Source organism: Heloderma suspectum, chromosome 1 (assembly GCF_057233095.1).
Source record: "Heloderma suspectum isolate Gila_16-S chromosome 1, 16-S_ref, whole genome shotgun sequence".
NCBI classification, from domain to species: Eukaryota; Metazoa; Chordata; class Lepidosauria; order Squamata; family Helodermatidae; genus Heloderma; species Heloderma suspectum.
In genome coordinates, this window is record NC_139458.1 from 298,608,332 (window position 1) to 298,752,510 (window position 144,179).

Here is a 144,179-nt window from a genome sequence, read left to right on the forward strand (position 1 = left end):
TGCTGATTAAAACTTGCTTCTTAAGACGTATACAGACATTCTGCACAGAGGAGTTGCAGGTTTGCTTGCTTGAATCATGGTGGCTTTGTCCAGGTCCTGAAATTTTGCCAAAGCTAGTTCTTCGCTGTGAGATAAACACGTGACTCTTTCTTAGGACATGTCATGCACAGGCGCAGACATGCATTTAAAGCTGCATCTACTGAACTGTAATGAAAGACGTGGCACTCATGGAACACGATGGAACCATTTTCGCAAATTCCAGTTAACTGCTGGAATCAATGGTGTGTAATAATTTTACAGATGTTTCCTTTCATCATGATTTTAAAAGAAAGGGTTTAGGGATGTAAGTAAGCATCTGGAAGAGAGACATGGCTCCATCTCATCTGCTCTGAGGCAGGAATGCCTTCTTAATTGAACCTGGCTCAACACTATGCCTCTGCCATTACCCACACTGGTTTTTAGGATGGATAATAATATCTATGAACCATGGACACTTGGGGAAGAGATTCCTATGAGCAATGTATTTTGCATGAATGTGCTACACTGAAAGCCTGGGGGATTAACAGAGGTAACAGAGGTAAGAGGTATGTGAAGTTACAATGCGCACAACGTTTGGCAAGATAACAGTACAGGAGGTAGGGCAGAATTATAATTATGGAGTGCTTCACATTCCTCTCCTTGAACCTATCCCCCCACCCGCTCTCTCAGCCTCCACCAACCTGATGCCCTCCGGATATTTTGTATGACAACTCCCATCAATCCCAGCCAGCATGCCCAATGGTCAGGGATGATGGGAACTGTAGTCCAAAACAACACTTATTTCTACACTCCACTTTGAACATTGTATGTATTTTCTCTTGGCAGCTTTCGGTTACCATTTAATTCACTTCCATTATTACACACTATTTAATCCAGCCTAGCCATTGCAGAACTCTGTGCTGTTTATGATAAAGGCTAGTGTAGATTTTCCCATGCTCATTAGAACACACAATCTGGCCAAACTTGTGTATGATTGCTACAAACATAATGTGAATGGATGCAGACTGAACTATGTAATGTAGTAACTCTTCTGGCCTCTTGTAAACAATTTCCTCTTTCTTAACACAGAGCAGTTTTGGCATTTCTAGCTGCTCCTCCAAGTAATTGGCATTGTGTCAACTGCCGTGGTCATCTATCAAAATACAAGGGAGCTAACATATTTCCAATGCCAGGAGGAACACAGGCAGCACCCTCTTTCCTCAGGAATTAGTTGCAAATTGTAAACTCTGACTTTAAACCCTAGAAGAAATTATTATAAGGTAGCACACTCATGTTGTTTGGGCAAGCAGACAACAAGGTTGTTTAGATACAAACAGCACAAGGTTTGGCCTGCTGTTACTGTAGGAAGTGGTAGGGTTGGATGGTCACATTTTTAAAAAGTCTATTTCTTCAGTACAAGAGACTGTTGGAACACCTTGGACAACTATCTTCAACTTAAATTTGAAAATGGCTGATCTTGTTTCCATTGAGATCCTATTACTGATGTGTGCCCTAAGGAACTACCCTGCTCTCCACAGCTGCTTCATTTCCTCAGATTTACATAGACTAAGACGAAGAAAATAAGGGGGAACGCAAATAGCGTAGCGGGCGCTATTTGCGTTCCCCTTTCTTTTCTTCATCTTAGTCTACGTAAATATCGACGTAGACTAAGACGGCGAAAAATAAGGAACACAAATGGCGGCGGCCATAGCCGCTGCTATTTGCATACACGTTTTTGGGGGGTTTTTTACCCAGAGCCCTCCGCAGCCGGAAATTCGGCTGCGGACGGCCCTGGCCTGGGCCTGGCTGGCTGCTCCGCGGAGCTGCCGCGGAGCACAGCCGGCTCTCGAGGATTCCGGGGGGGAGGACTGGATCGCCTCCCCCCCGTTGAGGATTCTGGGGGGAGGGACGGAACACCTCCCCCCCCCATGAACAGAATCCATGAAAAGGTAAGTGACTTTCGTACATCCCTACCAGTATTATAGTCCTGCCCATGGGGTATGTAGCCTGGCCTTTGTGTGGGTGTTGCTCTGACCTCAGTGACCCAACCCTTTCCCTCCCTGTTTTCTGGAAGTGTCATCGCCGTTTTGGAGCAGGATGCCAAGGGAGCAACTTTTAAAACATCATTGAAAATAGGCACAGAACACAGCCCATGTCCCCAGTCAAGGGGTGTTTTCTCCCATTGTGCTGAATGAGGCTTGCTGTCTCAGTGACCTGGCCCTGATTAAGGGCCATGTCAGTGATTAAGGCCCTGACTCAGCCAGCTTCTCCCAGGACTGCCACCCCCTCCCAGCCCAATTGCGTCATCTTCCTGGGCTGTGGGCATAAAAGCTAGGCTCCTGCGGGGGCTGCCGGGCCACACCCTTCCTTGGAAGAGAGAGGAGAAGAACCCCAGCCAGGAACAACTGCAAGGTGGATGGAGAGGGAATCTGCTGCTTGCTGCTGCCTCTGCTTCTGCCTGTGGCACTCCTGATCCACCACATCACTGTGAGTGCTGCCTCTTCACAGAATTAAGGCCCTGACTCAGCAGCTTCTCCCAGGACTGCCACCCCCTCCCAGCTCAACTGCCTCATCTTCCGGGGCTGGGGGCATAAAAGTTAGGCTCCTGCAGGGGTGGGACAGCCACCGAAGAGGTGACACCAAAGAGGTTCGGGGAACACAAGGGTGAAGGCCTGCCCCTTGTCAACAGAGGGGTGGGGCTGTGTTGGGAGGGATGTGCTTCAAAAAAGGAAGGGGAAATGAAGGGACACAGGGAGTAGCCATCACAACTATACAGGGCAGAGGGAGATATGGTGCGGGGAGACAGTTGCGTGTTCAGGGGAGTGGGGACCATAACAGGGTCCTGGTTGCCCCCCAGCAGTCCCCCAATACAAATAACCTGGATAGCTTTGGCAGTAGTCCCCCTGGGTTGAAAATACAGTTGGTGAATGCCAGGTTGGCGAATGGTAAGAGAGCTACAATCCAGGACTTGATCCTGGGTGAGCATGCTGACCTGGCATGTATTACAGAGACCTGGTTGGATGAAACTGGGGGTGTTAATCTCTTTGTTCCCCAGGGTTTTCTGTAGTACAGTAGGCTAGACCTGGGAGGCAGGTGGGGGCAGAGCTGCAGTGGTCTATCGTGATACTATCCCCCTCACCAGGTGCCCTGGACCACAGTCTACTGAGTTTGAGCGTGTTTTCTTAAAAGTGGGTGCTCGGGACAGAATAGGGATTCTGTTGGTGTACCGCCCACCCCGCTGGCCAACCTTCCTGAGCTAGTCGGGGTGATCTTGTTCTGCTGGGAGACTTCAACATCCATGCTGAGGCTGCCCTGTCGGGAGTGGCTCAGGACTTCATGTCTTCCATGACAACCATGGGTCTGTCCCAAGTGGTTTCTGGCCCCACTCATACAGCAGGTCACACTCTAGACCTAGTTTTCTATGCTGAGCAGGATGATGGTGATCTGGGTGTGGAGGAACTTCCTGTAGTTCCACTGTCATGGACAGATCACTACCTGGTGGGGTTTAGACTCACTGGAACTCAGTGCCTCTGCAGGGGTGGGGGACTGATTAAGCTGGCCCGCCCCAGGAGGCTAATGGATCCGGATGGTTTCCTGACAGCTCTTGGATTTTCCTGCTGCCTTGGCAGGTGATTCTGTCGAAGCCCTGGCTGATCTTTGGAACAGGAAAATGGCTAGGGCGGTGGACACAATCACTCCTGAGCGTCCCCTCTCACAGAGTGGAGGCAAACCAGCACCCTGGTTCTCTAGGGAACTGGCAGCGATGAAGCGAATGAGACGGAGACTAGAGCGACGTTGGCGGAAAACTCGGAATGACTCCGATAGAACATGGGCTAGAGCTTATTTGAAAACCTATTCTGTGGCAGTGAGGACAGCAAAGAAGTCTTTCTTTTCTGCCACCATTGCATCTGCAGGGAGCCGGCCAGCTGGGCTGTTTCAAGTGTCCAGGGGCCTTCTACATCCTGGCCCATGTGATGAAAATTCTGACCACTCGACAGCCCGCTGTGAACAATTTGCTCAGCACTTTGCTGATAAAATCACTCGGATCCGTTCTGACTTGGATGCTGTAGTTGATGCAGATCCTGTGGATGATACTTTGGCTCCTGCTTGTTCAGTGCTGATGGATTCTTTTAAATTTGTGCAGCCTGAGGATTTGGACAGGATCCTTAGAGCGGTTAGAGCCACCACATGTATGCTGGATCCTTGCCCCTCCTGGCTTATTAAAGAGGCCAGAGGAGGACTGGCTGAGTGGATAACAGGAGTGGTTAATGCCTCTTTGGAACAAGGTATTGTTCCATTATGCTTAAAAGAGGCAGTTGTGAGACTTCTGTTGAAGAAGCCTTCCCTGAATTCCACCATACTAGATAACTATCATCCAGTCTCTAATGTACCATTTTTGGGCAAGGTATTAGAGCATGTGGTGACCTCCCAGCTCCAGGGGTTCCTGGATGAAATGGATTATCTTGATCCATTTCAATCTGGTTTCAGGCCTGGGTATGGGATGGAGACAGCTTTGGTCACCTTGGTGGATGACCTATGCCGGGAACTGGAGAGGGGGAGTGTGTCCCTGTTAGTTTTGCTGGACCTCTCAGTGGCATTCGATACCATTGACCATGGTATTCTTCTGGGACGCCTCGCTGGGATGGGACTTGGGGGTACTGTTTTACAGTGGCTCCATTCCTTCTTAGCAGGGTGAACTCAGAAGGTGGTGTTGGGGGATGCCTGTACGACTCCGTGGCTATTAGCTTGCGGGGTCCCTCAGGGTTCTGTTCTGTCCCCCATGCTATTTAATATCTACATGAAACCTCTGGGAGAGGTTGTCTGGAGTTTTGGAGTTCGGTGCCACCAATATGCTGAGGACACACAGCTCTATTACTCCTTTCCACCAGATTCCAAGGAAGCTGTTTCTGTCCTTAACCAGTGTTTGGCATCAGTAATGGACTGGATGAGGGAGAACAAATTGAAACTTAATACAGACAAGACAGAGGTGCTCCTGGTCAGTCAAAAGGCAGATCAGGGAATAGGGATTCAGCCTGTGTTGGATGGGGTTACACTCCCCCTGAACACCCAGGTTCGCAGTTTGGGGGTGCTCCTGGATTCAGCCCTAAGCCTGGATGCTCAGTTTTCAGCGGTGGCCAGGAGTGCTTTTGCACAGTTAAAACTAGTGTGCGAACTGCGCCTATTCCTGGAGATGTCTGATCTGGCCACGGTGACACATGCCTTAGTTACATCCTGTTTGGATTACTGCAATGTGCTCTACATGGGGCTGCCTGTGAAGAGTGTTTGGAAACTGCAGTTGGTTCAAAGAGCTGCTGCTAGACTGTTGACTGGGGCTGGTTACAGGGAGCATACAACTCCCTTGTTAAAACAGCTTCACTGGCTTCCAGTCTGTTTCCGGGCACAATTCAAAGTGCTGGCTATGACCTACAGTATAAAGCCCTATATGGTTCCAGTCCAGGTTATCTGAAAGACCGTATCCTCCCTTACAAACCTGCCCATATTCTGAGATCTTCTGACCTTCTCTCAGTCCCGCCACTGTCACTGGCATGTTTGGTGGGAACCCGGGAGAAGGCCTTCTTGGTGGCTGCCCCACAGCTGTGGAACACCCTTCCCAGGAAGGCTAGGATGGCTCCCTCCTTGATGTATTTCCGGAGGCAGACTAAAACATTCTTGTTCCAGCAGGCCTTTGGGACATAGTTGGAACCTGGGGGTAAGCTGCTAAAATGCTGTTTTAATGTTTTGATATAATTTAATTATATTGTTGTTTAATTTATATTTTAACTTTTGTATATTTTCATATGTTTTAATTGTATATGTTTTAATTTTTGTAAGCTACCTTGTGTCCCAGTACTGGGAAAAAGGTGGGGTATAATAATAATAATAATAATAACCATGACCATGGAAATAACAGAGAAACCCCTCAATTGATACAGCACATATCAAAGCTCAATTCCTTAAATGTGATTAAGCATGATCTGGAGGCTCCAGTTCATTGCCTTAGGATGTAACTCCTCCACAGCTTCCATATAGAGATCCTGTGTGTTAAAATGGGGGCTGGTTTTGGTCTTTTTCCCACAAGTAACCCATTAGTTTCTCCTCAGAATTAACTCCCATTGTGGTCAATGAAGCTTGCTTTGAATGCCCACATCAGAACTTACAGAGATTCCCCCTCAATTGAAATGGTACACGCCCAATTCCTTTAGTGCAATTAAGCGACCAAGTGGGATTACAAGGCCCTTAGGAAGAAAGGGTCAGGTCAATGAACTTCACAGCTTCAGTATACATATCCTGCGAGTTACAATGGGGGCTGGTTTCCCTCTTTGTGTTCTCCCCTCCCTTTCCCAGAACAAGGATATGGGTGTCTACTTGGAAGTAACTCCCATTGTGCTCAATGAGGCTTGCTCCTGAAATGCAGGTGCATCTGGACTTTCAGGGGAAAGGAGAAAGTGGGGGAGAGGGGGGAAGCCTCTCTTCATGGCAAAGCTGATTCCTTTTTAAAAATCTGGTACTCCTCCATTAGCTTCTCCTTCCGTTGTCCTGGAAACATGACTGAGGATGCGGGAACACTGATGAGGTAATCAGGCCCAACCCAGACTCCACTCAGACTCCACCCAACCATCAAGAAAATAATTCAATCAGAGCTCAGTGGAAACAGCACAGAGCCCCAGGCTACAGTGATGATAAGCTGGGTGTTTAAGGGCTGTGGAAACAGGAAAAGGAGAAGATGCAATTGCGGAAACATCGCAACAAAGTTGCAAACAAAGTGAAGCTGATAGTGTGGAAACATGACCCTGGGCACAATTATAGAGCCCTACAAGACTTGGGACCGGGTTACCTGAAACATTGTGTTCTCCCATACAAGCCTGCCTGGGTTTTAAGGTTTGGGGGAGGGGCAATTTTGGGGGAGGGGCCCTTCTTTCTGTCCCTCCAATATCTGTGGCTCGGAACTTGAGAGAGGGTCTTCTTGGTGGCTGCTCCCAGGCTCTGAACTCCTTGCCAAGGGAAGCCTGTCTAGCCTAAGACATTTTTTGGACTCATGGGCTAACTGTTATAGCCACTGTACATTTTTGTCAATGCTGCTGTTTTTATCAGCTTTATTGATGTTGTATCTACCTGTTTTATGTTTTGATTGTTATTTTGTATTTTATTTTGTATTTTACTATTAGCCACTTTGAGCATGATCTCATGGAAAAGTAGGATACAAAGACAAATTTAACAAACAATGTGCAGCATTTTAACATTCCTAGTTGCGTGATAATAATAATAATGCAACAAGTGAATATCTTCAGACTCTATTACTGTGTAAGCCTCACCAAGATTAATGAAGTTTGCATAGGAATGGTGCATAACTGTGCTCAGTACTGTTTGTTCTAGATATCTAGAGCCAACTACGTGGCCAGGAAAAAGAGGATCTGGATGTACATTATGGTGCTCATCTGGTCGCTACTGAACTTGGTGGATGCATCTGCTACATGTGGGGCAGGGGTGTGTGTGTGTGTGTGTGTGTGTCTTTTAACGGGATGATGAGACTCAACATAGAACCAGACTTCTATGAATGTGCATTACATGGAACCATCCTGGCTGCTCAATGCACATTTTCAAAACAAAACAAACATTTCTTGCAATGGGTCAAAGAAACTTAGCAGTCCATGTTTTTTTTGGTCCCATTTTCTGTCCTAGTTGGAAATAAGTTCCTGGAGCTCAGCACCAGTCTGACAAGGGAAGATGGGGCTGAGCCCTGGAATGCCATGGCTCAGATGAAGGGAAGAGATGCTTGGTGGGAAGTGACTATCATCGAGATTAGCATTTCATAGAATCATAGAACAGTAGGGTTGGAAGGGGCCTACAAGGCCATCGAGTCCAACCCCCTGCTCAATGCAGGAATCCAAGTCAGACAGAGCATCCCTGACAGATGGCTGTCCAGCCTCATCTTGAATGCCTCCAGTGTGGGAGAACCCACCACCTCCTTAGGTAATTGGTTCCATTCCACCTGCCTTGCCGCACCTTTCTGTCCTGGAACCTGACACAACCTTCTGCCTGGAAGATGGTGCTGGCGGGGTTGTTGGCAGGAGAGAGACACGGAGTAACATCAAGGCAGTGAGTGTGTGTGGGGGTTGAAGGAAGACTGTTAATCTGTAGCTGAAACTTAACCAGAGAGTCTTTATTAGGCTCATACGTATTAATCATGGCCATTACCTTATCAATACATTTCCCAACCAAAATCAAAAAGCTACCGTCAGAATCAATAACCACCTGTTGAGCTGAAAAGAAAAGTTGCTGATGGATTAAAACAGACCTCCCTGGCCCACTCCCTTCTCAAAGAATGTTCATCCACGGCCATCAAATGAGTTCCTTGTAAAAAGGCCACAATGGTGTTAAGTGCTTCTCAGGTGAAAGATGGGGAAGGGACTGAGAGAGGAGACCCAGGCGTGAGGTGGGAGGAAGGCTGCCACAAGTGACGGGGTGGAGACCTCCCATGTTGCCTTCTTAGAAGCCCTACTCAGGCATTCCTCCATGGAGTAGCATGGAAGGAGAGGGTGGGGCCACATCTGTTGGCCCTGGCCCTGCCCTTGGATGCCCCCCACCTGAGCCTCCCGTAAGGGTAGCCTGCTGTACATGTGTACAGCAACCACAGGGGAGCTTATGCATGTACATTCCCTCCAGTGCGTACATGGGGAGGGAGACAGAGCCAGTGGGGATGCTGGGATGGGGCCAGTGGGTGCAGCCCTGTTCTCCTTCACACACAATTATAACCATGTGGAGAGGAATGCCCTAACAGGGCGAGAGTGCAATGGGGATCTATTTCGCTTTGTATATTGCATTTTCTCCCTGCGTTAGGCTGCATTTTCCTCTCCTGACTGCTTTTAAGATACTGGGCTAGTTCAATTTATGTGTATTGCTTTATACAGTTGCTTTAGTTTGTATGTCTGTATGGCGGGATCCATATCGCTGTGTTGATATTTGTTAGCATAATTGTTCATATTATGTTTTGAATTGCCATAGTTATTTGATATGTTGCGAGCCTCTTTGGGCACCATCTTGTGGAAAAGCCACACACGAATTAATCAACGATTGTATGAATGGAATTTAGCCCTAGGATGGATGATCTGCATCCTAATCAAGGCCACTACATTGTGTAGAACAGATTAGATAATTTCTGTGGAAGTTGGACAAGCATCAAGTCTCATGATCAGCATCTAATGTATCTAAGCTGCCTTGAGTGCCGGTTTTGGTAGAAAGACAAGGTAAAAGTCAAATAAATAACTAAATAAATAAGGGCTATATGTATTGTGTTTATTAGGATCATTGCTGTGCAGGGAACATGATTTATCATTATTACAGTCCACTGGTGCCATACTAATTATCAATATCCTACACAAGGAAGCCCTAATATTAATGTATTTCTGCCGGGTCTGTATTGGATAAACTGTTGGAGATTCAAATGCTGTATGCACTAATTTTGTTTTTGAAAGGGAACACCAGCTATTTTCTTAGCTTACTGGAACCTTCAAAGGAGAAAAATACCTCATTGCAATTGGAAACAGGTTCATGAATGGGCAGAATCAGAACAAGATAGCAACACTTATAGTTTCAAGGCCAACGCTGATTGTAATATTCCTATCATGATTAAAAGGCCAAGTTCCATTCTAAGTCATAACAGCATCTTTTCAGAGGAACACTGAAGTTGTAATTTGCAGCCTAGTTTGCCAGCCAAGAGTTCAGTAGGATGGAACAGTGAAGGGAATGGCAAATCCAGTGTATACAGGGCCCTCTGTTGTGTTCATGTTTTACAGTACACGATAAAAATAAACAAAGATTGATGTTAGTAAGGGATTATCAGGAATATGCAAATAAGCCTCTGAAAAGCTATAGTTTAGGGATCAAGCTGTTAGAATGAAAGGCTAATGAGATAGATATTTGGATTGTTAATTAAGATAACACAGCAGTGTAGATATAATACGGCATTTTTTTCTCTGACAGACAAGGTTGCTGTACCCTGTCCAAGACAGGGCCTCCATCCTTCAAGTGCTTTGTAGTCATGCATTTGAGAAGTGCAGTCCATCACTGCAACTCTGAGATGGGCAAAACTATGCCTGCATGAATGAAGGCTGCTTAGCGGTAAAGAAGGGTGCTTATAGGAGTTTTTGTGGGAGCTTATAGGAGCACCATTAGAGGACAAATGACCTGATTCAGCAAGAGCTATTCCCACTCGGAAGCAGGCTTACATGCAACCAATGGAGATTAGGGTGGCCTCTTACATATCGCCCAGAAAGAGGAAATGCACCACCCAGAAAGAGGACAGCAATCTGCATAACATTTGCATATGCTGCTTTATATGTATAGGTCTGCATTTAGAAATAATTGCTATGATTTAATTAGACAGACTATCTCACCATAGTGGAGAAGGCTGACTGGGGCTGAAACTACACATAGCAGCTTTGCCATTATCATGCTGCAGTGATAACTATTGGTGTCATGTGCACCAATAGTTATCATTGCAGTATGATAACAGTAAAACTGCTATGTGTAGATTTCCCCTAGGTGACATATGTGCCTACTCAGTCTGCTGTCCAGATGCTAACTGTTGCTGGAAATTTCAAAGCCCCTGCTCTTCCTCCTTATGGTTCTTTATCTTTAAACTGGACTTGGACAGGACAGCCCATCAAATAGAGGACACCTTCAAATAGAGGACTATTCTCTGACAGCTTTCTAAAACAGAGGACTGTCCTCCTGGCCTCCTAGGAACAAATGAAGATATGCATTTACATTGTGATACTTATTGGACCCTTTCAACTAGATGGATGCATCTTTTGATGAAATGGGGCTGAGTGTCCCCATTTGGAGCTAGTTTGTGTAGCTGGCTTGTTGGGCTGATATGAATCAGAGGATCAGAGAAATGCATCCACACAGACACACATCTTGGGAAGTCCAGGCCTTCCCTTACAGTGCTCTAAGAATTTAGTAGGCTAGCTTTCCTCCATACAGAGAGTCCTTTACAGGAATTGCACAGCAATGCTTTTTTCCACAGGAGCTTTTTTTTTTTTTTAAATCCTTCCAGTTGAAAGGCATAACTCTAGATGTCTGTCCTGTGATTAAATAACGAAAAGTGAATTTCAGTCAATGATCTCTGATCTAAATAATCATCGTCTGGCAGGCAGCTTGTTGGTGTTTCCCAGCTGGGAGAAATCTTGGAGAATGCTTGGCAATTACTCTCTTTTGGTTCCCTCATAAAGCTAAAATGTTTTTAAATGGAGAGTGCTAGACTTTAAGAATCATTTGATGGGCTGCTGTTCATATGCTTAGTCATGTAACTCAGTCATGAAAGTTCAGTGCACACAGCTGAAGTTTGCTAAACTTTGAGAAAAGGACATTCCATGGCCTACAGCCTTTTGGGTTCTGGAACATACACAAGATCAGCAAGAGGTCATCAGGGACATTAAGCAGCTGAGCTAGTTGTTGGAATGTTTGCAGTCAGTCAACCTACTCAGAAAAATAGCTCCACAGAACTCTCCCTCAACTAAATAGGATACATATTGCCCACATCTTTTGAACACCAGACCAGTATATGTTGCTCTAGTTTAATTCATTCAAATCTCCAGAAGCCCTTTATTTGTTTCAATCCTAGACGAGGATGATTATTCAGATTAGGTATGGTGACTTTCATACTCCAGAGAACCACAAGCGATAAAATGGAGGTCTCTAGTGTGATATCTGTGGGCACCAATGTGCCTGGTGACATCTCCTTTAAATGCCTGCCAGGTTCTTTCTGCCTCCTGATTTTTTTTACATTTTAAAAAGTGTTTTTCATAATTAATTTAAAACAAATTAATTGGGAGGTCAAACAGCATTTCAGTTTGAAGCACACCCAGAAAAAAGAATGGGAATCATAGAATCATAGAATAGTAGGGTTGGAAGGGGCCTACAAGGCCATTGGTTGTGGGTAGGATCCTGTGGGGCTAGAGGGCTTGGGAGAGGAGTAGGGCGGAGGTGGTATTCTCCTTCTTGTGTGAGTCTGTATCTGTCTGTGCATTTTGCCTGGTTTTCATTAGTCTTGATTTGGTGTGCTGTGCATTAGCTGATTTGTTGGTTTAGGTGTGAGGTGCGCTTTGTGTGTGTGTGTGTTTGATTGTGTGTGTTTCACCAGTTTACCTGCTGTGAAATAGTATTTTGTTGTGTTTGTGGGGACAAGTGACTTGGCATTTGGAGCTCAGACCCCATGTCTGCCTTGTACTCAGTTTCTTTGCCACATTATTTGTCTGTGTGGCTCATCAGTTTGCCTTCCATGAACTGGGCACTGGAGCACAAAACTGTGGGTACAAAAGAGTGGTTTTGTATTTTGGACCTCATATTCTATCTCTGCCTTGTATTCGGATTTTGGGGCAAATTGCTTTTCTTGTAGCTTCATCAGTTTGCCTTCTGGGAAGTGGGTGCTTTGTGACTGGCCACACCCACTACAGCAGCCATTTTGTTTGAGCATTCATGATATGCTCTCAAATTTGAAATGTACCTACTGACCCAAATAGGTTGGGAACCCTTGCAATAAAAAGTAGAACTATTAATGGGCAGTTTTCATTTTCCTCTTACACCTTTTCTTGGCTCTTTGATGAAGCATTCTAGCATTAGTCTAACCTTACCATCAACCCTCAACACATAAAAAATTGGTAGTTTTCTTCATTTAAATACAGAATAAAAAGCAGTAAATTAATGTCAGACAAATGGATTCAAAGGAAGAAGAAAACTACACAGCAGCACAGACCTTAAAAAGGTGAATGAACAAGGAAGTCATAATTCAGTTAACTTCAGAAAAACTTACAGGTATGATGTGATATGTATGTCCTACCAAAACAGCATATGTGGCCTGGCAATCTAACAGAAAAGTCTGTGTGTGTGTGTGTGTGTGTGTGTGCGCGCGCGCATGCGCGCGCACATGGAATATAAGTGGAAGTCATTCTATGCAATAATTAGAGGAAGACAGGACAAATGCCCACACAATGTGACTTTCCCCCATCCTTTGCAACCCTTATGTGTTGAGATCTGAGATTTACTCCATCCTAGAAAATGTTAGCTTTTTGATTATTCTCTAGAATATTGTCATTTCAAATAACATAAAAACATAAGAAAAGTCTTGTTGGATCATACTAAAAGGCTATCTAGTCTAGCATCCTGCTTCCCACAGGGGCTAACCAGATATCTCTGGAAAACCCATGAGCAGGACATCAGGGCAATAGGCCCTTTCCTTTGCTGTTCTCCAGCATTTGGTATACAGAGGCTGATCCTGGAGTTAGTACTAGCCATCAGGACTAATAGACATTGAAAGCCTTATCCTCTTTGAATGTGTCTAATCTCCATTTAAAACCATTTAAGATAGTGGACATCACCACATCTTGATGAAGCGAATTCCATAATAACTATGCACTGTATGAAGAAATAATTCTTTTGTCTGTCCTGAATCGCCCACCATTGAGCTTCATTGGATGACCCTGGATTATAGTATTGTCAGAGGGAGAAAAATGTTTATCTATCCACTTTCTCCACACTATGCATAATGTTATGTAGTTCTGTCATGCCTCTCTTCCTTGCCTTTTTTCTAAACTAAAGGTCATGGGCAGAGCAATCCTACGGCCACAAGACAATGTCTAGAGGGCCATAGGATTTTTCAGTTTCTGGAAACCAAGGTCATTCCAGAAACCACACTCCCCTCCCGCTCCCCCTCATAGCCAGCATGGTTCTTTCATGCCGCTGTCTCTACACTCATGAATGAAGCACAGAGAGGGTGAAAAGGGGGTGGTCCCATGGGCAGGGAGGGCAGGAGACCATGGAAGCTGCTTCAGATAGCTTCCTATCAGGTCTCTGGGTCCCCCCTCCCCCTCCCCCTCCCCCTCCCCCTCCCCCTCCCCAAAGCTGTGGCTAGACACGCTAAAAGTCTAGCCACAAATGCAAGGCAGCTGGAGCATGGAGGAGAGGATTGCCTACATGTTCCATTTGCCCTGCATTGGATAGGCATTAGTCTCTGAGTTCGGAGGCTGACGTCTACTTTGATAGGATTGTACCCTAATGGTATTACTATGAGGTGTGCCTCATAGGATAGTTGCTCCAGCCCCTTGATCATTTTGGTTTTGTTCTTTAATGCATCTTTTCCAGCTCTACAATATCTTTTCGAGATGCAGTGACCAGAACACCACACAGATAGTATTCCAAGTATGGTCACACCACTGGTTTGTATGAAAGCATTATGATATTGGCAATTTTGTTTTCTGTCCCTTTCCTAATGATCCCCAATATGGAATTTGCTGTTTTTACAGCAGCCACACACTGGGGTGACATTTTAATTTAGCTATCCATCCTGACCCCCAGATCCCTTTCCTGATCAGGATTTGCATTTGCTCATGTTCCATGTCTTGTTAGCCTTGCCTCCTCCATACCTCCTTTCTCTGTCTTGTCTTGTCTTGTCTTGTCTTGTCTCTCTCTCTCTCTCTCTCCATAAATACTACATATATTGTTGACAGTAATTGTGAAATTGTTTTGAAATAATGAATAATCATAACTGCATGAATCTAAATCCAACATTTGCATCACTGTAAGTGTTGCTTTTAGAACTCTGAAGCTATATGGATGGACAATTTCCAGATATAAGTGTGTGTGTGTGTGTGTGTGTGTGTGTGTTGTATTTGGTTTGAAGACCTAATTGATTATGTCAGACATAGTTGCTATGGATATACATCAGCTTTCCTTTGAAGTGAATTATAAACGGGAAAGAGTGACCTAGTGCTGTTCTCACTGGAGAATTCTCCAGTCCGTCCAGTTACTCTTGCTTTGCACTAGTGTCACTGAGATCAAGCATTTGCCTTGATCCTAGAATTTTAAAACAAATGCTGATAAGATCAATTGTGATGTGATTTTATGGTAAGAGGAAACTTATTAAGGCTATCCAAAAAGAGCTTGAAAGATCAGTTTATGAAAAAGAAAGCCAGAAAGCCCCCACACGCCTTAAAAAGGATAAGCTTCAATGTTTATAAGACCATTATCATGGCTAATTTGCTACATATTCATTATTTACTTCATACCTTGTTTATTTTTCTTTGCTCCATGGAGACAAGACCTTCCTCAGATAATAGCCATATGTGTGTGCCTCTGTGTGTGAATAAGCATGTCAGTAACTAGATTTACATTTTATATTATTTATTGGTTTGCTTTCAGTGACTGGCCACTTTGTTTCTTCCACCAGCCTCTTAATTGCAGCAAATACAGGAGAAGTGTCAGAGAGGTCTTGTAACCCTCTCCGCCATTTGAGTGTGCACCAAAGGAATTGTGGGGGCTTGTCTGGTGGGTCCAGGGACACAGAGTAAAAGATGATCCAGGCCACTGCCATTTCTGGAGAGCTACTGGAACTTGACAATGGCATATATTTATCTTATTTATTATTTATAAGCCATTTTTTAAATGAATTCTTCAAAGCAGCTTACATTAGAAAACAGAACAAAATAAAATAAACAATAAAATACTATATAAAAACCACACATCCAATTAAAACACTCTCTGTCCCCTCCTCCTAGCTTCCTATTCCTCCTTCAAACTCCCCTTCCCTGTTTAGTGTGGCCACTTACACATCACTAAAATGCATCATCAAAAAGGGGACAAAAGAGAACACCAATTTGCATAACATTTATATATGCGAATTTATATGTACAGATCTGAATTCTTATTTTACCTCAGGAATAGACATATTTTACCTCAGAGGGGTAAGCTCAGAGTAGTTTAATATATTATGATTTACGATTGTGGAATTATTCTTGGAAGTGTGAATGGCTCACCCAAGTCTGGACATTTTGTGACTCACTAAACCAAGGCCCACAGGAAGGCCTGGCGTGCTATGGTCCATGGGGTCACGAAGAGTCGGACAAGACTTAACGACTGAACAACAACAAAACCAAGGCCCAGCTCATCAGCCATGTATTGTGGTATAGAAGGCAAATCCCCTCCCCATTTACAGTTACAGGCAGGTAGCAAAAACAAGAAGTGGGCCACAAAATATGGTTGATGGGTCAGCAGTTTTTCCAGGCTGACTTGTGAGCTGCACACTCAGTCTGTTCCTCATTTATTTTATAACAACAGAGATAAGCCAGATTTGTCCCATGGATCTCTCTCAATGTTTGAAAGTGCTAACATGTAAACTGGCATTTGAAGAATGTTGTTAGAAAACATTTTTGAGGCTTTACACACTAAGCCCAAGTGATACATCTCAGAAAACTTGCACGTTCTTCCAAGAGACTTGATTTCTGCCTGAGGTCATAGCTGAAAAATTGACTTAAACACTTTTACTAAGACTGTTTACTGATGAGCCCAATCTGTTTCTTCTTTGTAGTTACTTCTCTAATCTAAGCTATAAAAGTTAAAACAACAACAACAACAAAAATAGGAGGCCTTAGAAATATCACATCAGGTATATGGCGACCAAACCCTTTTTCTGGGATTAATATTTCCTGGACTCTGGATGCAAGCTTTTCAGCTAGTCAACTTTTGGAGAACATTGAACCATGTTGAAAAGTATATTTCTGTTTGTATGTTTATATTTTGTACCGTAATTTTGGGAGGTTTTTTATTTTATTTTTTTACCTTTGATTGTTATCTTATGGTTGAAAAAGTTGAAGCTGTCTTTCAAACTTTGTAGCTAGTTGTTATGTTAACCAATAAAAAGTGGAAATGATAGTCTGGCTCAGTTGCTTAGGCCTGCCACCCTCTCTTCAGCTTTCTGCCTGTAGATCTGAAAGCTGGTGTAGTGTGGTGTGGTGGATAGAGTATTGTTGTCAATTGTATGATTTGGCAGAACAAAGAAGTTCAGTGCCAAAGGTTTGCCTTTGAAGACTGCCCAAAAACTGCTGTTCCTTCCAAATGCAGCTGTTAAGCTACTAACTGGGACCAGACATTGGAACACATCTCATTAGTGTAGGGCCGATCCTACAGTTAGGCAAAGTGAAGTGGTTGCTTCAAGCGGCAGATGCTGGCAGGTGGTAGCAAGTTGTTGGAGGAGAAACAGCTGTGCGCCAAATGGTCTGCCCCCTAAGATAGTGTGCTGTCTTCAGATGCAGTAGAGGATGTGGTCCCATCACAAGCGTTGAAGAAAAATTCAACTGCCAGCCCATTTGGCTTTTGTACATGGAATGGGAGGGATGCCATATTGTCCTTTGCCTCAGGCAGCAAATATATTAGGCCAGCCCTGCATCAGTGCTTAAAGAGCTCCACTGGTTTCCAGTCCATTTCTGAGCACAATTCAAAGTGCTGGTGCTTAACTTTAAAACTACTTGGCTTGGTGCCTGGATACCTGAGGGAATGTCTTCACCCACATCAACGTCCCCATGCATGAAGATCTTCCTCAGAGACCTGAAGACAATTATTTTAACCCCTTAGTCTTGATGAAATGGTGGTTGACTAGAACATTTTAAAATGGGAATATTAAAATTGGAGAACAATTCCTTGACTCCAGATCAATCATTTGGCAGAGGAATTTCCAGGCCTGAAAAATCTGGGTACACCAAAGAGTGAGCATTGACCACATGTGGCCTGCTCCTGTTGAGGGATGGTGGTGGTTGAGTGAGGTGTCTGATAAGATCTCGCCCTAGTTAAGCAAGAGCTCTGCAACCAGGCAGGATCAGGCTGAAGTCCCCAGTGGTTGCCCTGGTGGGGGGACGGCTTTTTGTGTATTTGTTTCATGGCTGGTTGGTTAGTTGGTTCCTTCATTTGTGTGTGAAGTGGACATGGTGAGGGAAAGCCTTGTAGCCTGGGTGCTGGGTGCACTTCTAGTACTGAACAAGTAATCTTTGCCCATGGTTGTCTAAGTCAGTGGTCTCCAAACTTTTTTGATTGCGCACCCCTATCAGTAATTTATTTTTGAACATGAACCCCAATGTATGTATATTTATTTATAAATTGTATACATGTACTACTGTACTAATATATTATGCATATTATAAAACATACACCAAAAATAGAAATTAAAAAAGGATGTGATAAAGATGAAATAAACAATATTTTTAAAATAATGTTTTTTAATTTTATTTATTAATGGTACAACCCCCCTTTTTGCTTTCATGAAAAAAAATATTATTAATATAATTTTTTGTGTGAGAGCAATGTGATTGAATATGCTTCATTATTTTTGAAAATCTTGGGTTAACAAGATTTTGTGATACAGCAATTTGAAGGTCTGGTTCTAAGTTCAGTTTATTTTGATACTTGGTTTTAATGGCTGTCATAGCTGTCACAGCACGTGCTTTCTTCTCGGCTTCATTCAGCCAAAGGAGAGTGGGAAGAGTTAATCTCCTTCCTGCTCTCCTTAGGCAGGATGGCAGCTTCTACGATGCTGGCTTCCTCTGTGCCTGGCAGAGACTGCTGCAGTTGTTTTCAGTGTCTGCAGCAAAGGCAGGATAGGACTGGAGCGGAGAGGGAAATGCCATGGAGCTTCCCTCTCGGCTCCCGTCCCATCCTGCTGCCGCCACCACCGCCATCATTACACACAATGCCAGTGTGTCAGGGCAGTGGGAGGCTGCTCAATCATCAGGCGGGTCACGCACCCCAATGGATCATCTTGTGCACCCCCTGGGGTGTGTGCACCGCACTTTGGAGACCACTGGTCTAAGTGAATGACTGCCTTTCCCACACCTCACAACATTTCCCATGTGTAAATAATTATGAGGTAACAAAGAAGGTTTGAAAACAGCTGATACTTCCCCCCCTTTCCCCCCACACAAGCATTCTCTGATGATATTTGTAAATGCTGACAATTCTGAATCAAGCTGAGGGAAGTTTACATATCAGTAGGGTTCTTTTTATAATATGTTTTGGCTGTATCTTTGGTATAACCTTAAAACATATGATTATAGCATTGCATATTAGCATATATTAGTTATATGAATAATTTTTGTTAGTGTCTACAAATTTTCGGTGCTTTCACATGAGACCATATACCCCCATGAAGAAGAGGCCAAGACATCTATTAACAACTAATAAACTCCAGCTATTCCAGATTTTTTTTTTAAAAAAAATATATAGCAGGAATACATCTTTCTGATTAAACTTCAATGTGCAATATGTTTCTAATGCTCCTTAGAGGCAAATTTGTATTTTAAAGTAAGTATAAGTGAGCGATATGGAAGGACGAATAATTATCCTGTAAGTGTCTGATTTGGTTCCATAGGCATGAAACTTGTATTTGGCATTTGGTTTGATGGTTGCACAGGGGATGGTTTTGGGTGCAAAACGGGATGGTTTTGATGGTTTGATAGTTACATAGGGGATGGTTTTGGTTGCAAAACAGGATAGTTTTGGTTGCATAGGCATCAAACTTGTATTTGGTTGCATCAAACTTGTATCTTAAAGTAAGTATAAGTGAACGATATGGAAGGATAAATAATTATGCTGTAGGTGTCTGATCTAGTTGCACAGGCCAGGGGTAAAGAACCTCTTTCAGCCTGAGGGCGAAATTCCATTTTGGAGAAGCTCTCAGGAGCCACATTCCAGTGGTGGGCAGGGCAGAAGGGAAAAGGGGTGGGGCCAAAACCACAAAACATACCAGCCTATTTTAGCTTAAAGCTCTCACCACCAGCAACTAAGCCTGGGGAGAGGCATTTCAGCCTTTCACGATGAGGGAAAATGCACAAGAGCTGGGAAATGGCCAAATAATCAGTGGTTGGGGGAAAGGGTTGGGACCAGGGAAGTGGGCAGGGCCATGTGGTGAAGCCCAAAGGGCTGGATTGGGACCCCAGGCGGGCCAGATTTGACCCCCTGACCTGAGATTCTGCGCCTCTGGCATAGGCCAAAGTCCAATGTCTCCAAAACAAAAGGGGTTGATATAATTAGTAATATTTCTGACTTTCATTGCAGCATTTAATATGGATTTCTAGAATCTTGTATATACTGAAAGTCTGGTTTATTATAGGAAATATTTTTCCAATCTATGTAGAGTCTGTGCCCATTATTCTGAGTGGGTTGCTGTATTTGTGGGATGGGACTGGCAATCTCTTTGATATGCTAAAATCTCCACACAGCTTTTGTTTTATACTCGGTAGATAAAAATCCATGTCGTTCACCAAATATTCTATGCATAAATCAGCCATTTTCATAAAATAAGTATGCTTCCATCACCACTTAAAAGTCCAAACCCACTGGAGAGCATCTTATTAGTTCCAGATGGTGGTGGAACAGGAGTGATTTACTGCTCCATTTCAATAAGAAGAGAAAGACAGCCATACTGAATCAAAGCAGTGGTTTTTCTAGCATAGCATCCTGTCCCCTGGTCAATTCTGGATGTTTTCAAAGAAAGTGAAAGATTGTAACAGAGTCCCTCTAAAATATTTTTAAGGTCATCTAAGCTGGGTTCTTATGGGCTTCTAGCAGGGCTGGCTCAAGACAGTCTGCTGCCACAAGATGGCACCCGCCCCCCTCCATGTACACAATCCAACCGGATTGACAGTTGAATCTTCCTTCCACACTGGCAACAGGACAGTGTCCTCCAGCTCACCTGAGGGCAGCAGATTAGCTTAAGGGGTGCAGGGCAGGCTAGCTTATGGTAGGCAGCTTCTGCCACTGCCCCACTTCCTGACAAGAAATCAGTATTGGGCCTCCCCAGCTCTAAAATCACCTGAAGGAAAAGGCACCAGCACCCTCTCTCTCCATAGATGATCTGAATTGGAAAAAAATGCTTCCACTGCAAAATTGAACTCTGAAGCCTTGATTTCCCAGCATCAATCACTGTGATGAAAGTGGGACAAATGAGCAATATCCAATATTACTCCCAGATAGAATAGACCCATTGAAATGAAAGAGACAAGTCAGGCACAACTAATTTAAGTCCCATTCATTTAAATAGTTCTACTCTATGTAGGACTAACAATGGACACTACCCATCATCTTATAGGAGCTCTTCAGAGTTTGCTTCTGTTAAAAGAAATAAAGAATTGATCTCCATGCTACTCAAAAAACCTGAAAATTTATTTGATAAAAATAGGTGAATATATTTGAGTTTGAAGAATGAGAAGGTTAGACTAATCTACCTTGACATAATTGTGCAGTATATAAAGTCAGTTCCTTTTAGCGATAGCTACAGAGGGAGTGTATATTCTCCACAATGGGCAAATTAATGCAATCCTGTTGATGCAGTTAAGGCAGAGCATCAGTACAAACACGCACAGAGATTGCAACTTACTGGCAAACCACATGCTTTAGGGGGCCATCTACACGACACCACTTTCAATGTTCACTCTGTCGTAATTGCACAGCATTGCAGCTGTGAATGCTATAGCTTCCACTGTGGTACACGCACTATTTGCTGCGTACTTCTCCAACTGAAAAATCGGCTATGCCTTGACACATGGCCGTTTAAATGAAGTAAACTGTGGCAGTTGTGCTGCTCTTTTCCCCCCCATTATATTTGTGAGGGTGGGGGTGTGACACTTTGGGTTTTAGTGGCTGTTTTGTATTTAGGGGTTCTTTTGTGTCTGTCCATTCTTCTTTGGTAAGATGTGGGTAGTCTGCTCCTTTGTTACCATGCCAACTGTTTGGCATGGTAACTCTTGCGATGGTTCACACATGCGAAGGGGCATGCCCATGTGAGAGGTATGTGCCTACCCATAATTCCAGAATGGATACCTCTCTGTTCCTGCACAGCTGCAAAGGAACAGGGAGGAATGGGGAGGAGTGAAAAGGTGTCATGGAGTGATGCAATCACAAAGCACGCCTACCCCACGCCCATTGCAAACTGCAAAGTCAGTTTGAGGAAGGGACAGACAGCTCAGCAACTGCGGTAAACCCGCAGCAAGCTAAAAAATTGCAGCAAAATGCCTCTGTGGAAATCCGCATTTTTCCTGTGAAAACCATGGTTAGGCTGCGGTGGCAACTGCGTTGTATGCCCCAAAGATCCTCTGATAGCAGCAGCCCCAGAGTAAATGGCTCACATAGATGGGGCCTATGTCCCAGGTTTGATCCCTGCAGCTCTAGTTAGGGCTGGAAAAGATTCCTGTCTGAAACCCTGGAGGGCCACTAGGTGTAGCAATGGCCTGACTCAGTATATAGGGCAGCTTCCTGTGTTCCTAAATGTTGACATGTCATATGGTGACTTTCATGACCTAATAAGCCAGACAGAAACCAGGGATATGTTCGGCAACTTCATTAAACAAATATGTTTTAGCATTCAAATTTGTAAAACTGTGAAATATACCATGTGAAATAGTGCAATTTGACACTTTTTTAAAATGTAAAAATTTGGTAGATAGTCAAAATATGTGGTGGAAGCTGGTGGAATCTGAACCATACCCAGAGGATATTTTTTTAAATCTGGAAAAGCCTGGAGCCTAACATCGCAACCCAAGCACTAAGTCACTGCTTGCATCACTCTTTTCCAAGGATTTGGCACACAGGAGGTGCCCTGCCTTTTATACCTCCAAATTTATCTATAGACAGAAGAAACACATATACAGCGCAGTCTTTGTCTACTCAGAAATAAATCCCACTGCGTTCAGTGAGGCTTCCTCCCAGGTAAATAGGTCTAGGATTGCAGCCTTAACCTCTTTCTCCTACTGAAAAAAATCCACATAGTTAATATTGAGGCTGCTGAGCAATCCCAATTTACAGCTTTTGGGGGGTGGGGGGGGGAGAATACTTATTTATTTCAATGGAACATCAAGGTGGATTATATTGTGGTTTGGCACATTTAGACACAGTGAAAAAACACATTGGCCATAATCCAATACAGATTGAAGCATGCTGAAGCCCTCTCATTTGTGTATTGGATTGCATCCAGTTGGAATCCTGCTAACAGTTAGGCTCTTTAAATCCCATCAAAAACACTAGGATATAAGTAGCATCACTGTTGGTAGGATTGAAGCCATTGCCTTTCTCCACTCTGAGAGGCACAATGTTCTTCTCTCATATATATACATTTTGGTTTTCTGATGACTTGAGGATGAAATACTTAACAACTGATAAAAAGAAATACATCAGATTCTACAAGCCTATTCAGAAATTTAGGGGACAACGAACACGCAAGGGGGGGGGGAGTGAAGATGAGCATGCTAATTCTGCCCCCTCCACTGCCACCCTCATCAAGCTCCGTGTGGGTGTCATTTCTATCTGTACAGGCTCCCAGGACATTATAGAAGAGCTCAGGGCTCAACATTGCATGGGGAGCCTACACTGACAGAAAAGATACCCTGATGCAGAAGCTAGCATGCTCATCCTGGCTTTTCCCCTCACATGTCCATTGTACCCTAAAGCAGGACACCTGAATAGGACTTGCATTGGAAAGCATGATGGATTGGTTACAATGGAAATGCGGATTAATGCAAAGGAGAGAATAGTTTTGAAGCATGAAAAATGCACCATTAAGCATTTGCAATTCAAGTAAATTTGAGAGATGGAAAGGTATGGCGGTTTGGGGGAGTGCATCCTTACTGATTTCTGTTTATGAAGCGTATTCAAGATGTTACAAATGATAACTGTAGAATTGCCATGAATGTTCCTGCTTGCATTCTTTCAGACTAATGAATACTGCTTTTAATTAATTAATTAATTAATTCATTCATCTCTATCATCCTAATAATTAACATTTGTTTCAGTGTACTTAGAGTAGCCACTTATGCGTCACCAAAAAAGAGGAAACCCCCAAAAAGAGGATGAAAGAGGACATCAATTTGTATATGCAAATTTACAGGTACAGGTACAAATTGAGATAATAGCTATAATTTAAATACAAATGCAACACATCTCACCATAGCGGAGAAGACTGACGAGGTGACCTGTGTGCCTGCTCAGTCTGCTGCCCGTGTGCTAACAATTGGCAGGCAACTTCAAGGCCCCCGCTGCTCTCCCTCTTTATGGTTCTTTGTCTTTAAACTGGACTTGAACAGGGCAGCCCATCAAACAGAGGACATCTTCAAACAGAGGACTTTCTCTGACAGCTCTCCAAAATAGAGGACTGTCCTCTGTGGAGTGGGACACCTGGCCACCCAGGGACTCTGCGACATCAGTGCAATATTGTTGCAGTGCTAGTGTAAAATGAAGGGAATAAAATCTTAGAAGACAATCTTTAAAAGGGCTACTTCTGTGCTAGAAATGGTTTGGTGTCCTGTGAAAGTCAAATTTCAAACAGAAAACAATTCAGTAATGAATAAGATTGGAGCTGGGACATATCTTAGTGGCTGAGGAGAAAATGCCCTTTGTGCAGATGGTCCTCCTTGGTTCACTCCCTGGGATTTCTAACTAAAAGGATCTGAGGAGCAGGGCTAGGGAAGAGCTCTGCCAGAGGCCTCGCTGGATTGGGGCAAATAGTCTATGCAATTCCTGTTTTTTTACTTACAGCCACTTTAGGCCACAAAAAGGTTATTTAGTTGTCTTGACAGGCAGCAGCTACTGAATTCTATATCCCCAGATAATAGGAAAAGCCCAAGTTTGGTTATGCAAATTATTTATGCATTTGTGGAGCGGCACTCAGGAAATTAAAGGTTTGTTGTTGCTGTTTTTTAAATAAGAAACCAGACTAACCTTCTAAGGATGCATAATGTTTTTGATTCATGAATTAGAATGACATTGCTTTGCTCAGATTCAAGGAAATTCCTTTCATGCTTCAGGATGTGGATTTGGTAATTTGAAGCAAATGATGTTTGCAAAATGCTTAGTGGTTCAAGCCTCCTGCCACTGGGTCCCATGATAGTTTAGGAATTAGATGAAGCTGTTCTTTTTCCTATTGTTAATATCTTGCAAGACTGATAAACATTTTGTGTATACAAGCTTTACACTTCTTTCTGCACTGATATCATCAACATGTTTAATGTAGATGTTAACCATTTCCATCTAAACGGAGATCATACATCATCTTGATTAATAGAGGCATGCCGAGTTTATCAAACATGTTGTTACATTAGATAAACAACTCATTAACTGTGAAGTGTTCCATGTAATATTTATTTGATGGATATGGGATTGACCCTAACTTTGAAAGGGCTTCATACAAACAATATTTCAAGTGCAACACACTTCTTGGATTGGAATAAAACTTTTTGTTATGGAACAATTCTGCTGTAGGTTTAATATTTAAGACACCATATTACCTTGACCGTTGCCCCTTGCATTCAGGCTCAATGGGGTGTTCCCGGAGGGCGTTCCGGGGCAGGGAGGACAGAAATGCTTGTACGACACATCCAGTGTGTCGGACAGCAGCCTCCTCCCCCACTCTGCCCTCCTGCTGCTAGACAGCTGCAATCGGCTGTCTAGCTGCAAATGCAGGGCAGGAGAAGCATGGAGGGAACAATCCCCTCTGTGCTTCTCCTGCCCTGCAGTGGATAGGTGGTCACCTCCGAGTTTGGAGGCGGCCGCCTATCTGCATAGGATTGCGCCCTAAATCTCTTGGTGGTGGGACAGGTGGGGAGGGAGAACTGGACAGATATAGTACTTAGTTGCTTAGTTGCTCTTGTGCTCTCTTTTTCCTTCAAGATGGACATTAATGTTTATGCTTTGCTGGTGGGTAAATGCTTACTCTTCAAGTAGCAAGTGGCTACTTCTTCAGCCATAGCTGGATCACCTATTATGAAGATGTGGTGTGCATGGAACGCATGCTCCACATGTGTGTTGATCATTTAACTAGCTTAATAACAGGGTTTTATACAGCCAGCTCTTTTTTGGGTCTCTTAAAGTAAGCCTGCAGCAAGGTTTCTCCTCAGGCAGCACAAGAAGTAACAAGGCACGATTTCAATTTTCCCCAAACTAGCTGCATCTTCTAAGGAAGAGATCCAGCACTAGCCCTCTTGATATATTCAGGCTCTCTTCTGTATATTGAAAAGGGGAGGCAGCGGAACCTGCTACACCCCCCACATCCAAACGCTGGCTGGTTCACACGATCGCCAGAGCCCACTATGGCTTATCTAAGTCATGGTGGGTTGTGGCACATGCCATTGTGAATATTCAAGCTGCAGCAGACGGTCGCTGCAGCTTATTGTGATGTGTAAACCTGGTGCAGGGTAAGTTGTTGCCATGGTTAACAAACCACCCACAACCCAAAAACAGCCCAATGGGAGTGTTCACATGACATGCTAACCCACAATGGGTGACCAGCTATGCACGGTTGGTGCTCCCACAAGATGATCAAACAAACCTCAGTGCGTTGTTTCCCACCTCCTTCCCTTCTAGTTCTCCCACCTGACGGGGCAGGTATCCCAGCTGCCTTTGTGGCAGAAACCATATCCCACCATCCCTCATGCACCTGCTACATCAGCAGCCTGTCTTCAGTTGGGTGTGTGGGATCATTGCACCAAAAAGAGGGAACTCATAACTTCTTGAAAGTTTACAGAAATGTGATAAAATTTAGGACATGGGCTCCCCATATGGGGATACACCACCTGCAGTGTTGAAAAGGTGTGTGTCTTTGGATTATCATGGAAAATGAGGACTTATCCACACATGAAGTCATTAGGGAACTGAATGGGAGGGAGGAGGAGGTTGGCTGGAGCTGGAAACACAGCTGGACATGGTAGGAAAACAAGCTTGCTCAAGGTTGCTCTGCCAAGTACACTCAGTTTGGTGAAAACTACTTTGCAACCTTGCAGCAGAATGCATTAGTGAAGGGTGAGGGAGGGAGGAGTCAGATGGCGAAGGAGGGAGAGTGCCCATGGCAGGCTCAATCTGTTGCTCGGCAGATCTTGGGGAGAGAGATCGCTTGTGAGGACCAGAGGGGCTGTGTTTTTGGCCACTCTTGCCAAGTGGCTCTGTAGGTGATCACCGTTACCCACAATGAAATTGTTGTCATGGTTAGCTGAGGTTCCAACCCATTGTTGGCAAAACAACCCCTACTGCAGACCGTGGGCTATCAGGGTGGGTTGTTGGGGAAAAACAACCTACCCTGTGGAAAACCGCCCGCTGACCCATCATTGGTTATTCCAGAAAACAAACCATCATTGGTTGGCATGTCATGCGAACTCAATCCATGAGTGGTGGGTAGTTGGTTAAACACAGCAACAACCCAGTGACCACCCACTGCAGCTTGAATATTCACAATGGTTGCTGGAACGTGCCATATCCCAACATGGCTTATTTAAGCCACAGTGCTCTGTCATGATCATGTGAACCAGACCAGTTATTCAAGGAACAGATGACCCTAATAATATGTGAAGAAGGTCACTCACATAATAATATATAGGTTGCTCTCTCACTCAGTAGAAAAGAGGCAAAATCATCCCAAGGTGCATAAGGAGGGCTATGTATCTATCATAGTATGCACTGGAGTGGCATGAACTTATATTTTGGGTGTGACTTCTGTACACTTGTTAAAATGCTTGGGAACTATCAGGTTGAAGTAATCTGTGCATATTATTTGCTATTGCACAGGACTGACACTCACAGTTTCAACTGGGATTCAAAATCAAAAGTTGTCGTAAACTAAAGAGCAACAATTGCTCTTTGCAATTTCTTCAAGGTCTGGAAACCTGCTTCCTAAGAAACTACAGCACTTAAATCCCTCCACCCCTTTATAATCTTTTATCTGAAACTCTTGTCTCTCAGTAGCTGCTAGGAGAGGTGGGTGTCAGGGTGGACACTGAGCCCATAGAATCCCAGAGTAGTTCTGATTCTGAGGAAGAGCAGTCGCTCCTGGGAGAGGAGCACGCTCCTCTTTCCCAGGACCAACAGCTGACGGAGATTCCTCCCACCAGCATTCCTAGTTTAGTTAGCAGTCCAGGGAGTGACCGAGCACAGATAGCAGACTTGGTGGATGTGCGACGCAGACGCAGGGAGCGGCGCCAGATGGAGGGCGCGGAAAGGAGGCGAAGTGCCAGGTTGGCGCGCAAACAACGGCTGCGCCCAGAGGCTCCAAGGGAAAAGGGGAGGGACTCTCCCTAGTCCTTAAGTTCAGAGGTCTGCCAGTAATTCCCTTTCAAACGGGGACCAACTGTTCCAACTTAGGGCATAGGTACTGTGCTGCTCAGATCTAGTTGCAATCGGTATAGTTGTTAAGTTGTAAAAGAAGAATAAAGCTTTGAAAGGAATTCCTTTGTCTGTGTCTGGACTTGGCTACTGGTTTAGACAGAGAGAGAGACCTCCAAGGAACCCTTGACAGCTTGGTCCCCGTTCCTCTTTTTTTTTCTTTCTCTCCTCTCTCTCTCCGATTGCCTTATGGAGGTTGCAGGGGGCCCAGTGGTGCAAGCTCTGGTGCAAGACAACCAGTTGCTCCGTGATCAGATGGCTCAACTGACGGTGGCTGTGCAAAATCTACAGGCTGTGGTTCAAACCCCCCCACCTCCGATTCCCCCACACCGCAAGTGCCCGGTGGCGTTGCCAGAGAAGTTTTCTGGTGAGAAAGGACTTTTTCAGATTTTCAGGGCCCAATCAGAGCTGTACATGCGTCTTAGGCCTGAGGATTTCCAGACGGAACAGGTTCGTGTGGGTTTCATCATTAACCTACTGTCAGGCATGGCAGCTAAATGGGCTTTGGGGCTCCTGCTCGCTAATGACCCCCTGCTCGGGGACTATCAAGGTTTCATGACAGCCATGGCACGTTTTTTCGGTGACCCCCTGCGCACGCAGACAACTTCTTGGGAGATTCGCCGCCTCCGGCAGGGCAAGGACTCAGTTTCCAGCTACGCGACAACCTTTCGCTTGCTGATGCAGGATTTACAGTGGAATGATGCCGTGCTAGTGGCTCAGTTTTTGGATGGTTTGAACGACGAGATTTTGGATGCGTTGGCACGCACGCCCAGCCCGCCTACTTTGGAGGACCTCATCCAGACCTGCCTTCAGATAGATGGTCAGCTGGAGGGGCGCCGGCAGACCCGGCAGGGCGCCGGGGGCCGGGATTTCCCTCCTCCCATTCCCCCACGTTTCCTGCCTCCTCCCCCACCCCCCGCTCCGGCGCTGGGGGTAGAGGAGACCCCAATGCAGCTGGGAGCTACTCAAGCCTCACTGCCGCCAAAGGAGTTTGAGCGCCGCTGTGCTGAGCGCCGCTGTTTTCGATGTGGAAAGCTGGGGCATTTCGCCAAGACCTGCCGAGTGAAATCCATAGCTCCGCTGCCTCCCCCTCCTCCTCCTCTCCTTCCCCCTCCTCCTCCTCCTCGTCCCCAGGCCTGACTAGACTGCCCCCCAAGCTTGTTGGGGGCCTCCAGTGTGGGGATCAGTTCCCCACCCGGTGGGTGCCTTCCCCAACCCCCCCCATCTGCTGTTGCATGTTCACCTCCGCTCCTCTCACTGGGGGGGGGGTGGAGGCCCTAGCTTTAGTGGACTCGGGGGCGACGACCAGTTTCATGGATGAGACCTTTGCCCTTTTCCACAAGATTCCTACCCTGCCCCTTCCTGCCCCCTTGGCAGTGGAGACCATTGATGGGCGTCCCTTCTCTTCGGGCGCAGTGACCCGGATTACAGTTCCGCTCACTCTGTGCATCCAGTCCCACGTTGAGCAGATTCAGTTTCACTTAGCCAAGGTTCCCTTATACCCACTCGTGCTGGGTGTTTCCTGGCTCTCTAAGCACAACCCTCAGATTTCTTGGGGGCTTCAGCAAGTGGAGTTTGCGTCTCCCTACTGCCGGCAGCATTGCCTCCTGGAGGAGGCGCCAGTCCCAGCCCAGGCCTTAACCCTTTCCTCCTCCTCCTTGTCTGTTTCTGGCAGTCCTTCAGTGACCGTCATCCTCCCAGAGAAGTATGCAGCTTTTGGGGATGTGTTTGACAAGAAGGAGGCTGACCGGCTTCCCCCCCACCGCCCTTTTGACTGTGCCATTAACCTCATTCCGGGGGCGACCATCCCCACTGGCCGGCTGTATCTGATGTCGGAGCCGGAACTTCGAGCTCTGCGGGAGTTTTTGGACACAAATCTCAAACGCGGTTTCATTCGCCCCTCCTCCTCCCCCACCTGCGCTCCTACCTTCTTTGTGGCCAAGAGATCTGGCAAGCTCAGGCTGGTGCACGATTTCAGAAATCTAAATTCCGTTTCCATCCCTGACAAGTACCCCCTCCCCCTCATACCAGAGATGCTGGAGCACCTGGGGCGAGCCAAGATTTTCACAAAGTTGGACCTGCATAACGCATATAATCTCATTTGCATCCGGGAGGGGGATGAGTGGAAGACCTGTTTCGGGACCTGGTACGGAGCGTATGAATACCTAGTAATGCCCTTTGGGCTCTCCTGCGCCCCTCCCACTTTTTCACGTTTTATGAATGCCATCTTCAGGGACTATTTGGACACTTTCCTCATTGTATATCTCGATGATTTACTTATATTTTCTGAGGACTCCGATGCCCATCAGCTTCATGTCTCTGCCGTACTCCAGCGCCTCCGCGAGAACCATCTTTATGCCAAGCTGGAGAAATGTGCGTTTGACCTAACCTCTTTGGACTTTCTTGGCTACATTATTTCACCTGACGGTATCAGGATGGATCCTGCAAAGGTCCAGGCTGTCCTCTCCTGGCAGGCTCCATCCACCAAGAAGGACTTGCAATGTTTTCTGGGTTTTGCTAATTTTTACAGAAAGTTCCTGCCCAGTTTTGTTCGGCTCACTTCTCCTCTCACGGACCTCCTTAAGGGCAAGAAATCTCCTTTTCATTGGACAGCATCTGCCCAACAGGCTTTTGAGGAACTTAAGAGGCTTTTCAGTTCTGAGCCGATCCTGTTACATCCTGACCCGAGGAAGACTTTTGTAGTGCAAACTGATGCCTCTGACTTCGCGGTGGGGGCGGTGCTCTTTCAGCCAGATCGGTAGGGCGGCGGGCTGCAACCCTGCGCCTACCACTCCAGGAAACTGACCATGTCTGAGAGGAATTATACCATCTGGGAGAAGGAACTGTTGGCCATCAAGTCCGCTTTGGAGACCTGGTGTCATCTCCTGGAGGGGGCACAGCACCCAGTCGAAGTTAGAACCGACCATCGCAACCTCAAACATCTTCAGACAGCCTGTGCCTTAAACCAGCGGCAGATTAGGTGGTCGCTTTTTTTTTCTCGGTTCCACCTTAAGATTTGCCATGTGAAGGCCTCAGACAACCTACAAGCGGATGCTCTTTCTCGTAAGCCTGACCTCCAGCCAGGGAGTAAGGAAACTCCCCCCCCCTCTGATTCTTCCCCCTCAAGGCCTGGCGGCAGCTGCAGTGCCTCATTCTTGGGAGGAGCTCCTTCTCTCTGCACAGGCTCAGGATGCTTTTGTTTGCACAAAGGTGGAGGAATTGGGGCTAGCCTCCCCCCCCACTCTACCCCCTTCTCTTTGCGAGGTGGCCTGCTTTACCATTCTGGCCAGGTCTATGTGCCTTCTAGACCCCTCCGCGAGAAGGTCCTCCATCAGTGCCACGACTCCCCCACAGCTGGGCATTTTGGCGTCACCAAAACCTTGCATGGAGTGACGAGGGATTTTTGGTGGCCTCGTGTGTGTCAGGACGTCAAGTCCTATGTCGCCTCCTGCCCAACCTGCCAGCGGGTGAAGGCCCCCTCAGGCAAGCCCACAGGCTTGCTTCACCCCCTGCCTACCCCCTCAGGACCTTGGAAACTGCTCTCCCTTGACTTCATCACTGACTTGCCTCCCTCACACAGTAAGACCACTATTCTGGTGGTGGTGGATTTGTTTTCTAAGATGGCCCATTTCATCCCCTGCTCTGGGTTGCCCACAGCCAGGGAGACGGCAGAGCTGTTCGTGGCGCATGTTTTCCACCTCCACGGATGGCCCGAGGGTCTCGTTTCCAATAGGGGGGCCCAATTCACTGCCCATTTCTGGAGGGAGCTACTGACGTTGCTCCATGTGATGCTCCGTCTTTCCTCCGCCCACCATCCACAGACGGACGGTCAGACCGAGCGCACCAATGCGACTCTGAAGCAATATCTGCGCTGTTATGTAAATTACCAGCAGGATAACTGGTTTTCCTTGCTGCCTCTCGCAGAATTTGCTTATAACAATGCCTGCCATGCTTCCACCCGCCAAACTCCATTTTTTGCCAATTTTGGTTACCACCCCAAGGCCTTCCCGTCCACCCTAGCTCCTTCTTCAGTGCCGGCGGCCCGGGACTTTTTAGAGGAGTTGCGAGTGGTACACCACCTCTTACGGGACTCCCTCGAGCAAACCAAGACAGCCTACAAGGCCTCTGCAGACCGGCGGCGCCAGCGGGGTCCATCTCTGCAACCAGGGGACTGGGTTTGGTTGTCCACCCAATACCTCCCCTCTCACTTGCTCGCAAGGAAGCTCGCGCCTCGCCGCACGGGGCCTTTCCAGATTACGGCCCAGATTAACCCTGTTGCTTTTCGCCTGGCTCTCCCACCCTCCATGAAGATCCATCCCGTTTTTCATCGGTCCTTGCTGTCCCCCTTGGTTTCTGGCGACCCTCATCGCTCGGTCGGCTCCCCCCTGCCGCCAGTGCTGGTGGAGGGGGAGGAGGAGTTTGAGGTCGCGGAGATTCTGTACTCCCGCCTTTCTCGTGGCCGCTTGCAATATCTGGTGGACTGGAAGGGGTACGGGCCTGATGAGCGATCCTGGGAACCCGCGGAAAATGTGCATGCTCCGTTGCTGCTGAGGCGCTTCCACCAGCTGTACCCCCACAAACCTGGGGCCCCAGGGGAGGAGCACGAGAGGGAGCCTCATGGGAGCGGGGATGATGTCAGGATGGACACTGAGCCCATAGAATCCCAGAGTAATTCTGATTCTGAGGAAGAGCAGTCGCTCCTGGGAGAGGAGCGTGCTCCTCTTTCCCAGGACCAACAGCTGACAGAGATTCCTCCCACCAGCATTCCTAGTTTAGTTAGCAGTCCAGGGAGTGACCAAGCACAGATAGCAGACTTGGTGGTGACGCAGAGAGCGGCGCTAGATGGAGGGCGCGGAAAGGAGGCATAGTGCCAGGTTGGTGCGCAAACAACGGCTGCGCCCAGAGGCTCCAAGGGAAAAGGGGAGGGACTCTCCCTAGTCCTTAAGTTCAGGGGTCTGCCAGTAATTCCCTTTCAAACGGGGACCAACTGTTCCAACTTAGGGCATAGGTACTGTGCTGCTCAGATCTAGTTGCAATCGGTATAGTTGTTAAGTTGTAAAAGAAGAATAAAGCTTTGAAAAGAATTCCTTTGTCTGTGTCTGGACTTGGCTACTGGTTTAGACAGAGAGAGAGACCTCCAAGGAGCCCTTGACAGTGGGCCTGGCATAATCTCACAAGTTAATTAATTCATGATAGTTAGCTGTGAACTTAGCAGGTGCTTGATCTACCAAAGGAACGTCCCATATGTTCTATGTGATTTTCTTATCCTAGGGAGCTCCTTCCTTTTTATTGCTACAAAGAATGAGATTGACAAGTGCCACTTATGATAAGAGAAGAATGTTGTGCAAACAGTCTTGCTTATGAGTCACAGGGGAGAAAACCCACAGTGTCAGGTTTTGAGGAATGCTCCATAGTATTAAAATAGAGATGGCACTTTTACTCTGTCAGTGCTCTAACAGATACACTAAAATCCTGTAAAAAAAAAAATCAGTGAAACTCTTGGCAGTTTCGTCATAAAAATTCCAGGAGCGTTGATATTATAGACACAAATTGTGGAGAAACTTGAAATCAGGGAAGTTCAGAAGGAAATGGGCAGTATTCCAGTTGACTGTAGTGGCTCTCATGGCATAGGCTTCTGTTATCACACATGCTAGCCAATAACTTCAGGCAAGAAACTTTAGCTATAGTGCTGAATTAATTTACTCTCGAGTAGTCCCAATCTCATGGGCAAAGCCTAGAGATTACCTTAAAGTTGGACAAGCAGTGATTTGTTCCTGTGAAGTTCCTAGTTGTTGTTGTTGTTTATTCGGTCAGTCGCTTCCGACTCTTTGTGACTTCATGGACCAGCCCACACCAGAGCTTCCTGTCGGCCATTGCCACCCCCAGCTCCCCCAAGGTCAAGTCCATCACCTCCAGAATATCATCCATCCACCTTGCCCTTGGTCGGCCCCTCTTCCTTTTGCCTTCCACTTTCCCTAGCATCAGCATCTTCTCCAGGGTGACCTGTCTTCTCATTATGTGGCCAAAGTACTTCAGTTTTGCCTTTCATATCATTCCCTCAAGTGAGCAGTCTGGCTTTATTTCCTGGAGTATGGACTGGTTTGATCTTCTTGCAGTCCAAGGCACTCTCAGAATTTTCCTCCAGCACCACAGTTCGAAAGCATCTATCTTCCTTCGCTCAGCCTTCCTTATGGTCCAGCTCTCGCAGCCATAGGTTACTACGGGGAATACCATTGCTTTAACTATGCGGACCTTTGTTGTCAGTGTGATGACTCTGCTCTTCACTATTTTATCAAGATTTGTCATTGCTCTCCTCCCAAGAAGCAAACGTCTTCTGATTTCCTGGCTGCAGTCAGCGTCTGCAGTAATCTTTGTGCCTAGAAAGACAATGTCTGTCACTGCCTCCATGTTTTCTCCCTCTATTTGCCAGTTATCAATCAAGCTGGTTGCCATAATCTTGGTTTTTTTGAGGTTTAACTGCAACCCAGCTTTTGCACTTTCTTTGTTCACCTTCGTCATAAGGTTCCTCAGCTCCTCCTCGCTTTCAGCTGTCAAAGTGGTATCATCTGCATATCTGAGATTGTTAATGTTTCTTCCAGCAATTATAACTCCAGCCTTGGCTTCATCAAACCCAGTACGTCGCATGATGTGTTCTGCGTACAGGTTGAATAGGTAGGGTGAGAGTATACAACCCTGCCGTACTCCTTTCCCAATCTTAAACCAGTCCATTGTTCCGTGGTCTGTTCTTACCGTTGCTACTTGGTCGTTATACAGATTCCTCAGGAGGCAGACAAGATGACTTGGTTTCCCCATACCCCCAAGAACTTGCCACAATTTGTTATGATCCACACAGTCAAAGGCTTTAGAATAGTCAATAAAACAGAAATAGATGTTTTTCTGAAACTCCCTGGCTTTCTCCGTTATCCAGCAGATATTGGCAATTTGGTCTCTAGTTCCTCTGCCTTTTCGAAACCCAGCTTGTACATCTGGCAATTCTCGTTCCATGAATTGCTGGAGTCTACCTTGCAAGATCTTGAGCATTACCTTACTGGCATGTGAAATCAGTGCCACTGTTCGATAGTTTGAACATTCTTTGGTGCTTCCCTTTTTTGGTATGGGGATATAGGTTGATTTTTTCCAATCTGTTGGCCATTCTTGTGTTTTCCAAATTTGCTGGCATATGGCATGCATCACCTTGACAGCATCATCTTGCAAGATTTTAAACAGTTCAGCTGGGATACCGTCATCTCCTGCTGCCTTGTTATTAGCAATGCTTCTTAAGGCCCATTCAACCTCACTCTTCAGGATGTCTGGCTCTAGCTCACTGACCACACCGTCAAATCTATCCCCGATATTATTATCCTTCCTATATTCTTGCCACCTTTTCTTGATCTCGTCTGCTTCTGTTAGGTCCTTGCCATCTTTGTTTTTGATCATACCCATTTTTGCCTGGAATTTACCTCCGATGTTTCTAACTTTCTGGAAGAGGTCTCTTGTCCTTCCTATTCTATTATCTTCTTCCGCTTCCATGCATTGCTTGTTTAAAAATAATTCCTTATCTCTTCTGGCTAACCTCTGGAATTTTGCATGTAATTGGGCATATCTGCCCCTATCACTGTTGCCTTTTGCTTTCCTTCTTTCTTGGGCTGCTTCCAGTGTCTCAGCAGATAGCCATCTTGCCTTCTTGGTTTTCTTTTTCTTTGGGACGTTTTTTGTTGCCACCTCCTGAACAATGTTGTGAACTTCTGCCATAGTTCTTCCGGGACCCTATCTACTAAATCTAGTCCCTTAAATCTATTTTTCACCTCCACTGCATATTCATTAGGAATATTAGTGAGCTCATATCTAACTGATCCGTGGGTCTTCCCTATTCTCTTTAGTCTGATTCTAAATTGTGCAATAAGAAGTTCGTGATCTGAACTACAATCAGCTCCAGGTCTTGTTTTTACCGACTGTATAGATGTCCACCACCTTTGGCTACAAAGGATGTAGTCAATCTGATTTTGGTGTTGACTGTCTGGTGAAGTCCATGTATAAAGTCGTCTCTTAGGTTGTTGGAAGAGAGTGTTTGTTATGCACAGTGAGTTGTCTTGGCAAAATTCTATCAGCCTATGTCCTGCTTCATTTTGATCTCCCAGACCATGCTTGCCTGTAATTCCAGGTGTCATTTGACTACCCACCTTAGCATTCCAGTCTCCTGTGATGAAAATAACATCTTTTTTTGGTGTACTATCCAGTAGGTGCTGCAGATCCTCATAGAACTGATCTACTTCTGCTTCTTCAGCATCTGTGGTTGGGGCGTATATTTGGATCACTGTGATGTTAAATGGCTTACCCTGAATTCGAATTGAGATCATTCTGTCATTTTTTGGATTGTATCCAAGCACTGCTTTAGCCACTTTATTATTAATTATGAAGGCTACTCCATTTCTTCTGTGGTCCTCTTGTCCACAGTAGTAGATCTGGTGGTCATTTCATGTGAAGTGGCCCATTCCAGTCCATTTCAGTTCACTGACACCCAAAATGTCTATATTTAGTCTTGACATCTCCCCAATAACCACATCCAATTTGCCCTGGCTCATAGATCTTACATTCCAGGTTCCTATGGTGTGTTGATCTTTAGAACATCGGATTCGTCATTCACCACCAGCACCATCGGCTGCTAGCCATCCTTTCGGCTTTGAGCTAGCTGCGTCATCACATCTGGGGCTAGTTGAACTTATCTTCTGTTCCTCCCCAGTAGCATGTTGACCATCTTCCGACCTGGGAGTCCCATCTTCCAATGGTATACCGACATATCTCTGGTTGTACTGATCCATTTAGTTTTCATGGCAAGAATACTGGGGTGGGTTGCCATTTCCTTCCCCAGGGATCGTATTTAGTCTGACCTCTCTGCCATGACCTTCCCATCTTGGGTGTCCCTTCACGGTTTAGCTCATGACGTCATTGAGATGCTCAAGCTCCAGCACCATGACAAGGTAACGATCTCCTTTGCTGAAGGAAGTTCCTAGAGGTGCTGTGAATTCCCTGACTGTAATGCTATTCTCCCATATTTGGGAGAAGTCACCACTGGATGCAGTAGGACTTATTACCCTATGGATAAGCATAGTAGTGTCTTGAGTTTCCCACATTTTACAAATTCAGAGTATTTCAAATGAAGATGTGATCTGTAAAGCATTCAGACAAAATGGTCATGACTGTGGGGAATGATGTTATTAAAATATGCATGAGTCAGTCACCTGTGGATTTTGCAATAAAATTGGCAAAATGTTATATTTATTTTCATCACCAATAACAGTGAAAATAAAAGATGCACCTTTTGTATCTCTCTTGTATTCCGGGATCGATATGGCTACAACAGTAGAACATAACAAGTAGTTCATGCAGTCTCTTACATAAGGTATTAGGGTGTGGTACTCAGACCAATATTCCCAATGTGTTTCTGCATTGGGAGCCTGGACAATGTCTTCCTTTGTCTTCACAGATCTTAGGTCTGGCCTTTAAATACTGCAGTAAACTGTATGACAGTTCAGTATTGTTGCTGATGTTGATATTCCATTTATTGTGCATAGTTCTTGCTTTGGGTAGTCATTATAACAGGAAATCCCATCAAAATTATAAGACAATAAATGGAAAATTCCTTTCTAAGTGCTCTACGTGTGCATTTTATATCCTTTTTTTAAACAAAAAAACTGGAAAATTTGGGATTGTGTGTTGGTTCTTACATTTTTCTTGAAAATCGTATGATTGACAAAGACTTGAATTATACCCTAAAAAGGCCTTCCTCAACCTGGTGCCCTCCAGATGTTTGGGACTACAATTCCCAGCACTCTTGGACCATTGACCATGCCGGCTGGAACTGCTGAGAGTCGAAGTCCAAAACAGGCTGGGGAAGGCTGCCCTACAACAACTGAAATAATTTCCTTACTAATGAATTAGACATAGAATCACGTTTTAAAATTATAGAAGCTCAATATTGATAGGCAATAGTTCAGTGTTAGAGTAGATCTCAAAGTTTTTGTTTCTGCCATCAGCACAACCATGATAAAAGAACTTACAATGCAGCCATTGTAGATATACTGGCATTCTGACATGTGTATTGTGTGCAATATATTGAGTTGGCATTACCCGGACATGAATCCATTTTGGTTTTGAAAGGCACAGCCCCCAAAGCTGCCAGGAATATTGTTAAGACTCTGAACCACCACAGATGCGCAGGGGTCATAGAATATACGTCCTTCCTCCTTGATTGGATTACAGGGAGTTGTTCCCTGTGACTGCAGAAACATGCAGATGCCTGCCTGATTGCCATGCTACCAATCCATCTGACTAATCCAAGAGGGTACTTTTGAACTGGCCAGTCAAAAGCCCTAGTGGGAAAAATGGCCGAGTCCTGAAGCATTCCCAGCTCAGGTCAGCAAGGTCAAACACTACCAGGGCACCCTTGATCATACCTTTTGTTTTGAATATTGGACTATGCTGCTCTGTACAGCCAGCTAGATATAAAATAATCAAGGAGCAAAGAACTGCCCTGAGCTATCTATTCATGTGCAAGAACCAAACCATTGTTTCCTTTGTATTGACCCATCCAGGCTCCAGCCTCTGAGCCATGAAGCTCTTTGTACCCATTATTTCAAACCTTATAACTTCCTTGGACCTCAGGAAGCTGGCCTGATCCTCATTCTTTCTGCTTGGGCATCCCTCATCTGCTGGTGCATGCCAACACTGAGAATAACCTGGGGTTTTATTGGCTTTTTAATCTCATTTCTAGTAACTCTTTCCTAGCATGATTCCCTGTTCTATTCTGGCACCTATCCCATGTTTCCAGGGCCGAGTTTCCCCTTGTGTTCTGTGACTGAACCACCTTATTGCTAGGTGTACCCAGAAATACCCACTTACCTTGTATGCTCAAAGAGAAACCCTGGTCAAGCAGCTATTGAGTCCCGAAGCTGGGTTCCATACATGCAGGAATGCAGTCTGACCTGCAAGGCCATGCGTGTGATCTGCAGCCTCTGTGTGAGCTGCTGTCTTTGAGTCCAAGGGAAGTGGTCAGGGGTTAAACTCAAGGTATTGGGAAGCAGTTACCAAAAACCCTATACTTTTTTGCTCAGATTTAAGCCTCACTATAAGCCATGGAGCTTACTCCCTAGTAAATGTGTTTACTTACTTGTGAGCAAGTTCCACTGAGTTCAATGGAACTAACTTTAGAGTAAACTTGCATAGACTTAGGCTGACAGACTCCTTCCCTGAATCTTTTTAATGCATTTTATTTATCACATTTATATTCTGCCTTTTTTCCTCCAAGGAACCCAGTTGGCTTATATAAGCCTTTTCCTCTCCATTTTATCCTCACAACAACCCTGTGAGGTAGATTAGGCTGAGAGTCAGTCACTGGCCCAAAGTCATCCAGTGAGCTGCCAGTTGGGAACTAGGCACCAGATCTTCCAAGTCCCAGTCCAACACTTTAACCACTACACCACACTGGCTCTTGGCTCTCTTAAAATTTGGCAGTCACCATTGTCCCCAGATGAAATTAGCCACAGAATGTACGCCTTTAAAAAGGAGCAATAAGTTGTGGGACAACTCAGCCCCAAGGGTACAGGACAGACACTGACATTGTGACCTGGCTTGCACAATCACCCTGCCGTGGCGACTTCTTGTTACGTGTGAACCCAGCGAGGGTGGGTTGTTGTTGGCTGATAAGGCACCCAAACTCCATGGGTTGTTTTAGAGTTGTGGGTGGCTTGTCAGCCACTCCAACAACCCACCCTCGTCAGGTTTGCATGTAACCTGACGCTATGGCACCCCCCATGCCCCCAATATTCAAAATGGCAGCGGTCACCACAACAAGAAGCCCTACAGGGATATTCACCCATGGTGAATGGCTTCTCATTACGTGTGAGGCTCAACCAGTGACTGTACTCTGTGCAGAATCCACAGATCAATTGCACAATGGATATGCAGTTGACCCACAACCCTGACTGGGTGTTTTGGTTGTGCCTCCAGTGTGCATTTGTCACCTCAACCTGCATTAGTACAGATGGAACCTTAGAACACCCCTTGATTAAGCACGCCAAGAGAGCCTTTCCCAATCAAAATTCCATAAGCATCTAAATCCTCTGATCGTTGTTCTGTTGTAACCCTCACTTTCACTAATGCACTGTACAACAATACTTTGTGGGTACAAGATCCCTGCTTGACTGCTGGTGTTTCCAGTTGAAAGAATGTCAGGTGGCATGGATGGGAAGGACGTCTGCCAGTGAGGATAGACAGCTGTGGGCTAAACAGACCAATGGCAGCATCATATACTTCCTTATATACAAGCTCTCATATTTTAGACATCCATACGTTGCAGCTGGAGAATCTCATGAACACTTCCATCAGAACATGTATTGAAGCAGTTCCTTGAGGCAGTGTGGAAGCACAATAAGCATATATATGTATGCCAAAGGTAGTTGTTACTTCCTGGTTAGTAGTGACACACCGTCAGGGGGCCCTAGCCGGCCTCTTTCAGTCTATTCCAGTAGCCAACTCCAGACACAGAAAAAGGATTCTTTTCAAGGCTTTATTCCTTTTTGCAACTTAATAACTCTATCACCAGCAATTAAGCTATGAACAGCAGAGTAACCTATGCCCCAGGTTAGAAACAGTTGGTTCCCGTTTGAACGAGAATCACTTGCAGACCCTGAACTTATGGGCTAGGGAGAGTCCCTCCCCTTTTCCCTTGTGTCCTCTGGACGCGACTGTTGCTTGCATGCCAAACGGGCGCTAGGCCTCCTTTCCGCGCCCTCCATAGCTTGTTGCTCTTTGCATCTGCGTCGAGCATCCAGCAAGCCCTCCTCCTCTTTCACTCCCAGAACTGCTATCTATCTCTGGAATGCCGGCAAGAGGAATCTCTGCCAGCTGCAGGGCCTGGGAGGGATGAGCGCACTCCTCTCCCACGGATGGCTGTTCCTCCTCAGAATCAGAACTGCTCTGAGGTTGTATGGGCTCAGTGTCCACTCTGACACACACTAAGGGCTTTCTACATGAGGCTTTTAACCCGCACCTTTACCGAGGCTTTTGCTTCCGGATTCTTTGCGCAATTAAGGTCAGTTCCTTTACACATGTTTTTTCCTTCTCTGTCTTTCTATATGTTCCATTACACAAGCACTAGGTGGCGCTGAGGTATAGCAGAATTGTGCAAATACATGCAACTTCTATAACACCATTCAGAAAAATACCAGATTTTCCCCATTAGGGAAAAAACCCTCAATAATGGTTGCAAAACATGGGAGAGGCTCTGGAAATTACTGAGAGTGAGGAATCACAAGTGCACCATAAAAGGCTTGTGTAGACAGGCTGTAAAGAACTTCTAGCCTTGAGAATCAAAATGGTTGCGCCACAAAAAAGCTGCCAATAAAACTTCTATTCAGAGGGTTTCAGATACCTCTTCAAAGGATCTAGAACTGCACCATAGCACTTAAATTGTCCTATCTCTCTGTATTTTGGATAATATACTGCCAAAGTTAAGCACTTTTATGCCCCATTGATTCAAATGTGAGAGACTTAGGGCGCAATCCTATGGGGATAGGCGGCTGCCTCTGAACTTGGAGGTGACCACATATCCAATGCAGGGCAGGAGAAGCACAGAGGAAATAATTTCCTCTGTGCTTCTCCTGCCCTGCATTTGCGGCTAGGCAGCTGATTTTGGCTGTCTAGCTGCGGGAAGCTGGAGTGGGGGAGGAGGCTGCTGTATGAAACATTGGATGTGTTGTACTGGCATTTCTGCCTTCCCTGCCCTGGAACACCCCCCGGAACACCCTGTTTTGGCCGCTTCGCACTCCTCTTCCAAGTGCAGAGCATGGGACTAGGGAAGGTTGGTTCTCGGAGCGTGGACTCTGAGGTCGGTTCCTGGAAAACCAGATATCCTATGGCCGTCTAGCCTCTGACTAGTGGCCATAGGATTGCTCCCTTAAACATGTGCTTAACTCACCCACTTAAATCAGTGATGCTTGAAGGTGCTTAACTTTGTGGCTGGATTGTGCCTTCTACATTATTTGCTGTAGAAATGATTGGGACATATGAAAGCAAGAACTTGAAAAGCAATGTCTCTTTTAGCTGTCTGATCATTTATTCAGTCATGTATTTTTGGGAGGGGACCCTGACATGGAGCTTTTGACAGTAATATCATTGGCATGAATGGCAATTGGAGAAAGACCCAAATATTTAGTTCCAGTTTGGAAGTAAATACAGGTAACCTTAGATGCAAATGCAAACAGATGGTTACTTAGAATGAGCCATATCCAAAAAATCCTCCAATAATTTAAACTTCAAATAATTCTTGAAATCAGAAATGGGCCAAATATTTTTTGTCTGTCCCTCCTCTTTCTTTTAATGTTTTTTTTAGTACAGAGGTAAGAACATTTCATAGCATACAATTCAGAGCTGCAAACATGTGCATTTCCCCCTCCCACTTTTCTACAAAGAAAGAAAACAGTCCTTCTTCCATTGTAAATGCCAGAACCAAAATCCTTTCCCTGCATAAAAATCACCCCCTTTCCTATATTGTTTAAATCTAGCTTTATAAGATCATAAGAATTGCCATGCTGGATCAGACCAAGGCTCCATCTAGTCCAGCATTCTGTTCACACAGTGGCCAACCAGGTGCCCCTGGAAACCCACAAGCAGGATATGAGTGCAGCACCACCCTTCTCCCTTTTAAATTGGTGTCCATCACTACATCCTGTGGTAGTGAATTCCACAATTTAGCTACATGCTGTGTGAAGAAGTACTTCCATTTATCTGTCCTGAAGCTCCCACCAATCAGCTTCATGGGATGACCCCAGGTTCTAGTATTATGAGGAGAAAAATGTGTCCCTATCCACTTTATAGAGATACTTTGGCTGAAAAACAAAACATCTGAAATGCTTTTTCTATACATAAGGCTCCCAGATTCAGGGCGGAACCTAGACCAAATGGTGCCTCAGCTGAAGAGCATTCTGAGTGCCGCTCCCTTCCATTTGTTCAACTTTGGAATACAATGAGTTGAATTCAGACTTACTGCCCCACTCACAGAAGGATCCCTTGTGATGACAGAAGGCATCTTCCATGAAGAGTGGTAAGCTTGGATCCAGCCAACCCATTATTATTTTTATTGCCTTTGCAGGCCATTTTATGACTTTGATGCTCAATTTGCCTGTCTGATTTATGCCAGTCAAATAAGACCATCAAATAAATTTGCACGTATGGGTCTGACCATTGGTTGAATGGGCATTAATGTTGTACTTCTTCTTTGCAAAAAAACAACAACACACACACAAAAAACCCAGAATGCAATGCTGGTCACTCAGGTCACTGTTGCCAGCTTTATAGGTGAAGACGAAGAGTTTGTATTTGAACTATCTGTTTTAGCTGTTGAGTTGACAGTTGAGTAGCTAGCTTGTGAGAGGTGCCTCCTGAGCCCAGCGCCACACGTTGCAACCCCAAGATTTTCTCCGTACCTTTAATACCACCAATATAATCAGGAAGTGCAGCGGCCCTGCCCTCTTTTGACCCCCCTTTTGCCCAATTCCAGTTTCGACCCCACCCCATCTGCTGTGCTGGCCGTTTGCTCCCTTTGTATTTATTTGTTTATTTTTGAACCTAGACAGCCCTTCTCTCACAAAGGTAGGTTCCAGGGCGGTGTACAGAGATCAAAATAAGACAACCACAGTATAATAATACACAGCAAGACATCAGTCCATAAAGTGGAGAGGAACAGAGCAACCAGTCATCAACCAGCTAAAAACTGCAATGATAAACAAATGAGAATGCCTGGGCAAATATACAAGTCTTTAAATTTCTGCACAGTTCAGTAGGTGGAAGACCTGGGGTGGCTGGGTGGGAGGAAAAGGAACAGGTGGAAAAGCTGTGGTGTCTCTTGCCTCATTGGTAGAGGGAATCTCGGGGTTGCAGTCTTGCAACCTTATCTGTGGCAAAGGAGAAAGGAGGAGGTGAAAAGACGTATCAGGGCTGGGTTGAAAAAGCAATTCAAGCTGCCAGTGTTTATCACATCTTTTATTTTATTTTTATTTCCCAATATCTGTGTTGTGAAGGGCCTGCAATTTTATGGCACCCGATAACGCTCTGAGATGGGGGTGAGGCTGGGGGGATGCTGCAGCTGCTCTCCCTGCTGTCACTTCCAGAGTTCTGTTGTGCAATACAGTGACTGCTGGAACAGACTGGCCCCTACAAATACAGTCAGGGTTATTATTATTTTTTGCAAGCAAATCCACAGCAGCAATCTCTGCTTGATCTTCACTGGGGAGATTTCCTTAACCAGTTCATGTCAGATGGAAACTTTAAATAGAACTGCAGATGGATGTTCCCTTGGGATGGAGAGGTGGTGAATGCAAGCACACGTCTTCACAAAAGTTGCAGAGGGCGGAGAGACAGCAGATCATTAATGAAAAGCTTGGATCAAATTCATTCTTCTCATCAAAAGATGGTTGTCTGAGTTGATAAGAGAAAGAGATAGGCTACCCTTCACACATGTCCTAGATCAGGCGGGAAACTTGTGGGTCTCCAGATGTTTTGGCTTACAATGCACCCGTCACCATTGGGTATGCTAGCTAGGGCTGATGGGAGTTGTAGGCCAAAACATCTGGAGGCCACAAGTTGCCCCCCCTAGTTTAGGTGCGGGGAGCCACTTCTCCATGGTGTTATTCCACATGGCTGCAGCATATGTGTGACTAGATACTCTGACCACATGGGTGGGGCTGATCACAATGGGTTTTTTGTTTGATTATTGCTCTTCCTGGTGGGATCTGCCATGAGATCAGCCTCAGTTGTGGTTTTCATACATTTACTGCAGCTTCCTGGGATAATTGGCACCACATTGTAGAAACTCTCACATGGCTTCAGGAGCATGTGCATGGATGCATATTGCTTCGGATGTGCATGGACCCCAGGAAGCATATTACACCAGTGCAATAGAGTGTGAACTGAGCTTTTATTAAGTTCTGGGCAAAACTGATGATAATTTTTGCCTATAAAGTTTAATTAAAGGTCTAAATCAACTAATTCTACCTGTTTACTAGATTGTCTCCTGTCTCATCCCCCATTTTGATCTCTAAAATTAATTAAAGCTGCAGACCTATACATCAGCCTTCCCCAATCAACCTGGTGTCCTCCAGATGTTTTGTACTACAACTTCCAACATGTTTTGTACTACAACTCCCTCCAGATGTTTTGTACTTCAACTCCTCAGCATTGGCTGGGGCTGATGGGAACTGAAGTCAACATCTGGAGCACACCAAGTTGGGGAAGACTGCTATACATTCCTATCTGGAAGTCTTTTTGAACTTGACAAGGTGTAGTTCTGAGTAGCTGTGTATAGGTCTGTACTGCACAACTACCTTCTGCATGTTGGACTGTGTTTCAAGTCCAAACAAGGGCACATACAGAGAGATGCTTGGTGATTGTTCCACATCTGTGGAACATCCACTTTTTGGAGTCGTGCCACACTCTTGAGTTATAGCATCTTCTGGTAGCTCCATATGAGCTGGTGATATTTAGTTGGGAGTTTAACCTTGCTGGAATTTTGTTGGTGTATGTTTATGTTTACATCAACATTTTCATATGCCATCCTGAAAGGTTTATCTTATTTTGACATTTGATTATGGGCAGGGCAGAATAAAAACCAAAATAAGTAAAACAAATAAAATAAAACAAGACAAACAGCAAATTTGTTTTTCCCTTCTGTATTTTTCTTCGATAACTAAAAGATTTCACTTCTTGTTCTCATTCTTGTTGTTGTTGTTCGTGCTGCTTTACAGAGTCCAGTTGGAAATGCAGACAAATTGCATATAGATGAACATGCCGGGTAATCGCTACTGGCATTTTATTTTGAAGAAATTCCTTTGACATAGCACCCACTGGGCTGGTGCACTCATTTACCCACATGAATTAATTCTCCCTTTTCTCTTTCCTGCCAGCAGTGATGATTTCACTTCTTAACAATCACTTTTATTTTTCTTGTATGCCTCTTAGGAGGAATTATCATAAAAAATTATGACCTAATCTTGTATTTATATGGAAAAATAGCTGTTAGCAAAATGAACTTCATCACACGGAAACTGACTTTGTTCATTTAGTAGGGAAAAAATACTGTGGAATAATAGATTCCTTAACTGCAAAAAAACAAAAAAAAAACAACCAAAGAAACCCACAAATCCTCTACATGTATGAGATTTTCTCTTGAAACCTGGTCCTTCAATGAGAGAGCACAAAAGTCAGATTTTTAAAAAACAACAACGATAGGAATACATGGTTGGATTTTTGCCCCAGTTTACACGTACAGCGGCTAGCATGGGAGGTTGCTTGAAATGCAGCTGCATAGATGCTACTCCATGTGGCAAGCTGATCTTAATCAGAGAATGGAAACTAGAAGGGGGAAAAAAGCAATATTCAGTAATCCAACTGAGAACAAGCAGTAGTAAGTGACAGATGTAAATTAAGTCTGTGTCACTGTCATCCAAATCAATCAACAATTTTGACACTGAGGCTGGAATCCTGCACACAGTTATAACAGACTATTTTCTTATCCCTTTTATGTTGTTTGGAAAGAACCAATGATGATCAAAGATAAATAACATCAAAATCAACAACAAAAGTTAAGCTTTAAAGTTCAAACTATTTATAATTAAAAATTACATTCATCTTTCCTGGCATTCTAACAAAATGAAAATGGTTACATTAATTAGCCCTACTTTATACAATGAGTAATCAAATCTGGAAACAAAACAAAATATTTTGACAATTGTATCATATGTGGATTTCCTTTTGGGAAGGTAAATGAATGTAGACATGGTGCCAAAGCTGTTGACTTTTTTTTAGGTGGTGGTGTTATCCGATGACTTCTTACATATCTTACATGTCGTCCAATTTCCTGACTCAGTGTTGCAAAGCTGATTCCTCTCAGTCTCACATCATGGAGGTCAGTCATGTAATGCATGACTGTCTACACCCCAGCTGTAATACTATCTACACCCTAGATAGATTAGCAAGGCTCCTAATCTCTGTTTCAGGTACTTATGAGCACTTTAATTGATGTGATACAATCTATGACAAATTGCCTAACGGTAGCTAAGCCATGTGGGATGAGGACTTCTATAGGCCTCACCCAAATCTCATTGTCCATATCTCACAAAGCTAGAAAATGCTGAATCTCAGAAGATTTTCTGCTCCTCCCACACTTCTCTTGTGATGACTGGAAGTTCCCAATCATCATGACAATCCCCAGTGGGCCCCCTGTGGACCTTCCTCGGTACATGTGCCCTAACTGACCTCAAAACAGGGGCAGGTGAATGGGAGGTCGGTGTTACCTCCTCCAGTCCCACAACCTTCTTCCCCTCTCTGCAAGCAATGCCCTGGGTCAGGGGGCTCTTTTAAGAGCTGCATGGGGGAACTCCCCCATACAGTTTGAAGGATGGAGTGTGGAGTTGAACCCAGAGAATGGCAACCTCAGGGGAAGGTGTGACCACATAGGATCCTTTAAACTGCCAGGCGGGAAGCTCCTTCACAGTTTAAAGGACTGTGTGGCTGAACCAGAGTCACATCCAAATATTCATCCAAGTGCAGATGTGGTCTTTCTGCAGTGCTGTTGGAAGGAGCTGTCTTCTGTCCCTGCCTCTGGAAGCTGAGATTTTATTCCTCCAAGAATGCCCCTGGATGTTGCATCACTCTAGGGCATTCTTGGAAAAACAAAATAGTAGCCACAAGGAGCAGCTGCAAAAGTCTGCTCCTTCCACCACTGCTGGTGTTACCACCACCACTGAAAATTTGTAAAAGAAAGCAAAGAAAGACAGCTTTTGCCACTTCCAGAGCAGGTAAGTCCACCTCAATGGAACAAGTGGGCACAAATGGGAGTTATGAATGAGACTCTGGGCTTCTCTGAACCAGTGTTTTGTTATGTGTTCATCATTCCTCAAGCACAGAATTTTCCGGGTGCTTTGCATGATGTTGTGTCCTCCAATGGTTTTCTGGTGCTTTCCCCCTTCTTATCCCGTGCTATTTCAGTACAGGGGAAATGCAGCATTTTCTCTGGTCACGCCATGAAAGCACCAGCACCAGCTCATGTTGTTGTACCACAGCAAAATGAGGCACTGTGTATGGGTGGTTGTGGGGTGGTGGTGGTTATGATGACGAGGGCAGTGACAACGACAGGGTGGGAGTGTCACCCTGCCATGCCTGTCCTGCAGCCTTCCACCTCCTCGTCATTCCCTACTGTTTGCCAGCGCAGCACAATATGATGGGAGTTCACCAAATAGAAGGCCGATGGGATGGCATGCCGGTCTACCGTTGTACTGGCATGTCGCCATGCTGTGATGCTGTAACTTCAGAGATATGTCTCTGGGTTACATTGCCTGGCAGAATGGCCGGTATGGTGGCATTCTGGCGCTCTGCCAGCAACGTGAGGAAAAGCCATGACTCTGGGGAGCATGTGTTTGTCTTTTTCCCTGTCCATCCATACAGCATGGCTGTGTCAATCACAAAGAAACAAGCAGTAATCTGCGAGGGGAGGGAAAGGGGCAGGTACCATGGAAGCAGTCGCACGAATCACCCACTGCGTGTAAGGGTTTGTCTCACAGCATTAGCAATGTTTATGAGAAGTTCCACCCCTCCACGAAAAGCCAATAAGCAGAATGTAGTGAGACAAAAACAGCCAGTGTACAGAGCCCATGCTTGAACAGGAAGTAGAAACAGCGGTACAGTGTTGGGATAAATTGGTCGAATGGAGAAGCCCTTATCCATGCCTATACATTCCTCTCTGCCTTCATTTTAGGACAAAAGGAAACCATACTCCATGGGCCCAATTTGGTTCATTTCCCATTCATTCACAAAACTAATGCACATCTTATATATTAATAGCAAACATATTCCCTGAGTGTGGGTCTTTATATAGCCAAAATGGCACTATCCATCCACGCACAAGAAGTTGCTACTAGCAGTCTTGGAGGAACTCTAAGGTTTGCAGAAGTACAACAAATCTTTAGAACAAAACCCCTAAGGAGAAAGAACCCCCAAACAGCTTAGTGAGGGCCGAGCATGCTCAGTGGGTGCAGAATGCTGACTGATGGTTGAATGGAGGAGTAATGGGGGACAGAACGGAATAGAATGGAGCATTCTGAAGGAGGCCATGACTCATTGGTTGGAATCCTCAACAGGAGCATTCTGCACAGCAACTAAATGGGAATGTCAAGTTAAGAAGCAGTCTACTACTGAATACTAGTTTCTGGGGACAATAGCAGGGTTGGCTATTGACTGCATCTCCTGCTTTTGTTTCTTTTTGGTATCTGATTGGCCCTCAGGCAATGCTGGAAACGGGATGCTGGACTAGGAGGCCCCTTGGGCTAATATAGCATGGTTCCTCCTAAGTACTTATTTGATATGAAGGGGGACGTCATATATAGTGTCTGTGGAATTTGTAGTTTTCCACCAGTCACAGTATCTCCCAAATGACCCTTCTCCATTAGAATTGCACAGAGAAATAATACCACATTGTCTTGCTGTGAAGAAAGTGCATGGGGGTACCCTAGAATCTGGGGTCTCCCATGAAGCTGAATGGTGGGAGACTCAGGACAGATAAAAGGAAGTATTTCTTCACATAGCACAAAGCTGAACCATGGAATTTGCTACTGCAAGATGTAGTGATAGCTACTGTGACATTCCTGCCTGGGTTCACCTTTTCCCCAGCCTCCACCTCTGAAACTGAGAATCAAAGCCCTCAGGAAACGCCTGCTTTCACCTGGATTTGTTGTTCCCACTGACACCCAAGCTTCAGCCCTTTTACTCTCTCTGGGTTCCAGAGAAACTCAATATGCCCAATTGGTTCTCTCAACCCACTACAGGAGAAGTAACCAGTAAATAGATTCAATAATGGTAGCGTAACAATTCAATCAACACATGGGAGTCTGTATTTAAACAAACAAACAAACAAACAAAGGTTTATTTGTAACACGAAGATTTATATGTTGTTATTATTCATTAATGCTTGGTCCTAACTTCCGTACCTACTCTACCCCTCTAAAATCCTATACACAAACCCCACTAACTACATATTACTTCTACGATCCCTAAATCCCTATCTATCTGACTAACTGTCAGATCTCCCTTTATAGAAATGCAGTAAATAATAAATATACCCCAGAATCCTCACACACACACAGGCCCCTCCCACCTTTCACTGCCTCCCTAACTCTCTATTAACCCTTGCTTACCTGGGTTATATAAAACAACATAAGCACATATACAGTACATCACAATAACAGGCATATGCTACAGCCACCAACTCGGATGGCTGTAAAAGGTGATTAGACAAATTCATGGATGATAAAGCTATCAATGGCTACTAGTCCTGATGGCTATGCTACCTCCAGTACCAGAGGCAGTATGCCTCTGTATACCACTTGCTGGGGAACATGAGCAGGATGGTGATATTGAACTCATGTCCTGCTTGTGGACTTCATATAGGCATCTAATTTGCCCCTGCAGGAACAGAATGCTAGATAGGTCTTCGGTTCAGCATGGCTCTTCTGCTCTTATGACTTCAGGGCCTTTGTGACACCAGCTGCCATTGCATGAGTTCTCACCCTCATTTTGGACCTGTGTCTGGGGGATCAACTGCACTCCAGAAATTCCCTTGGACATTTGTCTGAAATGAGGCTGAGGGGTATTGCATCTGGATGTGGGAACTGGCAGAGTTTGTGGGTGGGGTTGCCTTGCACTAAAAGAAGTACTTTTCTGTTCATGCAAGACACATTTGGATCCAAGCCAATAATTATAATAATGTTTACACTTAGCTAACCTATGCAGTGCAATCGGAGTAGTAATCCAGGTAGCACAATCCAGGCAGTAGTTTAGAATCCAGAACCTATTTTTTATTCTAATTTCCACCAGTCTACAATGATCTAATGCCTAGCAATGATCTACTGTTTACACTTAGCTAACACAGGCATTATAATCCAGGTAGTGTGATCCAGGCAGCCTAATCCAGGCAGGAGTTTAGAACCCAGAATCCATTTTTCATTGTTATTTCCATCAGTTTACAATGATCTAATGCATGGCAATTATATAACAATGGCCTCCCCACATAGTGCAATGAAGTGGAGATTTCAACTGGTGAGAGAGAAGTCCTTGGTGTAAAACTAGCTCTCTGAAACACAATCATTATTATTCAAGTGTACTTGTGAAAAATGAATGAAAGGCAATAATCTTGAATCCTACTCCAGTGAAATAGAGTTTTGGACTTGGTCTTGGGAGTCTGTTCCAGCTCTGGACAAGCAATCTCCATCTTGTTCCTCCACCTTTAACATGGAAACAATAATGACGTATATGAATAGGTTGTTTCTAATCTTTATCTTAGACATCTATGTAAGTGCTACATAAATGTTATGCCGCTAAAATAAATTCACTGAACTGCACTTCATAACTTTTCACAACATTAAATGGGATCCTTTTGGACTGGTTATCATTATAAATATTGAGCAATTTTAAGATATTTCTTGTATATTTGTAGTAGGTTGTTGTTGTTGTTGTTGTTGTTATTATTATTATTTACTTTTCTATACTGCCCCATAGCTGAAGCTCTCTGGGTGGTTTACAAAGATTAAAAACCACCCAGAGTAAAGTACCCACCATCAAGTAGCCACTGTTACTTATTGTTTTATGCTTTAGTTATTTGTCCCTCTTGGCTTCTACTTGAAATAAAGTTATTTCTATTATTAAGAACAGACAAACAGTAATCTCACATAAGTGCTGGAAAGGAATCAAGTCTTCCTTCATCAGGGAAACAATTCTTTTCTTTGTATAGTCTGGGATAGTCAACATTTAGCTTTTGGATACAATTCCTTTATAATGAAAAGCAAAAATTGCTGGCATTTTATTTTGTTTCAAGGATGTCTAAAGGCCAATAACCATCCACAAAATAAATTGGGGGGTTGGGGGAGATCTGAAAATATTTTAAAAGCAAAAGATCTGAGGGAATTTGATCAGAGAAAACAATAAACATGTTACAACTAAGCCCCAACAGCTGCCATTGTAATGATGAAGGACTGTTAGATGTGATTTTTCCATTCTGTATGGTGAATCCAGTGGCTGGACCAATATACAGCTATGGTTTAGTGTTATGTCAATGAGCCTACACAAGCCATTGGGCTCACATTCTCCCCCTACTCTCTCTTTCTCTGGTTTGGTGGTAAGAAGGAGATTGGAAGAATCCACTGCCAGGTTTAAACTAACATACTCAGAGGGAAGTATGGTTAGTTTAAACACCATGGTTTGATCCAAGGTTGTTTGAACTAGCCACAGTTCATAGTTCCCCTGAGTTTGGACTTAACAGGGAGTTGTGGTTAATTGAAGAGTGGACATGAAAGCTTCTGATTTCCTCATGGTTGTGCCAGAGAAGGAGAGGGGAGTGGGGAGGTTAGGGGAAATACATCTCCAAAAAGAGGACAAAAGAAGACACCAATTTGCCTAATATTTGTCTATGCTAATATATATGTATAGATGCAAATTTAGAAATAATTGCTATTATTTAAATAGAAATAAAATACATCTCACCATAGTGGGGGAAACTGCGACCAGGTGACCTCTGTGCTCGCTGCTCAGTCTGCTGCCCAGGTGCCAACGGTTGATGGGCAACGTTAAGGGCCCTGCTGCTCTCCCTCCTTGTGGTTCTTTATCTTGAAACTGGACTTGGACCAGACAGCCCTTCAAACAGAGGGCACCTTCAAACAGAGGACTGTCCTCTGGCAGCCCTCCAACATAGAGGACTGTCCTCTGTAAAATAGGAAAATTGGCCACCCTAGCAGGTGCAAGGTTGAGGCTCAAGCAGACCCGTCCACAAAACACTAAACAATAGGTTTAGCTTTATGTCCAAAAAGGCCTCCTGTGTCAAAAAGTGCCAGATGGGGATCCAGGTATAAATCCATGGTCAGCCATGAAATACAATCATAAGCATGGGCTGGTTTGAGGATAACATGTAGTGGGAGGGGATGAACCAGGTATGCTTCCTTGCATTTACCTTCTAATTGACACTTAGGTATCATTTATAGTGGCCACTATTTGGACCAGGCCATTCTTAACAGTGTGGTGCATTTGCGCGGTTCATGGGCAGAAAAATAGCCAAGGGAAGGAGGCAGAGGACAACTGGGACCAGACCCGAGCAGCCCGAAGAATAAGTTTACAGTGTAATCTTATGCATGTCTTCTCAGAAGTAAGACCCACTGAGTTCAATGGGGCTTAATCCCAGGTTAGTGGGTACAGGACTGCTGTGTTAGGCTGCAATCCTATGCACACTATGTGGGAATAAATTCCATTGAACTTAATGGAGCTTACTTCTAAGTAGACATGGATAGGATTGCAGTATTAATGACAAGTTTAGTGAGGACTGGCAAGGTAAGGGCTAAAGTAAGAGGGCCACCATAGGCCCAACCAAGGCAAGCCCACTTGGAGGAAGCATTTCAGAGTCAGGAGACATGTAGAAGTACTATTTGGATTCAGAGACAGTGGACTCTACCAGGTTGGTAAATCTATTTTATTTCAAGTATTTGGGGTAACATTATATCTTTACTAAGCTGGAATCATTGTTCTTGAATAGCTGCCAATAGAGGAAGAGCACAGATTTTATTGCAAGAATCGCTGTTGTGGTCCAAATTGTATTCCAGCTCTTGCTATGGACCTTGCATCCTTTCAGTCTACCAAATGGAATATTTCAACATTTGGGATTTTCATTCATTTCAGGGGTGGGGGTTGTTTGCATACATTTTGGATATTTATACATGAAAATTTTTAGGTACTGATAATTTTACATCTTCCTCTTCAGAATTAAGAAAATGACAGATTTGTACTTGAGGTATTGTCATACACCCCTACTTGATACCAAACAACTGACAGTATTACTACTCTTTGGTTTAGGTATAGCAGTAGTAATTTGAATCTCCCCTCTAAGCCAAGGACTGTTGAGGTTTCAACACCAAATGTTAAGCTTCCAGGTGGCTTCTGTACTGAAGGATAGGTCAAGGTCAACTCAGCAGAGGAGGTGAACATGGGGAATGGGGTGTTTTGCAATCACTGATAGGTGAGCTGTGCTTTTTTCTGATGAAGAATGAAAACTAATTAGATGGGTATTTCTCAACCTTAGGCTGAGTGAAGCAAGCTTTCTGTCCTACAGGCACCAAAATCTTATTTTTTCTGGGGCATTTTTTGAACAAGAGGAGCATTTCAATTTCCATCTGGACCCAATTCCATTATATGTCACAGATGACAAATACCAGACTTTTGATGCAAATAGGATTAACAGAGTTTTTTTTTCGTAATCACATACAAGTTACACAACTGAGGACATATAACCTAATATAACCCATTGTAATGCATACCATCTGCTTTGTTGTGACTGACTCACAATGCAAAGATATTAAAGTGCTTGCTAATAGGTGAATAATTGCTAAAGTTTGCATTGGCTAATAAAGAGTAACCTCTTCTTCTGTAGTATAATTTCAGGAATATCATTTCAGGAATGATATTACAACAGCCATTTATGCCAGTTGCACTATGCACTCCCCCATTTCTTGAAAGAAAAACACTATGAGTGAAACTTGATGATATATAAAGCTTTACCAAGAATGCTGTTATCTTACTTGATGGGTCTCAAATGTTGATTTTGTCCATTTTGTTGCTCTGTGTTGGAATGAGTGTTAAAACCATTCCACATATTGCAAGTGTATCAAGTGTACCACACGTGCACTAGGGTTACCCTTTCTATAGGCTTTCCTCTACCATTCCAAAGCCAAGAACAGGAAAGTTCTGTTCTGCTGGGTTGTGGCTCATATCATTCATTACTGATGTTCTTTTTCTGATAAGAAATATGTTGAACTGAAATTACATGCATCTTTCCCATTTTTTATGTTTTTTGCTTACATCAGAAAGAATCCCCCTTTTTTTGATGATTTCACAGCCCCTCATAATTTTTTTTCACGTGCCTGTTTGTTTTCAATTGTTGTTATATATTTATCATGCTCGCCAGCATTAACACATGTAACATCAGCAAATCAATCTGATTTCAGTGTTTGCCAGCATGATTGTACATCCTGAAGTTCAGCCACATCATGCAGTGCACAGTTCATTCTGTTTATCCTGTCATATCTGAATGGCTGTGTAGACCCACACAATGTTATTTGGGGAAGTTACTGCCGAACCTGGTCTGTTATATGTGTAATGGGGCAATGAAATATTTACACATAGTGGGAAAAGAAAAGAAGAGCTAGTGCTGAAATGACAGACAAAGCTTCCATGCAAATCTTTACATTACAACATTCCCTTTTATCTACGTGTTATTATGCTCCTACTCAACTTTTCAACACCAATTTTGGGGTGGTGGGGTGGGAAGCTTTTATGTAGACTGTAAGAAGGTAATTTAGCTTCTAGACATTTGGTTAATGTGTGCTGACATTCCAGATACTGTTCTATTTTCTTCTGTTACTCTTGTTTGTACTGGGATGAGGTGAACCAACAGTAAAGCAGCAATTTAAGGGTGACATCCAATGTTGCGCAAGAACACGTCTGCTAACGCAACAGAACTTTCTGTCCCCTCTGCTCCAGAAAATCTGCTTCAGAAGGTCCCCCAGCCCTCCAGAGTAGATTTGGGGTATGTCGGGGTGGCTTGCAGTGTGGAGGGGGACTCCATTCCACTGTTGATGGATGGGCATAGTTGAATATAAGTTACCCTTAATATTTTAAAAAAATATAAATGAAAGCATTTATCATTATAATGCCTGTTTTATCTGGTGTGCTCATATTTGGTAAAGTGCCTCTATGGAAGCCAAGAAAAATTGTTCAGACTTTTAAAAGTATAATGAATGATAATGAATGGCCTGATCCTGTGTGCTGTGCTCAAAGGCAGGAGTTTACAGTGCCTTGAGCTGATGGAAAGGAACAACACCACCTCAAAGTAGCTGCCATTGCTTCCCTGCCTGGCTCTGGCACAATACAGCACCAATAAAATGCTTTCATTGTGTAAACAGTTCACAGAGCACGACCCCATTTCATTAATTCGTGAATTAATATCCTGCCTTTCTGCCAAAATTCTAAAGACTTGTCATCTACGGTTGGATATTTACCTAGGTGAAAACACTAGGAAAGACACCCGAGTTTCTAGTCAAAATGTATTGGAAAAATAAATAAATCATTAGTTTAGAAACCTATTTTTCATTGCATCAATCTATTTTCCCACATAACTATAATACTATTAAAAATTCTTCCAAAAATGTGAAAAAAGGAGTACAATTCCTGTGACAAGGCTCCACAGCGTTTCAATCATAGGCCCAATTCAGATGAACAAGCCCTTTGCCTGCACTCACTGCCACTGCCTTCTACCAGGATTAACCCCAGATTGCTTCAATGAACCATATTTCCTTGTTACATATAAACTGGGAAATTATGGTTACCAGGTTCAGAACAAGTCAGGATCTTAAACCATTGCTTGAAGTTGGTTTAAAATCATGGCTTATTCTGGACCTGGGAACCATAGTTTCCAGATGTAATGGAAAACAATAGTTAATTGAAGACTTCAGGATTTAATTGTGACATGTTGAGAGAAGGAGTGGTGCATGCAGGCCTTAGGCTCATTCATATATTGGTTTATTAAACTGAGACTAGGCCTGTGAGTCAGCAGAAGACTTTATTTTATCCACAGTCTGCTGAAGTAATCCCATAATGTTTGTCTTATGCTCCAGAGGGATCAGCACAAGACACAACTATGTCCCCCTGTTTTCATATGCCTGAATGAGTACAGATGTTAAAGCTGCTGCTGTCAGCTATGTTTGTGCTGCCACTTGCTAGTGGTAAGGAACTTAGGTGTCCCTCAGTGATGAGAGTCATGATCATATCATAAGGACATAAAATTACAGGAGTAAACAGAGATAATCTAAAAACCACTCAAAACCACTATAGCTTTTACCGAACCATATATAACCAACTTGTTGAGTTCTATGATCATTCATACATATTTTGCTGTTTTCTGCCTTGGAGCTTCAGCTTCAGAAATTTGTGTCTCAAATTGGTCAATCAGGAAAGCTTCAAAGTTTCCTTTCTTCATGGACATGAAGGATGAACAGGGCAAATAGTGTTTGCCCACTAACAAATGTATTAGCGTCTCAGCTGGGAATTCCAAGGATTTTAGAATTACCATCAGGCACCTTGGCAGTGACTGACCAGTTACTTCCAGTTATTATTGCCTAGGTAACACACAGGATGTAGGAAGAAAAGGAGCTGGGTGGTCTGAGTGGGAAGGGTTATGGAATGAATGAATAAATGAATGTATGATGGCACAGACCAATAACATTTGATATAAGCAGACTAAAATACATTAGAAGAATATAAAGAAATTTACAGAGGTACCAAAAGGAAGTTCTTAACTTACCATCTGCTTCCTAATGTGTATTGAAGATAAAATAAATTTCGCTACCTTATCAATAAAGGAGAGTAATCAATTAAACAGAAAGATATCAAAGTTTCAATGGACTTCCAAGTTAAAAACCTGGAATAGTCTTCCTTTCCTAACTAAGGAACAATCAGTCTGTCTCTAGACTGCCTATACAAACTGTGATATGAAAGGACATGACCAACGGTCTCCCATAAGGACAATGTCACTCACTAAGCAGAATCCTATTAAGTCAGCCAATTAGGAGACCAGAAGGCAAGCCTTGAGAATGAGAGATCTCCTGTTATTTGTAAATAGTTAATATCTGCAAGTATGAAGCTCTGACAATTCCATAATTTGCAAGATTACTTAAAGATAGTGGAGAGGAAAACATACAAGCTGTCATTCTTAAGAAGTGAGACAGGTTGTGGAGAGGCAAGGATGGCTGAATTTCATATAATCATAGAGTCACAGAATACAGTAGGGTTGGAAGGGGCCTATAAGACCATCGAGTCCATCCCCCTGCTCAATGCAGGAATCCAAGTCAGAGCATCCCTGACAGATGGCTGCTGAGTTTCATCTGGAATGCCTCCAGTATGGGAGAGCCGACCACCTCCCTAGGTAATTGGTTCCATTGTCGCATTGCTGTAACAGTTAGGAAGTTTTTTCTGATGTTCAGCCTGTAACTTGAGCCCATTATTCCGTGCCCTGCATTCTGGGATGGTCGAGAATTGATCCTGGCCTTCCTCTCTGTATTCACAGAGAGGAATACTTTCTTTATACTTTCAAGTACTTGAAGAGCGCTATCATAACTCCCCTCAGTCTTCTCTTCCCAAGGCTAAACATGCCCAGCTCTATCAGTCTCTCCTCATAGGGCTTTGTTTCCAGTCCCCTGATCATCTTTGTTACCCTCCTCTGAACCCTCTCCAGTTTGTCTGCATCCTTCTTAAAGTGTGGTGCCCAGAACTGGACACAGTACTGAACAAGAGGCCTAACCAGTGCTGAGTAGACGGGAACTAGTACTTCCCAGGATTTGGAAGCTATACTTCTATTAATGCAGCCGCAAAGAGCATTTGCCTTTTTTGCAGCCACATCACATTGGTGGCTCATATTCAGCTTGTGATCTACAACAATTCCAAGATCCTTCTCGCTTGTTGTGTTGTTGAGCCAAGTATCCCCCATCTTGTAACTGTGCATTTGGTTTCTTTTTCCTAGGTGCAGAACTTGGCATGTATCCCTATAAATTTCATTCTGTTGTTTTTGGCTGTCTAGCCAAAAATGCAGGGCAGGAGAAGAGCGGAGGGAACGATCCCCTCCATGCTTCTCCTGCCCTGCATTGGATAGGCGGTTGCCTCCGAAGCTGGAGGCAGCTGCCTATCTGAATAGGATTGCGCCCTAAGGGTACAATCCTATGCATGTTTAGACAGAAAAAAGTGCTACAACTCCAGACTTTTTTCTGTCTAGAAATACATAGGAAAAGAAAGGAAAGGAAAGGTTCCTCCTGTGCAAGCACTGGGTCATTACTGACCCCTAGAGGGACGCCATTTTTGCTGGCGTTACATAGGACTGTGCCTTAAATGCCATAAAATGTCATGTAGTCCAGCTTCCTGTCTGGAGGAAGGACCACCCATCCCGCCTTCTGAATGACCCTACTACTGGGGCTTCTTTATTAAACATGATATAGTAACCATGCTGAAGCTAAGCAAGTTTGGGTCTGGTTAATGCCTTGGTGGGAGACCACCTTGGAACCCTCTGTACACCATCTTAAGTTCCAAGATGGAAGATAGATGGGATATAAGTATAATAAATAAAATAATAAATGAATAATGAACACGAGACTTTCAAATGAAAAAAAATAATGCATGTTAAAACATGACCACTGGACACATGATACTATATAAATGGGCTTCCATGAAATGATAGCATGCTTGATGAGTAGACCTTGGATTCATATGAGCTTTTCAGTTCATCAGCTTTATAATGAATTTGACACCCCTATATCAAAATGAAATTCATAAACAGCAAGTATAAAACAAAAGCTAGTCAGCTGCATAGCACAGTCACTCATTTAGTATCATAAACTGTGAGATGAAACATATCTTTCTTGTTGTTGGCCTAGTTACTCTAAATATGAATAAAATGAGGGCCTTCTATGGGCCAAGCTGGCGAAATGATTGCACAAAACATTTGGCCTGGTTTTATTCAGATCCTAGGTCATGTATGTGTGCTTTGGAACAAGACTGATTTGACGTGATAATGGCTTATGTCAAAATGTCAGGGAAATAATTTAAAATTTAGTATAAGACAATTTAAAAAAGTCATGCAAAGACTTCAAGGTCCAGTGCTAAAATTTCAGCAATGCAAACTTTAGCACTTGTGATGACAGATAAAATAAAACAGGCAACTTTAAATAAAGCAGGGATGAGTCAGTCATTTCAAACTTCATTAGAGGCAAACAGCACAGACAAATAAAGATGGCGGCTGCTCTTAACTTTTAAGAACAGACTGCTGCTTTCTTTTAACTTTAATTTTAAATAGTTGTGATTCTATTTTTAGATCATTTAACAGTTATTTTATTATTTAATTGTACTTCTGTTGTTTGTAGACCACCTGGATTATTTTAATAGATAGATAGATAGATAGATAGATACCAGATACATAATTTTATTTGCCATATATAGACAGAATTATATTTTATAGTTAAACCAGTGATTTCTGGATATTAATAACAATGTGATGGCATGCAGTCAGATGGTGGAAGAGAGGGAGGGATGCAGAGTTACAATCTTTTCCCCAATGCAATTGTCCTATTTATCTTCCACTCCTTACCTTTCCATCCAACAGTGGGACCATTGCCTCAGGAAAAGTATATGGTGAGATGGAGCCAGGCCTGCTTTTCATACTTGACTCTGTCTCTGTCCTATTCCATCAAAACAAATATGGCCACCATACCATGCTCTGAGGAAGAGGCAACAGACTCTTATCCATCCCACGCATATTTCTTTTGTTTCCTCTTCCAAGCTTGGCTCATGGGTTGTCTGGGTTTCGGTTTTTAATTATTATTTTTTTGCAGGGTAGGCATGAGAAACAGATTGACCCTCCCATGCAACTCTGGAGATGCCTTCAGGAGCAGGAGGAAGGGCATTTTGTTCCCCAAGCCAGGTCAGGCCATACAAGGGGTGTCCAAAAGAACCCTCTCATGTGCTCAATGAGTGCTTGAAAGGCGAGTAAGAACGCATCCTCTAGCCCCACCCCTCCATTCCAAGACATCCACTGCCCGCCCCCTCTCAGTGGAACATATTCACTGTTACGGTCAAAGGATTTCTGTACATGTACAACTGTACTTACACAGGACTCTTCTGCCTGATTGGCAACCCCAGCCAATCAGTGTTCCCAGTACCGGCTCCAGGTTTTGGAGGGCCCTTGGGCAAGGCACCCTCAGTGGCCCCTCCTTCAGTGACTCCATCTTCTCACCATCATTGTCACCAGCTGCTATTGTTCCTCATCGTCTTTCTCACCATTGCTACCACTTGCTAACTTGGCAGGCAGAGACTTGTAAGCAAGTAGGCCGTGGCATCTGCTGCTCCTCCTTCTCACCACTACTATTGCTTGGGCCAGAGTGAGGGGCAGGTGAACAAGCAGGTTGTAATGGAGAAGAGGAGGAGCAACTCCAGGGGGTTCTTGTCAGTGGGCCCCTGCTGGAATGTGGTCCCTCAGCAGGTGCTCCACCATGCCTACCCTTGACACTGGCCCTGCGTGTCCATGACGGGGAGGAAGAGCCCTGTAATTAAATGTACAGGGCACAATATAATAGGAATACAGCTAGCAGATAGTACTAGAAACTGGAGGTTTAAGAAACATAAATGAGCAGACAGAGTGAGGAAAAATGTAAAGAAAAAGAAAGAATAAGTGTCAGGAAGACCGTGAAGGGATTCGAAATAAAGAGAAATTCAAATGTAATATGAAACAAAGGAAACCAATTAAATCAAATTAAAAACAACAACCACCCACCATTATGGCTGTATATATTTATCAGTAAATAGTCCTGTTGCTGAAATTTGGAAGAATGCATGTTCAACTGTATTCAGAGATTAAAAACGCCTTCTAAGGTACCCCTGTCTTTAGTTCTTAAAGTTTTAACTACACCATCAGGTTTATTTCTGTATTGATGTGCTCCCTCATTGTCTTCTGTGACTGGATACAGGGCTAGTTTGGGTGCAGTTAAAGAACTAGCAGCCCAGCTTTATGAGAGAGTTGTGTTTGAAGTTACTCTTGATATTTTTTTCACGTCAGGAAGGCTTATTAAATAGCACCACATAAATGTCTAGGCAAAGAGATGTCAGGAGTGAGTGTGAAAATTCTAACACAGATAACCAACAAGTGGTTGCTCAGAAGAGAAGAAAAAAGGCACTGGTCTGAAATTCTGGAGAAAAGTGATACATTGGTGGTTGTTTGCCTATTTTAGAGTATGTATAAATGGCTTTATAATAGGAAAAAATTACATCATTTTAAAATCATACTGAGAACAAATACTACTGTGCAGCTGGAGAAAGCAGACTTTACACAGCAGTTTTACTGGTATATATATATAAAATAGTGTGGAAATGTCCATTTGCAGACAAAACAGAATCAAGTAGAAACACTGGAGGTGGATTAGCAAAGGATTGTGTTGTTAATGATGAATAATCTTAAAGTTTAGATGCAGTGATCCTTCCATCTATTTTTGGTGATGGAAAGGAGATTTGTCTTACATGCATACAAATGATATGTGCTGCATATTATGTTGTGTGCTGTCCCATCATGCTTACAACTAATGACTGGTGAACTTACCCCAAGTGGATTCATTATTTGCTTGGAAATTAATGAATTTGTCCATGTGAGCTCGGTAGGGATGCTGGAGAAATTCGAGATGGACTAAAATGAGCTCAGATTTCTAAGAATCCGACCTGTGGGATCTGCTGTGGAGCGACCCCCCTTGGGCCGCACGGGATCTGTGGACTTTCAGATGATTTTTTTTACTTTCCCGAAATGTACGCATATAAATCCATAGAAAAATATGTAAGTTTCTGCTGTGGAAACTAGGGATGTACGAAAGTCACTTACTTTTCCACGGATTATGTTTATGGGGGGGGGGAGGCGTTCCGTCCCTCCCCCCGGAATCCTCGACGGGGGGGAGGCGATCCGTTCCTCCCCCCCGGAATCCTCAAACAGCCAGCTGTGCTCCGCGGCGGCTCAGCGGAGCAGCTGGCCAGGCCCAGGCCAGAGCTGTCCGCAGCCAGATTTCCAGCCGTGGAGGGCTCTGGGTAAAAAAAAACCAACCCCCCCCGCATACGCAAATGGCGGTGGCTACGGCCGCCGCCATTTGCGTTCCTTATTTTTGGCCGTCTTAGTCTATAGACTATTACGGCAAAGATAAAGGGGAACGCAAATAGTTAAATAGCTAAGCTATTTGCGTTCCCCATTATTTTCGCCGTAATAGTCTACGTAAATATTTACGTAGACTAAGACGGCCAAAAATAAGGAACGCAAATGGCGGCGGCCGTAGCCGCTGCCATTTGTGTACGCGTTTTTTTTTAACCCAGCCATGATAGGCTACGTAAATCTTTACGTAGCCTATCACGTCTCTTTAAAAAAAAAACCCCTCCAGACTGCGAATGGCGGCAGTGGCAGCCGGTCGGAAGACCAGCCGCCGCAGCCGCCGCCACCGCCGGAGCTGCTGCCGCCCAGAACATCCGCCCCAGGTAAGTCTCGTCCCGGGGGGATCCGTGGGGGGGGGCGGGGGGTGGCAGGCTGTTCCACCACAGATTTCGGGGGGCTATGTGCTCTGGCATTCGGCCTCACCGAGATCCGTGGCGGAATTCTCTGACATTCCTAGTGGAAACGTTGAATGGAATGTTACGTACTAAGGTAAATTATGTAAATACTTAGGTAAATACTTACGTAATTATTTGCGTATTTTCCCGCATGATGAAAAATTTGCATCCGTCTGTGAGCAGACGATGGAACAAAAGGCACCTGACTATCCATGAAACACAGACAGAGCAGATTTTACACAGTCCATACATCCCTAGAGCTTGGATGAGAGTTCTAATCTGAGATTTCATTCTGTATAAAGAAACTTTGGCGCAAGTACAATATCAAGGTGCATCTTAGGAGCTGTAGTTTGGAATCATATCAGCATGACATCATGCATCACCATGTTATGTGCCCCCTTTCTGATTGGTTGTTTTTGTGTGCCCCGCTGTGTCATGATGGCCGATTGCCGGAATGAAGAAGATGAACTAGCAGAATCGTCTTCTTCTTCTTCCTCCTCCTCCTGGAGCCAGAGCTGCAGAGGCAATGAGGAAAGCAGCTAAGGCCTCGGAGACTGGCTCAAATAGGATGGTTGACAATTTAGCAGTAGTGGGGGCGGGGTGGGTAGGATCTGTGTACTACTTCACTATGCACACTCTGAAGCTCACAATGAATTCTGAACTTAGCAGCGAATTCATAATTCATTACGAATGCCTGAGTTTTGACCAACGAGACAACTAATTACAAAATTCGGTGGTACTTACAACATTTGCAGTTTGCCAGTCTTGCTAACAAGCCATAACAGTCCAATATAAATAAATAAATAAATAGATAAGAAGCCATAGTTGCTGTAAGTAACAAAGGCAATATGCTCATGTTCTGTTATGTATCTCTTCTTCTGTTGGGCCAACCAGGCTACAGCCTGTGATGTGGCATTTTGGGTTGTTCTGGCATGGCTCTTGATGGCAAACACTGAGAGCCTTTCTACACGAGGCCATTAATTGCTGTACCTACTTTTGGTTTTGTAGCAGAATTGAGATCCAAGTTGTACACAAAGAGCTTTTCCTTTCCTGCTTGTCTACTACATAACCTCTAGGTGGTGCTGTGCTATAATGGAATAGCACAAATACACAAGTAAGAAAATACATTTTCTTTCGCTTTCAGAAATAATATCCTATTTTCCTAACTCTAAAAACCCCTAGGAAGTGCTCTTAAAAAACAGAAGTCAAACTGGAGGATCATGACATCATCTAAAGAACCCATAAACAACCATGAGTTAGGAATCATGAATGCACAATAAATGCCTCGTGTAGAAATGCTCTAAGTTAAATAATCCAGAGGCCAGTCCAAACCAGAGGGAAGCATTGGGTGATTTTACTTAATGTGCATCTTACTCCTTTTAAAAAGGGCAGCTAGTTACAGAAATGCATTTCCCAAGTGTAGTACTGGAAAAACCATTGAACAGCTTGACTTATTCACCTCCCTGTGTCCAAAAACAATGCACAATGTATTATTTTCAATTGCCCAAGTCTTATATGTGTTTGACAAATATGGAAACTGGAAGTCAATGTCTAAGTAACCTTGGCAGGAAATATTTTTGAAATTATTAGATCTGCACCTTTTAGGAGGAAAAAAAAACTTACTTTTTTTGGATATGGAACACATTTTCAGTGGTTCTTATTAAAACATAGTGCCTATGACACTAATTTAGATCCCAGACTTCTTCAATTTCACTTTAAGAACATACTTTTTTGCCCCCAGACAAACACTTCCTTATAAAACAAATTCCATGGAATATGTCCCAGGAAAGTCTGTTATAAAAGGCTCGCAATGCAAGCCACTGTGTTCCAGTATCATCTGTGTTCCAGTTATACAGGTGATATATAAACAGTGAATGGTTCTAAATATCATTTTGCTTGCATGGGCAGAGACATGCCACTATGATTTGCAGGCACTGAATGTATTTAAGAGGATGTGTCCCTTGGCACAAAAAGTCTTGGGGTTTTACACACAGACTTGGCATGCTTCATTGTTCATTCATAAATCTGGATTGAAGGGCAAGAAAGCATAAAGGCATTATACCAATGGCCCTTCTAATAAGTGGGGTGCCACTTTTTTTAGGGCTGATTAAAAATGTCCTCCCAAGCATCTTCACCCTGTTTGCAAGCTGTGAAAGATTTTCAGGTAGAATTCTCCCAACACTGGGGGGCAAAAAAGAAAATTTCAGTGCAGTTTCTCTTGTGAGACACTGGCTCAGTTAATACTGAATGAAACTCTGTTGTTAATTTGTACTGGTGGATGAAGGAAGCAAATGGGACTGGAAACCATAGAGTCCAAGCCCGCTGCTTCCTTTAGGAGTATTGAACAATATTAAAACTGGATCCACAGTTGCATCTGAAATTCTCTGCTCCATTTGTGGGTGGTGAAACCGGGGCAACCATTTTGCTGAATGTTTTCCATTGGGGTTCTTGAAATGGTTTAGGCGGCAGCCAAAAATCAAGATAAAAAATAAACATTATTTTGTGAGAAACTTCAGCTCAGCTTTAGCTCTCACCCAGAGTAGAGGCCTCTGCTTCTGACTGTAGGGTGATCAAGGAGAAAGAAAAATGTGGCTTATCCTGCTTAAGCAATATATCTAGGCAGAGGTCTCTAGCAGCTTGCCCAGGCATGAACTGATGTGTTTTTGCCTTGGGGCTTTTCTACGCGAGCCTGTTAATCCGCTGTACCTGCTTTTGGTTTTGTCACAGAATTGAGATCTAAGCACTACATGAAGCATATTTGCTTCTCTTCTACATAGGTGGCACTGTGGTATAGTGAAATAGTACAAATAAACACGTGGAAAAGGAATTTGTTTCTCTTTCAGAAATAATACTGCATTTTCCCTGCTCTAAAAAAACTTGCCAAAAGTGCTCTTTAAAAACAGAAGCAAAACTGGAGGATCATGACATCGTCTAAAGAACCCATAAACAATGTGAGTAGGGAATGGTGAGGGCACAATAAATGCCTTGTGTAGAAAAGGTCTTGGAACTGGTGCTGTTTGCATCTGCAGGTTGCTAGAACCCCCTGCCCTGGTGCAGTACATGAACAGGGTGAACCAGGTTTCCTTTTTCTTCAGCTTCTCAGGATGAAGCTCTTTTTGCTGTACAACTGCATTGCCACTGGAATATTATAAAATACCGGGTTGTTTTCCCCGCAATAATGGGACTCATTTCTGCCCTCCCACTCCCCACCCAAAGTAATATATAATTCTTAAAAGTAAGTAAAATGTTTATATTTTAAAAAATTTTTCCTGAAAGGTGGCATCTAAATCCTGGAAGATTCACCAAGCCATCCTTAGTTTAGCCCAATTATTTGTTAACAAATAATTGGGCTAAACTAAGGATGGCTTGGTGAATCTATATAGGAGGACAAAACCATTCAGAAATAATTTGGAGGAACTTGGGACATAAAGCATGGGTAAGCCCTTTTAATTTCACTGTGGCTTGTGGTGGCTTGTGCCCTTTGTTACTGGAGGTAACATTTCATTTCTTCTGCTAGTGAAGAAAATGGTTGAACTTCATTAGGAAATATTTGAGCATGGTATTAATTAGACTGAAATTATCCTTCTCCCTGCAGAGAGGCAGTAAAAAATGGTTCCATGCATGATTTATTTGCCTTATGATGTACATCTTGGCTCCCTCACAGAGTTTCCAGTCACTTATACATTCTTGTCTATGAGCCTCCTTTCATAACATAACCCTGGGAAGACAGCAATGGCAAATTGCTTAGCTGTTGGTGGATTGCTGCTGTTACAGCCTGTGTGACATCATTTCTTTCACGGGATATCTCAAACCGCTTACCAAGTGCATACAAAATTGGCAGTAGGTCAAGTAAAGATAAGATCACTCAGACAGATTGCCAAGATGCTGGAATTTGACATTTTTATTTAGATTTTAATTCAACTTTTCCTGGACCCTCAGGTAGGCTGCAGTATTTAAAACACACACACATACATAAACAAATCAGAGGAAGGCCTAAAAATGATTAAACAAGAATAGAGTCTTTAATCCCTCCCTTTTTCCAACACTAGGTTAGCTACAATCACCAAAAGCTAGTTCAAAGGCAAATAGTTTGCAATGCCTGAAGAAGATGCTCAGGCTGAGACTTCAAAAGGTGTCCAGTGGAAGGAAAATTCCCTGAGAAGTTCTTCATCAGCTGAGATGGTAAAATGAGGTTCTTGTACCTCTGCTGCCAGTGTTCAGGCTGACCAGGCTAATTTTATAAGCACTTGTGTATAAATATTTTCAGTGAGGGAGAATCTTTCATTGAATACTTAAGCTAAGGCTAGGCAACCTGGTGCCTTTCAGATGTTTTGGACTTCAGTTCCCATAAGCACCAGTCAGCATAGCCGGTGGTCAAGGATTAGCGCTCTTCAAGTACTTGAAAGGTTGTCACAGAGAGGAAGGCCAGGATCTCGATCATCCCAGAGTGCAGGACACGGAATAATGGGCTCAAGTTACAGGAAGCCAGATTCCAGCTGAACATCAGGAAAAACTTCCTGACTGTTAGAGCAATATGACAATGGAACCAAGGGAGGTGGTGGGCTCTCCCACACTGGAGGCATTCAAGATGAGGCTGGACAGCCATCTGTCAGGGATGCTCTGACTTGGATTTGGATTCCTGCATTGAGCAGGGGGTTGGACTCCATGGCCTTGTAGGCCCCTTCCAACCCTACTATTCTATGATTCTATGATTATGGGAGCTGTAGTCCAAACCATCTGGAGGGCATCAGGTTGCATACTCCGGCCCTAAGTATCGTTTTTATGTTAAACAATGCATGGGGCATTTCTACAGCAGCCTAAAATCCTGCATTTAAAACAGGGCTTTCTGCTTCTGTTTTAAGTGCTGGATCACCACTGACTCTCTTTACATGCGCTTCCTTCCCCGACCCTCTCCCCGTATCTGAGTCTTCCATTATCTTTCATTGATCCCGCTCCTCTTCTTGCCGCTTTAACTCTTTTTTACAGAGGAAACTGAAGCGGAACACAATGGGGTGATTTGATAGCTCATTATCTGCGATCTATTTAAAAACAGAACAAAGGGCATTTAGTGCAGGAGGGTCACGGCAGAGTCACAGCATCATGTAAATTGCCTGCAAACTTCCATGAAGGAGTTTGCAATCGCAGGATAAAAGCTCCATTTGATGAAGCCCATGGTGTGAAGAAAATGGATAGAGAGATGTTTTTCATCCTTTCTTATAATCCTAGAACCCAGGGTCATAGATGGATCTCTGTTCTGATCCAGGAGCGCAATCCTTAAGTTCTTATGCAATGGGCTGAGAAGTGAATGAATTCATTTTATTATTTATATTGAAAATTGTAGGCCACTTTCCCACCACATGATTAGAGATGTCAGAGAATTCCACCACGGACTGAAGTAGGGATGTACGAAAGTCACTTACCTGGTCTCGCAGCTTGCTTCGCGGTGGGGGGGAGGCACTTCGCTTCTCCCCCTGAAGTTCAGGCGAGGGAGGGGAGCCGTCCCGCCTCGCCCGGCCGAAATTCAGGCTGGGGAGAAGCGCCCCGTCTTCCCGGCCGCGAACTACGAAAGTAAAAAAAAAAAAAGACCCCGTGATAGGCTACGTAACGATTAACATAGCCTATCATGGCTAGATCTCCAAAGTCAGCCGTGATAGGCTACGCTAATCGTTACGTAGCCTATCACGGGTGACTTTGAAAAAAAAAAAGCGCGTACGCAAATGGCGGCCCCCATGGGGCGCCGCCATTTGCGTTCCTTATTTGGTCCCGGTAGTCTATGTAAAGATTTAGGTAGACTACGGCGAAAATAAGGGCAACGCTATTTGTGTTGCCCTTATTTTCGCCGTAGTCTACGTAAATCTTTATGTAGACTACAGGGACCAAATAAGGAACACAAATGGCGGCGCCCCATGGGGGCCGCCATTTGCGTATGCGCTTTTTTTTTTCCCCAAAGTCACCCGTGATAGGCTACGTAACGATTAACGTAGCCTATCACGGCTGACTTTGGAGATCTAGCCGTGATAGACTACGTTAATCATTACGTAGCCTATCACGGGGTTGTTGGTTTTTTTTTACTTCAGCTGTAATGGTGGCGGTGGCAGCCAGTCGAAAGACCGGCTGCCGCCCCCGCCCCCGCCGAAAGCCCGCCGAACCGCCGCCGGGACCCGCCGCCGGGAGGGGCATTCAGCTACGGTAAGTCCTATCCCGGGGGGTGGCGGGGTTGTGGGGGGGGGCGGAGAATTTCACCGCCGATTTCGGGGGGGCCGAATGCGTTGGTGCTCGGCCCCTCGAAGATTCGGGGAGAAATTCTCCGCCATCCCTACTGAAATGGGATTGAATTCCCTTCAATCTGTGCAACGGAATCCTCTGCGGAACGGCACCACGAGGTCCTGTGGAGCCAGCAGTCATGCGGCTTTTTTTTTGTCATCTGCACAGAGTCACGAAATTTTCGTAAATAAAAACGCAAGGTAGTATATTTCGATAATAAATACGTACGTTGTTTTTTTTTAAATGAATTGTGCTCACCGCCTTGTTTGTGGGTGTTCTTTTTCAATTGAAATCCTCGGTCTCCATTTACTTTCAGCCAAAACACTTCCTCCTCCTCGGGGCTTCCCAAAACAAGGCTGCCCTAGGTGTGCCTGAGCGATGCACTCTTTGCTTAAAGCAACGCTGTTTGAAAGAAAGAAAAAACCTTTTAAAATGACCATGCCGGTCTGGAGCCCTGCACCAGGTATTATTCCCCCTGCTAGGCTTTCTGTTTCCACATCCAGCCTTGTTGGTGACGTTGTGAGGCTAAAATGCAGAGGAGAACCAACTCTGTGCATGTCTACTCAGAAGTAAGTCTTACTGAGTTCAATGCAACTTACTCCTACTAGGGATGTATGAAATTGGCCTTACCTGGCTCTGCCGGGTTCTGCTGGGGGGGGGAGGTGCTCCGTCCCTCCCCCTGGAATCCTGGACGGCCGGCTCTGCTCCGTGGGGATTCTGCGGAGTCGCCGGCCAGCTCCGCCAGCAGCTAGACATCTGGCCTCTGGCTAGCAGGGACGCAAATGGCAGCGGCCATAGCTGCCGCTGTTTGTGTCCCTGTAGTCAGCCATGATAGGCTACATGAATCTTTACGTAGCCTATCACGTCTCCCCCCCAAAAAAACTGCAAATGGTGGCGGTGGCAGCCGGTCGGAAGACCAGCCGCCGCCGCCCCGAAGATCCACCCCAGGTAAGTCTCGTCCCGGGGGGGATCCACAGGGGTGGCGGGGGGGGTGGCGGGCCGTTCCGCCACAGAGTTCAGGGGGCCAAATGCACTGGCATTCGGCCTCACTGAGATCCGTGGCGGGATTCTCTGCCATCCCTAACTCCTACACATTTCAACACCCCACTTGCCCCCAGCTCAGCTTTGTATTTCCACATCCAGCTCATTAGCACAGCTCCTGTTACTTATCTCAGAAGACCCTTGAGTGAATGGGGGGGGGGCATTTCCAGGGAACAGCTGGATTGAGGGAGATTCCCCCCCCACACACACATAATGGAAGAATATAGTTCTTCATATTTCCTGGTATGTTTATTCCTCATTTTGTCCATTCCCTGAGCATGTGCAGAGTGTGCTTTTTATTCAAACAACGAGAAGGTTGCTGATCTTTCCCTTCATGCTGCATTTGTACAAGTGTGACTGCTTCAGAAAGAACTTTCCATTATATTATCTCTTTTTCTTCATGAGTTTCATATAACAGAAGTATGATGTAGTGGTTAGAGTCCAACCCAAAGTCACCCAGTGAGATAACTAACAGGTTTGCTAATGAGCTGGATGTGGAAATACAAAGCTGAGCTGGGGGCAATTGGGGTGCTGACATGTGTAGGAGTAAGTTGCATTGAACTCAGTAAGACTTACTTCTGAGTAGACATGCACAGAGTTGGTTCTCCTCTCTGCTCAGCTTTGTATTTCCACATCCAGTTCATTATCAAACCTCCTGTTAGTTATCTCAGAAGACCCTTGGGTGAATGGGTTTTTTTTCCCCCGGGAACAGCTGGATTGAGGGAGATTCCCCCCCCACACACACACATAATGGAAGAATATAGTTCTTCATATTCCCTGGTATGTTTATTCCTCATTTTGTCCATTCCCTGAGCATGTGCAGAGTGTGCTTTTTATTCAAACAAAGAGAAGGTTGCTGATCTTTCCCTTCATGCTGCATTTGTACAAGTGTGACTGCTTCAGAAAGAACTTTCCATTATACTGTCTCTTTTTCTTCAAGAGTTTCATATAACAGAAGTATGATGTAGTGGTTCAGCCCAAAGTCACCCAGTGAGATAACTAACAGGTTTGCTAATGAGCTGGATGTGGAAATACAAAGCTGAGCTAGGGCAAGTGGGGTGCTGACATGTGTAGAAGTAAGTTGCATTGAACTCAGAAAGACTTACTTCTGAGTAGACATGCACAGAGTTGGTTCTCCTCTGCATTTTAGCCTCACAACATCACCAACAAGGCTGGATGTGGAAACAGAAAGCCTAGCAGGGGGAATAATACCTGGTGCAGGGCTCCAGACCGGCATGGTCATTTTAAAAGGTTTTTTCTTTCTTTCAAACAGCGTTGCTTTAAGCAAAGAGTGCATCGCTCAGGCACACCTAGGGCAGCCTTGTTTTGGGAAGCCCCGAGGAGGAGGAAGTGTTTTGGCTGAAAATAATTACCGCACATCTCAGGGCAGGGGAAAAAAATACATAATTATCTACGAAAAATAGTCTTTCTTATGGAAGTTATGCAGAATTATGGCTGTTGGTACGGATTTATCTTCGTAATTCTTGAAGTGGAAAAAAAAGAGGAGAATTCCGGGGGCTTGTGAACGACGGTACAGAGCACTGGCCTCAAACTGCAGAAGTCAAGCCGCACAGAAGGTACACAATTCGTACATCCCTACACATGATCCTCCAAGAGGCTTACAATAAATAATAATAATAATTAGTAATAAAAAAAACACACCAAAAATGATCACAAAAACAACATCAGTTCAACAGTAGCATTCCTTTCATTTTTTCTAGAGGAAAGAGCTTCATAAACTTAAAACAGTTACGTTTACTGGCAGAACAGTTATATTTTTTACTAGTCTCTCAAAAATGGCAGTAGATCTCTCTTAAAAGGGGGTTGTACAGTACAGGTGCCACCAATGAAAAAGCCCTATTTCTGGAGAAGGACAACCGAGCTGGATCTACACTTACTGCCTGTTTTCGCTTCCAATGAGGTTTCACCGCCCGCCTTTCACACTACGCAGTAGCCGCCTCGAATTGGAACCAGAATTTCCCACTTCCATGCTCCCGCTTTCAATACCCAGATATCCCGGTATTTCCCCTTAATGTCCTCTGATTTTCCGCCTTTGCTACTGTATCCGGTCGTAGTCCCCTCCCCCGCCTGTCCATATACGGTGGTGTTTGTATTTCCCTCCTGTCCAATCACAGCTGTTGATGGCCCCATGTCTTCTTCCGACCACTGATTGCATAGCTTCCTCAGCAGCCCCCATTTCCTCAGCAACAAGCAAATGGCTGGATGTGCGCGCGCTTGTCTGATCTCGGAAGCTAAGTGGGGTTGGCCCTGGTCAGTAGTTCGATGGATGACCGCCTGGGAATCAGGCTTCCTGCATTGAGCAGGGGGTTATTCTATCCCTTCAGATGAGATTAAGGGCTGCTAATTTTTCTAATTCAGCTTCACAGCTTCGAATCTTCGAGGATCATGCCTGAATTAGAAAAAAAAAACATCATGGAGAAGCCCCGATTCTGTGAGGATAATGCCTTAATTAAAAAAAAATAACATCCGGAGTGAGGAATAAAAAGGTAAAGGTGTCCCCAACCAGTTGTGTCCAACTCTAGGGTGTGGTGCTCATCTCCATTTCTAAGGTGAAGAACCAGCACTGTCCAAAGACGCTTCCGTGGTCATGTGGCCGGCATGACTGAACACCGAGGTGCACGGAATGCTGTTACCTTTCCCGCCGAGGTGGTACCTATTTATCTACTTGCAATTTCTTGCTTTCGAACTGCTAGGTTGGCAGAAGCTGGGACTGAAGACGGGAACTCACTCCGTCACGCAGCACTCGGGTCTCGAACTGCTGTCCTGCTGACCTTCTGGTCTGCAATTCAGCAGGAGGGGGTAAAACTTAGTCTCATTTGAGGGGATACAACAACCCCCTGCTCAGTGCAGGAAGCCTGATTCCCAGGCGGTCACCCATCCAACTACTGACCGGGGCCGACCCTGCTTAACATCTGAGATCAGACAAGCACACGCAGGAAAACAGCAGGAGAACAGCACAGCGCTCAAGTGTGAACCGAGCTCACGTATTCAATGAAGCACTGCAATGGGGAAAATGGGTGAGTGTGAATAATCACGTTTGAATGCGAGAGTGTTTAACCCGATGGGACACCGAATTCATTGCAATGGCGGGCACAATGTAGATCGGCCCCGAATCTCAGATAGTGTAATGAGGTTCAAAACAACATCCCTCCAACTGATCTTAACTCATGGGGATAGGCAGGGGTATGTATGGGGAAAACTCTTCCTACAAACACCCAGAACCAGGCTGTTCATTGTATTAAGGCCTTCTTACATGGGAATAAGCCTTTTTTGAAACTCAGTGGGCTTACTTCTGAGTAGACATGTAGAAGATTGCACTGAAAAGGTCCAACCTAGGACCTTGAGTTTAGCCCAGAAGCAGAATGGGAGCTCGTGATGCTTACAAAGAAAAAACATTATATAGGCTAGATCTACACTACTGCTTTATAGTGGTATTGAAGCACACTGATACCTATTGGGGCACATTACACATTCGACATATCACTTTTGTAGGGTTATTTCCTGCTTTTTATTCCATGTTATCCAAAATACTGCAACAAATGTCCTTGTGTGTCCTACGAGGTATAAAAGCGCAAAAGGGATATAGCGTCACCATGATTGGATCATAATGATATGACACAAGGTGTAGATCAGGCCATGGTCCCTGCAGCTAGCCTCGGAGAAAAGTTCTGTTGCCATGTTCTTGACCAGTTGAAGTTTCCACACTATTTTCAAGGGCAGCCCTACTTACTTCACATTACAGTAGTCAAGTTGAGAGGTGACCAGAGCGTGCAAGACACAGTGGCCAGATCCTTAGACTCCAGAAAGGAGCATAGCTCGTGTGCCAGAAGAAGCTGGTAAAAAGAACTCCTGGCCACAGCTGTCACTTGGAGCTTTGGCCAAGAGCACTGCCCAACTGGGAGCCTGTTCCTTTGAAGGCTGAAAAATGGAATTTATGAAGCCTGAAGAACCCTTGCCTTGGGCTATTGAAATAACATAGGGGACTTTAAAAGCTAAAAGAGGAGCATTTAGTACTATAGGGAGAATGTGTTAAGCACAGTGAAACCTCCTTCTCCCTTTTAACAGCTGGTATAATAAACTTACATCTTCTAAATGAGTTCATCAGAATTATACAGAATCAATTGGCACAGGCATCTATAAAATTATTATGTTTCAGACATTAGTATTATATACTATTTTCCTGGACAATGGCCATTTCCTTCTATAATTTGAAAAAGAATAAAAAGGACTGTACCCCTTGAAATGTCAGCTCATGTATGTAGTTGGGTTGCACTGAATTATGTCAGGGTATAGAGTTTCATATAATGCAATGCATACACGTCCTGCTGGCATTACACTGAATAAAAACTGGGGGAAAATGGTCCTCTCTTGAGAGCAATGGCAGGTCAAGTGTGCCAATAACCAACATTCAGTGTTTGTATTATCTATGGATGACCAGGTAGTTTGCCCCCTCTTTCACCAATTCAAATTTTATACAAATAAAGGAATAATGAGCACCATCCAGTTAAGAATAATGCAAGGTCTCTTGGTACCTGTGGCAAAATAATTTATTAGTTTGCAAATTCCCCCCCCCCCAAGCCCAAGTACATTTTTACATAATGTGGCAGCACAGATTTAAATGCATCCCCCTAACCCTTGATTCAGTCACAACCCCATGGAAACAAAAAGGTGAATCAACTACCCTTCTGCAGGGGCCCTTTAATTCCCTCTCCCTGCCTTGACTGATGGACCTGTACCAAGCTCCTCTGCCATGGGGCTCCCGAGGGCCCCTTTAAATCCGGAGGGCCCCCCAGCTGCATGTCACAGCTCAGCACGAACATTCTGAAGCCTCCAACCAACTTCCCTCAATACAAACATGTCCCATGAGCCATCGTGGGGATCTGTCAGGCTCCCAAAGGGCCGGATTTTCCTGCAACAGACAACCCTGTTGGTGGTCAGGTCACTTTTCAAACTTCTTATCCTTTCTACCTCAAAATTGGCACAGACCATCCTCAAACCAACCTCTCCTACACAGCCAATTTTCAGATTAATCCTCTGAGCTATTTTCTGAGTATAAGGCATAGAACTTAGTGCCCCCCTAATTTCTGGTTATAATGGTGGCATGCGATTCATCCAACTCACCCTTTATAAAATACAACTGTGGCCTTATAACACAGATTTCAAAAGCAGAAAGTAAATTGTTGTGACTAGGGCCCCATCTATATGGCACCGCTTTGACCCGCGCCACCCCATCGCAACTGCGCAGCAATGTGGCTTCAAATCGGCAGGGCCTGCGATACACTCGCGATGTACTGCACGCTTCCCTAACAGACTCACCATGCCCCTTTTTTTTTTTTGCTATTATACTGAAATGCGCAGCTGTGCAGTCCCGTGAGTGTGGGGGTGCGACACTACAGTGGCTGTTTTGTATTTGAGGGGCTCTGCTGTGTCTTACCGTCCTTTTTAGGTAAAAAGTGGGTGTTCTGTGCTTTTCATTTCCACACCATCAGTTTTTGTCAGTTCCCCAGCCTGAGACTCTCGCGATGGTTCACACTCAGAAGCGCGAGCACTATGTGCCTAGCCATCACTCCAAAATGGTGTCTGGAGCAATGTTGGTCCTCCCTCAAGACCCCCCCCCCCGCCCTTGGGTACTGAGTCCAAAAGCAACCGTTGCAAAGATATGAAGCTGCAAAAATGTGCGAAAGTGTGATTAAATAAATGAACATGCCCTTCTGTGCCTCTGTAACTGCGCAGCTGCAAAGGGATGGGGGGAGTAAAGGGGCATCACAGAGTGACACAGGCACTATGCATGCCTACAACACGCCCACTGCAAAATGCGAAGTTGGTTTGGGGAAGGGACAGATGGCTCACAAGTGTGGGGAAACCTGTAGCAAACTAAAAACATCACAGCAAAATGACTCCTTGGAACTCCGCATTTTCCAAGCGAAAACCACGGATGGCTGCAAAGTCGCGACTGTGTCATCTATCACGATGCACCTCGACTCACACCTGCCCCAGAGTAAAAGCTGGGTGTAGATGGGCCCTAGGAGAGGCAGGAAGCCCTAACAGCTACAAAAGAAGTGCTGAATTTTACCAAAAGTAAAATTCAAAGGAAATTTGTAGTTTGATGTTCAGATGAAACTCCTTAGGTGTTTTGATAAGACTAAATACATTTATCAGACTGGTTCCACAAATTCCTAGGTTGTTGATGTCCTTCGCATAAAGCAAAAATTTAAAGCAAATTCTCCTCAAGCAAAAGTCAAGACAGTATTTCATCCAGTTCTTGACAACTATAAAATATGAATGATAGAAATATGCTAGATAATGTATATAGAATGAATATGGAACAGAAGCATTTCATGTTGATACAAAGATAATTTCCCTAAGTCTTCATAACTGGAAACAGTGCATCACTATAGGGCAAGTGCTAAATTGCAATTTTATATTTTTATTTATTTACTTTTATTAAAACGTTTCTATACCACCTTTTGTTTCTAAAAGGCAAATATACAATCTGTTAAACGATAGTATTTAATCTAGAGTAAAACCAGATAAACCAGGTAAAGCTAGATAAGATTAAAACCCATTAAAAGCCTGTAGAACAAATGTTTTAATTGCTTGCTGAATTGGTAACAAAGAGGGAGGCAGTCTAACCTCCCTTCAGAGGGAGTTCCACAAATGTGGCACTGCCACCAAGAAGGCCCTGTCCCATGATAAATAACGTTAAAGACATTGGACAAAATGATTTGTTCTTCATAGTTCAAAGCATTTCCCATTAAGGCGGAAATGTGTCTGAACTAGAATGAGATTCAAGTTACGTAGAGAGGAAAATATATTGGTTTATCTGTACTAGTTATCTTTATTTCAGTTCTATAATTGTAAAGATGCCCATGGCATTAGGATAACAATCTTTTACTGAATATCAAAGTCATTTTTGCTGTGAAGATGAAAGTAGCAGGTTGGATCTGAAATTGTGGTTACAATTTTTTATATTATACAAATAATCAGGCTTTACTTTGGCTTTCTTCACACGGAGCTTTTATCCTGCTATTGAGATGGCTCAATCATGGAAGTTTGTTGGCTCTGTAGATGATGCCTTGACCCTCCAGGGTGTTTCCTGCACTAAATGCCCTTTGTTCTGTTTTTAAATAGATCGCAGATAATGAGCTATCAAATTACCCTGTTGTGTTCCGCTTGAATTTCCTCTGTAAAAAAGAGGAAAAGTGGCAAGAAGAGGAGTAAGATATGGAAGACTCAGATATGCGGAGAAGGAGGGGGAAAGGGGAGGGGGGAAAGGAAGCGTGTGAAAAAAGGAGTTGTGTTCCTGCCTTTAATGTAAAACAGAAGCAGAAAGCCGCATTTTAAATGCAGGATTTTAGGCTGGCGTAGAGATGCCCCAAATCTGCTGTGGCCAATCATTCATGTCTGAATGTATTGAAATGACAGATAACATAGTACCATCAGTTTCTTTGGTCAGATTTCTTGTTATATATTTCTAAGAAACAGTTCGTACATTACAATATAACAGGGATCTGAAAAAGCCTATTAAAGATGCAAACCTATGTATGTTTAGACAGAAAACAGTCCTACAACTCCCAGCATGCCCCAGCCAGCCATGCTGGCTGAAGGATGCTAGAAGTTGTAGGACTTCTTTTCCTGTCTAAATATGCATAGGATTGTGCCCTAAGAAACATATAAACAAGCAGAGCTGACAGATTTTCAGCTATGAGGCAAGGCACTGTTTGGTTTAATTCAGTCTGACAATTTGAGTGTTGGCAGATGCAAACTTTTTTTAAAAAAATTAATGACTAGCTAAACACATTTCTGTTAAACCTTATTTCCCCCTTTGAATTTCATATATATCAACATAATTACAGGAAACGTTCTAAAACAACTATGTTCCATTCAATTGCCTAAAATTGGGCAATTAACGAGAAAGAGTTTCAATGTTAAGTACCTATATTACTATTATTATTATTTTTAAAAAAAACAACAGAGGCAAATATATGAGAACCAAGCACAAAGTTAAGAACAAAATAGACCTCTATTGGCTTAAATATAAGTAGTAATACAAGAAAACACATATACAAATCTTTAAAAACATAGTAAATATAGGTACACTTCCCTTAAGACATTTATACTCTTGTGAAGTCTATATATACACATCATGGCCTTCAGTCTTGGTCCTGTCTTAAATCTGGGCCCTGGTCCAGCCAGGACCCACACTAAACAGATTCAAAGGTACCAATATGACCCAAGTCCACTTGCGTGAAAGAGTGATAGAGTTTATTGATGGAAAATCGATGCAGATAACAAAAAGCAAAGACAAGCTTACGAGTTATGCGCAAATGGCCTCTCAAAATTCTATTTGTGGGCAGAGAAATTCAAGTGACAATTTCACCGAATTTCTCCTAGGGGAGGAGAAATTCTCCAACAGTTTCTCACAGATAGGGATGGCAGAGAATTTCTCCCCGAAACTTCGGGGGGCCGAGCGCCAACGTGTTTGGCCCCCCGAACAAGTTTCGGGGAGAAATCCTCCGAACCCCCCCTGCACCTCCCCCGGGATGGGACTTACCTTCACCGAATGTCCCTCCCGGTGGCGGGTCTGGCCAGCGGTTCGGCGGGTGTTCGAGCGGGGCGGGAGCGGCAGCTGGTCTTTTGACCGGCTGCCGCCGCCGCCATTGCAATCAAAGAAAAAAAAAATGCCCCCTGATAGGCTACGTGACGATTCACGTAGCCTATCACGGCTAGATTTGCAAAGTCAGCCGTGATAGGCTACGTGAATCGTCACGTAGCCTATCACGGGTGACTTAAAAAAAAAAAGAAAAAAGCGCGTACTGATAATGGCGGCCCCCATAGGGAGCCGCCATTCCCGTTCCTTATTTGGTCGCTGTAGTCTACGTAAATGTTTACGTAGACTATGGCGAAAACAAGGGCAACGCTATTTGCGTTGCCCTTATTTTCGCCGTAGTCTACGTAAACATTTACGTAGACTACAGCGACTAAATAAGGAACGCGAATGGCAGCTCCCTATGGGGGCCGCCATTAGCGTACGCGCTTTTTTTTTTTTTAAAGTCACCCGTGATAGGCTACGTGACGATTGACGTAGCCTATCACGGCTGACTTTGCAGATCTAGCCGTGATAGGCTACGTGAATCGTCACGTAGCCTATCAGGGGGCGTTTAAAAAAAAAAAAACTTTCGTGTTCGCGGCCGGGCGAGGCGGGAAGCCTCCCCCCCCCGGCCTGAACTTCACGGGGGGAGCAGCGAAGCGCCTCCCCCCCACCGCGAACGTCCTTCGATGACAGGTAAGGGACTTTCGTCCACCCCTACTCACAGATAGGGCTCACTAATGGCAGGGGGTGGAGGACAGTTCGTTCTTTTTCCTAAGCGTTTTTGTTCTATTTTACTGCTCCTGCAACTGGCAACAGCATCAACTAAGTTGGCGCTTCCACTTTTCTGAGGCAGAATTTTGAATTTCTTTTGGTTTTTGAGCTTACCCAATTACTGCGAGGTGGCCAAGGGTGCTGTGTGTGTTTCCTCTTTCTATTACACATCGTTCCATTGCTCTGCAGCCTCCCAGGCCACCTGCACTTCCTGAACTGAAAAAGCCCCATGAGAAGAATTTCCTCATGATTTCTTCCTCATGAGGGCTTTAGTTGAAGTGTGGGAAACCTTCCTTATGATGGCTTTAATTGAAGTGTGGGCTACAGGTAGGGATGTGCGAAACCACCCCTGCCTGGGTTCCCTGGGCACCCACTGAAGCACTGCCCCCACTTGCTGCCCCCCTGGACCTGCGCAACAGGCCCAAGGAGCTCGGCGAGTCGCCTGCACCAACCCTGGACCCATCCAATGAGCGCCTGCCATTTTGCAGCCTTTTTTTCTTATGCAAAAGTGAGCTTAAAAAATGCACACATTTAAATATGCAGAGTTTCTTTTTGCTCCCTTATTTTCATTAAAAAAGGTAGCAAAATGGCTGGTGCTAGCCAGAAGGGTCCGGGGTGAGTGTGGGGAGCATCTGGGAGGGTGCCTGTGGCCAGGCACTGCCTCCTCCTGCTGCTGCCCAGGCACCTGTCAAGGACAGCTGACCAGGCAGCCAAGTCCGAGCTGTTCCCGGCTGCTGGCTGAGCACCAGGGCGCTTGTCGGCTGGGCCTGTCAGTGTCTTAGAGTTCAGCGAGCGGAGGCTGGGGTGCCAGGCATGAGGGATTTCTCCGGCCTCCCAGATGAAGTCGGGTGCTCACAACATCCATAGCTACAGGCTGCCATAGAGTTTATTGTACCATGACAGACAGGACACTCATACACACTCCTCAGCCACCTGTTCTAAGCACAAGAACCCCAAATCCAACTCACGAGAATTTCTCTGAAATTTCATCTCCTTTGAATTTCTTTTTGAAAGCAATTTCTTTTCTATCAAATTGAATGAGAATGGTCGAAAAAACGCAGGAGAAATTTTCGGCACAGCACTACTTACAGATGCCCCCCAGCTCTCAGCTGCAGTTACCCCAGTTCCCAAGAAGTGATGGGGCTGTCCTGGGGCTGGTTATCTGAGCAGGTGGGGCACCTTCCCCCTCTCAGACAAGAACAATAACAGGCCAAACTGGTCAGGATTTTATAGGGCTTGTCTTATCATCTCGTTCAGACTGTCAAAACACACACACACACCCCCTCTCCCTTCACCCAGAAGGAGAAAGGGGGTGCTTTCTCTATTGGCACAAAAGTAAGTTTCTCACAGCCTAGAAAGGAGCATCCTTATAAGCAAGCAATGTACAAACTGTAACAGCGACTGGGGAAAGCAACTACTTTGCGTTGTTTGACTTTGTTAGTAGCAGAAAGCATGGCCTTCACTGTACAGCTATGAAAACCAACTCTAACTTCATAAAAATTGCCAACTGCTCTAACAAATTAGTATACATTTGCCACTAGAAACTGCATATGACTCTGTGCTAATTCACACCTGACCTCCCGCCATTCTTCCCAAACCAAATCCAATACAGTCCTAACAGCAATAGCCTGGCTATTTTAGACTTTGGATTTAATGGTATTTGGGGGGGGGGGGCATTTAGATGGTTGTGTGTATTACTTCAGTTGTGAAGCACACAGTGAACATTTCTCTTCCCCACTCACCATTCTGTGATTTACAACTGCTGCGACATTCATGATAATATATTAGAGTACAACCCCCACCAAGTTTGGTAACCCTGATAATATATATTTAAAATAAACATAAAATATAAAATTAGCATCTTTAACCATGTACATGGGTCTCCCCATGAAAAACTTGGTGCTGATCATGACATTACTTGTGTGGGAATGAATTGCAGTTAAGTGAATGCTGAACTGCTGATTCATTCTTAAAGTTAAACTAAAGTGTTGACCAGCAGTGGCACAATGTGGCAAATATTGGGAGCCATATTGCTCATCCTGACATAACTAAGCAATTAGGCGATTCCATGATCAAATGTATCAGAGGATATTCTGCATTAGAATTTCATGATTTAATTCCAGCACCCAATCCCACACAACCGCACCTCTTAGGCCGAGAGTAAATTGTTTTTCCAAGAACAGTCCCATGGGAATCTCGTTGTGATGCTTAACATTCTGGGAAATATCTGTGCCAGGAAGTACAGTGGTAAATAGCTGACAATTGAGGATTCTGTGTCAAAACAGGATAGTGTAAATCAAGGAGGTCATAATGGTATTAGGTCAGGAGCAATAACAGCCATAAACTAGGAATGTTATCAACCCAGGGAGGGATGCTTGAAATGGGAAACATTGGGTCTCCCAGGCTAAAATACAAATATAACTATTTTGAGACAACTGATTCATTTGTCACTGACATACCAATTGCAGGAAAGGATGATCGGGGATGTTGTTTTACAGACATGTTTTTGTAGCTAAATATGTGGTCTTGAGACCACGAGATATGGATTTTTAGAGTAGATTTAGTAATTTTTCCATTGTATTAAGAGGACACATACAATCTGAATGTATGTAAGCAGATGAACACATATAAAAATGCTTGAAATGTATAAAAGGCAGTCTAGTGACAACAGATTTCAGTTCTCCATGGCAGAACTCACTTTCTTTGCTTGATTTAGTAAATAAAGCACCTTACCAGTTTTCCTATGATGTTTTGCTCTTCATAGGCCTTGTTTCTAGAAATTATTTTTTTTTTTGCTTGTACCAGCATTGTGTGCTTAGTGATTATTTTGTATTAGGGATCTACTTGAAATAAGTAAAGGACAGAAAAGACAAAAGCTTGGCCTCAGAGACTTGTTCCTGAACTAAAACTCTTTGTGTTTAATACCAGAAGTCAGTAAAAACCTGCATTTCCGGGGACACTTTTTGCACTGGGGAAAGTTGAATGGGAGTAGTTACCTTGTGGTCTAAGACCAACCTAAATACCAGAATTCCATCTCATAGAATCTCTGGGTGAAGACAGCAAGTGCTCCCGCTGCCACTACACCAGCCCCAATCGCTGCTACTGCTAGGGATGTCAGAGAATTTCGCCACAAATCTCAGGGAGGCCGAATGCCAGCACATTCGGCCCCCTGAAATCGGTGGCGAAATGGTCTGCCCGCCCCCAGGACAGGACTTACCTTCGGCTAATCTTCCTGGCGGCGGTGGCTCCAGTGGTGGTTCGGCGGCGGTTCGGCTGCGGCGGCGGCTGCAGCAGCCAGTCTTCTGACCAGCCGCCGCCGCCGCCATTTCCAGTTAAAAAACAAAACAAAACGTGATAGGCTATGTAAAGATTTACGAAGCCTATCATGGCTAGATCTTTTAAAAACACTGTGATAGGCTACGTAAATGTTTACGTAGCCTATCACGGCTGATTTAAAAGAAAAAAAAACTGCGCGTACGCAAATGGCGGCGCCCATGGGCGGCCGCCATTTGCGTTCCTTATTTTGGCATGTCTTAGTCTACATGAACATTTACATAGACTAAGACGGCGAAAATAAGGGGAACGCAAATAGCATAGCGTCTACGCTATTTGCGTTCCCCTTATTTTCGCCGTCTTAGTCTACGTAAATGTTTACATAGACCAAGACGTGCCAAAATAAGGAATGCAAATGGCGGCGCCCATGGGTGCCACCATTTGCGTACACGCGGGTTTTTTTAAAAAAATCAGCCTTGATAGGCTACGTAAACATTTACGTAGCCTATCACGGCTGACTGCAGGGACGCAAACGGTGGCGGCTACGGCCGCCGCCATTTGCGGAGCCGGCCGGCCAGGATTCGGGGGGGGGGAGGGACGGGGCGCCTCCCCCCCAGCCAGAATTTCAGGGGGGAGGGATGGAGCGCCCCCCCAGCCAGAATTTGGGGGGGAGGGACAGAGCGCCTCCCCCCCACCGCGAATGTCACCCTTCGAAAAGGGGAAAATTGAATGGGAGTGCTTACCTTGTGGTCTAAGACCAACCTAAATACCAGAATTCCATCTCATAGAATCTCTGGGTGAAGACACCAAGTGTTCCCGCTGCCACTACACCAGCCCCTATGCTACCTAAGCATATGTATCTTAGTTATTGCCATCAGAGAAGTAGTGGGGTGGGGGAATAAAAGGTGAACATAGAAGCCACCAATTTTGTAGGAAACACAAGGATACTAAACACAAGGTATTATTTAGACAGAAACAGTCTCATGCAGTCTCAGTATAAAGGGCTAGTAACATATTTGGATTTCAAACTTAACAGCATTGAAAATATTGAACTATACCGTATACCCAGGGATTTCCATTCCCTAATGCTGTAGATTGTCTTAGGCACAATCCTAAGACAGAAAAAATGATTAGATGATTAGACAGAAAAAAAGTCCCGGCTGGGGAATGCTGGGAGTTGTAGAAGTATTTTCTGTCTAAACATCTATAGGATTGTGCCCTTAAAGATCTTCATACTACACATTTTGAGTGAGTAAAAACTTGTCTTAAAAAGCATTTCTCACTCCACGCATGGTGGGATTGTGAGCTTTTCTAGATGGGGCTTTTTAAACCTTCTGCTTCCGAACTCTTTGCAGGATTAAGATTGGATCTCTACTCAACATTTTTTTCCTTTCTTGCCTTTCTGTACTTTCTGCTACATAACCTCTAGTTAGTAATGTGGTGTAGTGGAACAAAGCAGGATAATGCAACTGCACTGGTGGCGAGTTGTGTTTTGTTTCGTGCTTCCAAAAAAGACCGCATCCCCCCCCCATCCACAAAAGTGGTTGGAAAACACAGGAGGGAAACTGGAGGATGACATTGTTATCTAAGGCAACCATAAACAACCATGAGTGAGGAATGGCTAGCACACAATAAAAGCCTTGCCTAGAAAAGTCCGGTAGCGCTGTAAAATCATTTTGGACTAATTGATGAATCTATCAAAATAACAAGACAAGTAACTGAACAAACCCCAGCACTGCGACTATTATCCATTTCTGAAGCATATAATGCAGATGTTGTACATAAAGAGTTACTAACTTTCTTCACAGTAGCTGCACAGCTAGAAATTGCAAACAACTGGAAACTAAATCATGACCTATCTCTACAGAATTGGAAACAAAGATTATGAACATTGGCCTTGATGGAGAAACATATCAAACAAGCCTAAGCAACAAGAACACAAATACAGATTACTGTTATGAAACTTGATTTTACTGACTACGCTAACAAAAATTTAAAAATACAGAATGTAACCTCCACAAATGCATGGAACAATTTGGAGAGATGTCCTGGGATGAAAAGATCATATGACATCTGAGTTATCAGTGTCCAAATGTTTACGCATATTTATTTTGTAATGTACAATTACGCTCTTTTTCTCTTTCCCATCCATTATGGTGGCTGTTTGTTAAGAAAAAAAAGGTCAAGATTAATTTCTAAAAAGTGGGAGTGGGGGAGGGGAAAGAAAGCATTTCACTTATTCTGAAAGAGAAAATATTTCCTATGAGGTTTTTTCAATACCCCTCCCAATTTTTTATGTTTCTACTAGAAAAAATGTCCTTGTATCCCCTCCCCCGCAAAACAGCAATGTTTCAAGTTTTTTCTGGGTCTTCAAATCTCAAAGCAGGACCACTGCCTAACAGATTGCAAGTGGAAATATGCACTTCTAAAGCACTGTTCAGGCCATTGGCGAGGACTAAAAGTGAGTAAGGGATGGGGGCTTGCATGCAAACCCTGTCCTGGCATGCACAGCCTCTTCTTCAGACCACTGTGAAGGTCTGAACAAAGTTTCTAAGCTTAGAAGCCTCTGTGCAATTGGGAACCCTGATAAAGTGTGAACTTCTGAAGAGGAACCTGCAGGCTTGAAGAGGAGGCTGTCGCTTGTTCCATGTCTCTTCTTGTAGGGTCTAGTTCCACACTAAGAAAACTTTTCATGACCATTTGGTTTAGTTTGAGAGTTCTCATGTGTTGAGGTGCTGTAGTAATGGAAATGCCAAAGACCACTGTATACCGAGGAGCTAGCGGTGCGTCACAATTGTTCTCTTATTCATGCCCTAATCGACATGAGTGCCTAGCTCACGTCTGTGCCTAGATTTCTTTCCCAGGCCTAGTGGGCCTTCTATGCAATGCCTCTTCAATCTCACACATTTTCCCAGCTTCTAGTTTATTTTTAGCAAAGTTAAGGGACCCAATGTCAGCCGTAGCTCACCACTGCCACCTGGCTTGGCTGCCTGCCAATGACAGAGGCAAATTCTTTTCTCCCAGCTTGTGGGAAGGAATGGGAAGGGGGGAAGAAAGAGCCCACTAGGTGTATAAATCTCTGAGGAGGTTGGAGAGGGAGAACCTCACTGTAAGCTGAGCCAGACAGGTGTTACGGGGCCAGGCCATCATGGAGTCCGTTTGTCAGGGCTCTTATCTAATTGGCTGATCTTAAGATAAGAGTACTGGGTTCCTGGTGACTGAAGGAATGTATGCTTTATGCTCTTAATGTATTGTCTTGTTTTTTCTTGCTTTATTAGCATATTTTAGCTAAATAAACTTCTTTCCTTCACCACCGGTGTGTTTATTGCCACTGAATATCCAAAAAGAACCATTGCCTGTTGACAAAACAACTGGCAAAACAAGTGTATTGAGGGAATCCGTATACCAGTCTTCTCCAACTTGCTGTCTGTGGAGATTCCACATGCACAATATGAAAATAGTAAAGGTTTGTATGCAGAGACATCACCTTGCCGACAAAGGTCCGTCTAATTAAAGCTATGGCTTTCCCAGTAGTAACGTATGGCTGTGAGAGCTGGACTATAAGGAAGGCTGAGCGCTGAAGAACTGATGCTTTCAAACTGTGGTGCTGGAGAAGATTCTTACGAGTCCCCTGGACTGCAAGGAGGTCAAATCAGTCCATCCTAAAGGAAATCAACCTGGAGTGCTCATTGGAAGGACAGATACTGAAGCTGAAGCTCAAATATTTTGGCCACCTAATGCGAAGAGAAAACTCTCTGGAAAAGACCCTGATGCTGGGAAAGACTGAAGGCAAAAGGAAAAGGGGATGGCAGAGGATGAGATGGCTAGATAGCATCACGGATGCAATGAATATGGACTTGAGCACGCTCCGGGAGAGAGCGCAGGACAGGAAGGCCTGGCGTGCTATGGTCCATGGGGTCACGAAGAGTCGGACACGACTGAACGACTGAACAGAAACATGGTGGCTGGTATGTATCTGGAATGATTGACAGGTGCGTGTGAGGTGGGGTTTGGCAGAGTGTGAGCAAGAATGACAGTTTGGCAAGTAGAAGAAAGGGGGAGTGGCCAAGTGAGAATGGAATGCAGCGTGATTGGATGAGTGCTTGTGCAGAAAAAAGGTGGGGTGATTGCTTCTAGAGAGTCAGAGCAGTCTGGGAGGAAGGTAGATTAGGTACAGCTAGAGAAGTCTGAGATGAGATTGGGAGAGAAGAGTGAGAACATCTAGTGAGATAGTCTGTGGGTTAGAGAGTGTGTCAGATAGTGTGAGAGACAGTGTGAGAGGTTTTTGAACATAGAACTAAAAGCAAGAGTTATATTGTGTAGTTTATAGTATTGACTTATTATAATCAGCATCCCTGATATCCTTTCCTCATCCCAACCCAGTTCCTATTTCCAATCCTGTTGTACCAAATAAACCTTCTTTGTTTTCAGTTTTAAAACAGTTTCCTTTTTTAGTTATTAGGAGGGGTTTCATGGAATAACCCCCACGTGCTGGCTGCTTGGTCTGTGTTACCAAAAAGAAAGAGAGCAGCTCTAAAAGGGTTATTGGTGGCAGCAGTTGAGAGAGTGGTGAAGCATCACAATACACAAACAGAGGGTTGTGGGTGAGAGCCTAAAGGTGGCAGTGTGCGGAGAGACACTGACCAAAGCACCTGACCTGGTGACTAGAAGTAGGATTGTGAGGTGGTCAAAAAAGGCCTCGGGTCCTCACAGTGTCCTCCAGATGTTTTTGGACTCCAGTTCACATCAGCCTCAGCCAGCATAGCCAGTGATGATGGATGATGGGAGCTGTAGCCCAAAAGGACACCAGGTTGGGAAAGGCTGCTATTTACCTACCATCCTAACTACAGCTCATAATAACATTTTACTTCATCTGTGCTATCTCCCATCCTTGCTTTTTTATTTCTTTGCTAAATAGACACAAACCTTCTTTCCAAACTCAATTTTATATGTGTTTCTCCTTTCATGCCTGCAATGCTCTTCTATCATTAATACAATTGTCATCTTCTCTCTCTTATCTTTCCTTCACAACTGTTCCTGTATTCCTCTCAATTCTTTTTCCACCACAGGGGTCACGTCTTATTAGATTGTCAGCCTCTGGGAAGAGCCATACCTTTTCAATTACTTTGTATGGCACACAGTATAGTAATAAGTGTGGTATAAATTATGATGATGATGAATTATGACCACAAATAGACTGTGGCATACATGCTATTTTATTTGAGTTTCAACTCTGTCCTTTATAAACAATCCAGATGTTAGAGTTTAGTTGTCAGTGCAATCCTATGCACGTTTATTTGGAACTAAGTCTCACTGTGTTCAGTGGGGCTTAATCCCAAGAAAGCATGCATTAGTGATTAAAAATAGAATTTTAAATTACATTGGGAGTGTTGTCAATGACTAACACAAAAAGTGCAGGCTACAGCATTTGTTTATTTGAGTTGTGGAAAAAGGATGTCCACAGCCAGGAAAATGTCAACTGTTTTAGCTTCTCTTACTGCTCAGCTTCTGCCTTCAAAAGCATTTATTGATCTTGCCTTTATCATAAAAAGCATCAGCAGGTGATGTGAGAGAGACTTCATGAGATCAGATAACGCTGTAAAGATTTTACGGGGGATACAGCACACATGGAAGAACTATTTTGGAGTTTTTATTGTTTGCTACAAAGTTTTGACTTTTTGCCAGAACAAAGACAATGTCATCTTATATTATCATAATTGCAGTGAAGGAAATGACTTTTTGTTGGGTTAATATTCTTTGGGGATTTGTGGTAGGGTGCTCCACAGTGGAAGAAAAACACCTGTCCTGATCCTCAGGATTACCTTAGAAGAGCTGTGAGTCCTTGGTGGAAAGTGTGACAGCTGGGTCTCATTAAGGAAGCAGACCATTAATAGGATATGTTTAGAACATCATAGAGAGACCCTTGCTTCCAAATAATTCTAGAATAAATTGTCTTCCGACCTTAGAGCCAAGATAGCTTTTATCTACAAGGCCTACAAAAGAATTATATGATGTGTTTTGTCTGGTTTAGACTCCCAAGGCTCTTGGGTTTTATTTGCATGCAGCACTACCCAATACTTCGAAAACTATGTAAAGTTGTAGTAGTGCATGACTTGGAGAATCTGTATATTGTTATGGTAAAGTTCGTAAATGTTATATATTTCAGTATGTTGTGATATAATATGAATTGGATATTTATTAATATTCATGATGTTCTTGTGGGTTGTGTAGTATGGGTTGTATCCAATGCTGTCATTCTGCTGACAGAAGCAGTTCCATCAGCAGAACTGGGAGGGGGATGATTCTGCCTCCCCCCGTCCCCCGTACATTGTCAAAATTTGCTCTGGAATCCTTGGAAACTCTCCAGAGCTGATATTCAGGTGGTGCAGATGGCTGCAGGAGGGAGGGGAGCGGGAGAAACTCCCATCACACCAGCATATCTCCGCTAGTTTGACATTAGGTTTAACCCTATATGTTTCAATTTCAAAATGTTGTGGTGCACATGAATGCAAAGGACAATGGTGTAGTAGCACACTTGTATTAATATTTATTTATTTATTTATTTATTTATATTTCAATATGTATTCTGCTTTTCTGCCACAAAGGCCTTCAGAGCAGCTTACAACAATAACAACAGAACAGCAGCAGCACCAACACCAACAGAAAAAAATATAAAATTTAGATGAAAAACAACTTGGAAAAGTTGTAATTCATAACACCAGTACACTTAAAAGACAGTGGCAGCACTCTAAAAATCAGCATGTTTCAAGGGCAAGGCTACTTCATGGAACTTGGTGGAACAGGAAAGTTCTCATCTAAAAGTTCTAATTGGGCCAGTCTGGTGGATTTCACTTGGAAAGGAATTCTGTAATATAGGTTTCACCACTGAAAAAGCCAAGTAGGGTACACTCTCACCATCAACCATGGTGGAACCTGAAGAAGTATTTCTTCAGATGATCTTAATTCATGTGTGCTTGTGTGTACATATGATCTTGGGAAGCATTTCCTAAGGTAACCTGGAACCAAAACCAGACCACTTTGGGTTTCAAAGGTTAAAACCAGCACCTTCAATTTAGCGCAGACATAAACAGGCAGCCAGTGTAGATCATTGGAAATCAGTGTTCCGTGTGCACTGTGGCTAGCTCCAGGGAAAGGTTGGGCTGCTGCAGCCTGCATCATCACAAGAGCTAAACTGTCTTCAAGGGCAGCTCCATATAAAATACATTACAGTAGTCAAGCTGGAAAAAAAAAGTTACTAGTGCATGCAAAACTGTGGCCAGAACCTTAGTCCCCAGAATGGGGTGAATTGGCAAATCACTTAGAGCTCAAAGAACACACTTCTTGCCATGGCTGTCACTTGGATGTCTCAAACCAACACGGGACCCAAAAGAACTCCCAAGGTGCAAGCCTTACTTTTAAGGGGGCATTTGGTCTATATGATGATACAGCAAGCAAGCAAGCCATTCTGGAACATTTTTGTAGGATTTGGAGGAATAGATATGGGATTTTGGTCAAGGCAAGAGAAAGGCTAGGCCTTGTTGAGGTGTCGGAATAAGGGTGAATCACTATTACAGAGAAAATTCCCCTCTTTAGCCAAATCAAGACCGCACCCACACAGAAATTTCAGTTTCTGTGGTTAGAAGTCCAGTACTTGCCAGAACAAGTGAAAGTAGTTCTAAGGCCACTTCCACTGGGAATGGATAGTAAGAGATCTAGTTAAAGGAAAAAGGAAAAATAAGTAACAAAGATATCTTACTATCCCTTCCCAAGTGGCTAGGTGCCCTTTTGTGCACTGAAGCATCTTTAATGGGAAGAGCCAATTTGTGCTGATTCATCCTCACCCTGCAGCCTTCTGCACTAACTCCCATGCTGCTCCAGAGCATCCTCCAACCCTCGGGAACAGATTTTTTGGAGATGCAGAAGAAGGGGGGGGGTATGAAAAATAGCTTCTTCCCCCCTTCTGTTGGCAGGCATCAGGAGCTACTGAAGTGGAGTAGTAGTGGTGGGAACAGCGGTAGCACTGATCTAATGACAGCTGAGCAGCTGCCATTGGATTTGGCTCCTTGTGGGCCATTGTGGACAACTGTAATGGTGGCTGCCTGGCACTCATCAAAGCAGCAGCAAAGGGGACCCAAGCCACAAGGTCGGAGTGGTGGGCCCTCTACACCTGTCCAAAGATGGTGATGCTGGCTCTGCCAGTGATGCTCTCGGAGGATAGAGGTGTAAGATGCTCACCAGTGAGGCCCTGCCCACAAATTCCCTGCCATGGCGATTCCAAAGACTTTTCAAAGGCAGTGCCATGTATAATGCTTCATAATCATGAAGCCTCGTTGTTAGAAAGGTGTGAAAATGTTATGGCCATGCGAAGTTTATTTTGAGAGGTTCTGGTGTATTACAATAATGGTTAAGAAAACAGAAAGTATTAAAGATGGCCTTTGCCTCCAAAAATGAGCGGTAGCTTTTGTTTATTAAACTGTAAGTCCCTACACTTCCTCTAGTATCTCATAAAGTTACCTCTGTTGAAGTTTTGGTAATTAGGGTTGCCAACTTTATTTTTACTGGCCCTAGTTCCTCTGCTATTAAAAGCAGCTTGATCTGTAGTCATTAGCAGGTGGTCATGATGGTTCTCCTTGACAAGAAAAGCTGCAGATCAAGCTACCTATAAAGACACTTGAACAGGCCTGCTGATTTTTTTTTCTTGCCAGTTAGCAACCTGTTGGTAATACACTTATTGAAAGTGAAGAAAGAAAAAGAATCAACACAGCTTCCACAACGGTAAGTTGTGTCTCCTGTCCTGTCTCACTAACCATTTAGAGTTCTTTGAGAGTGTCAATAAACATGTAGACAGGCACAGGGGTGATCTGGTAGACATTGTCTACTTGGACTTCCAAAAGGCTTTTGACAAAGTCCCTCACCAAAGACTCCTGAGCAAACTTAGCAGTCATGGTATAAGAGGAGAGTTACTGATCCTCTTATGGATCAATAACTGGTTAGAGAACAGAAAGCAGAGAGTAGGAATAAATGGTAAATTCTCCCAATGGAGATAAGTAAATAGTGGGGTCCCGCAGGGGTCTGTATTAGGACCAATGCTTTTCCACGTCTTCATAAATGATCTGGAGTGAGCAGTGAAGTGGCCAAGTTTGCGGATGACACCAAATTATTTAGGGTGATTAAAACAAAAAGGGATTGTGAAGAGCTCCAAAAGGATCTCTCCAAACTGGGAGAATGGGAACCTAAATGGCAAATGTGTTCAATGTAAGCAAGTGTAAAGTGATGCATGTTGGGGCAAAAAATCCCAACTTCGAGTATAGCTTGATAGGATCTGAGCTAGTGATGACCAACCAGGAAAGAGATCTTGGGGTTGTGGTGGACAGCTTGATGAAGATGTCAACCCAGTGCGTGCCCACTGTAAAAAAGGCAAACTCCATGTTAGGCATAATTAGAAAAGGAACTGAGAATAAAACTGCCAATATCCTACTGCCCCTATACGCATTTATGGTGCGACCACATCTGGAATACTGTGTACACTACACCATCTGGTCACCACACCTAAAAAAAGATATTGTAGAGCTGGAAAAAGTGCAGAAAAGGAAACTAAAATTATCAAGGGACTGGAGCATTTCCCCTATGAGAGAAGGTTACAACAACTGGGCTTGTTTAGCTTGGAAAAAAGGAGGGTAAAGGGAGATATGACAGAGGTGTACAAAAGTATGCACAGTCTGGAGAATGTGGACAGGGAGACATTTTTCTCCCTCTCTCAAAATACTAGAACTCAGGGTCATCCTATGAAGTGATTGGTGGGCGGTTCAGGACAGATAAAAGGAAGTACTTCTTCACACAGCGCATAGATAAACTATGGAACTCACTACCGCAAGATGTAGTGATGGCCATCAATTTGGATGGCTTTAAAAGGGGGTTAGAGAAATTCCTGGAGGAAAAGGCTATCAATGGTTACTAGTCTTGATGGCTGTGTGCTACCTCTAGTACTGGTGGCAGTGAGCTTGTGTGCACCAGTTGCTGGGGAACATGGGCAGGAGGGCGCTGTTGCGCTCATGTCCTGCTTGTGAGTTCCTGGTTGACAGCTGGTGGGCCACTGTGTGAGCAGAGTGCTGGAGTAGGTGGACCCTTGGTCTGATCCAGCATAGTTCTTTTGTTCTTATGAATCATGTAATCAATCAATTCATCAGTTAAAAGATAAATGATTAGTCAGCTAAAAATTAAGTAACCCCTCATTTCTCTGTAAGAGATTGGCTGCCTGCTTTTTTATTGTTAATTATATTTTTTTGAAGAACATTGAGATGTGAGGCAGACATCTGCCTTGCTCTCACAAGTAAAATGAGATTTGATGCGTTCCCGTAGCAGGGAAAGCGGCTGTGTTGGTGGACCAAAACATTCCAAGTTGTATTAAGGGAAGGCACATCCATAGATAAATTGCTCACAGCAGTGCCCCACGTACATTGACAACATCTGGGGTTTTCAGTGAGAGATGATAGACCTCAGTCCACGATAGTCCCTTGGGAACACCTGGGAATGGCCTCCTGTCCCCCTCCCCCACCTTACCTTGTCAGGATATGGTGATTGTGTTATAGGCCGTAATTGTCTATTGTGATGCAATTATTGTTCTGGGTGGGGGGAGGGCAGCAGGGGCTAGGAGCGGACTTCTCCAGAGTTCTCCTAGTGTAGAGACAGTGGAGAAGACAGAGCCTGGTTTCCTACTGAGTTGGAGGGAAAAGGACGTCAGTAAGATAATAGGGCAGGGGGAACAGCCCACACATTAACCTGGTTCACATGACATGACAGCCTGTCATGGGTTAATTTACTTGGCCAGCTGCCATTATTAATATGCAAGCCCCAACTGGGGGTTGTCATGGCTTGTTGTGTTGTGCGAACCTCACTGGTGGGGGTTATTTGAGGGTTAAGCAATTTTGGTGAGGTAAGCAAAACACCTTCTTTCAGGTTTCCAAGGAACATAAACCAGCCTCACCATTCCCAGACTCTTGACATGGCTGCTGACCAGGTGAGAGCTTAAGATTATTGCCAAATTAATGAGATATCCACTTGCGGCTTATGAGGCAGGGCATGAGAGAAAAGTAGTTTTAAAAGCCAGTTGCGATCCAACTTGTCCTTCTCTGTGCTATAAATGTGCATAACTCCCCCCACCCCTTACAGTATTTGTTATTACAGAAGACAACATTTTCTCCAGTTTAATAAGGAATGGAAAATGACATAATGGCAGACTTTGTAGTCTCCTTTCCCCCACTTTTTTCTGTATTTAGGGTATGTGTCTATATCTAAACACCCACTCACTTAAGTAACCACTTCACACACCTGATAAGCCAGAATCTGGTACATGAAAGGCTATGCCGTGACACAGTTGTTCATCTTTAAGATGTCATAGGAACCTTTGCCAAAACACTATGGAGAAACTGGATGCCTTCCTAGTAACTGATGATGTGGAGATAAGGATGGTCTACCAATATCATGGTTCCTTTCTAGTTTATTGTAAGTTTTTAGTAGTTGATATTTATTGCTTTTGCTGTTTTAAAGTTCCTCTGAGTGCTGTTTCAAGTAGAGAGATGAGAAATTAATAACTAAATGTGAGGCAGAATGAGCATCATCAAACATTGTTCAGGAAGATAGCAACAATCTCTTTCTCATAGGATTTACAGAGACAAAGAAGCCAGCAACATGCTAGTCACTACACTTTGGCCAAGACTGAAAAAAATGCAGCTGAATAGCACAGGTGGGAATTGCTTGACTTGAACGGATTATCAAATTGTTGTTCTCTCAGTCAGGACTTCTGCTTGCAGGTGGAAAAGAGGATTCTTCTTCCAGTGAAAGAACTGCAGAACTTTACCTCTCTGAAGCTGCTAACAGACTAAAGCGGAGTAATGTCAGATATTAATAAAGTGGTTGAGACTGAAATGGGAAAAAAATTGATTACCAATGACCATAAAATTATTCAAGCAATATTTTTTTTTACCAAGCATGCATGTTGTCCTCTGCTCTCAAGAATAAGAAGTAAGCATTTAACTTTCTTCTAACACCTTAACATTTTGAATGAATGAATGAATCCTTTATTTACAGTCAACTGAACACCAGCAAAAGATACAAAAATACATAACAATAAAATATGTTGTTCTACATCATAAAATTAAATGCCATAGAGAATCTAGTTAAAATACTAACGTTCAAAAATTTAGCAACTCGCTTGGTAATTAATCTGTTGGATCCTTCGAGTAAGATGCACATAAGAGATTCTAAAGACTGACCTCTTATTAATCTTAGTAATTGGAAGGATCAGGGCATCTCTGACCCCCTGACAGTAACAGCAATTGAACAAAACATGTATTACAGATTCCACTTCAACATTGTTACTAGGGAAATATCTCTCATTTACCAGTGTTTTGGAATATCTTCCAGCTAAGAGTTTAGAGGGCAAAACATTAAGCGAGGCCAAAGAGAATGCTTTCCTATATTTAGGAATTGATAGCCAGTTTAAATAAGCCATTCCGTCTTTGGAAAAGGAGCCTGACAAACCCCAAAATCTGGGGGAACATGGGCTCTGTGCTGCACAACAGAGTTCTTGAAGGTAAATATTGCACAACCTCTGTTTAACTAGAAATTTTGCACCTTAACATTTTTAAATGTGATATTTTGCTGTTGGCTTTTTAATTTTTTTTGCTTTGTTTTTTGTATTCATTATTGTTGTTAGCCATAGTAGTCATCATGCATGGAAAGGCAGTATATATTTATGATTAAAAAAATACATTTTCCCCTGTGACTACATTTTTACAATAACTGATGATTGTAGCTTGGTATCTGTGTAAGGAAAGAGGCCAAACAATCTGAAGCTCATAGAACAGCATTTTGTAAAGTGGATCACTTTTCCCCTACAGGTAAGAAATGCTCTCCCTCAAGGAATCTTGAGAGATAATCAATTGTATTAAGTTTATTTTTCATTTTCAAGGGGGGAAAACATCTGATGCATCAGGATTGGAAATCTCACTACTGGCTGGTCCCAAAGTGGAGGTATGTGGAACCTGCAGAGTAAAATGGAAAAATGGAAATACAAAGTTAATGAAATGCAAGTTAACAAAGCGAGAGCCAGGTAAGTATTTCACCATCTGTTACTCTCTTTGGTTACATCTGTGACTCTCTACTGTGTTTGTGTGATGGAACAAGCAGGATGTGGCTGCAAGTGAGTTCAGTGGGGCTTGTTCTGGGCCTCTTTGAGACATCAAAAATGTTCATCTAAGGTGTAAGAGATGATTGATTTGTGCGCGGTCAATCTCCAGGGGAAAGGAGTGGCTCATAACAATTGAAGAGGAAGAAACTAACATGACCTTTTCCATCCAAAGATGAGGAATGCAACATCCCTGTGATTCTTACTTTGTGGTCAAAAAGATTGCGTTTGGCTAAAGGAAAGGCAACAAGCTGCTGCAATGCTTAAAAATGATGTAATCGTATGAGGCTATCTGTTAGGAAGAAACAAAACCATATTAGCACAGCCAGTGTCAACAGTAGGAAAGGATGGACATTTGTGGGACTAGAGGCTGTTGAGAAGCCCTGCATCAATCCCAGGTTCTGACTTTCCTGCTAGTGTACAAACATGGACTGTGATTTCCCATCCACATTAGCAGAAGGAATCTTTAGTGCCATATAGAGGTAGAGATTTCATCATTATACAAATGGAGGTGTTGCCTAAACATAACAGCCTTTGCTCTATAAACCCTTTCTTCTAATCTCAGATATTTTTGAGGCTGGCTGTGATTATGCAGTGATAAGGAAATTACTTTTGTCATAGTCAGAGGCTTAGCTGGACTTTAGTTAGGACCACACTAACACGGTCTGAATTCGCAAAAAGCTTTATTTGGGATGGAGTATTGAGTCACCACGATGGTTCACCTCAGACATTTGAGTGACACAGAACAGAATTTTCAACCCTCTGATATAGTTGATAATGCTAAACCACATTCCTCTACGCTCCCCCCTCCTGTATTTGCTATTCATCATTGTGGTTTCTCATACAAAGCAATAATGTGTTAAAGCTTAGATGCAAGTTCATAAAGTTTACAGCAGATAACAGGAAAATGCTAGCTTAACCGCAAGCTCTACAGGAAACTAGAGAAACCCACAAACTACATCCTGTTATTCTTCACCTCCTGCATTAAGCTAAGCCTTTCATAAGTATTCTGTCTTACTGACTTTATCTATATCTTATTATGGCTGCTAACATAAAATGGAGTCTCTTTGGCCAAAGCTGACTGTCCATTAGAGCCATGAAACTTTGTATGTACTCAAGGGGACTGCCATCTTTCTGTTTCCATGTGTCTAGGGCAAAATGAGACTGGGAGGGCCCATCGATACCCTGGAGCTAGCTCTACATATTAGCATTCAGGTAGCTGTAAATTATACTCCTGTCAATACATAATAGCCCATGAGTGCGTAGGCAGTGGGCATTTGGAACTTCTGGAAATGGAATGGATCCAAGTGTCCTTTCTGAGTACAATCTACAAAATCAACAGAGAGACAAAGTTTGTATATACTGTCTTGAGGTGAGTCAGTCACTTTAATCACCAGGTAAGAAATGTTTTTCTCCCGTCAAAGCATCCAGCTAACCATTAGCAAATTATTTATCTGTGGCAAAAATAAATTGCCAATAAATTTTGTCACAGGCCTTTTCAGCGTCCAAAGAAACAATGGCGGCCTGGTATGTTCTATCACTGTTTGTTAAATCCCACCTGATCTGCTCAAGCAAATGTTGTAATAACTTCTTGTAGTCTATTAGCCAAAATAGCAGTTAATACATTAATATCTACATTAATTAATGAGATAGGCTGAGTAAAAATTTTAAAAACGATGGAGCTACGAGTCACACATTTAAGGTTCAATCCTATGCATTTTTAAACAGAAATAAGTTCTACAACTCCCAGCATTTCCTAACTAGGCATCTTGGCTAGGGAATGCTGGGAGTGTAAGACTTATTTCTGTCTAAACATCCATAGGATTTCACCTTTAAAGTAATATCTGTTTTGGCCTTTAGTAACTCTGAGTTACGTGCTTAAAGAATCTGGAATACAAATTAAAAGAATCTGGAACAGGAATTAAAAACTGGGCAGCTTTGTCAGGCAAGCCTGAAACTATTGCACCAATTCCAGCTGAAGCAATGGCTAGGAAATTTATTTCTAGCAAATTTACCTCCACCTTCTATAAAAATAATCGAGTTGAACATTTCAATTTCTATACTTCTTTTGTTATTCTTTTCCTAGGCCTGACTGATTGAACCAGATATAACGCTTCATCAGAAGACATTCTGTTCACTGCTGCCTAATTCCTTACAGATTGATAATATACAATACAGCACATCAGGCGTTCATAATTCAAACAAAGTTGAAATTGGTGATAGAAGGGCTTTTGCAAAAGATTTGGTCAGCTGGAAAAAGCCCCTCCATATCTATTCACCAGTAAAAAGTTACCACAGCAGAATTTAAACATGGCTAGACAGATATAAAGAATATAGATATAAAGAACAGAGAGCTTAAATCCAAAGGCACATTATGCCATAGATTAAAAAGTAAGTGTAATTATTAGGAAATCAGACTTACTAAACATTCAAACATAAAAGAAACGAAGGTGTTTCTAAAACTGGCTAAAATGCAACCCTTCTTTGACCCAAGAAAGAAGGAAAACTACTGTCCCAACTATACCTGAATCTGACAGTTCAGTCCTAAGCATACTTACTCAGAAGTAAATCCCATTGAGTTTGATGGGATTTATTCTCCAGTAAGTTTGCATAGGGTTGAATCCTGAACCTTCTGGGGACTAGTCATGCCCTTCAATGGGAAGAACTTTCACAATTGCCAAAAGGATTATGTAGACACATGAACCATGAACCAAACATGAAAGGAACAGCATGGAGTCCTCCAATGTTATCTATTGGAAGGGAGAAGGCAGAAAAAGAGACCAGTAGACACCTGGCAGGGGTGTCTCCATGGGCGATTTGCTGTGAGCTGGATGCATTTGGAGGTCGTTCAGGGCACATGAAGGCAGCCATCCCAGAACTTTTCACGGAAAAATGGATTTTCCGAGTCTACTTAAAGTCCAATTCTTTTCCTTAAGCTGGGTTCTCCAAACTATAGTTGTTGTGTGCCCCACCCCCCACATTTACTTTGGGCATGCTAGGTGTGTCTTTCACCATGACTGAGGTGAAGGGGTGTTTCCTGTCCCTGTTTTTCCCATGCCTGTCTTTCCCAGCACAAACATATGTGTGTGTACTCAGAAGTAACTCCCATTGTGGTCATGAGGCTTATTTCTGAAATGCGCACTCCCGAAGTTACTGAGTTTCCCATGAATCGAAATAACACAGGAGCCTTAAAGCTATGTCGAAGCTGCATGTCTTTAATGTCTGCTTCCTTGCTTTTCAGAAGTAATTAATTTGCAGCTTCACTCCTTTGCAACATCGGGAGCTTCAGGGGAGCTTAGCTGTAAGGAAGGGTAGGGGGTGGGGGAAGCCTCTCACATTGGCTGATCAGCCCCTGCCAGTCTGATCACGTTCACTCCAAACCCCCCACCCCACCTGGAGGTATGTTCTGTGAAGTGACTTAGAATGGTATGGTGCACTCGTTCGTGGAGCCCTGCGTGGACCAAAGCTGATTCCCTGAAAGATCTGGATAATCCTACATTCACTTCTCCTGCTGTCGTGGAGACAGAACTCTGGTAAGGGAAAAAAACACTGGTGTGTACCCAGGCATGCTCATCAGGAAATTCTACAGCAGTGCCTGCAGTTCCAGGAGGAAGACTTACCTATTGTGCAGCCAGTGGCAGGGTGATTTCTGTTGGAGGCAGAGGCTATGTCTGGCTTTGCCTGGTAAAGGGCAGCACAAGAATCTGAAACTCTGGTCCTTTAAAAGCAGCAAGTTTTTAGGGAGTGCATGGGAAGGATTGGGGAATTCTAGCGATTTGCATGCTCAGGAGAAAAGAACAGCAGAACCAGCCACAAACAATAAGAAAAGAGGAGGAAGACACATTCCTCATCTGTTTGCTGAGGTTGGCAGTGAAGGAAAAACCTGCCGGGCCCTCTGATGTCACTGCTCAGATCTGCTCACCAGCAAATCTGAGCAGAGGGCTGGATGTGCCTGATCTTGTAAGCTAAGCAGGGTCAGCCCTGGTTCGTACTTGGATGGGAGACCGCTTGAGAATCAGGCTTCCTGCACTGAGCAGGGGTTGGACTCGATGGTCTTGTAGGCCCCTTCTAACCCTATGATGTCAAACCCTGCAGCTCTTGGCTGAACTGAAGAAGAAACACCTTCCACATCGCACCGTCTAGGCTGAGTGGTTTTTCTCAGAGGATAATGAAAAGGCCTGCAGGACACCAGCAAGGCCTTTGAGCAGGAAGGTGGGAGGAAGACACGCCAGTGATCGTTCACTTGCTTATGGCCCTTGCTCACATGCCCAGGGTAGCAATGACTGCCACTTCCGGGGCCGGGAAGGAATTTTCGTCCAGGTCAGATTGGCCAGAGCTTCTGGAGGTTTTTTGCCTTCCTCTGGGCATCCAGCAGGGGTCACTTCTTAAGGCAATCATTGATATTAAAATTATATAGAGAAACTAGGGAGGCAAACCTTAAACAAAACGAGAATTAAAATAACTTACTATAATAATTAATTAAAAAAACTAAAAATAAACACTGTGATAGAATAAACCTTGTCTTGTTTTTTTAAAATTCTTTAAGTTAAGCAGACCCTTGGGACTTCTCTAGCGAGCTGTTTTTTCTTGCAGTTCTCTGCCTCCTTATCCCAGTTCTAATCAGGCACCAATATACCCCCTTATCCTAGAGTATGTAGCTTGACACTTAGATGTTATACATTTTTCTTTTTCTTTTTGGCTACAGCACATTTCCCCCCACAAATGATAACAGTGCTGATTCAAAAGTGCACACAGTCAGCAACTAGGCATGTGCATTGTCATGTCAAGCAATGATGCTGACCTGTAGTTTGGAAGCGGTGGGGGTGGGATAGGAAGATTAAAGCCAGACTTTAGCTTCCACTTCCAAATAGGCGACAGGTTTCTTGAGAGGGATATGTGTGCAGTGGAAGCAGGGAAGAACTGCATGCACACGTGGTGCCTCCTTGAGCTGAGGCTGTGTACATGGAGGCATGCTCCTCTGTGCATATGCTCCCAAGGTGAATTGGGGTGAACACATTTAAGATGCCAAGATTCACCATAGACTGTGACAACCATGTCCTAAAGATAGCATGGTGCCAATCAGCTAGTGAGTGCCAATAGTGGGTTCAAATGCCTTTCTGCACAAGTGCTCTCAGAACAACGGACAAACAAAGGTTTGCTGCCACTCCTTTTATCTTCACAACAACCCTGTGAGGTTGGATAGGCTGAGAGATAGTGACTGGCCCAAGGTTACCAGGCTGAGTAGACAATTGAAATGAGAACATCCCAATCCTAGTCTGACACTCTAACCCAGCCTTCCCCAATCTGGTGCCCTCCAGATGTTTTGGGCGACAACTCCCAGCATTTCTGGCCTTGCTGGCTGGGACTCATGGAAGTTGAAGTCCAAACCATGTAGAAGGCTGGGGAAGGCTGCTCTAACCACTACACTGCAGTGGCTCTCAAACTTTCCTCACAGATGCATTTTATTTATTTATTTATTTATTTCATTTCTATACTGCCCAATAGCCGAAGCTCTCTGGGCGGTTAGATGCATACCTACTTACCTAGTGGCCATCATTCATGGCTTTATCATTTTAAGGCTAGACTGCTGCCATTTGCTTTGTGCAGGGCTTTCCTTGGTGATGGTTGGGAGGCTTCAGACTGGACTGAAGTCTAATGGGGTGGACCATCAGCAGCACATCACATCAGTGCTCCAGTTAGCTCCCTATTACCATCTAGGCGCAATTCAAAGTGCTGCACAAGACCTATAAAACTCTAAACAGCCAAGGCCCCCCTGACCTTAGAGACTGCGTCTACTTTTATGTCTACTTTTATCCCAACCTTTAAGGTCAACTAGAAAGATTATTTTAGGTACGGCACCTAGGTACCTAACTGGATCTGAAAGGGTGTGTGATGGAGAGGTAGTGGCTGCTTTTTGAGGCTGATTAGCTTTAGGGTGGATAAAGCAGAAAGTGTTCATGGATCACTGCCTTGTTCATGGATCACTGCCTTGTTGTGGCGAAGGGGCTTACATAACTCAGTGAAGCCATAAGCTATGCCGTGCAGAGCCACCCAAGACGGACAGGTAATGGCAGAGAGTTCTGACAAAATGTGGTCCACTGGAGAAGGAAATGGCAACCCACTCCAGTATTCTTGCCAAGAAAACCCCATGGAACGTATCATAAGGCTAAAAGATATGACGCTGGAAGATGAACCCCTCAGGTCAGAAGGTGTCCAATATACTACTGGGGAAGAGCAGAGGGTATTTCCAAGTCATGCCAGAAAGAGTGAAGCGGCTGGGCCAAAGCCGAAAGGACACTCAGCTGTGAATGTGTCTGGTGGTGAAAAGAAAATCCGATGCTGTAAAGAACAATATTGTTTAGGAACCTGGAATGTAAGATCAATGAATCAAGGTAAGCTGGAGGTGGTCAAACATGAGATGGCAAGATTGAACATTGACATCTTGGGAATCAGCGAACTAAAATGGACAAGCACGGGCGAATTTAATTCGGGTGACCATCATATCTACTACTGTGGGCAAGAATCCCTTAGAAGAAATGGAGTAGCACTCATTGTCAACAAAAGGGTGGGAAAAGCAGTACTGGGGTACAATCTCAAAAACGACAGAATGATCTCAGTACGAATCCAAGGCAAACCATTCAACATCACAGTAACCCAAGTCTATGCCCCAACCACTGAGGCTGAAGAAGCTGAGGTTGATTGGTTCTATGAAGACCTACAACACCTTCTAGAACTAACACCAAAAAAAGATGTCCTTTTCATCATAGGGGATTGGAATGCCAAAGTAAGAAGTAAAGAAATAACCAGGATAACAGGCAAGCATGGCCTTGGTGTACAAAATGAAGCAGGACAAAGGCTAATAGAGTTTTGCCAAGAGAACACGCTGATCATAGCAAACACGCTTTTCCAACAGCACAAGAGGCGACTCTACACATGGACATCACCAGATGGTCAATATCGAAATCAGATTGATTATGTCATTTGCAGCCAAAGATGGAGAAGCTCTATACAGTCAGTAAAAACAAGACCTGGCTGACTGTGGCTCAGATCATGAGCTGCTTCTTGCAAAATTTCGGCTTAAATTGAAGAACGTAGAGAAAACCACTAAACCATTCAGGTATGACCTAAATCATATCCCTTATGAATATACAGTGGAGGTGAGGAATAGATTTAAGGGATTAGACCTGATAGACAGAGTGCCTGAGGAACTATGGACGGAGGTCCGTAGCACTGTTCAGGAGGCAGCAACTCAATCCATCCCAAAGAAAAAGAAATGCAAGAAAGCCAAGTGGCTGTCTGATGAGGCTTTACAAGTAGCTGAGGAAAGAAGGCAAGTGAAAAGCAAGGGAGAAAGGGGAAGATATATCCAACAGAATGCAGATTTCCAGAGAATAGCAAGGAGAGACAAGAAGGCCTTCTTAAATGAACAATGCAAAGAAATCGAGGAAAACAATAGAATGAGAAAGACTAGAGATCTTTTCAAGAAAATCAGAGATCTCAAGGGAACGTTTTGTGCAAAGATGGGCATGATAAAGGATAAAGAAGGCAGGGACCTAGCAGAAGCAGATGAGATAAAGAAGGGGTAGAAAGAATACACAGAAGAAATATACAGGAAAGATCTGAATGTCCCTGATAGCCATGATAGTGCGGTCACTGAACTTGAGCTGGACATCCTAGACAGTGAAGTCAAGGGCGCCTTAGGAAGCATTACTAACAACAAAGCTAGCGGAGATGACAGTATTCCAGCTGAGCTATTTAAAATCCTAAAAGATGATGCTGTTAAAGTGCTGCATTCAATATGCCAACAAATTTGGAACACTCAACAGTGGCCACAAGACTGGAAAAGGTCAGTTTACATTCCAATTCCAAAGAAGGGCAATCCCAAAGACTGTTCAAACTTGCGCTCATTTCACATGCCAGCAAGGTTATGCTCAAAATCCTACAAGCTAGTCTTCAGCAGTATGTGAACCGAGAACTACCAGAAGTACAAGCTGGGTTTCGAAGAGGCAGAGGAACTAGAGATCAAATCGCCAACATTCGCTGGATCATGGAGAAAGCAAGAGAATTCCAGGAAAACGTTTATTTCTGCTTCATTGACTACGCTAAAGCCTTTGATTGTGTGCATCACAACAAACTCTGGCAAATTCTTAAAGAGATGGGAGTACCAGACCACCTCACCTGTCTCCTGAGAAACCTGTTTGAGGGTCAAGAAGCAACAGTAAGAACCAGACATGGAACAACCGATTGGTTCAAAATTGGGAAAGGAGTACGACAAGGCTGCATACTGTCGCCCTGCTTATTTAACTTATATGCAGAGTACATCATGAGTAACGCCAGGTTGGATGAATCACAGGTCATAATTAAGATTGCCGGGAGAATGATCAACAACCTCAGATACACAGATGATACCACCCTAATGGCAGAAAGCCAAGAGGATCTAAAGAGCCTCTTGTTGAGGGTGAAAGTGGAGAGTGCAAAAGCTGGTTTGAAACTCAACTTTAAAAAACTAAGATCAGGACATCTGGCCCCATGACTTCCTGGCATATAGAAGGGGAAGAAATGGAAGCAGCGACAGATTTTATTTTCTTGGGCTCCAAGTTCACTGCAACGGTGATTGTAGCCATGAAATTAAAAGATGCTTGCTCCTTGGGAGGAAAGCTATGGCAAACCTAGACAGCGTAGTAAGAAGCAGAGACATCACCTTGCCGATAAAGGTCCGTATAATCAAAGCTATGGTTTTCCCAGTAGCAACGTACGGCTGTGAGAGCTGGACTATAAGGAAGGCTGAGCGCCGAAGAATTGATGCTTTCAAACTGTGGTGCTGGAGAAGACTCTTATGAGTCCCCTCGACTGCAAGGAGGTCAGATCAGTCCTTCTTAAAGGAAATCAACCCTGACTGCTTATTGGAAGGACAGATCCTGAAACTGAAGCTCAAATATTTTGGCCACCTAATGTGAATAGAAAAGTCACTGGAAAAGACCCTGATGCTGGGAAAGACTGAAGGCAAAAGGAGAAGAGGACAGCAGAGGATGAGATGGCTAGATAGCATCACCGATGCAATGAATATGAACTTGAGCACGCTCCGGGAGAGAGCAGAGGACAGGAAGGCCTCGCGTGCTATGGTCCATGGGGTTACAAAGAGCTGGACACGAGTTAACGACTGAACAACAACAAAAGCAGAATAGTTATTCTGTAACCTGCTCTGAGCCCTTGCGATCAGGGGGGCTAGAAGTGCAATCAATCAAGCAATCAAATTCAAAATCACCCTTGTGATCTGCACACACCATGGGCTCTTCCAGATCAGCAGTAATGCTACAGGCTGTTAGTACTGCACTAGAGCTAGAGAGGAAAGCCTTGCTATTGGGGGCATCACCATTAGTATAATTATTTCATTTCCTGGAGCCATAGGCTAGAGCAGGGATGCAAACATCCAGATGTCATTAATCCTGGAGAGGGAGAGGGTGGACAGCTGTTTTCTCTTCCTCTCGCATGCGCTGCTATACATGGGACCTGGTTGCCACCACCTTTGCTTGCTCCCTTAGTTTGTAACTGCAACCAGAAACCACTCACTGGAGAAAGAACTGAAAAGCCAAAGGCTTTGATTTCCAGGTAAATTTAAGGGGGATGGTGTATAGCTCAGAGGTAGATCCCATGCTTTCGGTGCAGAAGGTGCCAGGTTCACTCCCTGGAGCCTCCACTTATTTTTAAAGGATCAGATAGCAGGTGATAGGAAATCGCTGTCTCTGTCTGAGATTATGGAAAACCACCACCAGACAGAGGAGACCATACTGGACCAGATAAGGAGTTGGGTGCAAGTGGCTTGTGGGCTGAATGTGACCTGTGGCCCCACCCCCCAGCAGTTTGGCTTGAAAAATCCTTCATTTAGAGCCAGTAGGAGGCTCTTTTCAAGCCTAATTGCTCGGGGTGCAGGTGATTTGGGGTTGTCACATCTGGGGAGGGAAAGATTAACCAGCCAAGGATAGGGTTAACCCTCTCCAGTTGTGACCCTCCCCAGTTGTGTGGGAATTTTAAAAACCTTCCAATGCCTCCAATGGGAGGCTTAAAAAAAAAAATCTGATTGCTGCATGGGTGGGGTATCTTTTTTTGTGTGTGAGTGTGTATGTGTGTGTGTGTGAAGAGGGAGGGGGAGTGTGCCATGTTAGCTATGCACACTTTGGGCATTGGTCCTGTCCACTGCTGGCATGCAGCCCTGGAAGGCTACCCATGCAAGAATGTGGCCCTTGGGGTGAAAAAGTCCCCCCCCCTCAGCAACTAGATAGGCCGTGCTCTAATCGAACAAGGCAGTTCTGACATTTTCAATGGGAGGGTTACATACATCTAGCAAGAAGTCAAAATGTGTGTGATCTGAACAAGGCAGCTCTCCATTGGATTGAAAAAAACAAATATATGTGTAGGATAGAAAAGATTTGCTTCACAACAGTTATCACATTTTTACTGAAGTAATCCTATAAAACCGTACATCTGAAGTACTTGAAAAACTAAATTGTTCATTCTGTTTTCCCTTTACACTCTTCCCATCATTTTACTTTCTTCTCATCATAAATGAACTCACCAGATTTTCCACAGATTTAGCCAAACGTCCTTCACATCCTAATATCCAGTACCTAATTATATATCACATATAATTATATATTACAGATGTATGTAGCTCATAACTGAATAAACACATAATGCTTATTTTCAAAAGCCACTTTGTATTACTTTTGTGTGGAATCACGCAGCACTTTTTCACTGCAGTATGGTTTTTTTGTACATCATGATGAGACCTACATAGACCTGAACCATAGGAATGGCCAAAGCAGGAAATGAGACATATATTGGGACAAGTTGGCCAACCTTAAAAAAAAGTTTTGTGAAAGATCCTTTATTGATCTTTTTCCTACCTTCCATGTCAATAGTTTCTTATTCTTAATCTATTTCTTTTTATGAAGGATAAGGCTATCAGTGGCTACTAGACATGGTGGCTTTATACTACATCCAGGGTCAGAAACAGCATGATTCTGGCTTTCATCACACGGAGCTTCAATCATGCCATTGAGAGTGCTCCTTCACGGAACTCTGAGGGCTCTTTACATGATGCCATGAATCTCCAGGGCATCTCCTGCAGTAAATGCCCTTTGTTCTGTTTTTAAATAGATCGCAGATAATGAGCTATCAAATTACCCTGTTGTGTTCCACTTGAGTTCCCTCCGTAAAAAGAGGAAAAGTGGCAAGAAGGGATCAATGAAAGATAATGGAAGACTCAGATACGAGGAGAAGGAGGGGGGAAGGGGAGGGGGAAAAGGAAGCGGGTGAAAAGAGGAGTCGTTGTGATCCTGCATTTGAAATGGAAACAGAAAGCCCTGTTTTAAATGCAGGATTTTAGACTGGTAGAGAGATGCCCTCTGAATACCAGTGGCTGAGGAACAACAGTGGGAGAGGACCACTGGCATTATGTCCTGCTTCCCATGTGGGCTTCCCATAGGCATCTGGCTGGCCACTGTAGGAAACAGGATGCTGGACTAGATAGGCCTTTGGTCTGATCTAGCAAGGCTCCTCTCATGTTCTACTTGTAGCAGTTATATGTGCCATCTGATTTTGTTTACTTGCATTTCTTAGCACATCCTATTCCCGAAGACTTTGAATGGGCAGATGGACTTTGAATTAGCTCCATATAAACAAAGCACTTAGAAATCTTTATTAAGCCAATCAGTAAAAGAATCCTCTGCTCATTGCCAACAATAAAATTATTGCCCTAATGAAAAGGTTTTATGTTAACATTGATTAATACCCACCTCGTAAACCTCTCTAGCAGGAAAGTTACAAAGACAGGAATAAGAGCTTTCTACATGAGGCTGTTAATCTGCTGTTAATCCACTCTATCTGCTTTTGGTTTAGTCACAGAATTGATATCCAAGCACTACACAAGGAGCATTTCCTTTCCTGCTTTTCTGCCACATAACCTCTAGGTGGCACTGTGGAATAGTGGAAAAGTACAAATACACAAGAGGAAATTGTACTTTCTTTCCCTTTTACAATTAGATGCTACATTTTCCCTATTTTTTTTTTTAAACTTGGCGAAAGTGCTGGTTAGACACAGAAGAAGAACTGTTAGGTCATGATGTTGTCTAAAGGACCTGTAAACAACCTTGAGTAGGGAATGATGAGCGCACAATAAATGCCTTGTGTAGAAAAGCCCTAAATCACTGAATACAGACACCTCCAGAGGCTACCCAAGACATTCTACTTCCTGAGAAGGAGCTGCAAATGGTGACTCTCCTCAATCAAAGTGCATAGCACTCAAGGCTGGTCAAATTATTTTGACATCTGAGGTAGAAAAAACAAGCACGGAAAATAACAAACAGTGCAATCCTATAAACATCTACTCAGACTTAAGTCCCACTGAATTCAGTGGGGCTTACTTCCAGGTAAGTGGGTATAGGATTGGCACCTAAGTAACTAACAATTTGCTGAGCTTTCTTGACACCAATAATCTGCTGAATGACACTGCTATCTCACTCTGCCTAATGGCAGGACTGGCCCAGCCTTTGAAGCATTGATGGGTTGGACAAGGTGCATAAAGCCAAATTTTTGACTGACTATAAAGATCACCATGAGACAGGGGGAAGGAGACAGTCTTGAAGCTATGTAGGGCCCAAGCCATTTAGGGCTTTATAGGTTAAAAAGAACACGTCGCCTTGCTTTATAGATTAATAGTCATGTCCTAGAAAGCCGATGCAGATGCTAGAGTAGTGGTATAATCTGCACTGGGAGAAGGCTCTGCACAATTTTCACCAGCAGACCCATTTCTGTAGTCACTGACATGCTGATAAGGATTATAAATTAAGTATAAATGCTGGGTCTGTATCTTAAGTAAAGTACTCTAGTTGTCTGCCTTTTCCTTTGAATATCCATTGAGGGTTCTTGGGCATCATCTTCTTATTGCTCTTTGTATTGTTGTTCAGTGTTCCACCCAAAAGCTTCATCTGTTTGTCCTTAGTTTTGTTAGGTACCAGCCCATGCAAATAGGACTATCTAAACACTTTGACTACCACCTGCTGTTCTTATCGTTGATGGTATACAGATCTAATTATGGTTTCTTTGACATTTTGTAGGATGCTCTTGACTTGTTGCTTGGTATTGGCAACAAACACAGACACATTTTGTGTCTTGCACTTACCTCTCATGCTTTACCATGCATATGAAACATAGGTAACACAACCTAGTGGACATATATGCATTCAAATCAAAAGATCAGTTTCACTGTTCAGTGTAGGATCACTTGTATCACAACAACTTACCACATGGCCCAAATGCCTGAAGTCTCTTTGCCAATGTCTGTAAAAATGTCAAAATAAGAATGACAAGTTGAAAGCCATGAAAATTCAGAAAGTATTTTGACTCCAGGGGCGTTGCCAAGAAGCTGTTCGTTGCAGTCCCTTTTAGAATTGCTGGAGCCTTCCCAGCCCCTTCCAGAAGGTTTTGTGGGGAGTGGGGCTGGGGGTAGTCTTTGCAAAGATCCATAAAACTGCCTGGCAAACATCACTCCAACATGTTTTGTGGTTCCTGCTTGCTTCATATTTCTGCAATGTGAAAGACATAAAACTCTTGCTAATCGCTGTGGGATTCAGAAGAAAAATGCAGTGGCATTAGAACCCTTTTCAGATGTACTGCATAATGCTACCTGCCATTTACACTGGTGGGTGGAGTCTGGTGGGATGTTATCCGATGTCAGCAGCCTTGTGTGCCCTCTGCCCATCCCCTGTGGGGTAGCCCCTCCCACTCTCAGCATGAACTTCTCCCTTTCAACTTCCTTGCCTCCCCTTTTCACTTCTTCTGCTGCTTCCGATCCCTACTGCAGCAACTTCTATATACAGTGCAATGTACAATCCACAGTACATTCGCCACTTCAGAAGACCACTCTCCCCGCACCCCATGTGTGCAAGTCAGTCTCTGCCATGCTGAACTAGTGAAATGCCAGTATACTGCACTTCCACCCCCCCCCCCGGTGTGCAAGTCAGTATTGTTCTGGCAAAAGTAAGCAGTAACACTTTTCTCCTTTGAATATACACTGGGAGAGGGGATCACATGGAAAGGGGTTGCAACGCTGTGGGCATTCAGAGCAGCAATGGTCTCTGCCATGCTGTACTAGTGAAACGCTGCTATGCCGAAGTTCCCAGTGTTGTTCCCAGGAGCAGAATGGCAAGGGGGCTGGAAGTCAGGGGAGGCATGGGGGGGTGACACTCCCACCCCATTGTCATCACTAGGTGACGTCAACACCACACTGCCCAACACCTGCCTACACAAAGCATGTCTTAGCACGATGTCAGCAATACCTGGGCAAGTGATGGTGGATCCGTTGCACAGCTGCAAATAATACTGCGTTTTCTGCATACAGAAATATCATGGGGGAAATGGGGAAGCTGCGGGACAGTTGCTGCAAGACAGCAATGTTGTATATTGCACATGGGAAATACCGTGAATGAAGAATGACAATTGCACACACACACACACACACACACACACCTGTATGAAGGAGCCCTATGTGTATGTGCATAGGCTCTTTACAGATAACCAGATGAATGCACATAATCTTGATTCCCCACCTCCATCCCCTGAAGAATTTTCACTGAGCATCTGAAAGGTGTTTAGGTCTTGGGTACTTTGGACTCGATGGTCTTATAGGCCCCTTCCAATCCTACTATTCTATGACCTGAACAATTTCTTCTTTTCTCTGTACATTTGTGCCAATAATTCTGAAACAGCTAGAAGTTCTGTACAAGCTCTTATCTTTTTGGCAGAGGTAGAGAAGGCAGAGCTAGTCAAAAGGGTAAGGGCAAATTATTTTGGTATCTGGCAGACTTGAATAGGTGATACAAATAATATATGAAGGAATCATGAAGGAAAAAAGCAGGAGCTATAAATAAATGTGGGACAGACAATATTTAACAGGCTGCCTTTGTGCTTCTCTTCCCAGACCAGCATGTGGCAGCATTATCAAAGGAAACCTGTGCTTGCTAAGTTTCTGGTGGTAGATCTATGGGTTAATACTAATAGGCTATAGGTATCACATAATAAGAGACCTAAAATGTCTGACAGTAGATGCAATCCAGGAAAAGATTAAATTCTCAGAATAACATAACACCTCAGTGCTTTCAGGCATTTACTTAAAGAATCTCAAGCAACAGGGAAAAATGTTTAGCAGTGGATAGAGAATGAATAGATGTCTATTCAAAAAGAGCCAACGAGGGGAAGTTATAAAAATAAATTCTGTACTTATTTTCAAAAGTAGATAATATTAAATTATTTTATACTCATATGTAGGGATGGGTGAGAGTTTCATTTCATTTAGTTCACATTTGGGGAAGAACTGACTAAATTTCACCTTCTGAATCAATATGTGAACCAGAACACAGTTATCCTTCGGACTTTCACACTTCTGAGAATTTTGCAATGCAGTTCTCCATGTAAAAATGCTTACAATAATGTAGTACATTAAATTATGTACAAAAATGTGTACATTAAAGAAAATAGTGCTCCAAATTGCAAATATTGGGGGAAATTGCTTGCCAGAACTTAGGCAAGCAATTTAGGAAAAATTATGTGCACAAAAAATGGAATTTCATACAGTCTTTATCATAGAAATACAGAATATGCCTGTAAAAATTAATCAGTCAATTAAATAAGTAATACATTAAATAAGAAAACCTGACCTCATCTACATTAATAGCCCCCAAGGGAATAATAAATGGTTAGGTCACTGAAAAATATGTTTTTGTCTTACCTATTGTCTTTGAAGGTATGCTTCTTTAGAACATACAAAACATAGTTTTCTAGGGCAGATGAATATTCCTATAGTTATTCTGAATATTCTTATATGATTATCTTATGCCTTGTATCTATTAATCATTATTAACAAGTCCAAGCCATAAGATAATAATATAAGAATACCCAGAATAACTATAAGAATAACGAACTCTGCATCCTATACACACTTACCTGGGGGTAAGTCCCGCTGAACTCAATGGGGCTTACTTTTGAGTACACATGCATAGGCTTGCACTATTAGTCATTCATTAAAGATCCAGGAGTATATTCTTTCCAGGTACAATTTAAGGTATTGGTTTTGACCTATTAAAACCTCCCTTCTCATGTATGAAGTGGGGATGGTTGTATACTCCCATCCTCCCAACGCTGATAATTTGATACTGGCATTCCCCTTGAATCCTCTCATACTGGAAAACTTTGTCAGTTGGGGGGCATTCTTTTTCATTGGGACTATGGCTTCCATGGAAGAAAGAGACTGAGGCAAGCTAATCTTACCATTATGGAGCCTACTCAACATCTAGAAGCCAGAACCCAGGCCTTTTGCTTCATAAAGAAGTAGATATTCTGGGGGTAGGTATCCTCAGCTGACAATGTAAGGGTGCTGATTAACCTTTTTGGATAAAGAAAAGAAGAAGAGGAGCCTATTTTCAATTTACTCTTTAACGTATTTGCTTTTGATGAATAAGTGATTATAGCTCTCTACTTAGAACTCTGATCTATGGAAATGCTCATATGAAAGCTTAATATAAAACATTTTAAAACCTTAAAATAGTAATGGACCAAATTGTATAGAATTTTTTTTAAACCCTATAAAGTTGGAATGGAATCATTCCAGATCTAAAGCACTTCCCACTCCAGGAGCCAAGACAATCCTCAAGAAAAAAGCCAGAACAGTAAAGTCAGAATAAAAACCAATTCTGCCCTGAGACCCCAAGGAACCAGTCCTTGACAGAATTACATTTGTGGTTCGAACACAAATTTCCGGAACTCAAAAATGACAGTCCTACCAACCTCCAGAAAAAACACACACCTACATTTTAATGAAGCCAAATAAGAGTAAAGAATGAGACGGGGGAAACATGACTCTGCTGTGTCAGGAAGAAAAATTTGTGGCCCAGCGTCTTCTTAGGCTGAAACATTTTGTCACATGCCTGTGGTACATATTTTCAGCTTAGCCCGAATTACTTTTGCAGAATTGTGCTGGTCGATCCATTTATTTGAAGGCACATTATTTGGTTAAGCTGAAGTCTTAAGGATTCTTTGGAAGAATGAACAGAAAAGTGTGGAGGAATGCAATTTATTATAAGTGCATTTGGCCAACTTATGCTAAGAATGATTCTACAGTCATTCGCCCAATGTAGTATTAAACCAAAGGCACATGAATGTGGCAATTAGGGGGCACCACGGAACTAAATCATATGAACAAGAGTACCAGGGGAAGAACATTGACTTCCATCTTTCTTCTACAGCAGAGTTAATTACTCTGGTTACTATACAGAATTTAAAACTGCCTCTCCCTGCTCCTTTCAAATTCCCAGATGAATTTGGCTCTTTCTAGCGATTTAACTGGAATCGATCAGAGCCCCTTCTTCCTTATTTTCCACCACTTTCTGGCTCAGCTCTTAAACCCGGCCTAGCTTTTCTGCAGGAGGTGGAGGAAGAGCCAAGGACATCTGTTTCATTATTTCCTAATATGCCACCTACAGAAACCAAGAATGTTGCGTTATGGCTGGATATTTTGTCTCATAATAGATGACAAATGTGAATGTTATTACATACCTCTGTTTTATTTGCAGAAGCAAATTCTGAGGTACTTTCTCTGTAAATACAAGGAATACTGAGATCTGAGTTCAGATGACAGAATGGCAGGTCACGGTCTCACCAAATTATATGTACCTGCTACTACTTTAGCCAGTGACAGAGTAATGATGATAAGGAAGTTGTCAAAAGCAAAAGGCGAAAAGTGGATACCAAAATTTATATCCTAGAGCAATTTACAAAGTTAATACAGGAGATTAGCCTTCAGCTACATGTATTCTTCAGAATGTTTTGTCAGAAAGGAATTCTACCTGTATTTGCAGGAAAAGTCCATGTGTAGGATGTTCATAGTTCCTGCTCATGGGTTTGCCTTGCACATTCACATTGCCTTCCTGCTTGCCTTGGATATCCAGTGGTAAAATATTAGAACAGCCATCCAAAAATGACAGCATTCCACACATGGTGCAGCACCTCAATGTTAGAGAGATCACAGAAATGCATGACAATATGAAGAGCCGTGCTGGATCAGACCAAAGCCTTCTCTAGTCCAGCATCTTATTTCTCACAGTGGCCAACCCAATGCCTATGGCAAGTCTAAAAGCCGGACATGAGGTAAAGGCAATAGCCCTCTGCTGATGACATTCCCCAGCAACTGGTATACAGAGGCATACTGCCTCTGATACTGGATGTAGTATATAGCCATCATAACCAGTAGCCATTGATATTCTTACCCTCCATGCATTTTCCTAACCCCCCTTTAAAGCCACCTTTGTTGGTAGCTACCACCACATCTTATGGTAGCAAAGAGCTCTTATTCCTTGATCAAGTAGAGAGGAACAGTCTGGATGAGGATACAAGAACTACACACAAACTCCCCATTCCCCATGATGGTCTGTCATACTGATGGTCTGTGCATGAGCACTTGAAGGAGGAGGAGGAAAGCAGTGTCCAGTTGTTGCCTGTGGCTGAGGTCCCTAACCTTTTTGGATCAGTGGGTACTTTTGAAGTTTTAAGAGAGTGTTGTGGGCACTCTCACAAAATAGCTGCTATGTGTGCTTGCCCATTCATAAAATGGCTGTCATGCTGGGCATGGCTAGTCACAAAGCACTCATTTCCCAGATGGCAAACTGGTAAAACTAAAAGACAAGTAACCTGCCCCCAAACCTAAGTACAAGGCAGAAGTGTGAACTGACCTCCAAAACACAAAGTCACGCTTTTGAACCCAAATAATGATGGTGTTGCAGGGCATCATTTCACTTTATAGCATGCCAGCCTCTCAGTTTTAGGGCTTCCCTACACCAGGGTTTTATTCCACAGCTTTACTGGGGCTTCTGTTTCCAGATGTTTTGTGGGATTAAGATCAGCTCCTTTCCACAGGCTGACAGGGGTGTTTTATTGGGGGGGGGGATTTCTCTGCAAGTTCTATAAGTTTCATTATACAACCACTTGTTGGTGCTGTGGTATAGTGCAATTATGGAAGTTCATGCAGCCACTGAAGTGTTTCATTGCACTTCTAGAGAAAATACCACACTTTCCCTGATCTTAAAAAAGCTGGGATAAACATCATAATGCATGGGAGAGGCCCTAGAGGTTGATGCAGTTGTGTAAAGGACCCACAAACGTCTGTGAGTGACCAATCACAAGCACACGGTAAAAGTCTTGCGTAGAGAAGCCCATATTTTGTTTAAATTAAAAACACTCTTAACGAATGACATAAATTCAGTAGAGGCAGGGAGTCTGGTGGACACAAAGGAGGTGTCCATGGGCACATTGGTTTCCATGGCCACCAGGCTGGAGACCATAGGCCTATGGAGATCCGTGTGCGCATGGGTGCTACACCTGCTTGGGCACACTGGCTCATGCTCAATATAATTAAATAACAGAAAGCGTATCCCTTGGAAATTGCTTCCATAAAACCTTGCATGAGTTGGATGAAAAACATACCTAAGGGTGAGATGTCAAAGGCCAGCGTGGGGAAGAGGGGGCTCGGCACAGGCTCCCCCCAGCACTCTCGCCCTGAGAAGGACAGGGCGAGAGTGCTGGCGCGGGGCTGCGCCAAGGCCCCTCTTCCCCGCGCCGGCCTTTGCCAGCCGGTGCGTGGAAGAGCGATGGCGACAGCACCCCCCCCAGCGCTCTTGCCCTGAGAAGGACAGGGCGAGAGTATGGGGGGGGCAGCTGTGCCAAGGCCCCTCTTCCCCACGTCGGCCTTTGCCAACCGGCGCGTGGAAGAGGGACGATGACAGCCAAAGAAAGTGTAATGGCAGCTGCCATTACAATATCACCTGGTATAGGGAGCTGGAGTGCTGCTCCGTGGAATCCTCCTGGAGTGAAGCTGCTCCGGAGGATTCGGGGGGGGGGGGGAGGAATGGCTCGCCTCCCCTGGGTGGATTCCCCACTGGATCGGAAGGTGGGGAATCCGTACATCCCTAGTTTAGGTAAGCTCAAAAACACCATCAAAAGAAATGCAACATAAATTATAAACTGTCCTGAGAACGAGGCAAAACAATGGAAGCCCTTTTCACGGGGGAAGCAAACTTTCTGGAAATTAGAGGACAGATTTTGGCAAAGCACTGATTCTACCTCATCCCTGGGGCTTGACACAACACTGCCCCCCCACCTACATTATGGTGGATGCAAAATGGGGGCCAGCCTGCCAAAACAGTTGGTGCTGTTGCAGCACAAACCCCCCCAAAATCCTTACCCAAAGTGAAAGAAGCTGTGCTACAAGCCCTTCCAATGGGGAGCCCTCCCTGTGAGAAACTGTTGAGAATTTCTCCTTCCCCTGGAGAAATTTGGTGTAATTATGTCCCAAATTTCTCTGCCCACAAATAAGGTGGAGAATTTTGAGAGGCCATCTGCACACAGCTCTACTTTGTATAACCTTAAAATTCTCACATACACTCAGGCCCCTCCCACCTTTCACTCACTCTCTGGCATACTATTAACCCTACCTTACTTGGGTTAAATTTAGCAATATAAAAACATACATAACGAAACAGGCAGAAGTTACAAGGAACAACTCCAGGGGGTCCTTGTCAGTGGGTCCCTGCTGGGATGTAGGCCCTCTGCAGGTGCCCCACTATGCCTACCCTTGACACTGGCCCTGCTCAAAAAGCTTGCACAAAGAGATGCTGTTTAATCCTGTCCTGTACCACTCCTTTTTAGCAACAGCAAGCAGAGGACTCATTGCTTCATTTTTCTTCTACGAAAATGCTTTGCAATGATTCCCATGGAGGGTATGACAAGTGGTCAGCCAGAATAGGGAATTCATGTGGAGTCTGCGAGAAAGATTCATGTACAGGATTTTAATGGTTCCTGCTCAGGATGTTTCTTCTGAACCAATAGGGATTTCCCAACCTGGAGCAATATTTTCCCATTGTGTTTCTCCACAGATATTATTTCACTTAGTGTACTCCTTAAAGGGGAAAATATATTATTTTGGAACTGCTCATGAGAGTATTATTATTATTACCCGTTAACAATCTGGTCGCTGCATTTTGCATGAGTTGCAGCTTCCGACCTGTCTTCAAAGTCAGCCCCATGTAGAGTGCATTGCAGTAATCTAACTTGGAGGCTACCAGAGCATAGACAACTGAATACAGGTTATCCCTGTCCAGATAAGGGCATAGCTGGGCCACCAACCAAAGTTGGTAGAAGGCGCTCCGTGCCACTGAGGCCACCTGAGCCTCAAGTGACAAAGATGGTTCCATTTCCCTCCAGCTACTATGAGGATTACAGGCAGCTGCACTCAGGGAACAGGGAATTCTCAGGAGGGTGGGAAGCAGATGAAGTCAGCATCCCTGCTAATAAAAAAGTATCTGCACTTCATCCATATGAGCCCTGGGTCCACTATATCACTGCCCCAAATCTTTCATGTTCTGGGGAAAAACTTTGTCAGGGTGGGCTATGGCAGTTTCTTATAATTGTACTCCGTATTGAAGACAAAATGTGATCCCTCTTTATGTTTATGATATCGAGATTGGATAGAAGTGAATGACCTGAAGGGCGCTATTTCACCAACTTGATTCCCCATTTACCTGAACAGAGTTTCAAAACTGGGTAAGTTCACATTTTGTTAGGGGGAAATGTAGAACTGTCATCTCTAGATTTTGCTTGCGAACCTTAAGAAATACTAACAGCTGTTCGGATGATTAAAATCTATCATATAAAATACAGACATTCTTGGCTTTTTCTTCATTTGAGATAATTGGTTAAGCCAAACGGATATAGCTTTTGCCTAACAAAAGGGCATTCATGGAGAGAAATGTAGATGCTGCCTTCAGATATATGTATTATGCAAGCTCTGGATAAAACAGAGTGGAAAAGAACAAATCCACTGGGATGCAAAATCAGCAGAAACTTAACTGAATAAATCAATGACAAGGAAGTGGTCAAGAATGAAAGCTCAGTCAGGACCATGAAAATGAGTGGAGCTTGTAAATATAATTTATGATCATGATAGTTTGACTAAGTATCTTAGAATATTATAAGGTTGGTAGATAATTTTACTTGTATCCTTGAAGGCACGGTAGTAGGAGTAACACTCCTGATTATAAGTTTCTGGACCAGTTCTGACTATATTAGTTTATGGAAACCAGAGTTCAGTGTTTTCAATTTAAAGTCTTGGGAAATAATTTTCAAAGAACATATAAAGATTCCTTCACCTTCAAAAACCACAGACTGTGTGAGAGTTCATCCTTATATGCAGAAAAGCTGGGCTACATTCACTGTTGCATGAATGCACTTCTGCTTGCACAGAACTTTCCCATCATCTCCTCTCCCCTGCATCCCCCAAATAATCACTGTAGGGTCCCATAACCCTTTCAAGCAGTTGGGGGGGGGCATGTGGGATTGCAGGGGGAGGGGGAGTCCCATCCGTTGGCGGATACCATTTCTTTGGCAGATGGACACAACTGGATGTAATCTCTAGCACGTTTTCAAGAAACAGCATGTTATCCTCCAAATCTTTCTACACGCTTTCACCATTTGATCACACTGTAGTTCAACTGAGAGCCAAAAGAGACATTACTTTAAAGGCGTAGCTAGCAACTACGTTTTTTCTTTCTTTTCTTTTCTTTTCAATTTTTACTCTAGAGGCACAACCCCCCCAATCCGGATCAAGCTCATATGGGGTGGGGGTGGGAAGGTTAAAGCCCCCCTATCCCACACACTAGGGTCCTGATGTGGACTGGGAACCCTGCACGCTGCACCTACTCTAAGGAAAAAAAGGAAAGACACAGCTAGCAGTCTCCTGTACCTACTCTACAGTAAAAAAAATGAAAGACGCAGTTAGCAGTCCCCTGTACCTACTCTAGAATAAAAAAATGAAAGATGCAGCTAGCAATCCCCTGTACCTACTCTAGAGTAAAAAAAAGAAAGATGCAGCTAGCAGTACCCTGTAACTACTCTAGAGTAAAAATGAAAGAAAAGTGTAGCTGATAGCTACATTTTTAAAATAATGTCTGTTTAAGCCCCGAGAAAGGGAATCCAGGCAAGGCAGATGTCTACCTTTTGCCACCCCATCCCAAATGCAACCGCTGGATTTGGAAAGGATGGAAAGCATTCTTTTGCTCAGGGTCAGTGTCCAGGGTGGGCATCTCTGGTCAGGTGCCCGAGGTCTAACTAGACAACTGTAGCACTGGATAGAGGCTTTCCCAGACGTTTTGTAATCTGTCAGTTGAGTTTCTGGGGTTCACATCTATTGTGATTGTTTTTCTCCTTCTTCTTCTTCTTTTTTTTTTTTTGCAACTCTGACTCATGTCCCATTATAAACCCCTTAAACTCCTGTTATGAGACTCCTAAACTAGGCGAGACACTCATTCATACAATTAGCAACTGTGTGAATGGCTTTTAAAAGGTAAATAGTAAGTGTGGGGTCTCTGATCTGGATCAGGACCATTGGGGGGGGTTAGGAGGCATTAACCCATTGCCCCCCACTGTGATCCCCATCTGCATTGGGGGCCCCACACCTTCTATTTGCATGGGGGCGGGGGAAGCTCTCATTGTGTCAATGGAAGCTTTTTTCCTCCAATACTAATAGCAGGCATAGGAGCCCTTATCCAGACTGGGACTGCAGTAGGGAGCAATGGGGTAACCCCCTAAACCCCACACTGGGGCCCTGATTCAGTCCAGGGGCCCCACCTGTCTGCTGCTATTTACTTTTAAAAAGCTGTTTGTGCAATTGCTAATTGTGCGAATGGGAATCTTGTCTAGTTTGGCACTGACAGAGACAAAGGCACTGAAATCTGAGGCATAGGGCTGAGGCAATGCAGGGACTAAACAAAGCTATGTAGATGGCCATACAACAGAGCTGTACTACTAAGTTTTATGATGGCTCCTTTTCACATGGTTTCTTCCATTTTTTTCTTTGTGGGCAAGTTCTATATGTTTCATTATACAACCGCTAGACGGCACTGCAATATAGTGCTACTCCAGAATTTCACCAGAAAGCTATTGCACTTTGAAGTCCCTTGTTGCATTTCCCCCTAGAGAATTAAACCACTATAATCATCAGAAGGGATGGGAGAGGCCCTGGAGGTTGACGACATCATGTAAAGAGCCCACAAAAAAACCTGAGTGACCAGTCATGAGTGCACAATAAAAGCCTTGTGTAGAAATGCTCTGAGAAGGTTTTATTCTTTGCTGCTGGTTTTATCTTGGTTTTCTTCTGGGCTGCTCTTATTTTTGTTTTGATGCTTGGATATTATGTTTTTAACGTATTATACACCACCCAGAGAACTTCAGTAATTGGGCAGTACAAGAAGTAAGTAAGTAAGTTAAAAAAATAAGTGCTGGGACTGGGATTGCATCCCTGCACTAATGTGAGGGGTGAGTCATGCCTGCAGAGGGGCATTGGTCCTATCAGCCTGTGAGAGTGTAAGGTTCTCTCTGTTTCTTTAGACTAGAGAAGCTCCTGGCTGGATTTCAATAGAAATCCTTTTGTGAGCTGATTTCAGTATAATGTGAATAGCAGTGTAGCATAAATTCTGAAGGGCAGATGTTCATCATGATGGCCCCATAGCAAAGCCCCCAAGCAGAATCCATAACCACTGTCACCCAAGGAGAGTCCAAAATGCAGATAGCTGTGTGGATCCATTTAATTCAGGGGTGGGCAGAAGGCAGATCTCCAGATACTTCAACTCCCAGAAGCCCCTGTCAACATGGCTAATAGTCAGGAATGGTGGGAGTTGAACTCTGAAACACCTGGTGAACTACTTTCTGCCCACCTCTGATTTAATTCATATACACATGCACATAATTGTGTATGGGTCCACATCTCCTTATCAGCCATGAAGTTCACTGTGTGACTTTGGGCCAGTCATGGTTTGAGCCTAATCTTCCTCAGAGGTTTATTATGTGGATAAAGTGGGATAAGTCACACACCCAGGTATGCCACACTGAGCTCAATGGGATACAAAACTGAGTGGGATACAAATGTGAGCATCATTAAAGGACCATGCGGTGCATAGTCTGCCACTTCACATGATGATGACACTCATTTTGCGGGCTTTGTAACGGATTGTAGGACAATTGCCTTACTTGCTAACATATTTTAATGTAAAGTACAGATACCTTCACATCTTTTAAAACAGTGTAAAAACATCTCTTGCTAGGTAAATGAATACAGCACACAGCAAAATCCACAGTAGAGAACTCAAATACAAGCACAAGCTCCCTTTTATCACTTCCTTTTACAGCAGACAGCACACATAAAAAATGCACATAGAAACTCTCTCTCATCCACTCACACAAAATGACAGAAATGAGACCCAGACCCAGGGAGTTGAATCCAGATGTGTGCAACTGCCACGGGAATGGGGTCTGCTGGTGGAACCCCCAGCTTTAAAGTACATTCTGGTATTTGAACCCAACATGTCGCTCCCTCCACTGCTCCCCTTCTTGTAAAAACCAAGCAAATTCCACAAAGAAATGTCAGGCGCCCATTTGTGCCAGGGATTCCAGGTAGCTGTGTTGGTTCATTAGAAAAAACCCAAAAGAACAGTGGCATGTAATGCCTTGATTAGGAGCAGGTAATATGTCATAAAACAGGGTGCAAGCTTTTGAGCTCACCAAAATTCTTCTTCAGGCTGGATATCAGGAGGGAAATACCACAACCGTGCATGCTTTGTATGTGAAAAGTTGTTGCGGGAAGCCTTAGCCTTAAGAAAAAATGGAGGAGATGCTTGGCAGACTTCATCTGGTTAGATCTCAGGGTGCTGTAAGGCATGCTGGAGTGAAGGAGCAACAGCTTCTCCTATCACTGTTGTTTCTACCACCTAGTAATGGGACTTTGCCTGTGGAGGAAACGTGCCCTTCAGCCACTTGGTGACACTATCCAATCTACTGCTGCTTTCCGCCTTACAAGGAACTGGTGTGCTTTGATTAGGGCTAGAGACCAATCTGAATAACTGATTGCTTTTCTGTTTCTAAACGGAGTAGAGCCATTATATCAGAGCGCACCTCGAGATCTTCTTGGACTAGGCAGAGTCTGCCTAATTGTCTGCAATGCATGCCATTTTAAGACTATTGCAAACTGCAGTCTGAAGAAGCTGAAAGCTTAATCTCACTACACTGTTGGTCCTCATAAAGATACACTACAGTTGTATGTGCATCAGTGGAAACAAGCACATCTGATCTGAGAAGCTAAAGGGGACATTCCAGAGAAGCCCCAGCAAGTATGTAAGTGGATGTTTCTGTAGTGCTTCATCCAAGGGCCACATTTGCCTCTAAGTGGGGAGGGGAATCATTCTAGACTTGGGATGATTTATAACATTGTGTAAAGATCCTTTTTTAAAAAAGAAAGAAAGGAGTATTCATAGGAACAGAGTTTTCTCATTGGTCAATCCATTCTGAATCTCCTCATAATTCTATCAGCAGGACACCAATTTTTCTAAGCATTGTTGGCAGCTGTTATATTGTTTTAATAGAGTGAATACATTTTAATCCTCGAAATGTTTGGTTTTCCAGTGGCTAGCTAGACTGGTCTGCCAGCATTGTTTGATTGATTGGAGCATGAGTCTGGCTGGAGATCATGGCTGAAATCAAAATCCATGCACATGGTACTATTTCAGAAGTATACATTAAGAGCTTAATATACATACTACACGGGCAGAACAAATCCAAATTTAACCATTTCCCCCTACCCTTCCTTTTAGAATGTGTTTATATGCAGGAAGTACATTGTCATGCTTCACGTTTTGCCTTTACTAAAAAGAGAAAATCAAAGCACCACAGCTACGCTGGATTTAGGCCTCATTTGGAAATCAGAGCAAGAAGGCAGTAACAGTATAGTTCTATGATTTGGGAAGATTGTGTTTCTGATACTGTAGCCTTTGCATTTATTATTTTCTAAACCTGACTTTAGTGGATACAGATGTTGCTGGGATTCTTTTAAAACAAACAGAATTTCTTGACAAGAAGGAGAAGGTATCACATTCCGTCATGCGCATCTATTTTATTTAGTATTACTACTACTACTAATGGGCACTATCCAATGGGGCCACTGTGCTCCCACTGACTTTGTTGTACCAACAGAGCCCACTACTTGCACAATGGGAAGTTAGCGCCTTAAAAACAGAATAGAACTTTTATTTTCATTAGCCACAAGCCATAGCAACATTGTACATGTTGTTGTTCAGTCATTAAGTCATGTCCAGCTCTTCATGACCCCATGGACCATAGCACGCCAGGCCTTCCTGCCCTCCGCTCTTTCCTGGAGTGTGCTCAAATTCATATTCATTGCATCGGTGATGCTATCTAGCCATCTCATCCTCTGCAGTCCCCTTCTCCTCTTGCCTTCAGTCTTTCCCAGCATCAGGGTCTTTTCCAGGGAGTTTTCTCTTCACATTGGGTGGCCAAAATATTTGCACTTCAGCTTCAGTATCTGTCCTTCCAATGAACAGTCAGGATTGATTTCCTTTAGGATTGACTGATTGGACCTCCTTGCAGGCCAGGGGACTCGTAAGAGTCTTCTCCAGCACCACAGTTCAAAGGCATCAATTCTTCGGCACTCAGCCTTTCTTATACTCCAGCTCTCACAGCCATACGTTGCTACTGGGAAAACCATAGCTTTGATTATACGAATCTTTGTTGGCAAGGTGATGTCTCTGCTTGTTACTATGCTGTCTAGGTTTGCCATAGCTTTCCTCCCAAGAAGCAAGCGTCTTTTAATTTCATGGCTACCGTCTGCGGTTTATCTTGGAACCAAGAAAATAAAATCTGTCACTGCTTCCATTTCTTCCCCTTCTATATGCCAGGAAATGATGGGGCCAGATGCCCTGATCTTAGTTTTTTTAATGTTGAGTTTCAAACCAGCTTTTGCACTCTCCACTTTCACCCTCAACAAGAGGCTGTTTAGATCCTATTCGCTTTCTGCCATTACGGAGGTATCGTCTGGATATCGGAGGTTGTTGATAATTCCGGCAATCTTAATTCCGACCTGTGATTCATCGAACCCAGCGTTTCTCATGATGTACTCTGCATATAAATTAAACAAGCAGGGCGACAATATACAGCCTTGTCATACTCCTTTCCCAATTTTGAACCTATCGGTTGTTCCATGTCTGGTTCTTACTGTTGCTTCTTGACCCTCGTACAGGCTTCTCAGGAGACAGGTAAGGTGGTCTGGTACTCCCATCTCGTTAAGAATTTGCCAGTTTGTTGTGATGCACACAATCAAAGGCTTTAGCGTAGTCAATGAAGCAGAAATAGACGTTTTCCTGGAATTCTCTTGCTTTCTCCATGATCCAGCGAATGTTGGCGATTTGATCTCTAGTTCCTCTGCCTCTTCGAAACCCAGCTTGTACTTCTGGTAGTTCTCAGTTCACATGCTGCTGAAACCTAGCTTCATGTAGGATATTGAGCATAACCTTGCTGGCATGTGAAATGAGTGCAATTGTATGGTAGTTTGAACACTCTTTGGCATTGCCCTTCTTTGGAATTGGAATGTAAACTGACCTTTTTCAGTCTTGTGGCCACTGTTGAGTGTTCCAAATTTGTTGGCATATTGAATGCAGCGCTTTAACAGCATCATCTTTTAGGATTTTAAATAGCTCAGCTGGAATACTGTCATCTCCACTAGCTTTGTTGTTACTAATGCTTCCTAAGGCCCCCTTGACTTCACTGTCTAGGATGTCCAGCTCAAGTTCAGTGACCGCACTATCATGGCTATCAGGGACATTCATACCTTTCCTGTATGGTTCTTCTGTGTATTCTTTCCACCTCTTCTTAATCTCATCTGCTTCTGTTAGGTCCCTGCCTTCTTTGTCCTTTATCATGCCCGTCTTTGCACAAAATGTTCCCTTGATGTCTCCAATTTTCTTGAAAAGATCTCTAGTCTTTCCCATTCTATTGTTTCCCTTGATTTCTTTGCATTGTTCATTTAAGAAGGCCTTCTTGTCTCTCCTTGCTATTCTCTGGAACTCTGCATTCAGTTGGATATATCTTCCCCTTTCTCCCTTGCTTTTCGCTTCCCTTCTTTTCTCAGCTACTTGTAAAGCCTCATCAGACAGCCACTTGGCTTTCTTGCATTTCTTTTTCTTTGGGATGGATTGAGTTGCTGCCTCCTGAACAATGTTACGGACTTCCATCCATAGTTCCTCAGGCACTCTGTCTATCAGGTCTAATCCCTGAAATCTATTCCTCACCTCCACTGTATATTCATAAGGGATATGATTTAGGTCATACCTGAATGGTTTAGTGGTTTTCCCGACGTTCTTCAATTTAAGCCGAAATTTTGCAAGAAGCAGCTCATGATCTGAGCCACAGTCAGCTCCAGGTCTTGTTTTCACTGACTGTATAGAGCTTCTCCATCTTTGGCTGCAAAGGACATAATCAATCTGATTTCGATATTGACCATCTGATGCTGTCCATGTGTAGAGTCGCCTCTTGTGCTGTTGGAAAAGGGTGTTTGCTATGATCAGCGTGTTCTCTTGGCAAAACTCTATTAGCCTTTGTCCTGCTTCATTTTGTACACCAAGGCCATGCCTGCCTGTTATCCCAGTGATTTCTTGACTTCCTACTTTAGCATTCCAATCCCCTATGATGAAGAGGACATCTTTTTTGGGTGTTAGTTCTAGAAGGTGTTGGAGGTCTTCATAGAACCGATCAACCTCAGCTTCTTCGGCCTCAGTGGTTGGGACATAGACTTGAATTACTGTGATGTTGAATGGTTTGCCTTGGATTCGTACTGAGATCATTCTGTCATTTTTTGAGATTGTACCCCAGTATTGCTTTTCCCACCCTTTTGTTGACTATGAGTGCTACTCCATTTCTTCTAAGGGATTCTTGCCAACAGTAGTAGATATGATGGTCAACTGAATTAAATTTGCCCATGCTTGTCCATTTTAGTTCGCTGATTCTGAAGATGTCGATGTTCAATCTTGCCATCTCATGTTTGACCACCTCCAGCTTACCTTGATTCATTGATCTTACATTCCAGGTTCCTAAACATATTGTTCTTTACAGCATCAGACTTTCTTTTCACCACCAGACACATCCACAGCTGAGTGACCTTTCGGCTTTGGCCCCGCCGCTTCACTCTTTCTGGTGCTACTTGGAAATACCCTCTGCTCTTCCCCAGTAGTATATTGGACACCTTCCGACCTGAGGGGCTCATCTTCCGGCATCATATCTTTTAGCCTTGTGATACGTTCCATGGGGTTTTCTTGGCAAGAATACTGGAGTGGATTGCCATTTCCTTCTCCAGTGGACCACATTTTGTCAGAACTCTCCGCCATGACCTGTCCATCTTGGGTGGCCCTGCATGGCATAGCCTATGGCTTCACTGAGTTATGCAAGCCCCTTCACCACAACAAGGCAGTGATCCATGAAGGGGAACATTGTACATAGAACACACCAAAACAGATAAAATTATCAGAGTAACAATTTATTTACACCAGCCATAACATACATCAAACATAAAACACTAATAAGCAAATAAAACTGGCAGACTATTTTCTATTGTCTAGACTATTGACTATTATTCAACCTTATTTTAATGGCAGCTGCCAAAGATTTTGCAGACTTTACGCTCACCCACTTATCTCGGTCTGCAAGTCGGAAAGATACATACAGATCAGTCTAGTACCCTGGGAGAGACACTGAAGGTGGGATAATTTATTCTTTCCATAAATCTTTATAGAAGACACAAAACAACAATACATGAATGAGTGTTTCGATGGCATCAGCACATGGACATGTGTGGTTTCCCAATGGAATTCTCTTAAAATGACCCTCAAGTAACACCAAAGGCAGTACATTCATGCACCTGTAGGAGTTCTTAGTTCTGGCAAAGAAGATGCCAATATTTTTGGAGGGCTAGATGGAAAAGAGTCATACTAGGGGCATAATTTTCTTGTGGCAGATTAGTGCTTTGTGAAGGAACCCCTTTTGCGAGCTCCGTTGACCTGCCCCATTCCAGAAACTTGCATTTCTGGTCATTTCAGGTGGCTTTAACAACTACTAGCTCCCTGCTGGGCTGGTGGTGGGTCCCACTGGTGTGTGGGCAGCATAGGATATTGCCCAATGCTCTTCATTCTTTATCACTGCTAAACTTCAAATTCTTTGAAATGGTACGTATAGGAAGATGCATCACTTGATGAGGAGAACACTTGGATGTGACCATTGTGGATGGAGCACACCTGCACTGCTACTGGTTTACTACAGTAGTGGTAAGTACAGTTTAAAGTTTAATATTATTTGCTGCAGCAAACTTTAACTGAGGATGATGAGCAGCACATAAAGCCAGGGACTCAGCTGAGTCCCTTTCTACATGCTGAGAGAGGCACTGGAAATCTGTGCCTCTCTGAGCAGAGAGAAAGGCAAAATGGTCATGGGCAGGGCAATGACATCAGTGGACATAGTGGCGGCCACTGATGTTAGCCATGTGGCCATGCCCAGTGAGACCATCCAGTCTGTGGAGGGTGCAATGGGGGCAATTCAGCCCCCCACTTCAAACATGTTCCCCACCCCGACATAAACATTGAGATAAGGGAAGAAAAGACTGGTTTCTGGTTATACATATTAGAATTTAAGGGTCAGATCATATGAAATGCTAAATGATGCTCAAGGGTGGTTCACATTTAAGGACAAAGCTAGAAAAAGAGGATACTAGGAACCTAAAAATCCAATATGTATCAAAAAGTTTGCAAACTCATAAAAAATGCTATGAAGACCTAAATGCATAAAAACAATATATCAAGTTATAACAGTGTACTTCTTTTAAAGCAGTCTTCCCCAACCAGTGTCCCTCTAGATCAGTGTTCTCAACTTGTTTCAGGCCACGGACCACAAGGCTAATCAAAAAAATTTCATGGGCCACCTCCTTATTTTATTTATGTATTTATGTATTTATTTTGGTTGAGACATGATTTAAAAGGGCAGGCACATTTTTGTTTAAAATTTATTTATTTCTTAGATGTTTGGATTCTCTTCTCACTGACAAGCTTTTCCATGTTTGGAGTGATACTTGATAATGCACAATGAATCTCACTTTCCACTGTGAGCAGGGGTGGGAGGATCACTCACTGTCCATTCCACAACGGTGTCTGCGGGGGGGGGGGAGGTGATCCATTCCCCTCCCCCCGGAATCTGTCCAGGCCGGCTCCACTCCGCCTTGATCCTGTGGAGCCAGCCGCCAGCTCCACTTCGCTGGCGAATGTCGATATGGCTGGCAGCCATTTCTGTGCCTTATTGCTGTAAGTCAGGCTCTGGCCAAGCCATTTGCAGCTGTAAAGCTGGTAGACTAGCCTAAATGCACCCGTAAATGGAATCTGGCCTCATTGGGGTCCGTGGCGGATTTCTCCCCCATCCCTAAATGTGAGCCGATTCCTCTGTTTGGACTTAACGTGTAACAAACACGAAAATCCCATCTCACACATATAAGTTGATGCCAATGGCAAAAGAAATCTGACTGCATGTGCTGACAGATGTGGGTAACTCCCTGCCATGCTGGCCCAAAATTTCTCTGTTGTAGACTTCTTGCACACATCTTGAGTTGCAAAATCACTTTTTAGATCCAAGAATTTCTCCTGCAGATCCTTGGGAACGCTATTAACATCTGTTGTGAATGGATTCCTGATGAAAGATAATCCATCCTTTGTCTTGTCCACCTCTGGAAAGTATCATTGGAATTTCTCTTGTTGCTTCCGTAGATGATCAAGAATTTGCATCCAAATAGCTCCCTTTTTCCCAAGCATGGCATCCACACATGGAAACTGAACCAAATCATTGCTTTCGACTCTTACCATCCAGAGTTCCAATTTGTCAAGAAAAGCCTTGATGATGCTTTGGTGAGAGAACAGATTTGCACCTTTCCCTTGCAGCTGGAGATTCAGTTTGTTCAAGATTCAAAAAATATTGACAAGATACTCCAATTTTAAATTTGACTGCATCAGCACATTTCAGAATTCCTCTTTCCTTTGAGCCTGGAGAAACAAACCCAACTCTTCTCTCAGTTCAAAAACTCTGAGCATGTTCCCTGCTGACAACCATTGTCGAGAAGTGTAGAACAGCAAAACATCAAGGTCAGAACCCATGACCTGGCAAAATCTTTTGAACAGCCTGGTGTTCAGAGCCGATGATTTTATGTAATTCATCACTTTCACCAACCCTTTGAAAAAGGTGTTGAGTTGATCAGGCAATGTTTTTCACACCAAAGCTTCCCCATGAATGAAGCTGTGAACTCCAGTTACAATCGCAGTGCGCTGTTTCACCAACGCTTGGAAGCCTGATCTTGAGTCCAGCATGGCAGGTGTACTGTCGGTGGTGACACCCACAAGGTTTGCCCAATCCAGACCATGCACTTCAAAGAAATTGTTAACGATTTTCATCACATCCGGAGCCTTTGCAGTGGTATCAAGAGTCTTACAAAAAAAGAAACTAATCTTTGATGTCTCCCTCAACCATACATTGTGCAAACACCAATAGCTGAGAGCACCATGCAGCGTTGATCGATCCAGTTGTATGGCAAACAATGGAGACTTCTTTATTTCATCCACAACTTGTTCGTGGATGTTCTGTGATAACTCATTCATCCATCTCAATATTGTGTTGTTTGAGACAGATATATCATTCAGCTTCCTTGCTGTTTCCTCACCAAGAACAAGCTGCACCATCTCTTTTGCACAGGGGAGCAGAAGTTGCTCTACAATGGTATGAGGCTTTTGGGCCTGCACAACTTTGTTTGCAATGATGTAGGACGTGATGTTTTGAACCGAAGATTTATTTTGGGAGATGTATAGTAATTATAAATCACTCACATAGATGTCCCAAAATAAGTTGTCTGGTGGCAAAAACTGGAACAACAATATAATTTCTCTCTAACTCGCACTGCACACATTATATGGTCTATGAAAAAATAAACTATGGCAGTTAGTTCTTATCTCTTGTAGTTGGTTGAGTAGAAAGATATTCCAGGGTTCTTTTTTAACAGATAATAATATTTTATTAACCTGCGATATCAGCGCTAAAATAGCCAACTTATTTGGGGAGCAGAGTCAGTAGAGTAGACTGTTTAATTTAGCACTGTCAAAACCGAAATTACTTTCACACCAACCTGATAAATTCAGCAGATGTAAAATCCCCATACAAAAACATCACAAATGAAATAGAAAAGTCTGTAATAAACTAATGAAAATAAAGTTGAAAATTGTGTGCAAACTTACATTTTACTACAGAAATTATAAAGAAACTAAAACAGCACATTTAGCACAGAACGAATGACATGATAACCACTCAGCACAATGGCAGGAGCTACACTCCCAAGCCACACATATCTAGACAGGTCACTCCCACCTTCCCGCCAAAAACAAGTTTTTAGTTGCTGCCCAGCCATTAAGTGCCACTTCTGTTGTACGAATGTAAATAATAGGAGAAGAGCACATCATTTTATTGTGCTGTTTTCCTCTTGTAAAGAAGTTGTGTAAACATGCCAAGTGTACATCATTTTTATTCAAACTGTATAAACATAGATACCCACAAACTTTCTCTGACAGAGGTATCTATATTTAATTTTGTACAGGTGTATATTCGTGTCGACCACCAAAAAAGTTACCATGGATCACCAGTGGTCCATGGACCTCCAGCTGAGAACCACTGTTCTAGATGTTTTAACTACATCTCGCATCAGCCCCAGCTAACATGGCCAATGGTCAGGGATGATGGAAACTGAAACCCAAAACTTTTGGAGGGACCCAGGTTGGGGAAGGCTCTTTTAAAGCATAGCAGGCTTCTGAAAACATCCCAGCTATACCAGGCACATCTGAAAATCACCACATATTGACATAGTGCTCGCGTGTATATTACATTTGTTGTGTAAGGAGAAATTCCTTGTGAGAAGGAATGTGGTATATAAAGAAATGCATACCACAGCAGATTTTAAAAATAGAAGCCTTTTTGAGAGTCTCTGATAGCCAAGCATATGATATGTGCAGATACAGATGGTGTTATTTATCAGGTTAGATTTGATTGCTTTCAGATGTGACTTTCATATGTATGAGCAGACATTTCCCCCATTCAATTAATTGTACATGTGTGCATATGACAGGTGGAGAAATGTTGGTGTGTGCACATGGGAGTGGATATACCCATATGTGTGAACTGGTCCTGTGGCTTTTGCGAAATTGTGTTCCACATGAAGAAGTACATCATAATAAATTGTTGAGATTTGGTGAAGGTCAGCTCTAGCAAGCAATAACATTGATATAGTAGCTATATAGTTCTACCCTTAAAGGAGGCCTAAAAATTATTTTAAAGAAAAATATATAGTCACTAGTTGACAATGAAATACTTAAGGTGGGAGCCACTAGCAGAGTCGACAGCAAATCAGAGTGGTGATGTTTGGCACACATGCACAGAGGAGTTACAGCATCTCACCTCATTATTCTGAATACTATCTCTTTTTACGTGCTAAGAAAGACAACATCTGGTAGAATTCCACATTTGGCTTCCCGCAGCTTAATGTCAGAAAGATGCTGACTAACTGGAGGCTACTCAGGGAAGAGATGCTTTCTGGAGAGCTAGATTTATGAGAGGTATTATTTATTTATTTATTTATTTATTTATTTCATTTCATTTCTATATCGCCCAATAGCCGAAGCTCTCTGGGCGGTTCACAAAAATTAAAACCAAACAACAAACAATAAAACAATTTAAAATATATAGAACATTAAAACCACAATATAACAATACAACCACAATAAAACCTAGCAGCAGTGCAGGAGTTTAAAATACAGATTTAAAACAACAAAGACAAAAATTTAGAAAGCTAAAATGCTAAAATGCCTGGGAAAATAAAAAGGTCTTCACCTGGCGCCGAAAGGAATACAATGTAGGCGCCAGGCGAACCTCACTAGGGAGCTCATTCCAGAGCCGGGGTGCCACAACAGAAAAAGCCCTCCTCCTAGTAGCCACCCGCCTCACTTCCTTTGGCAGGGGCTCATGGAGAAGGGCCGCTGATGATGATCTTAAGGTCCGGGCAGGCACATATGGGAGGAGGCGATCCTTCAGGTAACCTGGCCCCAAGCCGTTAAGGGCTTTGAATGTTAACACCAGCACTGTGAATCGGGCCTGGAAATGGACTGGCAGCCAGTGCAGCTGGAAAAGTACTGGCGTAATATGAGCTCGCAGTCCAGTCCCTGTTAACAATCTTGCTGCCCTATTTTGGACCAGCTGAAGTTTCCGGACCATTTTCAAAGGCAGCCCCATGTATAACGCATTGCAATAATCCAGACGAGAAGTTATCAGAGCATGGATAACTGTAACTAGGCTATCTCTGCCCAGATAAGGGCGTAGTTGGTATACCAGCCTAAGCTGATAAAAAGTGCTCCGTGCCACTGAGTTCACCTGTGCCTCAAGTGACAGTTCTGGATCCAAGAGCACCCCCAAACTACGAACCTGATCCTTTAGGGGGAGTGCAACCCCCTCCAGTATCTGAAATACCATATGATAATGAACAGCACAGGGGGCAGCATCCAACGGTGTCATTCTGCAAACTCAAATAGCACTAGCAGAGCTCTGCTGAACCTTTATTTTGTGCAAGCGCTTGCACATCACCTTTGCACAAACGTATCACTGCCTTGTTGTGGCGAAGGGGCTTGCGTAACTCAGTGAAGCCATAAGCTATGCTGTGCAGGGCCACCCAAGACGGACAGGTTGTGGTGGAGGGTCCGGCAAAATGTGGTCCACTGGAGAAGGAAATAGCAACTCACTCCAGTATTCCTTCCAAGAAAACTCCATGGAACGTATCACAAGGCTAAAAGATATGACGCCGGAAGATGATCCTCTCAGGTCGGAAGGTTTCCAATATACTACTGGGGAAGAGCAGAGGGAATTTCCAAGTTGTGCCAGAAAGAGTGAAGCAGCTGGGCCAAAGCCGAAAGGTCATTCAGCTGTGGAAGTGTCTGGTGGTGAAAAGAAAGTCTGATGCTGTAAAGAACAATATTGTTTAGGAACCTGGAAAGTAAGATCAATGAATCAAGGTAAGCTGGAGGTGGTCAAACAAGAGATGGCAGGACTGAACATTGACATCTTGGGAATCAGCGAACTAAAATGGACAAGCATGGGCAAATTTAATTCAGTTGACCATCATATCTACTACTGTGGGCAAAAATCCCTTAGAAGAAATGGAGTAGCACTCATAGTCAACAAAAGGGTGGGAAAAGCAGTACTGGGGTACAATCTCAAAAACGACAGAATGATCTCAGTACGAATCCAAGGCAAACCATTCAACATCACAGTAATTCAAGTCTATGTCCCAACCACTGAGGCCGAAGAAGCTGAGGTTGATCGGTTCTATGAAGACCTCCAACACCTTCTAGAACTAACACCCAAAAAAGATGTCCTCTTCATCATAGGGGATTGGAATGCTAAAGCAGGAAGTCAAGAAATCACTGGGATAACAGGCAGGCATGGCCTTGGTGTACAAAATGAAGCAGGACAAAGGCTAATAGAGTTTTGCCAAGAGAACATGCTGATCATAGCAAACACGCTTTTCCAAAAGCACAAGAGGTGACTGTACACATGGACATCACCAGACGGTCAATATCGAAATCAGATTGATTATGTCCTTTGCAGCCAAAGATGGAGAAGCTCTATACAGTCAGTAAAAACAAGACCTGGAGCTGACTGTGGCTCAGATCATGAGCTGCTTCTTGCAAAATTTCGGCTGAAATTGAAGAATGTAGGGAAAACCACTAAACCATTCAGGTATGACCTAAATCATATCCCTTATGAATATACAGTGGAGGTGAGGAATAGATTTAAGGGATTAGACCTGATAGACAGAGTGCCTGAGGAACTATGGACGGAGGTCCGTAACATTGTTCAGGAGGCAGCAACTCAATCCATCCCAAAGAAAAAGAAATGCAAGAAAGCCAAGTGGCTGTCTGAGGAGGCTTTACAAGTAGCTGAGGAAAGAAGGCAAGCGAAAAGCAAGGGAGAAAGGGGAAGATATATCCAACTGAATGCAGAGTTCCAGAGAATAGCATGGAGAGACAAGAAGGCCTTCTTAAATGAACAATGCAAAGAAATCGAAGAAAACAATAGAATGGGAAAGACTAGAGATCTTTTCAAGAAAATCAGAGATATCAAGGGAACATTTTGTGCAAAGACGGGCATGATAAAGGACAAAGAAGGCAGGGACCTAACAGAAGCAGATGAGATTAAGAAGAGGTGGAAAGAATACACAGAAGAACCATACAGGAAAGATCTTAATGTCCCCAATAGCCACGATAGTGCGGTCACTGAACTTGAGCCAGACATCCTCGAGAGTGAAGTCAAGTGGGCCTTAGGAAGCATTTCTAACAACAAAGCTAGCGGAGATGACAATCTTCCAGCTGAGCTATTTAAGATCCTAAAAGATGATGCTGTTAAAGTGCTGCACTCAATATGCCAACAAATTTGGAACACTCAACAGTGGCCACAAGACTGGAAAAGGTCAGTTTACATTCCAATTCCGAAGAAGGGCAACACCAAACAATCTTCAAACTACCATACAATTGTGCTCATTTCACATGCCAGCAAGGTTATGCTCAATATCCTACAAGCTAGGCTTCAGCAGCATGTGAACTGAGAACTACCAGAAGTACAAGCTGGGTTTCGAAGAGGCAGAGGAACTAGAGATCAAATCGCCAACATTCGCTGGATCATGGAGAAAGCAAGAGAATTCCAGAAAAACATCTATTTCTGCTTCATTGACTACGCTAAAGCCCTTGATTGTGTGGATCACAACAAATTGTGGCAAATTCTTAAAGAGATGGGAGTACCAGACCACCTTACCTGTCTCCTGAGAAACCTGTTTGAGGGTCAAGAAGCAACAGTAAGAACCAGACATGGAACAACCGATTGGTTCAAAATTGGGAAAGGAGTACGACAAGGCTGCATACTGTCGCCCTGCTTGTTTAATTTATATGCAGAGTACATCATGAGAAACGCCGGGTTGGATGAATCACAGGTCGGAATTAAGATTGCTGGGAGAATTATCAACAACCTCAGTTATGCAGACGATACCTCCGTAATGGCAGAAAGCGAATAGGATCTAAAGAGCCTCTTGTTGAGGGTGAAAGTGGAGAGTGCAAAAGCTGGTTTGAAACTCAACATTAAAAAAATGAAGATCGTGGCATCTGGCCCCATGACTTCCTGGCATATAGAAGGGGAAGAAATGGAAGCAGTGACAGATTTTATTTTCTTGGGCTCCAACATCACCGCAGACAGTGACTGTAGCCATGAAATTAAAAGACACTTGCTCCTTGGGATGAAAGCTATGGCAAACCTAGACATCGTAGTAAGAAGCAGAGACATCACCTTGCCGACAAAGATTTGTATAATCAAAGCTATGGTTTTCCCAGTAGCAACGTATGGCTGTGAGAGCTGGACTATACGGAAGGCTGAGCGCCGAAGACTTGATGCCTTCGAGCTATGTTGCTGGAGAAGACTCTTATGAGTCCCCTGGCCTGCAAGGAGGTCAAATCAGTCCATCCTAAAGGAAATCAACCCTGAGTGCTCATTGGAAGGACAGTTACTGAAGCTGAAGCTCAAATATTTTGGCCACCCAATGTGAAGAGAAAACTCCCTGGAAAAGACCCTGATGCTGGGAAAGATTGAAGGCAAAGGGAGAAGGGGACGGCAGAGGATGAGATGGCTAGATAGCATCACCAATGCAATGAATATGAACTTGAGCACACTCTGGGAGAGAGCGGAAGACAGGAAGGCCTGGCGTGCTATGGTCCATGGGGTCACGAAGAGTCGGACACGACTTAACGACTGAACAACAACAACAACTTTAGTTGGATTCTCCTCTTGTGTCTAGTTTGGAACTGAGTTTCTTCTAGTGCAGTGTCATTTGCGCTAGTGGAATGACGCAGTTGGATACCAGCTACCGGAATACAGAGAGAATTACTTTACTACATTACTTTAAAAAGAATACGTTAAAAACTGTGTGGACAGTCACCTCCTGAGCAAGTGGGCATGAGAACAGGGCCTTTTTGGTCATGGTCCCAGAATTTGGAATAGCCTCACAAGAATACTTTACTTACTTTACTTTACTTCCTCCTACAGGCTGGAAAGAAGGGGGCCCTACAGGTAACCCCCCATCTTTGAGGGAGCGCGCCACCCTAACCTGGTACCTTGACCCCTTCCCCAAGTTAGGGGGGGCTGCCCTTGGGAGAGACACATGTGGTAGTAGCTGGTAAAGGGAATCAGGGGTGCAAGCAGAATCAAGGTGGATAAAATGCTCCCCACAGGCTGTGCCTGCCTCAACTCTGCTACCGAGACTGTGAGCAAGGATGTTTGCATGGTCAAGGACCCATTTTTCGAATTCTTGTCCCATCCATAATCTAGTTTGGAACATGTTCACAGCTACCAAGCTTTCAATTGCCTCTAAGTGGCATAGTCCTACTCCTAACCTTCCCTCTTTGAATGAGCAGCAGCAGAAAACATGGCACCAAGCCTCAATGGCAGGTTTTTGTTCGTTTACAATCATGAAGGCAAATTTCAGTGTTCATCATCAGAAAATGTTTGGATACCTTTTGTAACTTATATAAATTATTATTCCAGAAGGGACTTCGATTCCTGTAAATTATCCTTGTTATACTAGAGTCATATATGTTATAGGTGGCAAACTTGTTTTATATGTTTGTATGTCTTAAAACTTACTTGGGTCATAAACACTGTGAGCAAAATGAAGCATGTGAAAGAGGGCTTCCCTATCTGCTCCTCCCCCCCGCACCCCCTAAAAAGCCTCTCTCGGGGGCTGGGGGTCCCTCTGAGGGAGTGACACAACATCAGCAGCTTGTGTGGGTGGTGCTTCACTCGTGAAAGTTACCTTTGCCCAGTTCTTACCAATTTCCCCCTCCCTCAGTCGCCCCCATGCACCATCCACACCATTCAGCAGGGTCCCCTAGCTCTCAGGAGAGGCTCTTCAGGGGGCACAGAGGGCTATGAGAGGGAGGAGAGGACCGATGACTCTCCTTCCACAATCTTTCCATTCTCAAGATCCAAGCCATTATGCTATTTGTTGTAGTAGATATCAGTTAAAAAAATGTTAATGCTTGTCCTTGCAATCATCGTCATCATGATGATGCTTGTCTAACAGGTATATATTCAAGTCCTTACCACATTTCTAGGACATGCATTCATTCTAATTCATTCTGCTTTAACTCTGTCACCTAGTGCATCCCCAGGCTCCTGCCTAAGTCTGGGATGAGCCAAAATGGACCCACAGGTCTTCTTCAGAGCGCTCACTGTGGTCCCTTTAGGTTGACATGTTTGGGAAAGGAAAGGCACCAGCAGGGAGGGCTCTGAAGAAGACCAATGGATCCTCTTTGGATCAGCTCCGACTCAGCCCTACACCCAATCTGAAAGGGATCTGGGGTATGTAGATACCACAAATCCAGTGTCTGAATCCCTCAATGTCAGATTCAGACATATTACTAGTTACAAGCCATCAATATCAGTAGCCATCACATTGGCAAAGCATTCCATAAGGTTATGTGTTGTTGTGTGAAGTTTGTTGGCTCACTGAATTTTGACTTGATGATGTTTTATGGATTATTTTAATATGATTTTCTTTGTAAGAAAGCTGCTATATTCTTCCTGATCCTTTTATGTCCTTGTAGCAGATGGGTGAATGAAAGGAATAATGGACAGCTCAGACCAGAATGGAACGCTGGGCAGAGCTGCTGGCAGCTGGAGAAAGTCAGCTAGAAGGTGGACTCAGACAATTAGGGAGGAATCAGGAAAAGAGGGAGCAGAGTTAGGATGGAGAGAAATAGTGAGAGGAATTAGGGGCCAGAGATAGTTGAGTTAGTCAATGAGTAGAAGCTGAGACAGGGTGTGAATGAGGAGGAAGAGAAGCTATTGGAAGCAGATATATGGTATTAGGTTTTTAGAACATTATGGTTATTAGTTGTTGTTTGTTCTGATATGTTGACCTGTTAAATAAATAAATATATCTTTACACTTTTAAATGCCTATGTTTTGGTCTCGGAATATTTGAAGGTTGGTAAAACTCACCCCATGTACTAAGGATATACAGAGGAGAGTCCTACTGCTCTCTCTAAATCAGTAGATGGTGGCAGCTGGTTTTGGGGGAGCCCTGGGAAAACAGTCAGGACGATTGAAGTTCTAGGGGCTGTGGCCAGGGCCTTATAAGGCAACAGCTAGCTATGCCACAGCCCCTCCTTTTTTTGGGGGGGGGGGCATATTCTTTTGATTTATGACATCTGTTTCTTTTTAAAGATTGGAGACTTCATTTACCTGGAAGGATACCCTGGGTAAGACAAATAGCTTTATCTGTTAAACATTGCTTATTAGAGGCTCTTTGCTGTTGCTTATTCTTATGTAGTTGGCACAGAATTCAGCAGTATCCAACAGTTCAACATAATTTGTTGATGGTGGAAGGGTTTTGAGTATGAGGATGTACCAGATGGCATGTGACCACTTGGCATTAGTGCTCCAGTAGCACTCACTTCACATTTGCGCAAGAATTTATACACTGGAAACCAAAACGTCCTGATGGTATAAATTAGGGCTGGCCTTATTACTTCAAGCAGAGAATTTGGCAGATGGTTGAATAGGGATTTGATTTTCTAACTTGTCATATTCTTCCAGTGTATCACTTTTAAAGTCTTCAGATCTTCTTGGGCTGCTGCTGAAAAAGTGGGGAAAAATGCATCAAAATGTTTTAAATTAGCTGTTGAAAATGGGCAGGAATTTTAGATCTTGGCTTGGCTGCATGACTAGGAGTTCAGCTTTGGAAGCTACACGCCCATGGAATATTAAGCAGACAGAGAAACTATTAAAAAGCATTGCGCTGTCCCTTGCAATAACTACTCTTTCTTATGTTTTTGATAAAGTTGTTTAAATATAAGCATAATTTGTGTGACATATGCATAAAACAAATATTGAACGCTATATGCTAGGTTTAAAAACAAATAGCATTATTAAGTGCTTACATTTCATAATTTGAAAGCTGCTCCTCCTCACTTGCTACTTTAGTTTGCATTCATGATTTTAAAAAAAGAATAAAAGAAAATGAAAAAAAAAGACTAAGAAAATATTAGCATAACTGCAGTAGGTGGGTTGTTGTAATGATCAGCTCCCCCAGCTTAAAAATAAAGAAAAATCAAAGTGATGCTTTTTGTATGCTATTTAGGCAAAGGGAAGTGATTTTTTTCTGTACCCTTCTAGTTAACAAGTGCCAGGCTCATTCAGGCCACTCTTTCTCCTCCCCTGCAGCCTTTGACAGAGAAAAGGCCCTGTCCACACTGACTGTCATTCATCTCTTCAGAGCTGTACGTAAGTAGGGAGAGAAGGACTGGAATTTGAACATAGCAGCAGGTCCACAGCCTTGCCATGCTTGAATCTCTCGGGATCTGGAGTCTGTTGCCAGTAATACGATGAAGGATAAAAATCAAGGGTAAATGGGCAAATCGTATTTTAAAAAGGCATTTGTACAGTATAGACTGCAGTGTGAGGTACCCAACAATCCAGAAGGAGCAAATCAAGCTACAGCATTTTGCATTAATCGGCCCAGAGAATTAGAAGATAAATGGTAGGATTGGTGCATTGGGCACTCCCCATCACTAGGTCTTTTTGCTTCATTCTGGTGAATATTCTAGCTATACATGCAATAGCTTCAGATGCGTGTGCCCTGTACTGAGAAGAAGGCTCTGTCTTTTGTTTGAGCCTGCCTATGTGTTACAGATGTAATGCTTATATGAAACAGCTTCCATGTTTGATCAGATTTAGGTCCAAAACAGATGTTACTTTAAAAATGTAGCTTTACACCTTTACATCCATAAGCCCCTTCCCCTCATGTCTGGCTTGCCTGGCCACGGGGAGGATTTTGTGGGAGGGGGGGAGGGAGAGATGAGGTGAATGTGATTGGTGTTCCCAGGGTGGGACCACTGTGGTGGGGAGGGGCCTCCTGGCTGTTTTAGGGTAGGACGCCCCTCCCTCCCACCTCTTTGAAGCATGGCTCCCTCCCTCCCACCCTGGATGCAGTGTGGGTTTTTTGCTGGTCATCCTTTTGGGGGCCAAGTAGGAATTTTGGCTCATAGTCCGATTGGCCTGGGCTTTGTGTCTTTTGCCTACTTCACACTGTAAGTGGGGTACGGGAGTATATTTAGGTTGTTGTGGTTTTATTTAATTACTCAGGTTAATTGGTCACATTTAAATAGGCGGGTATGAGCGGGCACCTTGGTGGGTTTTAGGGTTGGTGAGCATTCGGAGGCACCGTTTCAGGTGACTGGTAAGGCCTGAGGCTTCCAGCTAAGGGTTTTGTGGCCCCAGTTGGGAAATAGGCAGTACCTCTGAGGCCAACTCCTCTCATCCACTATGAGTTTCATGGCTCAAGGGGAGGTGACAGGGGAAGGCCTCCTGACCCAAAATTGGGGTGAATGTCTCACCCAATATTACACCAGGCTACGCTGGCTTTGAGAAGGTGCCCGCTTAGTTCCCTCTTCGCAGATCAAATAATTTAATAAATGCGGCCCAGATTTTATTCCAAATACTTGTGTCTCGTCTCTTTATTTCCCCCTCCTTACACCCGCAAAACAAATGTATCACTATTTTGCAATAGAAATTACAGGAGTGGGCTCCCTGATCCAGTTTGGGCCCATAGTGCGGGGGGGAGGGGAGGTTGAAGCCCCCTACTCCTCACACTAGGGTTTCAGTCTAGGGTGCCCCCCTGCGCCTAATCTAGAATAAAAATGAAACATCCGTTTTGTTTTCGCCCTCAGGTACCTGTTATAAGCCATGTACAGTTTAATGTGGGCAAGAATATAATTATGGGTAGATTCAACCAGTGGTGCAGTTAGGACATTTTAAACTATGGCATTAATGGTCTTCTGAGGGCCCCTTTCTTTTTGATGGCAGTGTGTGTATTACTGCATTACTTCCAAATGAAGCAGGCCAGCCCTGCTGTGTGTGGGGCCTTCCTGCTCATTCTGCTGTAGGGCCCTTGTCTTATGCCTCAAACTCCTGCCCTGACAGTACCACCGAATTCAAATTACATAGCCTGTATAAGCCTATTGTAAAGTAGAAGCAGAAGGAATACTTTGAGTTATTTTCAAGAGATGTATCCAGCTATATGTTTCCACTTAGTTTTCTCATATGTATAGAATTATAAAAAGGTTAAACAACCACTCTACGGATGTATGATGCTATATGGCAGAAAATTCTAGGGATGTCAGAGAAATTCTCTCGAAAGTGAAATGGGCTCGAAAACAGTCACTTTCGGTTCGCCGAACCCGAGACGAGGCGCCCAGGTCTACCCGAACGTGAGCTCACGCAACCCTTTTTTTTTTTTTAATCTGCCGAAAGTTTTACGAAGGTATTTACGAAGGCAACTTCGCAAATTAGGACGAAAGATGGCGAAAGGGATTTCACGAAACTATTTAATAAACATGCAGTTTCCTTTCCTGCTACGACGCGGCTTTCTTTTGCTGGGAGGGACGGGGTCACGAAGTGCACGTAGCCTGCCTGCCCTGAGGCTGAGCTGCATAGCCTCATCTTTTGTTTTATACTTTTATTGTATGTGTGAGGTCAGGTTCAGGTCAGGTGAGGACACCTGAGCGAGATCCCTCCAGGCCACCCCCCCACCCCACCAGGAAGATAATTGAGGGGAGGGAACTCATCGACCATTTATCCCCTGGATTCCTGCCTTTAGTTCACATAGATAGGACGGAGGTCGTGCAGCAGCCTCACTTGCTCCAAGCTAGACTCCAGAGTCCAGAGACAGACTAGAACAGGCGCTGCTGCTGCTCCGTCCCAGCTGCTGTAACTTTCTTTCTCTGCATCCCTGCGTTCTACGGCACTGCAGTTCAACCTTTTTTCTTTTTTCTTTATTACAGTGAAGGTATGTTTACTTTACCTGAATGTGCCCTTATGCTTAGTGATTTCGGGGTGACATGGAGGAGCAGGGGGAACTGGGGGGGAAGGCATCCTGCAAGGACTCCATCCCCCATCCTCCTGGGCTTCCCAGGATTCACCCATGTGCCTGCCTGCCTATGTATTTCTTTCTGGGGAGGGGGGAGCTGGAAGGCCTCCATCCATCCCCCATCCTCCTGGGCTTCCCAGGATTCACCCATGTGCCTGCCTATGTATTTCTTTCTGGGGAGGGGGGAGCAGGAAGGCCTCCATCCATCCCCCATCCTCCTGGGCTTCCCAGGATTCATCCATGTGCCTGCCTGCCTATGTATTTCTTTCTGGGGAGGGGGGAGCTGGAAGGCCTCCATCCATCCCCCATCCTCCTGGGCTTCCCAGGATTCACCCATGTGCCTGCCTGCCTATGTATTTCTTTCTGGGGAGAGGGGAGCTGGAAGGCCTCCATCCATCCCCCATCCCCCTGGGCTTCCCAGGATTCACCCATGTGCCTGCCTGCCTATGTATTTCTTTCTGGGGAGGGGGGAGCTAGAAGGCTTCCATCCATCCCCCATCCTCCTGGGCTTCCCAGGATTCACCCATGTGCCTGCCTGCCTATGTATTTCTTTCTGGGGAGGGGGGAGCAGGAAGGCCTCCATCCATCCCCCATCCTCCTGGGCTTCCCAGGATTCACCCATGTGCTTGCCTGCCTATGTATTTCTTTCTGGGGAGGGGGGAGCTGGAAGGCCTCCATCCATCCCCCATCCTCCTGGGCATGGATGGGCCACATCCTCCATCCTGGGCTTTTCAGCCTAGTCTGCTGTACAATATGCCCCTGTTTAGTTAGCACTGAATGGCTGGATTGCAGGGTAACTACTTCTACACTGTACTATATCTGCGATTAGGCTGTTCACATGATTTCAGCTTTGCCACATGCATTTATGTCTCCTTTTGCCCAGAGACATGAACATGGAGAAAAGAGGAACCCGTGGTCAATCCGGCACTCAAAAGAGGCGTGGACGCCCGGCAAGAACATACACCGCTGAGGTTGCATTTCAGCGGTATTTTAATAATGAGATGGAAGTGGAGGAAGCCCAAGGTGTGACCAGCAGCGACAGCGGCCCCAGCCCCAGCCCACCCCGCACCCGTAAGCAGTGCACACCACCAATTTCCGCTATAGAAAGTGACACAGGCACAACCGGCCACAACTCCAGAGGAAGAGGAAGAAAGTTCTTGGATGGTGAGTGGAAGGGCAGTGTCTCCAAACCCAAAGCGGATGAAAATGTTCCCAAGGAGACTCTGCAGCGGCGGGATGAAAGTCAAGATATCTACCTCATTCCAAAGGATGAATCTGGTAAGACTCTGTCACCACAGGTGCTTGTGAATATCTGGATACAAACAAATGTCTTTGAATATTTGAATAGTCCCTACATTAGCTTTCTGCACCCTGCAGCCTTCCAGATGTTTTGGGCTACAACTCCCAGCATTATTGACCATTGGTCATGCCGGCTTGGCCTGATGGGATTTGAAGTCCAAAACCTTTGGAGGGGAGCATTTGGGGAAGGGATCTTCTTCTTCAACACAACAAAACATACACGACTGTTTTACATTCATCCATATTCATTGCTGTGTACAAATTTCATATTATTTCAATGTTACATGGTGCTCCAGTATGAAAGAAAACCCCAAGTCTTTAAAAGAACTGCAATACTTTCTCAAACGATACACCTTTTCGGTGGGAAAACACTTCAGTGTTTTGTGCTTGCTTGTTTCCAAAGCCATTCATCATAGTTTGCTGTCTTGTTTGGGCTTGATCTCTTTTAACTAGAGCTGCAGTGTGAATTGATTAAG

The 144,179-nt window shown here is 43.8% G+C and overlaps 1 pseudogene; it reads left to right on the forward strand.

The window, feature by feature from the left end:
* The first annotated feature begins 486 nt into the window (after positions 1–486).
* On the forward strand, positions 487–95,076 carry LOC146359268 (uncharacterized; annotated as a pseudogene).
* The last annotated feature ends 49,103 nt before the right edge of the window (positions 95,077–144,179 follow it).